Consider the following 144,179-nt stretch of genomic DNA (forward strand, 5'->3'; position numbering starts at 1 on the left):
GGTGCTATGGCGGATATGAGTGTATTTTATGTTGAGGTTATAACAAGAGAAGGTCATTCAGAAAGTCCATCATGTGGTAGAACAATTTCAGAGGAACTAGAACGACTGCAGCGTACAGGGAGTGTACATGACCGATTCTTGCGTTTAGTAACATGTAAAGTGGGAGGGGGATTTTTAACAAAATTTTTATGGTGGGTTAATGGGAGATGAAGGGGTTAATGAAGGGAGATTATGGGTGGAACCATTTAACGGAAAACAATAAGTCGTTTTTGGGTGAGAATAGGAAAGGGAAGAAATTAGGACTGTTTCTTGTAGTGTGGGACTATGTAAGGAAATGAGATACTGACTGCTTCTTTTCGTTGGACTATATGAAGGAAGGAGATACTGACTGCTTCTTCTGTTGGGACCATGTAAAGACGGGTGACAATGAATACTTCTTCTTGTGGGACCATGTGAAGGAGGGAGCTACTGACTGCTTCTTCTGGCGGAACTATGTGCAGGAAGGAGACACTGACTGCTTCTTCTGGTGGGACCATGTGAAGGAGGGAGCTACTGACTGCTTCTTCTTGTGGGACCATGTGAAGGAGGGAGATACTGACTGCTTCTTCTGGTGGGACCATGTAAAGGAGGGAGATACTGACTGCTTCTTCTGGTGGGACCATGTGAAGGAGGGAGATACTGACTGCTTCTTCTGGTGGGACCATGTAAAGGAGGGAGATACTGACTGCTTCTTCTGGTGGGACCATGTAAAGGAGGAAGATACTGACTGCTTCTTCTGGTGGGACCATGTAAAGGAGGGAGATACTGACTGCTTCTTCTGGTGGGACCATGTGAAGGAGGGAGATACTGACTGCTTCTTCTGGTGGGACCATGTAAAGGAGGAAGATACTGACTGCTTCTTCTGGTGGGACCATGTAAAGGAGGGAGATACTGACTGCTTCTTCTGGTGGGACCATGTAAAGGAGGAAGATACTGACTGCTTCTTCTGGTGGGACCATGTAAAGGAGGGAGATACTGACTGCTTCTTCTGGTGGGACCATGTGAAGGAGGGAGATACTGACTGCTTCTTCAGATGGGAAGGGACAGAAATACTTGGGATTGTAAGGAGAGTAAATAATGGGCAAGAATGGAAAGTGAGGTAGTAGTGAGAGCTTCTTGGGAGGGGCATGTAACAGAAGGAAATAATGGGCGCCTCTTCTGGTGGGACCATATAAGAGAATGAGTTCTTCTTGTGGGACTTTGTCAGGGAAGGAAATAATGAGTTGTACTTCTGATGGGAGTATGTCAGGAGAGGAGATAGTGTGTGATTTGGGGTTAGACTATGTACCAGGAGATAGCAGTGAGGACCTCTTGTGAGGGGACCATGTACTGGGAAATAATGACTGCTTCTCGTATAAGGGCAGCACATTAGTCCTTCTTGTGGTGGGACCATGTAAGGGGAAGAGATAATAAGTGTGTTTTTTCCCTGTGTGGCAATAAATCTCTGAGCAGATAGAACATAAGTTTTATCATCTCTCGGAAGAAAATGAAGATTGGTGTTCGGTCGCGGGGTCAAGGGCGGGCAGACGTCTTACCAGTCCTCGTTCTTGGTGAGTCATCTCCTCGTCTATACACAGACACCTGATTTGCCTCCTTGTCTGCATTTTGAAAACTTTTAAAAACATTTTAAAGCGAACCAGAAAAAGAAAACCAGACTCAGAACGTAGCAAGAAGTTGCTTAAAGGAGGGAAGTCCCCACATCCGAGGTCTCCTGATGCCTCTTATCTGGGACTCCTGATGCCTCTGATCTGGGACTCCTGATGCCTCCGATCTGGGACTCCTGATGCCTCCGATCTGGGACTCCTGATGCCTCTGATCTGGGACTCCTGATGCCTCTGATCTGGGACTCCTGATGCCTCTGATCTGGGACTCCTGATGCCTCTGATCTGGGACTCCTGATGTCTCCGATCTGGCACTCCTGATGCCTCCGATCTGGGACTCCTGATGCCTCTGATCTGGGACTCCTGATGCCTCTGATCTGGGACTCCTGATGCCTCCGATCTGGGACTCCTGATGCCTCCGATCTGGGACTCCTGATGCCTCCGATCTGGGACTCCTGATGCCTCTGATCTGGGACTCCTGATGTCTCCGATCTGGGACTCCTGATGTCTCCGATCTGGGACTCCTGATGTCTCCGATCTGGCACTCCTGATGCCTCCGATCTGGCACTCCTGATGTCGCCGATCTGTGACTCCTGATGCCTCCGTTCTGGCACTCCTGATGCCTCCGATCTGGCACTCCTGATGCCTCCGATCTGACACTCCTGATGTCTCCGATCTGGGACTCCTGATGCCTCCGATCTGGGACTCCTGATGCCTCCGATCTGGGACTCCTGATGCCTCCGATCTGGCACTCCTGATGCCTCCGATCTGGGACTCCTGATGTCTCCGATCTGGGACTCCTGATGCCTCCGATCTGGCACTCCTGATGCCTCCGATCTGGCACTCCTGATGCCTCCGATCTGGGACTCCTGATGCCTCCGATCTGGGACTCCTGATGTCTCCGATCTGGGACTCCTGATGCCTCCGATCTGGCACTCCTGATGCCTCCGATCTGGGACTCCTGATGCCTCCGATCTGGCACTCCTGATGCCTCTGATCTGGCACTCCTGATGCCTCCGATCTGGGACTCCTGATGCCTCCGATCTGGCACTGCAGTAAGTTTACAGGGGCTACACTTAAAGGGATCTTTATCAGGAGTAACTGAATGATTAACTCTTGCTCGGCTGGAAGATTTAGTAATCTGCAGCTAAAGAATTGTTAATCTCGTATGGATTTTGGATTCTGGTGGACCCCAGTCCTATGAGGCTGAGGTGGATGAGGAGGGCAGGTTCTTCACAGTTTCATCGCATGATTAGGGGGACAGGAGGTATCTGTCAGTCACTTATCATAGTGTAAATGTTAATGTGGAGGGTGTGGGTCTGGATTTGGGGGTGATCGCAGGCACGGGAGTTACTTTTAGCTGGAATTGTATGTCTAGAATCAGTTTAAGGCTCCACACGTCTTCCTGATCAATGCTTAGGGTTGATCTTTAGCTTATTAGGGGACGTTCGTCCAGGGAATTCCTCTTATTACGACAGATCCTTTATGTTTTAGAGATGACGAAGTTTCTATTAGAGCGGGCTCGTCTCTGCAGCTATCTATAGCGCGAGATATAGACGTATAATCACCGGCTAAAGACTCAGAGGTCCACCTCCACCCATTGCTATCCTGCCTGACGTCTCACTACAGACGCAGCTCTGCCTCTGCTCATACACGAGCCCGCACCCGCTCAGTGATGTCACCGCCGTGATGTCACACGTCCTCCTTGTGTTATAGATGTCTAAAAAGTATCTGCCCCCCTCCAAGACGAGACATTGTAACATTCCAATTCCTTCTATGTAGTCAGTACTCAAACAACACAGACTCCGATGGGAGCGTAGTACTACAAATCCCAGCACGGCGCTCTAGATTTTCAGTAGTAGTTTGTCCGAATTTGGAGAATTGCATAGAAGTAGCAAAATTTCTCTGATCTTAAAAACCCCAAATTTTCCACAATGTGAGTAGAGCGTGTAACGTTTCGGAGTTGGGGTTGATGTTATCGATAGATTGGAGATGACTTTTATATCTAATGTGTGTTTAACTCTTTCAGGGACGTCCTGCTGCAGAGACACAAGAGGGAAGGAGACGTCTTGTAGGGTCGTGTATCCGGGTAAGGTCCTGGTTCTCTATTCTTATGCAGGGGGCAGTTTCCTATCACGTATACATGAAAATGTTGCACAACGAGTGAATACGCAGAAGCCATTGACTGTAGTTGTGCAATAAACTGCTACAGTATATAGCGGTGACATTGTCTGTAATATCTTGTATCTATAGACAGGAGAATGTACATACCTGCTCCAGACCCAAATGTCATCCTGATAAAAAGAAGTACAATTTGTTCCCATCCAACTAAAACAAACCCCCAGCCGCTCCCTATACATTACACACATAGGGGGTAACGGTCAACGGGGCCGAATTTATTTAGAGTTCTGTAAGTCCGGAACAATTTATCCACTTGTCATTGTGATTATCCAAATAATTGGCCACTAGTAAGAACCATTATGTCACATGTCAGATAGTCGTCTATGTGTATGGGGGCGGCCGGCGGACCCTTAATGTCAGGGCCAGCGATAGGCAGGAGGATGGGAGTTTAACCCATACAGCTCCGGAGATCGGCAGGACCACAAGTGTGTTATGACCTGTCCAGCTTAAAGGGGCGTATTTATGGGGGCACATGATGGGCGTAGGGCCAGGTTTGGTTGATTAACCTTTTTATGGGATTTCTAGGCTAATAGGGGAGTGTAGCTGGTCCCTATATATTATAGTGTAAGTGTAATAGGAGGTGAATATATATATATATATATATATATATATATATATATATATTCTGTATATTACTGAAATATTGATCACCCTATACAGTACCTGTATAGTGCAGTTTGTATCTATGTATATATCTTGTATGGTGCAGTGTATGTATATATATTATATACATATATATATATATATATATATACACAAACATGTATATGTATATATATATATATATATATACACATATTCTGCATATTAGTATATTAGTGATGTATTGATCACCCTACACTTGTATGGAGCAGTATATACATATGTATATATATATATATATATATATATATATATATATATATATATATATATATGTCTGTATATTACTGAAATATTGATCACCCTATACAGTACTTGTATAGTGCAGTTTGTATCTATGTATATATCTTGTATGGTGCAGTGTATATATATATATAATATATATATATATATATATATATATATATATATTATATACATATTATATATATATATACACACACACATGTATATGTATATATATACACATATTCTGCATATTAGTGATGTATTGATCACCCTGCACTTGTATGGAGCAGTATATACATATATATATATGTCTGTATATTACTGATGTATTGATCACCCTATACTCGTGCTATAGTGCAGGGGATCTACATGGGGAAGATAATTATATTCATCTCTCTCATCCCTTACATCAGAAGATGTCAGGACAGTGAATGTCAGGTGATGAGGTGGGGGGGGGGACAGGGGGGCTGTGACAAATTCTACATTAGGGCCCTCATCATTTTTTGGGTTCCCTCTGCCCCCTATAAGCTCAGTAATATTTCTGCAATGTCCATAAGATTAGAAGCTGAGGTCTACATCTATCTCCCATAGGGCACATGGCAAATCCTGAGACTACTCAACCCTCGTACCAAAAAATAGCCCAAAATAATTTTTTAAAAAAATCATAGAAAATCTGGTAACACATATATATTATATAAATATAGTTCTTCAGTCTTCACACTCTGCAAAGCATTAACCTTCATGTAAATTTTATAATATATATATATATATATATATATATATATATATATATATATATATATATATATAATTATGCTTTTCATTGACACAAAATTAATTCTAATATCTAGTAGGATATATAAAATATACAGTATAAAAGGAAAATAAACTGTAAATTAGATACATATACCATAAAGCTTCATAACTTTAAGACTACAAGTAACATATATTCTCTCTTTCTCTCTCTCTATACATATAATAGTATTAATTGTATACTATATACTATGTTATATAATGTATACATATGAGGTTAGTGGGTTAAAACCCCCATATTTTGGAGCTGTGGATGATCCACGTTGCTCGCCCAGTGCCATCTAGATTATTGATCAGTATCACCCAATAAAATAACGAGAGGGTGAAATTGGGGTTAGGCCATAATATAACTATAAGGATGGATCCATAGGTTACATAATAATAAGTAGCATTTAAGAAAAAAAAACAAGTAGCACATAAAAAAAATTCTGTAGATGTTTGGTAAGTAAGATTTTTCAGGGCAGGTAAAAAAAAAAGAAATAGGTAGTAAAAAAAATCATTTAAAAATAAAATAACTTAATAACGTAAATTGTTTCCGGTCCTTATATTTTGTATTAACGGTTTTGCAAACGCTAGATAAAAAAAAATCGAAATACAAAGTAGCCATCCGTTGTTTTTTGACTGTACAACATATATTATCCATAAAATATGCTTGTGTCAATAAAAGGTTAATATAAAAATCTTCACATAAAAAAAAAAAAAAAGAAAGAAAAAAAAAAAAAACCCCGAACCATCGTCCGTACATCACCAGATGTAATGTAAGTTACACAGGGCCTGGGGAGAAGTCGTTTTTTTTGTTTTTGTTTTTGGAGGGATAAATATAGGAAAATATCACACGGACATTTTTACCGTAATTATCGGGATCCATTGCAAATATTTTTAACCCCTTAGGCACCAAACTTTCGCCACTTTGAGTCTTTAAACATTCCAGATCCAATAGCAATGTCCAATGAACTCGCGGAGATAAAAAGCAAGATATTTTTTTTTAAAAATTTAGCAATGCTAATTATATGTTTTTTTAAAAAAACAAAAAAAAATTTAATTCCTAAACCTTCTAACCAGAGTTTTTGTTTTTTTTTTCACTCTCAAAACTCTAGAAGTCTAGTAAGAGCCTCAGCAAAAAAATTTATTATAACATTTCAATACCCATCAATGGATCTGTATGATGTATGACGGCGGATGATGTCATACCCCCCAGCGCCGTAATCCAAATCCATAGAATTTCCAGAGGATTCTTATTTATTAGTTAACGTCTAAGATGATATTATATATTGGAGTGTTAACACTGTGAATGTGGGATCCCAAATTGTATTGTATCATAGATGGATACATTTTAGATGAAATATAGGGTATATAGATATGAATCTCCAATAACAGTGACATATATATATAGATACATATATATACATATATATATAGATAGATAGATAGATATACATTAGTATAGAAGTGTTTATGTGAAATACTTGTTTCCTTTATATACAGATAGATATGATATAGATGGATACATATACATATGTGTGTGTTACATTGTTACTGTTATGTTATATGTCTATGTATTCATTCTATATATAGATATAATAGTAAAAAAATTTTTTTAAAAAATCTAAATCTTGCAGTGTTGTTTTTGTTAACCCAATTTTATTACAGTTTTCCCTGTTACTGATCAATATTCGGTAAAAGTTCATTTAGGATCTTAATCTTACGCTCGAAGTTACCGTATATATACTCGAGTATAAGCCGACCCAAGTATAAGCCGAGGCGCCTAATTTTACCACAAAAACCTGGTAAAACCTATATATTTTTTACTCGAGTTTTCAGCACATTTTTTTTGTGCTGAAAAACTAGGCTTATACTCGAGTATATACCGGATCTCCCTATGTTGTTATACTGACACAACGTATCTAGCAGATTTATTTTAATCCTGTAGATTATTAATAGTCAATATTTTTATGTAATTTTACTTAGAATTTGAAGATGACATTATTATGGGTTTAAAAAATTTTTTTTCATTGTTTTGTAGCTACGGTATTTATTTTTTTGTAGTTTTTTTTTTGCCTTGCTATCACTTTTACATCATCCCTGTTTGTCAGAAATGAAACTTTGCTTTTATGTTATTTACCGTTCTGGCCTAAAAAAAAAAATTAACCCTTACACCTGTGGGACCGCTTGTGTTTTTTCAATGAGGGGAATCCTATGACCTGGTATACGGCGTCAAACTTCCCATTGTGGTTCATAGTTTATAAGCTTCTGGGGGGGGGGTGTCATTTTTTAATTCTATATACTATATCAGAGTCTTATGAGAATAAACACTTAAAAATAGCAAAAAACTTCCTCTGAGGGGGTCACATACAGAACAGGATTTCGGCCTAGTCAGTTTTTTTTAACCCTGTTGATCTCAAAGCAGGAGTTTAATTTTTTTTGCATCTTTTTACATTCCCCAAAATTCTTTTTATATTGTTTTTATTGTGTTTTTAACTTTTAATGACTGTGTAACTCATGATTAAGGTTTCTGCATGGATTTGACGGATGGGTTTTTTTGTGATCTTGATTTTTTTTAGTATATGTGGTAATTGTTAAAGGGTTTGCCTTGATTTGCGTCTTGTTTTGGGTCAATGTTTGCATTGGGTTTACGTCGTGACGTACTTTATATGTCAAGTTATGCCGATTCCATGTTACAAGTATTAGGAACATTAGAAAAAGTTAAAAAAAATTCTGGAATTTGGTGGTTGAGTTTTTTCATCTGTAAAAAAAATTGGTGTCATCCCCGGATTGTTGTGGTTTTTTTTTAGGGGAATATTTGCATGTGGTATAAGTTGTGCTGCACTTTATATGTCAAGTTCTGCCCATCCCCTATAGAAAGTGTTAGGATCCTTAGGAAAAATTCTGGAATTTGCTGGTTAGATTTTTTTTTTAATATGTAAAGTGATTGGAAAAAAATAATTGGTGTTATCCCCTGATTGTTCTGTTTTTGATCAATGAGGTTGTCAGTCTTATGGAATTTTGAGGTCTTTAAATATTCTCTGTAGACGTTACTCTATGGCAACTAGAAAAATCGTGTAAATAACGATAAAAAATGCTGGTTTAAAAAAAAAAATAGTATATGTCAGATTTATGCTTATTGAGTATATACATTTTTTTTTTTTTTTTAGCATTGCAAAAAAATTCTTTTTTTAAATTTTTTATTTTCAGACGTCCGAAATATTTTCATAGACACATGTTCATAAAACACACACTCTAGAATTTTTTTAATTTTTTTTTGCTATGGAGCTTGTTCATTGGGCCTAAAATTCCGTATGAATATAAGTTCCATCTGTAGGGTGTTACAGAGGGGTAAAGTTATATTTTTTTCTGGTATTAAGATGGACAAAACTTTATTTAACAGCAGAATTTTTGCACTGACAACCTTGAGTGGTAACGTAAGATATAAGGGAGCAGTATAGAAATATATAGACATTTTTGTATTGTTTTTCTTAGTAAGGTAAAAATAAATTCCAGTGCATACATATATATATGGGTAGTCCTGGGGTTACATACAAGATCGGTTCTGCAGGTTTGTTCTTAAGTTGAATTTGTATGTAAGTCGAAACTGTATATTTTATAATTGTAACCCCAGACAAAATTTTTTGGGGTCTCTATGACTATTGGGTTTTAAAAATGTTGGATTGTCATAAGAACCAGGATTAACACTAAAGCTTCATTACAGACGCCTGTGATAACTGTTACAGCTGATTATTGTAGCCTAGGACTAAAGTACAGTAAATTACCAATTACCAGAGGTCCGTTTGTAACTAGGGGTCGTCTGTAAGTCGGGTGTTCTTAAGTAGGGGACCACCTGTAATGTAAATATAAAAATTGCTGTAAAAATATATATTAAAAAAAAAACATATAAAGAATATAAAATAAAAAATTTCTTAGAAAAAAATCCCATATTTTCTGCTGCATGGTATATTTTTTTATGCAAATAAGGCCCATTATGATATGTTACATGTGGACGTTACGTGATTGATATGAAGCGACGGAAAAAAAAATTAAAATTCCACATGTAATATAGGAGGAGCTTACCTTTTCCTGCTCTTATATGTAGGTCGTCCGTCCCGGTGTTTATACATAGTAACATTAATTCCAAATGGTTGAGTAGAATCTGTTGCCTTTTTCCAATTGAAAGAATTTTTTTTTTTTTGTACAATGTACAAAGAGCAATCTGTATGAAGGGGGAAAATAAATTTTTTTTAAAAAATTTCAGGCAACAAATGAGAATCTGTGAATGGGACACGTTGAGTTGGGGGGGGTGGATTGGGAAGATTTTTCATCCACTTTGTGAAAAGTAGATTTATATGGCTGGATCAGGCCTGGCGTCTGAGTAATATGTCATCTGAAGATGTAGAATTTTTTAATAATATTTTTTTATAAAATTTTGGGGTTTTGCAGGTTTTTTTTTTTAATTGGTTAGGTTTTTTTTTTAATCAGCAGTAAAATTGTGTCATCAGGGCCACGGTGTTTGTCAACAGCCTGTAAAAAAAAAAATGAAAATGAAAAATTTACAGATTTTTCACTATCCCCATGATTCAGATTTCAAGTAAATACTAGAGCTCTGATAATCCTACTTTATAAAGACAAATCCTTCTAAAAATAAATTAATTGGGCTTTAAATATTGAAATGGTCTACTAGTAGTAAGACTAACAGGGTTGCCGAATTCCTCCAATCAAACCTCAGCTTTCATATACTCATCTGCTCCATGGAAATGAAAGCTGAGCTCTGATTGGTTACTGAAGAAGACATAGACAAAATGATTAATAAACTGATTTATTACATGAAGGCCCAAATTTAAAGCCCAAAGTAAGATATTCTCTGTACAGGTGTTTGGATCTGAGATTTTGTACCTGGTTTGGGCAAAGGGAGAATATATACATTTTCTTTTTAAATCTGATCGGTTGCAACATTGTTGCCTGTGATCCATTCTGTTAGTATTGCGTAATTCTGATAATCCGGAACCATGTAAAACAATCTAGTTTGTAAAATAGGAAGCAAAGGGAAAGAACAGCGATAGGGCCCCGCACTATTTTATTAAATTATTTTTTTTTTCTAGGCCACAAACTAGTTCCCACTTTGCTTGGTTTCTTCCAGTAGGGTCGTTGCCTTCTCATTTGTCTTTTTACGTCACTCTGAAAATTTGGAACTTAAAAAAAAATTTTTTTTTTACACTCCTACAACTGTTGGGCTAAGCCCAAAATGGGTCTACAAATTTTTTGTATTTCTACAGCAGATTTAAAAAAAATGAAAAAAATAATAAAAAATATATAAAAATATACGAAACATCGAAAGTAAAAAATAATAATAAAATATATATATATATATTGGGATGATGATCACTATAATTATAGATGACCCCCCCCCCCCTTCGGGTCGTATTTATACGACTAGATGTAGGTTGGTAAAGCCCAGGCTGGGTGAGGGGGGATGAAGGGGTTAATTTCTCCCGCACCATTTGCATGCTGGGAGATGGAGGCGCGGGGGATGATGGGATGGATCCATGCAGTGCATCCTCCTCTCATTGCTGTGTGGATGCTGCAGCAGACAATAGAGGACCGGCCTCGCAGCAGCTTCTTCTTCATCCTTCTGCTTTGATTTGGGTAGAATTTCGGGAAGAAGAGGACGTAGGATCCGGAATATCAGGTAATATTCCAGGATGAGGGAAATTCCGCTGAGGTTTTTTTTAGCACCGGAGACAAGTAGATTCTTTTTGCTACATTGTTGTTGTTATTTTGTAATCTCTGTGTATAGTAACTGCTGGTATATAATGTGCTGGGACGGGGTCGTGGAGACGGCTGGTGATCTTCACACCTGACTGTAGGGTAATTTACTGGAGAAGGTTTTTGGGGATGAAGGGAAAAATTTTGGGTTCTTGTTTTGTTACCAATGGCAACCAGTTGTCTGTCACATACTAAGTGCAGTTCTGTGTAGTTTCCTTTAATGACTGATCTTAATAACGGTCTTAGAGATGTCGCAGCTCTATGCACAGCGATAGCCTGACCCCTGGAGTGTAATAGGGACCTGACGAAATGTATAGCCTAATAACTACAAGGTGTATTCTAGTGTTCTTAAATCAAACACACAGAAAATACCCAAATTATACCAGCTGTACATATATCATTATATACAGGAGATCTCCAGGTTATACCGGCTGTACATATATCATTATATACAGGAGATCCCCAGGTTATACCAGCTGTACATATATCATTATATACAGGAGATCCCCAGGTTATACCGGCTGTACATATATCATTATATACAGGAGATCCCCAGGTTATACCGGCTGTACGTATATCATTATATACAGGAGATCCCCAGGTTATACCGGCTGTACATATATCATTATATACAGGAGATCCCCAGGTTATACCGGCTGTACGTATATCATTATATACAGGAGATCCCCAGGTTATACCGGCTGTACATATATCATTATATACAGGAGATCACCAGGTTATACCGGCTGTGCATATATCATTATATACAGGAGATCCCCAGGTTATACCGGCTGTACATATATCATTATATACAGGAGATCCCCAGGTTATACCGGCTGTACATATATCACTATATACAGGAGATCCCCAGGTTATACCGGCTGTACATATATCATTATATACAGGGGATCCCCAGGTTATACCAGCTGTACATATATCATTATATACAGGAGGTCCCCAGGTTATTCCGGCTGTACATATATCATTATATACAGGAGATCCCCAGGTTATACCGGCTGTACATATATCATTATATACAGGAGGTCCCCAGGTTATACCGGCTGTACATATATCATTATATCCCCAGGTTATATCCCCAGCTGTACAAATATCATTATATACAGGAGATCTCTAGGTTATATCCCCAGCTGTACAAATATCATTATATACAGGAGATCCCCAGGTTATACCGGCTGTACATATATCATTATATACAGGAGATCCCCAGGTTATACCGGCTGTACATATATCATTATATACAGGAGATCCCCAGGTTATACCGGCTGTACATACATCATTATATACAGGAGATCCCCAGGTTATACCGGCTGTACATATATCATTATATACAGGAGATCCCCAGGTTATACCGGCTGTACATATATCATTATATACAGGAGATCCCCAGGTTATACCGGCTGTACATATATCATTATATACAGGAGATCCCCAGGTTATACCGGCTGTACATACATCATTATATACAGGAGATCCCCAGGTTATACCAGCTGTACATATATCATTATATACAGGAGATCCCCAGGTTATACCGGCTGTACATATATCATTATATACAGGAGATCCCCAGGATATACCAGCTGTACATATATCATTATATACAGGAGATCCCCAGGTTACACCGGCTGTACATATATCATTATAATCAGGAGATCCCCAGGTTATACCAGCTGTACATATATCATTATATACAGGAGATCCCCAGGTTATACCAGCTGTACATATATCACTATATACAGGAGATCCCCAGGTTATACCGGCTGTACATATATCATTATATACAGGAGATCCCCAGGTTATACCAGCTGTACATATATCACTATATACAGGAGATCCCCAGGTTATACCGGCTGTACATATATCATTATACACAGGAGATCCCCAGGTTACACCGGCTGTACATATAACATTATATACAGGAGATCCCCAGGTTATACCAGCTGTACATATATCATTATATACAGGAGATCCCCAGGTTATACCAGCTGTACATATATCATTATATACAGGAGATCCCCAGGTTATACCAGCTGTACATATATCATTATATACAGGAGATCCCCAGGTTATACCAGCTGTACATATATCACTATATACAGGAGATCCCCAGGTTATACCGGCTGTACATATATCATTATATACAGGAGATCCCCAGGTTATACCCGCTGTACATATATCATTATATACAGGAGATCCCCAGGTTATACCAGCTGTACATATATCATTATATACAGGAGATCCCCAGGTTATACCGGCTGTACATATATCATTATATACAGGAGATCCCCAGGTTATACCGGCTGTACATATATCATTATATACAGGAGATCCCCAGGTTATACCAGCTGTACATATACCATTATATACAGGAGATCCCCAGGTTATACCAGCTGTACATATATCATTATATACAGGAGATCCCCAGGTTATACCGGCTGTACATATATCATTATATACAGGAGATCCCCAGGTTATACCGGCTGTACATATATCATTATATACAGGAGATCCCCAGGTTATACCGGCTGTACATATATCATTATATACAGGAGATCCCCAGGTTATACCGGCTGTACATATATCATTATATACAGGAGATCCCCAGGTTATACCGGCTGTACATATATCATTATATACAGGGGATCCCCAGGTTATACCGGCTGTACATATATCATTATATACAGGAGATCCCCAGGTTATACCGGCTGTACATATATCATTATATACAGGAGATCCCCAGGTTATACCAGCTGTACATATATCATTATATACAGGAGATCCCCAGGTTATACCGGCTGTACATATATCATTATATACAGGAGATCCCCAGGTTATACCGGCTGTACATATATCATTATATACAGGAGATCCCCAGGTTATACCGGCTGTACATATATCATTATATACAGGAGATCCCCAGGTTATACCGGCTGTACATATATCATTATATACAGGAGATCCCCAGGTTATACCGGCTGTACATATATCATTATATACAGGAGATCCCCAGGTTATACCGGCTGTACATATATCATTATATACAGGAGATCCCCAGGTTATACCGGCTGTACATATATCACTATATACAGGAGATGCCCAGGTTATACCAGCTGTATACATATCACTATGTACAGGAAATCCCCAGGTTATACAAGGTTAACTACAGGGGTCAGGATGGCTATATACTACAGGGGGGCAGGATAGCTATATACTACATGAGGGCAGGATAGTTATATACTACAGGGGGGCAGGCTGACTGTATACTACAGGGTGACAGCATAGCTATATACTACATGGCGACAAGCTTGCTACATACTACAGGGGGCTGGAAGGTTATATTCTACATGGGGAAAGGATCGGTATATACTACATGGGACTGGTTGGCTATATACTACAGGAGTTGGGCTGGCTATATACTACAGGGGGGGCAGGATGGCCATATACTACAAGGGGCAGAATGGCTATATACTACATGGTGCTCACTGGCTATATACTACATGGGGCTCACTGGCTATATACTACATTGGCTCACTGGCTATATTCGACATGGGGCTTGCTGGCTGTAAACTACATGGGGGCAGGCTGGCTATATACTACATGGGGGCAGGATGGCTATATAATACATGGGGCTAGTTGGCTATATATTACATTGGGGCAAGCTGTCTATATATTACAGGGAGTCAGGCTCGCTATATATTACATGGGTTCCAGGATGGCTAGATACTACATGGGGGCAGGGTGGCTATCTACTACAGGGGGGCAGGGGGGCTATATACTACAGGGGGCAGGATGGCTATAAACTACATGGGGGCAGGATGGCTATATACTACAGGGGGCAGGCTGGCTATATACTACAGGGGGCAGGATGGCTATATACTACAGGTGGGGCATGCTGGCTATATAGTACAGGAGGGCAGGATGGTTATATACTACAGGGGGCAGGCTGGCTATATACTACAGGGGGCAGGATGGCTATATACTACAGGTGGGGCATGCTGGCTATATAGTACAGGAGGGCAGATGGTTATATACTACATGGGGCTGGCTGGATATATACTATAGGGGGCAGGATGGCTATATATTACAGGGGGCAGGCTGACTATATACTACAGGGGGCAGGCTGGCCATATACTACATAGGGGAAGGATGGCTATATACTACATGGAGGCAGGCTGGCTACACATACTACAGGCACAGGATGGCTATAAACTACGTGGGGGCAGGATGGCTATATACTACAGGTGGGGCATGCTGGCTATATAGTACAGGAGAGCAGGATGGTTATATACTACATGGGGCTGGCTGGCTATATACTACGGGGGGGGGGTTGTCTGGCTATATACTACCGGGGGGCATGCTGGCGATATACTGGGGGGTGGCAGGGGACTGGCTGGCTATATAGCTTGGGGTTGGCTGGATATATACTGGCTGGCTATATATTGAGGGCATGGGCTACCTGTGTATTGGGGAAGTGTGCTGAGGCAACCGGATTAACGAGTGGGAAGTATACGGTAGTATATAGTATATTGATGGGTAGCAGTGTATTATATATATGCAGGTTGTACTTAGCTGCTATCTGCGGTAAATTACATTGACTGTGATTTTTTTAGGGGCGGAGTGTGGAGATGTTCTCCAGAGGCCACAGTCACATTCTGCAGGTGGCAAATTTTGCAGAGATAAGTCATGACTGGGAGAAATTTCCATGACATTCTCTACCTGATGGAGAAGAATTGGCAGCCATGAGGAGACTACAGGAGGAAAAGCGGGATGGACCAGGCCAACACAAACATGAAATGGCAACAGCAGCAGTCTAACAGTAAGTGATACCTGTGCCCAAGGGCAGCCCAGATGTGCAGTACATGTAATGCTGGTATAAATTGATGTGTGTAGGAAATGTAATGCTGGTATATATTGATGTGTGTTGTACATGTTATGCTGGTATATATTGATGTGGGTAGTACATGTAATAATGGTATATATTGATGTGTGTAGTACATATAATGGTGGTATATATTGATATGTGTAGTATATGTAATGCTGGTATATACTGATGTGCACAGTACATGTAATGCTGGTTTATATTGATGCGTGTAGTACATGTAATGCTGGTATATATTGGTGTGTGTAGGACATGTAATGCTGGTATATATTGATGTGTGTAGTACATGTAATGCTGGTATATATTGATGTGTGCAGTACATGCAATTCTGGTATATACTGTATTGATGTGTTCAGTACATGTAATGCTGGAATATATTGATGTGTGCAGTACATATAATGCTAGTATATATTTATATGTGTAGTACATGTAATGCTGGTATATATTGATGTGTACGGTACATGTAATGCTGGTATATATTGATGTGTGCGGTACATGTAATGCTGGTATATATTGATGTGTGTAGTAGATATAATGCTGGTATATATTGATGTGTTTATTACATATAATTGTAGTTTATATTGATGTGTGTAGTACATGTAATGCTGGTATATATTGATGTGTGTAGTACATGTAATGCTGGTATATATTGATGTGTGTAGTACATATAATTCTGGTATATATTGATGTGTGTAGTACATGTAATGCTGGTATATATTGATGTGTGTAGGACATGTAATGCTGGTATTTATTGATGTGTGTAGTACATGTAATGCTGGCATATATTGATGTGTGTAGTACATGTAATGCTGGTATATATTGATGTGTGTAGTACATATAATTATGGTATATATTGATGTGTGTAGTACATATAATTATGGTATATATTGATGTGTGTAGTACATGTAATGCTGGTATATATTGATGTGTGTAGTACATATAATTCTGGTATATATTGATGTGCATGGTACATGTAATGCTGGTATATATTGATGTGTGTAGTACATGTAATGCTGGTATATATTGATGTGTGTAGTACATATAATTCTGGTATATATTGATGTGTGTAGTACATATAATTCTGGTATATATTGATGTGTGTAGGACATGTAATGCTGGTATTTATTGATGTGTGTAAGACATGTAATGCTGGTATTTATTGATGTGTGTAGGACATGTAATGCTGGTATATATTGATGTGTGTAGTACATATAATTATGGTATTTATTGATGTGTGTAGGACATGTAATGCTGGTATATATTGATGTGTGTAGTACATATAATTATGGTATATATTGATGTGTGTAGTACATGTAATGCTGGTATATATTGATGTGTGTAGTACATATCATTCTGTTATATATTGATGTGTGCAGTACATGTAATGCTGGTATATATTGATGTGCATGGTACATGTAATGCTGGTATATATTGATGTGTGTAGTACATGTAATGCTGGTATATATTGATGTGTGTAGTACATGTAATGCTGGTATATATTAATGTGTGTAGTACATGTAATGCTGGTATATATTGATGTGTGCAGTACATGTAATGCTGGTATATATTGATGTGTGCAGTACATGTAATGCTGGTATATATTGATGTGTGTAGTAAATACATTTTGGTCTATATTTATAAATGCAGGATATTATTATGTGCTGTTTAGTTATTGCTGGTAAATATTTATATGTGCAGCCCAATCATTGGTATCTATGTGTTTGGTATATTCATTGCTGGAATATATTTATGTGTTTGCTATAAGCATCACAGGTATTTTCACTGGAGGGACATATTTTTCTATTTTATGCTATATTCATGGCTGGGGCCTCATTGTAGATGTTTGTATACCAGTTGGCCTTTCTTATTATTTTTAATGGGGGGGGATTTCATTGTTCCCGTTCAGGAGGCCTCACTGTTTTCTTCTCTTCTTCCAGGATTGTGGATGTGAGGTCACTTTCTGTACAGACACCTTTATACGATGAAGGATGAGGCATCGCTGAGCACCTTAGATCAGTGGGTGCACAGACTTATACACAGAGCGAGACTGCGGAGTGTACCCCAATATGTAAGGATATGTGCAGGCTATGCTGCTATATGGTTTGCTACCAAAGGGACAGGTAAGTGCACCCCCAACACATCGACCCCTCCCCGGATTATCCCGTAGAAGATTATATGACTACATGAACGTACATGAGAAATCCATACTGATCTAATACATTAATATATCTCCAGTATACCGTCACACACTACCAGTATACCGTCATACACTACCAGTATACATCATACACTACCAGTATACCGTCATACACTACCAGTATACATCATACACTACCAGTATACCGTCATACACTACCAGTATACATCATACACTACCAGTATACCGTCATACACTACCAGTATACCGTCATACACTACCAGTATACATCATACACTACCAGTATACCGTCATACACTACCAGTATACATCATACACTACCAGTATACCGTCATACACTACCAGTATACCGTCATACACTACCAGTATACATCATACACTACCAGTATACATCATACACTACCAGTATACATCATACACTACCAGTATACCGTCATACACTACCAGTATACCGTCATACACTACCAGTATACATCATACACTACCAGTATACATCATACACTACCAGTATACCGTCATACACTACCAGTATACCGTCATACACTACCAGTATACATCATACACTACCAGTATACATCATACACTACCAGTATACATCATACACTACCAGTATACATCATACACTACCAGTATACCGTCATACACTACCAGTATACCGTCATACACTACCAGTATACATCATACACTACCAGTATACCGCCATACACTACCAGTATACATCATACACTATCAGTATACATCATACACTACCAGTATACCTTCATACACTACCAGTATACATCATACACTACCAGTATACCGTCATACACTACCAGTATACATCATACACTACCAGTATACCGTCATACACTACCAGTATACCGTCATACACTACCAGTATACATCATACACTACCAGTATACCGTCATACACTACCAGTATACCGTCATACACTACCAGTATACATCATACACTACCAGTATACCGTCATACACTACCAGTATACATCATACACTACCAGTATACATCATACACTACCAGTATACCTTCATACACTACCAGTATACATCATACACTACCAGTATACCGTCATACACTACCAGTATACATCATACACTACCAGTATACATCATACACTACCAGTATACCGTCATACACTACCAGTATACATCATACACTACCAGTATACCGTCATACACTACCAGTATACCGTCATACACTACCAGTATACATCATACACTATCAGTATACATCATACACTATCAGTATACCTTCATACACTACCAGTATACATCATACACTACCAGTATACCGTCATACACTACCAGTATACCGTCATACACTACCAGTATACCGTCATACACTACCAGTATACATCATACACTATCAGTATACATCATACACTATCAGTATACCTTCATACACTACCAGTATACATCATACACTACCAGTATACCGTCATACACTACCAGTATACCGTCATACACTACCAGTATACCGTCATACACTACCAGTATACATCATACACTATCAGTATACATCATACACTATCAGTATACCTTCATACACTACCAGTATACATCATACACTACCAGTATACCGTCATACACTACCAGTATACCGTCATACACTACCAGTATACCGTCATACACTACCAGTATACATCATACACTATCAGTATACATCATACACTACCAGTATACCTTCATACACTACCAGTATACATCATACACTACCAGTATACCGTCATACACTACCAGTATACATCATACACTACCAGTATACCGTCATACACTACCAGTATACCGTCATACACTACCAGTATACATCATACACTACCAGTATACCGTCATACACTACCAGTATACATCATACACTATCAGTATACATCATACACTACCAGTATACCTTCATACACTACCAGTATACATCATACACTACCAGTATACCGTCATACACTACCAGTATACCGTCATACACTACCAGTATACATCATACACTACCAGTATACCGTCATACACTACCAGTATACCGTCATACACTACCAGTATACATCATACACTACCAGTATACCGTCAATCACTACCAGTATACATCATACACTACCAGTATACATCATACACTACCAGTATACCTTCATACACTACCAGTATACATCATACACTACCAGTATACATCATACACTACCAGTATACATCATACACTACCAGTATACCGTCATACACTACCAGTATACATCATACACTACCAGTATACCGTCATACACTACCAGTATACCGTCAAACACTACCAGTATACATCATACACTACCAGTATACATCATACACTACCAGTATACCGTCACACACTACCAGTATACATCATACACTACCAGTATACCGTCATACACTACCAGTATACATCATACACTATCAGTATACATCATACACTACCAGTATACATCATACACTACCAGTATACCGTCATACACTACCAGTATACATCATACACTACCAGTATACATCATACACTACCAGTATACCGTCATACACTACCAGTATACATCATACACTATCAGTATACATCATACACTACCAGTATACATCATACACTACCAGTATACAGTCATACACTACCAGTATACATCATACACTACCAGTATACATCATACACTACCAGTATACCGTCATACACTACCAGTATACCGTCATACACTACCAGTATACATCATACACTACCAGTATACCGTCATACACTACCAGTATACATCATACACTACCAGTATACCGTCATACACTACCAGTATACCGTCATACACTACCAGTATACCGTCATACACTACCAGTATACATCATACACTACCAGTATACCGTCATACACTACCAGTATACCGTCATACACTACCAGTATACCGTCACACACTACCAGTATACCGTCACACACTACCAGTATACCGTCATACACTACCAGTATACATCATACACTACCAGTATACATCATACACTACCAGTATACCGTCATACAATACCAGTATACATCATACACTACCAGTATACCGTCATACACTACCAGTATACATCAAACACTATCAGTATACATCATACACTACCAGTATACCTTCATACACTACCAGTATACATCATACACTACCAGTATACCGTCATACACTACCAGTATACCGTCATACACTACCAGTATACATCATACACTACCAGTATACCGTCATACACTACCAGTATACCGTCATACACTACCAGTATACATCATACACTACCAGTATACCGTCATACACTACCAGTATACATCATACACTATCAGTATACATCATACACTACCAGTATACATCATACACTACCAGTATACATCATACACTACCAGTATACCTTCATACACTACCAGTATACATCATACACTACCAGTATACCGTCATATAACCTCCCACACTACCAGCATACCGTATTACATTACCAGTATACCATCATATAACCTCCCACACTACCAGTATACTGTCATACACTATCATTATACCTCTACTTTACTGTCATATAACCCCCCCACACTACCAGTAAACCTTCATACAACATCACATGCCTCATCATACAGCCAGCATACCTCCATATTACCCCTCATCATATAGCCAGCATACCTCCATATTACCCCTCATCATATAGCCAGCATACCTCTATATTACCCCTCATCATTTAGCCAGCATACCTCTATATTACCCCTCATCATATAGCCAGCATACCTCCATATTACCCCTCATCATACAGCCAGCATACCTCCATATTACCCCTCATCATATAGCCAGCATACCTCCATATTACCCCTCATCATATAGCCAGCATACCTCTATATTACCCCTCATCATATAGCCAGCATACCTCCATATTACCCCTCATCATATAGCCAGCATACCTCCATATTACCCCTCATCATATAGCCAGCATACCTCTATATTACCCCTCATCATATATCCAGCATACCTCCACATTACCCCTCATCATTTAGCCAGCATACCTCCATATTACCCCTCATCATATAGCCAGCATACCTCCATATTACCAATCATCATATAGCCAGCATACCTCCATATTACCCCTCATCATATAGCCAGCATACCTCCATATTACCCCTCATCATATAGCCAGCTTACCTCCATATTAACCCTCATCATATAGCCAGCATACCTCCATATTACCCCTCATCATATAGCCAGCATACCTCCATATTACCCCTCATCATACAGCCAGCATACCTCCATATTACCAATCATCATATAGCCAGCATACCTCCATATAACACTGCACCATATTGCCAGCGTACCTCCATATTACCAATCATCATATAGCCAGCATACCTCCATATTACCCCTCATCATATAGCCAGCATACCTCCATATTACCCCTCATCATATAGCCAGCTTACCTCCATATTACCCCTCATCATATAGCCAGCATACCTCCATATAACACTGCACTATATAGCTGGAATACCTCCATATTACCCATCATCATATAGCTGGAATACCTCCATATTACCCATCATCATATATCCAGCTTACCTCCACATTACCCCTCATCATATAGCCAGCTTACCTCCATATTACCCCTCATCATATAGCCAGCTTACCTCCATATTACCCATCATCATATAGCCAGCATACCTCTATATTACCCATCATCATATAGCCAGCTTACCTCCATATTACCCATCATCACATAGCCACCCTACCTCTATATTAACCCTCATCATATAGCCAGCATACCTCCATATTAACCCTCATCACATAGCCAGCGTACCTCCATATTACCCATCATCACATAGCCACCCTACCTCATGTAATCTGCTCCTGATAACACCATGTAGCCAGTTTATCTAACCGCTTGTGGTCCAGTTCAAGGTATAGTCCAATACTCAGGGGATCGGGGGCATCTCTTCATAGAGCTCGTCCATCATAAAACTATAGGAAACTTTTCAAACATCGTTCATTGCAAATCTCCTGTGCTGTGCACGCATGTGTCTGCATGAGCTCTGCCCCCTACATCTTGCTGATGAAATGTAGGTTCTGACTGTAAGAGCAGACTACAAAGGAGTTGTTTGTAGTCTGTCACCATGGAGACGCATAGCTCTGCACTGTCTACACACAACATTAAGTGTTTTTTGTAAATTTTGAATGCATTGGATTAGTATAAACTCAATTTAACAGGTTTCCCCTCCTTTATTAAAAATCAAGTGGAAAAAATGGAACCTGTCAGCAGGTGTGACCATACAGTACTGCAGCCAATTTTATGTATTGTCCCTGCAGATCTGTGTAATCCTGCCTTTGTGTATGTTTCTGTAGCAGCAGGACTGTTGAATGTGGGTTTATATTCCAGGATTGTAGTCTCTCCAAGCACACTGCTGTGCTCTGTGCTCTCTGCAGCCAGTGCCATGTGTTGTCCCTGGAGTGCTTTGTCTTCATAGCCTTTGAGTATGTTGCAGCGGGACTGTGATATATGGATTTATATTCCAGGATTATAGCATCTGGCAGCGTGTCCTCACACTGCTGTTCGCTCTGTAACCAGCGTTCTGTAATGTCCCTGGAGAGATAAGTAATTACACAGCAGGACTGTGAAAAATGGATTTATATTCCATAATTGTAGCTTTACCAAGTGTGTTCTGGAGGAGTGTCCTCACACTGCTGTGCTCTGTGCTCTCTTCATTGATATTCTCTACAACCCTTCAACTATGCACCTAATGACTGCTGCAGTATCCAACAGAAGCCTATTGTATTATATTGTATTGGAGAAGCTACAATCCTGGAACATAAATCCATATATCACAGTCCTGCTGCTACTAACCACATACACAAAGGTGTGATTAAACATCTCTGCAGGGACAATACCTAACACTGGCTGCAGAGAGCAGAGAGCACAGCAGTGTGAGGACACCTGCAAGAGTACTTGGAGAAGCTACAATCGTGGAAAATAAATCCATATATCACAGTCCTGCTGCTACTAACAACATACACAAAGGTCTGATTACACATCTCTGCAGGGACAATACCTAACACTGGCTGCAGAGAGCACAAAGCACAGCAGTGTGAGGACACCTGCCAGAGTACTTGGAGAAGCTACAATCCTGGAATATAAATCCATATATCACAGTCCTGCTGCTACTAACAACATACACAAAGGTCTAATTACACATCTCTTCTAACACTGGCTGCAGTTTTGCATGGTCACACACCTGCTGACAGGTTCCCTGTGTTGATTACTGCAATAAATTAGTATGAAGTTCTACAGATCTACATAAATCATGGCCGCTTCTTCCAGGAACAGCCCACGTCTGACCAGTCTTGCATTGTATCTGTGTGTGGAATAATGGAATCACATGTAACATGTAGAATGTGCATTCGTTTCCTATTCTAGGGGACATTAGATTGTAAGCTCTGTGGCTGCAGGGTAAATAAAATATGTGACACGTAACAACCTGCTGTGATAATATTCATTGTGTGGGTCCTGTGATTTGGGGTTTATTTGCAGCCTCTATTGGTACAGTACTGGTCACATGTATAACCAAAGGAATTCATGGAAATTCCTTAAAAATATATAAGACGCGTCTAAGAGAAATATGTCTCTTCCTCTACTTAAAAAGGCTCTTTTCCTCCTCCCCCCTCCTAAATTTCCATTCACTATAACATCTCTGTGGAATCTGTCTTGCTAGAACAAGGCAGACTGCAGCCAGTATTAGATTACAGTGATGTCTATGGAGAGGGGAGGGGGTAGTAACAAGCGGGAGCCCCAAGTTCTTCATTCCCATCAGTAAAAGTCAATTCTTTACTGTAATATCCTATATGATCCTGCTGGCAGGAGAGACACAGGGACAGTCAGAGGCTGCCGGAGCTAATCAGAAAGTTTCTATGTTACCCTAATTGCTTGATTCCAATCAGTACAGGTCAGTACTTCTCTGCAATGTACTAAATGATCCGGATGATTCCTATAAGTAATAGTGACACAGGTTGGAGATAATAGTAAGTTTCTATATTACCCAAAGTGCTTTATCCCAAATAGTGCAGGTCAGTACTTCTCCATAACATCCTATATGATCCTGCTGATGCATCTGAGTACGGTAATAGAGGAGACACACAAACAGAGGCTGCTGGAGATAATAGTAAGTTTCTATGTTACCCAGAGTGCTTTATGCCATACAGTGCAGGTCAGTACTTCTCCATAACATCCTATATAATCCTGCTGATGCTTCTGAGTAATAGAGGAGAGGCACAGTCAGAGACTGCTGGAGATAATAGTAAGTTTCTATGTTACCCAGATTGCTTTGTCCCAAACAGTGCAGGTCAGTACTTCTCCATAACCTCCTATATTATTCTGCTGATGTTTCTGAGTAATAGAGGAGACAAACATACAGAGGCTGCTGGAGATAATAGTAAGTTTCTCTGTTACCACAAAGGCTTTATTCCCATCAATACAAGTCAGAACTTCTCTATAGTGTCCTTTATGATCCTGCTGATGCTTCTTAGTGATAGAGGAAAGACAAGGACAGAAGCCACTGGAGATGATAATAAGTTTCTTTCTTACCCGAAGTGCTTTATTCCCATCAGTACAGCTCAGTATTTCTCTATAACGTTCTATATGATCCTGCTGATGCTTCTGAGTAATAAAGGAAGGACACAGGCAGAGGCTGCTGAAGATAATAGTAAGTTTCTATATCATTGCAACTGCTTTATCCTCAAAAGTACAGGTCAGTACTTTTCTATAATGTCCTATATGATCCTAAATGATCCAGATGATTCTTATGAGTAATAGTGACACAGGTTGGAAATAATAGTTAGTTTCTATCTTACCCAAAGTGTTTTATCCCAAACATTGCAGGTCAGTTCTTCTCCATAACATCCTATATGATCCTGCTAATTCTTCTGAGTAATAGAGGAGAGACATAGACAGAGACTGCTGGAGATAATACTAAGTTTCTATGTTACCCCAAGGGCTTTATTCCCATCAGTACAGGGTAGCACTTCTCTATAATGTCTTTTATGACACTGCTAAAACTTTTGAGTGCTAGAGAACAGACAAAAGCTGCTGGAGATAACAGTAAGTTTCTATCCCTATCTGCTTCCACATCAGTTCAGGCCAGTACAGCCCTGTCCTATTACCCTACTAATGCTTCTGAGTAAGATTATGGAGCAGATTCTCTGCTACTTTCTGGGATACATCATAGCAGATAGTCTCCAGCCTATAACTGCGAGACAATGGAGAATTACAGTGAGAGCCTGCAGAGAGGCAAACCACAGAAACTGCAATCAAAACTAAACTATAATCAAAAATAAAAATTGCTATTTTTTTCCTGCCTCCCAAAAATAGAAAAGCAATAAAAAAAATTAAAAGCAATTAAAATGTTGTGTGTAACCCACAATGGTGGTACCCATGAAAACATCAACTAATCCTACAAAAAACAAGTCCACACTCAGCTCTATAGCCCTTAGAATTTGGTAACACACAACAAAAATTGTGGGGTTTTTTTCTGTTCGAAGATAGTCAAACATAAAAATTCCTACACACATTGGTGTCATGATATTTGTTATAACCTAAAGAGTTAATAGTACAGACTATTTATAGCCTCAAATTAAAGCAAATGGTGAAATTACTGCTTTAGCTTGTTCCACCCAAGAAATATGAAATGTTAATTTTTTTTTATATGAGCCCTAAAAAAATGGTGCCGTTGAAAAATAAAACAGATTCTGCAAAAAACAAGTCCACATACAAATCTATCAAGAGAAAAGAAAGTGATGGCTCTCGAAAAATGTTTTTTTTTAATGCAATAAAGTGATTTTTTCTGTATATGAAATCTGCCTTTGTGTCTTTCAGTCCTGTGCATTCTTCACTGTGTAATACGCTGGAGCATTTCATAGCAGAGAGTTCAGAGCGCAGCAGTGTGAGGAAACTCCCCTGTGCACCCCTTGAGACAATAAAGTCCTGAATCCATGGCTCACTGTCCTGCTGCTTCTCCCAACTTACACAAAGGTCTAATAAAATAGCTCTACATAACTGCTACCTAACAGTATCCCTGCAGTGCAAACCACCGAGCTAAGAGCACAGTAGTGTCAGGAACACAGTGAGAGAAGCTACAATCCTGGAATATAAATCCATATACTGTATCACAGTCCTGCAGCTACTAACATACACAAAAGGTGATTACACTTCTCTCCAGTTATTGTAACACTGTCTGCAGAAAGCTCAGAGCACAGCAGTGTGAGAACATGCTACCAGTGCACTTGAAGAAGCTACAATTCTGGAATACAAATCCGTATTTCACAGTTCTGCTGCTACTAAAAACATACACAGCATTCAAGGTAAGAATACACATCTATCCATGGACAATACCTGAAACTGGCTGCAGAGAGCGCAGGGCAGAGCAGTGTGAGAATATGCCCAGAGTGCACCTGGAGAAGCTTCAATCCTGAAATATAAATTCATGTATCACAGTCCTGCTGCTACTAACAACATTAACAAAGGTCTGATTACACATCTCTACAGGGACAATACATAACACTGGCTGCAGTCTATATATAAATATCTATCTACATTGTTGCCATGTGGCCCGGAATCAGTGGGATAGATACAGTAGCAATAACGCTGCTATCATGTAGCTTGCACAGTGCAGACACTGATACAAAGAGCAAAGTACAAATCTGCAACTGGTGATGTCATCATGTCTCCTGCACCACACAAGGTCACCCAGGAGGGCGAGAATTGGGTAATGTATGTCAGCTACAAGGGATGACTCCTCACAACTACTGACATCTAGAGGATGGGGAGAGACCTACCTAGGATGAGGGTCCTGCAGGTTGCATAGAAAATCCACTTCTTAAAGTCCCCACCAATACTGTTGTTATTAGAATGAGGGTCTCACGAGAGGGACCACCTCTGCCCAGTGTGTAATCTGTAACAGTAACTCTTATTATAGTGGGGAGTTCTTCTATTCAATGCCATGCTGCATATGTGTTTTTGGAGTGGGGTTCCTTCATGACATGACTCTTAGGACCCCCCACCATCAGCCCCAATAGTCTCCAGGTTGTCTTCTGCTGGCCTCATTATTGTGTTGCATCCCGGGGCCATCAATGGAGCCTCTTACACCCTGGTGGGCCAGTCCGACACTGAACCCCTCACAACTTCCGTGAAACCTCTGCTCTTTGAGAGGACCACCCCCTTATCCAGGACAGATACAATATATGATATATCCAGACCTTCTTACAGTGGGACCACCGCAGTAGACGAACACTTTAATCTACCATCACAATCCATTCTGATAAACCAGGGACATTACCCATAGATCCAGGCAGTGTGACTGTGGTATCTTATTATATTTGTTATCCATGGCCTCCTTCCTTCTAAAATCATCTTTTATAATTATTATAATGACCATAAAGGGCACTGGGAGAGTTATCAAAGCCTCTCTGTGTTGTAGTTTCCCAGGCTGTTACACTGTCTCCCCTCCCCCTTGCTCACTCAGTTCTCCCCCTTCCTCTGCCTGATGTAATCTCACCCAGTAGGAGGGGAAGTACTCCTGCACAGTGTAGCAGCCTGTGAATCTACTGCATGGAGGGGACTCTGGTAACACCCCCAAAGCCTTTAGAATAATCCTAAAAGATGATTTTAGAAGGAAGGAGGCCATAGATAACACATATAAGAAGATACCACAGTCACTGTGCCTGGATCTATGAGTAATGTCCCTGGTTTATCAGGATGGATTTTGATGGTAGATTTAGTGGTAGTTTTCCTTGCGTTTTCGGATTTGCCCTCCTTGTAGATTCCTCATGGATGGACTTTGCTGCCGCTTGTTAACTAATAACCTGATTTATCAGCCAGTAGTGATATAAGGCGAGGTGCGGAGTACGACCCTACAGCCCTTTCCCCTACATCCCTTCCTCTGTATTATGTCACTTCTAATGGTTTTGCCCTGTAGAGGGATTGGGGTGCAGGAGACACATAGAATACATCCATGTGTGGTCCCTTGTATAGGGGCCCCCTTATACCCCAAAATAAGTGGGACAGCCATGCAAACAAGACCAACCTCTCCTTTTATTTAGGGGCACAATGGACCCCATTTCTTGTGATCCAATCAAAGGGACCACCAGCAACCAGTAAGATAACTTATATAACTGGAATACCTGGATGGCAAAGGGGATAATGACACTTGGCATCTAGTTTAATGGCTTGGAGACCAAAAAGGGTTAATAATACCCCCCCCCCCCCCCAGTAAGCTGAGAGTCCTGGGGACCCCCTTGGTCAACCACCAAGTGAGACACTGCAGTGTACAGAGAGGTACGGAGAAGGTCCTGCAACCTGGCACTCGTGTACACAAAAATCCTTGCAGGACCTGTGAATGGTCCTTACTTGAAGGTCCTGCACTGAATTAGAGAGCAAACACAGGACCCTGTGTCCCTGGTACTGAAACCATAAAATAAGACACATATGGGGCCCCACGTGTGGTGTGAATCTGGTGCAGTGTTACACTGTCTAGTACTTTGCACCTCCCATTATTTGGCTTGTTTTATGTCAGAAAACGGCACCAAAATTCCACTGCATTAACATAATTTTTTGGCGCATTGACATTTTCCCATGAAGCCACGCCTCCTTTTCACAGACCACACCCTCTTTGTCGTAGTAAGTCTTAAAAAAGTTTTGGAATCTCAATAAATGTGGGGCAGAAGGTTCCCTGCCGCAAATTAGGACATAAACAGATTGATAAATCTTCCCTATAGTTTTCTCACCATCAAAAACTTTTAGGAAATCTACCACCAGGATGAAGGATTGTAAACCAAGTGTAAAATCCCCCACCGGGACCTAGCCTTTTCTTGTGGGCCTGGAGGCAGCCGGGGTCCAGAATACTCGAGTGGCTGGCTATTGCGGTCTAGGGCACACTATGGTCACGGTGCTTGGTATGGGGACCGGAGGGCTGTCCTACAGCCTGGCAGGTCTCCAGTGGGTGGTGTGTGCAAAAAAAAATGTAGGGAGAGGCTGAGGTACTGAATTTCCTTGGGGCGACCCCTGGGTGTCTGTAGGAAGAGTCCCTGGATAATGGATGGGGAGCCCGTGGTGGTGACAGCCGTATCCAGGGATCAGACAGAGGCAGCGTTGTGCAAATCAACTCACGGTTCTATATTCAACAACAGCAGGCAATGGCCAAACATCAGCAGCAGCAGGGTCAGCAGACTGGAAAGCTGGTGGGACATAGCTGGTCCGCAGAAGGGTTGTTCTCAGCCTGGTAGTAACTTCAGGCTGGTAGTAACTTCAGGCTGGTAGATGGAGCCAAGTCCGGACAGTGGACCTCTGTTCTGGGGCTTAGTCTCCTGACTTGAGGTACCTCTTCTTCCTGGTAGTGTGTCTGGATGGCAGCTCTGCAGGACCTGCACACTGCACCTGATTCCCAAATGCTGACTAAGATCCAAGACTTTAGACCATGAGGCGATCTGCTCTCACTGAGTGTGACCTGACTATTTATGGGTCGTTCGCGAACGAGCTGGCACAAAGAGCCGGCTCATTTGTGTGAACGGCCTGAGCCGATGAGCCGATGGTTTACTAAACCCCGCCCCTAAACGGCATACCACGCCCCATTTAACCCGATAAAATCGGGTTAAAAGGGGAGTGGTGCAGGGCGCCTGACTGTGGTGTGGGGCGCCTATATATTTAATAGGGAGCCGTTCAGGAGCTAAAAGAAGAAGTTCCCCACTTTTGGAGACCTTCTAGAGAGGTGATTAGTCTCCCAGGCATCTCCTAACAGCTCTTCTTTTATCTTATTAGGCCATTGTTTTTGAGAAAAAAAAACTTAAAAAATTATGCAAATCAGCTCGAGGAGCTCCAGGCTCCATAGGTGTTAATGGAGCCTGGAGCTCCGGAGGCTCATTTGCATAATTTTTAAAGTCCTTTTTTGTAACAAACAAGGGCATAATTAGATAAAAGACCAGTATGTCAGTGCTTGGTTTACAATCCTTCATCCTGGTGGTAATTGCATATTCCTGGCCTTTAAAGGGAACCTGTCAGCACTAAACTAGCACACCCCTCAGGTCGGGTCTGAAATGTCCTTTCTAGAATTCCCTCTTTTAAGTGAAATCTCACCCACTTACCTATTAAAACAAATCTCCTCCAATGTCAGGCAAATATGACTCTTCTCACCTCATTTTCATATGAGATGAGTCAAGTTTATTGGTTACGAGTAGTGTTACTTCAGAGGTCTCTATCTTGTATTCTACAGCACCTAGAAACAAGCTACTGGTGCCATATTAAAGATAAGGATCTCATCTTTCAGAAACCATCACATTATGATTCTGCGAGCTACAGACCTGGACTTACAGGCAGTTAACTTATAGACAAGAACTGGATCTTTGTTTGCTGCTTACATCTCAACTATGTCTTTGCCTGTATCTCCTGTTCTGTAGATCACAGAACCACAAGCCTGGTGCGATCTGAAAGATGAGATTTTTATTTTTAATATAACCCCATTATCATTTGTCTAGGTCGTATGGAACAGAAGATAGGAGTGTCTTAAGTGACTCTTCCCTGGCAGCCTCCAAACGTAACTCATCTCAGATATAATATGACTGTTCTCTTATTGTAAACGGGGGAGATTTTACATAAAAGAGGGAATTCGAGAAAGGTCATTTCATCCCCCACCCGAGGGCGGTGGTAGTTTAGTGGGGTTAAAATCTTGTGAAAGCTTCCTGCGTTGCTCCAGGACTTCTCGGAAGTTCTTTGAGGTCACAGGTCACGACTTTAGCCAATGACCAGACTCCTTCTACCACAGGAGACACGGCGAGTGACACCCTGTGGTTCCGAGAAGTCCAGTCCTTGGTTGAATTGGGTTCTTTGGACCCCCATAAACTTCCAAATGGGCACAGGACCCAAAATTGAAGGTCCTGGAGCGACACAGGACCCAGGAGCTGCAGTGGAGCAGTATGTGCTCACTTTTTCTTATATTTGTGGAAACCCCCTTTAATTAGTGCTCTGGTTTTCCTCATGACCATAGGGTGTATTATAAGGTGTATTATGTGGCTGTTTTGGGGGTTTGCACGAGTGACATTGCTGCATGGTGTGCACTGGGCCTTTACTGACGTCTGTCACATTTCCCAGCACAATGGAGGGAGATATATCATCAAGTTTCTGAGGTAAAACTGTTCTAGTTTCCCATGGAAACCAATCAGAGCTCAGCTTCCATGTTATAAACAGCTGTGGGGAAATGAAAGCTGAGCTCCGATTGGTTGTCATGGGCAACTAGAAAAGTACTGCTCTAAGAGACTTGAGATAAATGTCTCCCAATATGTCTGAGGCCACACATTCTGGTGCCATCGACTCCACCAATCAGCGCTCAATCCACCTCATAGTAACAAGATCCTTCCAGCCAATCAGCTTCCAAGCTTCTCTCATCCCTTTTCTGAATGAAGCCGCAGGGCGGGAGAGAAAGTGTTGCTAGGCGACCGGACCTTCTTAGCCAATTGGAAAGCCACCAGACGAGCCGGACGGTTGAGAGATTGACGAAGAACAAGAATGAGGAGTCGCAATGGCAACGATTAACCAATCGTATTGAGTGGAAGGAAAGAAAAGGCGGGACTTGTTGACTGATTGTAGATTAAGCCTATCAAAACCAATATTTTTCAGGCCAATACGAAGGGAGGGAATCGAGAAAAGGGCGGGACTAAGGAGACTGTCGTTGTGGCTGGCCTATGGGGTGGCGAGTTGTAGGCGGGGGGCGTGGCGCCGGGCTGACAGGAGCCTTGTTCTTGTACACACGGTGTGCGGCGGCCGCGGCTCTTCCGGGTGTCGCTCTGTTTAGCGCAGTGACACGCAGGCCGGGACATGGCCTCTGAGGCGCCGCTGGCCGTGCCCTGCGCGGGCTGGTTCTGGTATCTGGGTGTGGTAGCCGCCTCCTGGTGGGGGGTGAGGGCCGCATGGCGCTTGCTGAGCGGCTTTCGGGTCTGGGTGCTGGGGAGTGGAGCGCAGGTGGGCCCGAGGACCGGGAAATGGGCAGGTGAGTGTCTCCCGGGAGCCAGAGCGGGAAGAGCCGCCTCATCGTCACCCAATGTCACTGAGGAGAAGCCACACACGGGGGAGGGGGCAGTACATGGGGTATGGGGGCAGTACATGGGGTATGGGGGCAGTACATGGGGTATGGGGGCAGTACATGGGGTATGGGGGCAGTACATGGGGTATGGGGGAAGTACATGGGGTATGGGGGAAGTACATGGGGTATAGGCGCAGATATAAGAGGGAGGGGGCAGTACATGGGGTATAGGGGCAGATATAAGAGGGAGGGGGCAGTACATGGGGTATAGGGGCAGATATAAGAGGGAGGGGGCAGTACATGGGGTATAGGGGCAGATATAAGAGGGAGGGGGCAGTACATGGGGTATAGGGGCAGATATAAGAGAGAGGGGGCAGTACATGTGTTATGGGGGCAGTACATGGGGTATAGGCGCAGATATAAGAGGGAGGGGGCAGTACATGGGGTATAGGAGCAGATATAAGAGGGAGGGGGCAGTATGTGGGGTATAGGAGCAGATATAAGAGGGATGGGGCAGTACGTGGGGTATAGGGGCAGATATAAGAGGGAGGGGGCAGTACGTGGGGTATAGGAGCAGATATAAGAGGGAGGGGGCAGTATGTGGGGTATAGGAGCAGATATAAGAGGGAGGGGGCAGTACATGGGGTATAGGGGCAGATATAAGAGGGAGGGGGCACTACATGGGGTATAGGGGCAGATATAAGAGGGAGGGGGCACTACATGGGGTATAGGGGCAGATATAAGAGGGATTGGGCAGTACGTGGGGTATAGGGGCAGATATAAGAGGGATTGGGCAGTACGTGGGGTATAGGGGCAGATATAAGAGGGATTGGGCAGTACGTGGGGTATAGGGGCAGATATAAGAGGGAGGGGGCAGTACGTGGGGTATAGGAGCAGATATAAGAGGGAGGGGGCAGTGCATGGGGTATAGGGGCAGATATAAGAGGGAGGGGACACTACATGGGGTATAGGGGCAGATATAAGAGGGATTGGGCAGTACGTGGGGTATAGGGGCAGATATAAGAGGGATTGGGCAGTACGTGGGGTATAGGGGCAGATATAAGAGGGAGGGGGCAGTACGTGGGGTATAGGGGCAGATATAAGAGGGAGGGGACACTACATGGGGTATAGGGGCAGATATAAGAGGGATTGGGCAGTACGTGGGGTATAGGGGCAGATATAAGAGGGATTGGGCAGTACGTGGGGTATAGGGGCAGATATAAGAGGGATTGGGCAGTACGTGGGGTATAGGGGCAGATATAAGAGGGAGGGGGCAGTACGTGGGGTATAGGAGCAGATATAAGAGGGAGGGGGCAGTGCATGGGGTATAGGGGCAGATATAAGAGGGAGGGGGCACTACATGGGGTATAGGGGCAGATATAAGAGGGATTGGGCAGTACGTGGGGTATAGGGGCAGATATAAGAGGGATTGGGCAGTACGTGGGGTATAGGGGCAGATATAAGAGGGAGGGGGCAGTACGTGGGGTATAGGAGCAGATATAAGAGGGAGGGGGCAGTATGTGGGGTATAGGAGCAGATATAAGAGGGAGGGGGCAGTGCATGGGGTATAGGGGCAGATATAAGAGGGAGGGGACACTACATGGGGTATAGGGGCAGATATAAGAGGGAGGGGACACTACATGGGGTATAGGGGCAGATATAAGAGGGAGGGGGCACTACATGGGGTATAGGGGCAGATATAAGAGGGAGGGGGCAGTATGTGGGGTATAGGAGCAGATATAAGAGGGAGGGGGCAGTACATGGGGTATAGGCGCAGATATAAGAGAGAGGTGGCAGTACGTGGGGTATAGGCGCAGATATAAGAGGGAGGGGGCAGTACATGGGGTATAGGGGCAGATATAAGAGGGAGGGGGCAGTACATGGGGTATAGGGGCAGATATAAGAGGGAGGGGGCAGTACATGGGGTATAGGGGCAGATATAAGAGGGAGGGGGCACTACATGGGGTATAGGGGCAGATATAAGAGGGAGGGGGCACTACATGGGGTATAGGGGCAGATATAAGAGGGAGGGGGCACTACATGGGGTATAGGGGCAGATATAAGAGGGAGGGGACGCTACATGGGGTATAGGGGCAGATATGAGGCAGGGGCAGTACATTGGGGTATAGGGGCAGATGTAAGAGGGAAGGGGCAGATTGATTGTGGTGTTAGACACATTGGGGCAGTGTATGACATAATTGCAGGGGTAGTGTATGATCTATATCGGGGGTGTAAATAATTGGGGTGTGTGGATAATACAAGGGGGTGACAAAGCTAATGATATAAAAAGACTGGAGGATTGGGGGGTGACAGAAGAAGCTATGAATGATGGGGCAGGGGGGCAGATATGATGGACGGTAAGGCATGGGGGGTCAGCATATATGGGGGGACACTAAGCGATGGGGGAGCACAGGAAATGTGGGGGGGCAACAACACTCAAATCAATTGATAGTTGTAGTAGAGGCCGGGAGAAATGAATGGAGGGAATGACTGTATAGAGACTGATGTGTCTATGAATGGAGCGGAGGAGACTGGGAAGAATGAATGAATTTTGGGTAACTAAGACATAAATATATGAATGAATGGATGAGGCTACAAAGAGTCTGGAGGGAATAGATAGGCAGAACAGAATGAATGAAAGTGACTGAGATGTGAATGAATGAAGAGAGGGGGAGGGGCTGAGGCAGAAAGAATGAATGAAGGGGAAAGATTGGATGAATGAAAGGTAATGACTGACATGAAAGAACATGGAAGGGGAGGCAAGTAAATGGACAGTCCTGATTCTATAAATGGGGGGGCTGTAACCTTAGGGGCTGGGGGGGGGGGGCTAGATGTCCCCTGTTTCATGGAGTGTTTGTTTACATGGACATTCATCCTGAATATATTCTCTAATCACAGATGACTGGGGTTAGGGTGATGCCCCGTTAGGGTGATGCCCCATTAGGGGGTGGTGAGGTCACGGTGGCAGGTTATTACTAAGATCCAGAACTCTGAAGTGGCTGGTTTGGGTGGTCATCAGGGGATTTGGGTGTCCCTGGTAAGGTTAAGAAGTGTTCCCCATTATTGTGTCTTATGAGGGAAGGGGCACCCCAACAATATGATCTGCATATACTGTATGGACATTTCAATGTGAAGCTCAATCCCCAGTTGCATCGTTGCCATCTAATGCCCATAATGTGAACTGCACCCTGGCTGATGTCAGTGGCCGAAAATTAAGATTCCCTTGCACTATGAGGCAACACTGCATCTGCCCTAAGGCTGCGAGTGGCACGTGCACTCTCCGTGGTTGTCCAGTAGCTGATGAAATAAATATATCCAGATGAGCTTGTGGACACCCCATTATAATAATTCACAGGCTGGCACCCCTTCGGGCTGGCGGAGGGCCCCCTTGGCACCCCTTCGGGCTGGCGGAGGGTCCCCTTGGCACCCCTTCGGGCTGGCGGAGGGTCCCCTTGGCACCCCTTCGGGCTGGCGGAGGGTCCCCTTGGCACCCCTTCGGGCTGGCGGAGGGTCCCCTTGGCACCCCTTCGGGCTGGCGGAGGGTCCCCTTGGCACCCCTTCGGGCTGGCGGAGGGTCCCCTTGGCACCCCTTCGGGCTGGCGGAGGGTCCCCTTGGCACCCCTTCGGGCTGGCGGAGGGTCCCCTTGGCACCCCTTCGGGCTGGCGGAGGGTCCCCTTGGCACCCCTTCGGGCTGGCGGAGGGTCCCCTTGGCACCCCTTCGGGCTGGCGGAGGGTCCCCTTGGCACCCCTTCGGGCTGGCGGAGGGTCCCCTTGGCACCCCTTCGGGCTGGCGGAGGGTCCCCTTGGCACCCCTTCGGGCTGGCGGAGGGTCCCCTTGGCACCCCTTCGGGCTGGCGGAGGGTCCCCTTGGCACCCCTTCGGGCTGGCGGCGGGTCCCATGGCACCCCTTCGGGCTGGCGGCGGGTCCCCTTGGCACCCCTTCGGGCTGGCGGCGGGTCCCCTTGGCACCCCTTCGGGCTGGCGGCGGGTCCCCTTGGCACCCCTTCGGGCTGGCGGAGGGTCCCCTTGGCACCCCTTCGGGCTGGCGGAGGGTCCCCTTGGCACCCCTTCGGGCTGGCGGAGGGTCCCCTTGGCACCCCTTTGGGCTGGCGGAGGGTCCCCTTGGCACCCCTTTGGGCTGGCGGAGGGTCCCCTTGGCACCCCTTTGGGCTGGCGGAGGGTCCCCTTGGCACCCCTTTGGGCTGGCGGAGGGTCCCCTTGGCACCCCTTCGGGCTGGCGGAGGGCCCCCTTGGCACCCCTTCGGGCTGGCGGAGGGCCCCCTTGGCACCCCTTCGGGCTGGCGGAGGGCCCCCTTGGCACCCCTTTGGGCTGGCGGAGGGTCCCCTTGGCACCCCTTTGGGCTGGCGGAGGGTCCCCTTGGCACCCCTTTGGGCTGGCGGAGGGTCCCCTTGGCACCCCTTTGGGCTGGCGGAGGGTCCCCTTGGCACCCCTTTGGGCTGGCGGAGGGTCCCCTTGGCACCCCTTTGGGCTGGCGGAGGGTCCCCTTGGCACCCCTTTGGGCTGGCGGAGGGTCCCCTTGGCACCCCTTTGGGCTGGCGGAGGGTCCCCTTGGCACCCCTTCGGGCTGGCGGAGGGCCCCCTTGGCACCCCTTCGGGCTGGCGGAGGGCCCCCTTGGCACCCCTTTGGGCTGGCGGAGGGCCCCCTTGGCACCCCTTTGGGCTGGCGGAGGGCCCCCTTGGCACCCCTTTGGGCTGGCGGAGGGCCCCCTTGGCACCCCTTTGGGCTGGCGGAGGGCCCCCTTGGCACCCCTTCGGGCTGGCGGAGGGCCCCCTTGGCACACCTCGGGCTGGTTGGTGGCCCAGTAGACGTTGCCCGGCCTTGCAGATGGGCTCTGTAATGTTCCCCCAGTCTTGCTGACGGCCCCTTTAACATCTCAACTCATGTCATTCCTCTATGAATTGACAATGAAAATGAATGCAGAAATGTATTGTATTGTAAACAAGCACATGTGTGCACCGGGATGGGGGTCCTGGTTACATTCTCTGTGTAGTTGGGGTTCCTCTCTGCTGTCCTTGTACTGAGTAAGGCTGGTATAAGGGAGGTGAGTGATCTACACTCTGCATATGGAGCTCTAGTGCGCCATCTGCTGCCTGATGCCTGGAACTACATCCCTTTAGCTTTGTATCAGAGTAGAATAGGACAATTAATAAGGTGCTGAAGCCTACTTGTGGGGCAAGATTCATTAATATCATCCTGATTTTAAGCGAAAACTAGTCATCCTTGGAGACATAAAATAATCAAAAGAAAATAAATAATGTAACATGGAGCCCTGTACTATCACATTAATGAAAAATAATCCAAAAATAGAAAATGTATAAAAATGTATAAATATTTTTAATGGCAATTAAAGGGTTAATTTCTAGTTCTCACTGGGTACTTCTTTTGGCCCTAATCTGTACAGCAGAGGGGTAGCCCCCACCCTGCACCGTGCCCCCCCCCCCCATTATCTGTTAGGGCTTGACCTTGCCCCCTGTGCACTATTGTCCCATATTCTGCTCCTGCAGAAATCTCTGAATCTCGCTGCTTCCAGGATGATATTTCTATGTATAACTTTTAGTTTTTATCAATGTGCATCAAAGCAGAATTGTGAATCGCTTTGCCTTTGCTTTTTCTCAATTGGAGCGGGCGCCATTCATGTGTGGGGGAACGCGGGGCTGGATGTAATCTGTGTAAACGGTGACTTGATGTGACTTAGCCCTGGAGAGGGGCCTGGTCATGTGACGCCGGCATTGGCTCATACACGTGCGGCGAGGGGGGAATAGGTGGGGGAGCGGGAGGGAGTTGCTGTAGATTACAGTCTACTTGTTCCCATTTACTGGCCACAGGCTCTTTCTGTATCTCTGCGCTTCCTGGGAAGTGAACGTAGGTCATTGGTGCTGTACTTTTCCAGAGCAACTTTGTAAGAAGTGATGGGAAGTAAGGGCTGCTGGGTAATGTCCCTGGTCTGGGCCCAGAACACTGCAGGTGCCCCCCATCCTGGTGTATAACACAGGATAAGCAGAATACTGAGTGCAGCCTTGGAGTATAATACAAGGATGTAACTCAGGATCAGTACAGGATAAGTAATGTCATGTATGTACACAGTGACTGCACCAGCAGCAGAATAGTGAGTGCAGCTCTGGGGTATAATACAGGATGTAACTCAGGATCAGTACAGGATAAGTAATGCCATGTATGTACACAGTGACTGCACCAGCAGCAGAATAGTGAGTGCAGCTCTGGGGTATAATACAGGATGTAACTCAGGTTCAGTACAGGATAAGTAATGTCATGTATGTACACAGTGACTGCACCAGCAGCAGAATAGTGAGTGCAGCTCTGGGGTATAATACAGGATGTAACTCAGGATCAGTACAGGATAAGTAATGTCATGTATGTACACAGTGACTGCACCAGCAGCAGAATAGTGAGTGTAGCTCTGGAGTATAATACAGGATGTAACTCAGGTTCAGTACAGGATAAGTAATGTCATGCATGTACACAGTGACTGCACCAGGAGCAGAATAGTGAGTGCAGCTCTGGGGTATAATACAGGATGTAACTCGGGATCAGTACAGGATCAGTAATGTCATGTATGTACACAGTGACTGCACCAGCAGCAGAATAGTGAGTGCAGCTCTGGAGTATAATACAGGATGTAACTCAGGATCAGTACAGGATAAGTAATGTCATGTATGTACACAGTGACAGCACCAGCGGCAGAATAGTGAGTGCAGCTCTGGGGTATAATACAGGATGTAACTCAGGATCAGTACAGGATAAGTAATGTCATGTATGTACACAGTGACTGCACCAGCAGGAGAATAGTGAGTGCAGCTCTGGAGTATAATACAGGATGTAACTCAGGATCAGTACAGGATAAGTAATGTCATGTATGTACACAGTGACTGCACCAGCAGCAGAATAGTGAGTGCAGCTCTGGTGTATAATACAGGATGTAACTCAGGATCAGTACAGGATAAGTAATGTCATGTATGTACACAGTGACAGCACCAGCGGCAGAATAGTGAGTGCAGCTCTGGGGTATAATACAGGATGTAACTCAGGATCAGTACAGGATAAGTAATGTCATGTATGTACACAGTGACTGCACCAGCAGGAGAATAGTGAGTGCAGCTCTGGAGTATAATACAGGATGTAACTCAGGATCAGTACAGGATAAGTAATGTCATGTATGTACACAGTGACTGCACCAGCAGCAGAATAGTGAGTGCAGCTCTGGAGTATAATACAGGATGTAACTCGGGATCAGTACAGGATTAGTCTTCTATATCCTGAGAATATTTGTAAGGTGGAGACAGTGTTGCACTTGCAGGTTTGTCTTCTGACCATAATAATTATATGGATAGAACCTATAACCCTGTATTTCAGAATTCATCTTATTTCCTGATCAATTACAGAAATACAAAAATCCAATTGGACCTCAAAGGATAATTCAGACTTCCTTAATAACATTACTCAATAATATGGTAGAAAAAGTCCCATGTTCCTCCTCCCATCACCTGCAGCCTGATCCCTTCTAGGTTTTTAGCTGTGATTATAGTTATTAATGTGCGATTTGTCCTTCCAGCCGGTGCAGATGTCATCACCAAGGTCAGTGATTGGCAGTAATGGTCACACTTTGCAGGGACCAAGCTGCAGGTTCTGGTCCTGGGGACATCTATGCGATGATTTATGTCTTTGTAGGGGTCTTGCGTTACATTGGTAGAACTGTATTTTTTTTCTTCCGTTTGGGAGTAATTGTGTTATCTTGCTCTTTTGTAGCTCCTGTAATTTTCACTTAAAGGGAACCTGTCAGCAGAAATTGACCTAATAAACCATCAATCGCCAATCAGTCTGATGTCAAGCAGCTGATCACCTCCCAGATGATGTTTCTTTCATGACCTAGTGCGGTGGCATCATCCAGAAAATCCACTCTGAAGTGATATGTAAGTTGGTTTTATGAAGTCAAGGAGGCGGAGAGTTTAAAACTGAAGTCAAGCTCTCCCTGCCTCTGAACACCCACTCCACTGTAATTGATGGTCCTGCATCCAGAGACGTCACTAACCGTATATGTCCAATGCACAATGTCAATCACAGAGGAGGAGGGACTCGGAGGGGAAGAAATCTTTGACTTAAAGGGGGTCTCCAGTCATAGCAAGTTGGGTCTTATCAACAGGATGGTGCCTAACTTGCTGATCAGCGGAGATGTCTTCCTGATGGGACCCCCACAGATCACAAGCACGGGGTCCAATGTACCTCCCAACCACCCCTCATAGCACCACCTAGATGGCCGGAGCTGAGGATAGGGCTTAACTTGGGGGAAAACCCCTTTAAGTGCTAAACGCTCCGCCTCAATGATATATGCAAGTATATTACATATCACTTCCAAAATGATTTCCTGGATGTGCCTGCCCATGAAAGGAACATGATCTGAAAAGGAGCTCAGCTACTGTCCAACAAACTCCTATTGGTTTATGAGGCCAGCTTCTGATGACAGGTTCCCTTTAAATTTATGTGCAAGAGATGCCGTAAGTTGCAATTAGCAGACTTTATGTACAGTGTTTGTACAGTTGTATCTAATTGTTACATGTGAATTACAGCAACTGATAAGACGAGGGTATTTTTGGATCAGATTTGGAGATGGTGGAGGTCGTCTGACTTGAAATCCAAAATGTGGCCCTTAAAGGAACACTGCAGTTACGGCTGATTGGTTGAATTATACCCTGTACAGGACCTTGTGGGAGGAGCAGGACTCTAGGTTCTAGGTATACATTGAAAATGCTCCTCCCTCCAGACCCTGCACCTTGTATTAGTCTATGAATTGGCATTGACTGGAGAGTTCCTTTAATTTATTGCTGCAGATCCGCGCCCGTTTTGTTGAAGTCATTGTCACATTGTCAAACGTGGGATCCGATGCAGTGTGGCATCCAATCCAGGGCGGCACCCATGTGGGGCTTTACCCCTGTTACTGTAAATTATGCCATAACCAAGAATGGGGGTCCCGTTACCCCATCAGTATGGGATGATGGGTTGTGCGTGTCCTTCATGGAGGCGACTGTGTATAGTTGTCTCCGGGAGCCCCATAGAGAGTATGTGAGCGGCCATGACAAATGTTAGGGGGCAGCAGGGACCCCTGATTTTGTGACTACTGGGGGTTCCAAGCAGTTATAATAACTGAGTCACTTGTGTTTTATAATGACCCAAAGATCCCCTTAAAGGGAACCTGTCTTTCAAATTTTCATCTAATAAACTACCACACTAGAAATATCCTTTCTAGAATTCCCTCTTTTATATGAAATCTAACCCATTTACCTACAAAAAAAATTCTCCTCCAAAGTCATGTGTCATTGAGCAAAGAAGAGTCAGATTTTACATTAGCTGAGTCAAGTTTAGAGGCTGCAGGGGCTAGGGTCATGTATGATGTTCCTAATCTTCGGTTCTATAGTAGCTAGGAACATGCTGCTGGTGTTGTATTAAAGATAAGATCCTCTTTACAGGCGGTCCCCTACTTAATAACACCCGACTTGCAGACGACCCCGAGTTACAAACGGACCGCTAGATGTTGGTAATTTACTGTACTTTAGCCCTAGGATATCTTAATCGGCTGTAGGAGTTATCAGAGGAGTCTGTAATGAAGCTTTCTTGTTACTCCTGGTTCTTATGACAACTCAACATTTTTAAAATCCAATTGTCACAGAGACCAAAAAAAATTCTGTCCGGGGTTAAAATGATAAAATATACAGTTCCGACTTGCATACAAATTCAACTTAAGAACAAACCTACAGAACCAATCCTGTACGTAACCCGGGGACTGCCTGTACAGGCTTTGTTAAAACATAATTATGAATGTGAGCAGCAGATAACGATCCATTTCCCAGCTTTATTTAACGGTTTCTCTGGTCCTGTACCTCCCAGAACCATAAGCCTGGTGCAGTCTGAAAGATGAGATTCTTATCTTGAATACGACAACAGCAGCATGCTTCTGGGAGCTATAGAACTGTAAATAGGGGCAACTGAAGTGACTCTCCCGCTGCAGCCTCTAAACTTGACTCTTCTCTGCCCATTGTGACGTGATTTATTCATTTTTTTTTTTTAATGGGTAAATGGGTGAGATTTCACATAAGAGGGAATTCTAGAAAGGGCATTTCATCCCTGACCTGAAGGGGGTGGTAATTTAATATTTGGGGTAAAATTTGGTGACCGTCCCTTTTTAAAGCTGCTGTAAGGAGTGGTCACTAAAAGGTTAACCAGTGTAGACGATTTTCGGCTTTTTATCCCCATGTTTTGCACGCTTGATCCCGTATTTTCTGCACAGCAGTGTTTTGCACCCGGCTCCCGCTCGCTCCTCGGATCCAGTCTCCGGGATTTCGCACGCGTCTTCTCATCCAGCAGAGGAGAAAAAAAAAAAAAAATCCCTCCTGTTCTCTGCAGAATAGAGGGTGCTGGAGAGATAGGAAAATCCTGCCCTGACAACAGAAGCTCGCCTCACGCTCCGCGCTGATTGGCGCTCGCCAACCTATGAGGCCGCGCCGCTCGGCTTCTGCAGTTTTTTTGCACAGGTGCAAAATAAGTTCCTGATTTATCAATGAAATATTCGTCCATGTTGCCTTCTCGGAGCCGATCTGTAATAAAATCCTTAAATCGTCCCCTCTTGTATCCAGGCTCATTACGTCGAGCAGGGACAGGAGCTGCGGGGCAGGCGCCTCGTCTCACGATCGCCCCCCCCCACTACTCTCCCCCCACCCTCCGAGCGCTCAGCAGATTAATAAGTTTTTCGAGACCATATGACTTTCTTCTATTATTATTATCAGGGGCGTCTTGCACCCTCCGCCGTCCAGTCCTATCGGATTAACCCCTCAGACGCCCCTTTAATTCAGTAGTGAAAGTTGTATCCTCATTGGTGGATTATTAGAAGGTGATGAAAATGTATCTATTTGTATTTCTGTGTCACGTATGTGAAAAATAGATTTCGGAAGGATTCAGAATTCAACCTGATAAACCGGGGACATAGATCATAGATCGCAGATAGGCACTGGTTATCCATATATATCCGTATATTTCTAAAATCGGCTCTTACGATTATGCTAATGAGACAGAAGGACTCTGGGGGTCGTTACCAGAGCCCCTCCGTGCTGTAGCTTTACAAGCTGTTATACTGTGCAGGAGCACTTCCTATCACTCACTGTGTGAGATTACAGCAGGCAGAGGGGTTGGGGGGGCAGACAGTGTAACAGCCTGTGAAGCTACAAAACGGAGGAGTTATGAGAACCACCCCAATAGCCTTTCAGACTCATTAGTATAATTATAAAAGTCGATTTTAGTAGAAAGTATAAGATGATTATCACAGTCACGGTGCCTGGGGCTATGAGTAAGTCCAATGGATTTTCATGGTAGATTTCCTTAAAAAAAAGCAATGGTCGCCTTGTCCCAAGGCCTCCACCAGTCTGTATGTGTCATTGCCTCATGGAATGGAGCTTAGCCAATCAGTGGCTGAGGCTATGGCTATTGTGGCAGTTGATTGGCTGAGAGGTCACTTCCTGTGTGTTTAGAGGAAACGGGAAGCGGCTCGGTGGGAAGTTGGAAGTTTTTGCTGGTGTTGGGGAAGGAGTGTAAATAGTTTTTACTTCCATTTTCTATAAGAAAACTGACTTTTATTTCATAGAGGACAATAACCTGGGGGTCTGTAATGGAATCCCCCTGATCCTGATGTCCAGCTCACATTACTGGTGCCAATATCCACCTCCTATTCCCATCGGAGAAAGGTTGGATGTCCCTATGAGTGTTCACCATATGGGCGCTGCACCAGTGTGACTGGGTCGGTTCCTTCCTGTAAAATCAGTGGGATTATCTAAGGTGACGCTACCTCTGACCTTTGACCGCGAATATGGGGGGGGGGGCTCTACCTTTGAGCTTGTAAGATTTCAGCTGCTGAAACCGGCTCATTACAGGGTACGGATAGCTCCTTCTGCAGTGTATCCAACCACACCGGAGGATCCTAGAAATCCCCTTTTCCGTGGGTGATCCTCCATTACTGTGATCATGGGGGGGGGTCCTAGTGTTTGGACCCCACTAATCAGCACCGGATCCCCTATGCTGTGGTATTTGCTTGGTATAGACAAGCGAGTGTAGAATCTGCAATACTAGGACAGATTATGTGGCTACAGCACTCAGAGTTGAACCCCAGTAATCTGGGGGTTCCCTGATTTCCATCCCTAACGCTTTTTGATACTTATTGATAAATTCAATATTCGCAAACCCATCTGCTGGCGTTGGGACCCTCGGGATAAGTTTGGGGGGGGGGGGGGGCACTGATAGATTGCGGGTACACGAGGGATACTATGAAACCTTTTGTCTTGTAAGTAAGATGTGCGTCCCCCCCCCCTCTGGCGGCGCGCTCCCGCCCCTCCTGGTCGCACATCCTATCTAGAGAGCGGTGCCAGCGGAGGGGGAGCGAGCGCGTTTGTATTCCAGCGGCGTAGCGCAGCCAGACAGGTCTGAAACAGAGTGTTTTATTTTTAGAATCTGCGTTGCCATTTTTATCCTGTAAAAATATTCATCAGTGTCTGTGTGACAGGCCATCCGTTATCATAAATATTCCACACTGCGGATCCGCGCCATTGTATTAACCTGTGCAGCCATCCTGCTTCTCTCCAGCCCCCACCCCCCCCTCCACCTTTTATAGCTGGGGGTCTCCATGTCACCTATTATACGTTTTTTTTTTTTTCCTTTTCTTCAATTTACCAGTCCTCCGCGTCATACGGTCCGGTCTCCCGCGCGTCGCTGCTGACGTCCTTGCCCTTTTTTTTGTCCGTTCTGACTTAAGCTCCGGACCCCCCCCCCCCCCTCCTCCCCCTCCCCAAATTAATACTCGGCGAGGGCGTAATTTTCCATTGCAATTTTTATTGTCCGAATACCGAATTATTAATGTGCTTGATGTGGTTGTAATCGCAGAATCGGAATCGCCTTGAGATCATTAGGATTGGGGATCCCAAATCCCCCTGGTGTGTATAGGGCTCTGCAGGTAACATTACCCTTCTATGGGCAGCACTTTGGCTCAGTGGTTAGCATTACAGCCGTGCAGCGCTGGGGACCTGGGTTCAAGTCCTAGGATCAACATCGGCAAAGAGTTTGTATGTTCTCTCCTTGTTTGTGTGGGTTTCTTCCGGGTCCTCCGGTTTCCGCCCACACTCCAAAACATACTGGTAGGTTGATTAGATTATCTGTCCCCATTGGGGCTCACACTGATTTGGCAAACCGTGCAGCGCTGCGGTATCTGTAGGCGCTATATAAATAATGGAATTATAATATTTATTATTATGGGTGAGGTAGAAAGAGCCTAGTAGTGTCTTCTCTATAGTAATATCATAGAGTTTAGAGATGGGACCAGGGGCCCCTCTGATTGGTCGGAGGACCCATCCTGTGATTACTTTTTCAATATATTTGTGGTTTATTGTCCCATTTTGGCCCTGACAGGTTCCCCTTTAAAGGGTATGTTCCCAACAGATGGATATGTTGCAGATTTAAAGGAATTGTCTGGGATCAGGCTGCTTTGTTATATGGACCCCCCAGGGGTTTCCAATATAATTCACACTCTATACTATCCTCTCTCTCAAACTATTTTACTGCCAGTATACAGTGCGCCCCCTACAGGCTGTAGCAGGGATGCACTTCCAAAGTGCACTCGCTAAACCGAAGCACCCTGTCGGCCCCTCAAAAATACTCCGATCTCCACATTATTATGTGTCCGTATCAATGGATACAATGTATAAACGGATAAGATTTTATCAATCTGCGAGATCCCTAAATCTGGGGCGTGTCCGTTTTATGCTGCGCTTTTCCACCTGCGCAGTAAAAGCTATTAGGGGCGCAGCAGATTTGGTTTTGGGATCTGCAGTGGATGAGGGGCGCAGCAGATTTGGTTTTGGGATCTGCAGTGGATGAGGGGGCGCAGCAGATTTGGTTTTGGGATCTGCAGTGGATGAGGGGGCACAGCAGATTTGGTTTTGGGATCTGCAGTGGATGAGGGGCGCAGCAGATTTGGTTTTGGGATCTGCAGTGGATGAGGGGTGCAGCAGATTTGGTTTTGGGATCTGCAGTGGATGAGGGGGCGCAGCAGATTTGGTTTTGGGATCTGCAGTGGATGAGGGGCGCAGCAGATTTGGTTTTGGGATCTGCAGTGGATGAGGGGGCGCAGCAGATTTGGTTTTGGGGTCTGCAGTGCATGAGGGGCGCAGCAGATTTGGTTTTGGGATCTGCAGTGGATGAGGGGCGCAGCAGATTTGGTTTTGGGATCTGCAGTGGATGAGGGGCGCAGCACATTTGGTTTTGGGATCTGCAGTGGATGAGGGGGCGCAGCAGATTTGGTTTTGGGATCTGCAGTGGATGAGGGGGCACAGCAGATTTGGTTTTGGGATCTGCAGTGGATGAGGGGCGCAGCAGATTTGGTTTTGGGATCTGCAGTGGATGAGGGGCGCAGCAGATTTGGTTTTGGGATCGGCAGTGGATGAGGGGCGCAGCACATTTGGTTTTGGGATCGGCAGTGGATGAGGGGGCACAGCAGATTTGGTTTTGGGATCGGCAGTGGATGAGGGGGCACAGCAGATTTGGTTTTGGGATCTGCAGTGGATGAGGGGCGCAGCAGATTTGGTTTTGGGATCTGCAGTGGATGAGGGGGCGCAGCAGATTTGGTTTTGGGATCTGCAGTGGATGAGGGGCGCAGCACATTTGGTTTTGGGATCTGCAGTGCATGAGGGGCGCAGCACATTTGGTTTTGGGATCTGCAGTGGATGAGGGGCGCAGCAGATTTGGTTTTGGGATCTGCAGTGGATGAGGGGCGCAGCAGATTTGGTTTTTTGGATCTGCAGTGGATGAGGGGGCGCAGCAGATTTGGTTTTGGGATCTGCAGTGGATGAGGGGCGCAGCAGATTTGGTTTTTTGGATCTGCAGTGGATGAGGGGGCGCAGCAGATTTGGTTTTGGGATCTGCAGTGGATGAGGGGGTGCAGCAGATTTGGTTTTGGGATCTGCAGTGGATGGTGTAATTTAGGGGGTTCATACTTGTATAGGGTAGAATTCCGGAGTCCATAGGATACATTGTAGTGTCTTTGACTTGTTACTTTTGTTACTTTTTGGAATGGATAGAATTCCATAGTGTTACTTTTCCCCCCTCGGAGTCCCCTCGCACGTCATCCGTTGCTATATTTAGCGCTCTCGTCCGGGGACCGCATCTCTTCCCGCCATGTTGGTTCTTCTTCTTCTTCTCCCTCCTTTTCATGAAGATGCGGGGAGTCGCTTGCCGTCTTATTAACTTGCAGCCCGCATACTCCTCATCTTTTGTTCTTTGTTAAATGTGAGCTGGCATCTGTTAGACCGCGTTAGCATTCAGTCTCGGGGAATTCAGCGCTTTCTATATTCGGCTTTGCTAAAGCCGGTGCCCTGTTTTGCACGAATCAATTGGGGGCTGCTATTTTTAGCAACAAAGGGGAATTGAAATAGCAATTTTCTTTCTATGTAATGGATCCCCAAGAGAAATACTGATGTAAGTTTTCTGTCATCCTCTTCTTCTGCGCTCCCCCTCCCCCTCTTTGCCGCCGTAGCCCCCCCCCCCCCAATCTTCCTCCATTACTCCCCATAAGAACTGATAGGAGAGGCAGCTGTCACGGCTTCGCTGCAGTATTAATCTTTAATCAATGGAGTGTTTGCTCTCTTCGGGCGGTTCTGGGGGTCCCTCTCGATTCGGGAAGCGATGGGACCCAGTGTGGGCTTTCAGATTTCGCTGGGTTAAGGAAGAGACAGGACGAGCTATAAATACTCCCATCGCTCGCAGTCTTCCTCCAGTCTATTTTTTGATGTTTGATTTAGATAAGGTTGATTGGGTAGAGGCTAAAAATAACTGTTCCCAGAAAGTTGAGGACAAAGAAGTGTAGAATATTTTTAACCCACGACAAGCGAGTCGCCGTCACTACTTCTGATGGCGCTCAGTGGGGATGTGTGTCGTAGGCTGCGCCCGTGACTCGCTCTCCTTACAGTATGTAAGACCTATGAGCCGCCCGTACAATAAGGTCTACAGTACTACAAGTCCCAGCAGGCTCTTGTACAGTTATACTGTGACAGAAGTGCAGCCAGTGTTGGGCATTGCCCCTGGAGAGATGTGTAATCAGACCTCTGTGTATGTTGTTAGTAGCAGCAGGACTGTGATATATGGATTTATATTCCAGGGTTGTAGATTTTCCAAGTGCGCTTGGGGCGTTTCCTCACACTGCTGTGCTCTCTGCAGCCAGTGTTCTATATTATCCCTGTAGGGACGTGTAATCAGACCTTTGTGTATGTGATTAGTAGCAGCAGGACTGTGCTATATCGATATTTAGGATTATAGATTTTCCAAGTGCACTAGGGGAGTTTCCTCACACTGCTGTGCTCTGTGCTCTCTGCAGCCAGTATTATGTATTATCCCTGGAGGGACGTGTAATCAGACCTCACACTGCTGTGCTCTGTGCTCTGTGCAGCCAGTATTATGTTTTATTCCTGGAGGGACGTGTAATCAGACCTTGTATGTGATTAGTAGCAGCAGTTGTAGCTTCTCCAAGCGCAGTGGGACTGCGTCCTCACACTGCTGTCCTTTTTAGCTACACTGCTCCTCCTCTCTACTTTGTAAAGACTATTGCATGCCTCTGTTTGATTGCTACAACTTTCAGTCTTATAGGAGAGGATGGGCTGTGAAGCTGCTCAATGCCGAGAGCTAAGAGCACAGCAGTGTGAGGACACTACTCCAGATGCTGCGATCCAGAAATATAAATCCTGATTTCACAGCCCTGCTGCCAGTAACAACATTAAACAAAGGTTTCATTACACATCTGTCCAGGGATAAGAAATAACAGTGGCTGCACAGAGCACAGCAGTGTGAGGACATGCCCGCTGCACTTGGTGAAGTTTCAGCCCTGGAATATAAATGCATATTGCACAGTCCTGCTGCCACTAGCAACATACATGAAGGTCTGATTACACATCTCTCCAGGGATATTGGTTGCACAGAGAACAGGGCACAGCAGTGTGAAGACACAATTCCAGTGCACTTGGTGAAGGTATAAACGTGGTATATAAATCCATACATGCACCAAAGTATAACTACACATCTCTCCGGGGACAATACGTAACACTGGCTGCAGTCTACATTGTCACCCCTGCTGATGGGTTCCCTTTAATATTGTGCCTTTAACCTAAAAACTACCCATACATAGAGGTCACGGAGATGAGGTTTGGGTGGTTTTTAGCATGGTCAGTCCTTTTTTCTCCAGAATAAAGACCCCCCTCACCGATGTACTCTGACAATGCAATCACTCTCCATTTACATAAACCATGCACATGTAGAGGAGGCTGAATGTCCGATCATCATAAACCTGACGCCTAGGGCCCCTGCTGATTTCTAGGATACAGTAGTAGTGGGGTCTGAAAAACCAGGACAGCCGATTCCTTGTAAAATAATGGAATTCTGTGGGATTGTAGCCACCACAAGAGGGAGCACTGTATACAACTAAACCCACTGTAACAGTATGCATGAAGACTATGAAGTGTATATTCATGGCTGCCAGATGAGGAAGGAGACTGATTACTGGATGAGTGCATGACCTATACAGTGCATGCAAGGGGTTCTGGGAGTTGTAGGCAGAATATGGGGAAATGGCTCAACGCAACGGAACACAAAAACAAAAGTTTTTCACACTTTGCTGTGTCATTTAAAATTATGGTTTACAATCTTTTTCGAAGGACACATTCATGTTTTAGACAATTAGTGGATATGATTCTGTCTGTCGGCAGCCATCACTAGGGGGAGCCCAAGAGTTGACTGCAAATGCATTAAAACGCAATAATAATTCTCAGTCTACAGTAAGCTGTTGAGCTCCCCCTAGTGGCGGCTGCTGCAATACCAAATTTGATCAGTAAAATCTGTTAATGCTGTTGTTCAGGGTTGGTCCCTCTTCTGTTGTGTGTATTGTAGGATTATGCTACTTTTATGTCCAGTTTCTGATGTGTTAATGATTCATTTTTCCAATGTCTATAGTAATTCCGTGTCTGTTCTATGATTTTTCCCTGCAGTTGTCACCGGAGCCACGGATGGGATTGGGAAAGCCTATGCAGAAGAGGTAAGCAAACCGCAACCTCCAGCGATGCATCCAAATATCCCATCCAAACACTGAATAAGGATCATAGGCAAAGGATCACATTTTACTGAATCGGGTTTCGTTTCTTGATCAGAAGTTGTAGTGAATAAGGGAATTGTGGGTTTTCTTATTGATTATTGTTTTGTTTTTATTTTAGTTTATACAGTTTTACCTATAGCTGCAATAGATGAAAACAAAAATGTTTCCAATACATACATTCATTATCTTATTGCAGCTGTTTATCTGTCTCTCTACCTTCTGCCAAACATTTTGGTTGCTATGGGCAGTCCGTTGAGTTAAACTCGACAGACCTGATGGTCAGGAAAAGGTTAGGGGGTGGGGCTATGCAGTGTACTCGTCCTTCTCTGATTACAGGAAGCGGCTCCATCATGTCTGCTCTGTCCTGTCTACACTCTGCTCTCATGTTCTCACACACCGTAAACCTTCCTCCCCTGCAGCCACTCAGTTTTATAATCTAATGTGCACAGAATATCATCTGTAAGTCTTCCCTTTCTCTACAATGCCAGGGTAGGATCCGCACAGCAGCTTGATACATAGGATGAAGACCATTTTACTTCTGTGTGTGTTGTGTCTCCTCCGTTCTCTGTACTCCCTACCCTCTACTAACCAGGAATAAAGGGAGAGTGATTGCATCTGATGAACAGCCTGACCGAAACATACATCTAGTAGTCATGGCACATCTATCTCAGCAGGTTGTGTGTACAGTGGTCATAAGGCTGTAATAGATTATAGGTCTATCTGTGTAACACTGTATAGGTGCATCTGTAAGGGTGTGTAATAATATGTTCTCTAGAACTGCTAGTGGTGGAGAGGAGAGCTGAGCATTATGGGAAGTGAGGGAAGCTTCTCTGGCCTCAATGTCCTTAGCTGATGTTACAACCAGGAAGTTCCAGCCCACTTTAAGATTAGCTGAATATGATTTTATAAGGACTGATAGATACATGAGGCTGGATCTCAGGCTAGGACGAAGGCAGCAGCAGTGTGATATAGATATTACTGGAATGGCTGTCAAAGGCTTTCTCCAGCTGTGCCAGTGTGTTACAACTATGTAACTCTACAGCCTATTTGTCCCAATCTGGAAAATCCTGAATGGTTCCTTAATTTTTCCTTTTCTTGCAGTTGGCCAGACGTGGAATGTGCATCGTCCTGATCAGCCGGACCCAAGAGAAGCTGGACGAGGTGGCCCAGGCTATAAGTGAGTCTAACACGGACCCTATATGATGGGGAGGGGGTCGTGCTTCTTCTGCTAGTAAGTGGAGGCAGAGAATGGAGTGACACCTGCTCACAGCATAAGACTACAGCGTTCAATCTTTAAGCAAGGAGACACATAAGTCTGCATGGCAGCTGTGTAAAAAAAACGGAAGAAAATTTGTGCATTATGTTTAATAATAATTGCTAATGTTTGCTAAAGTTATACAATTTTCCAGTATACTTAGTTTCAACTACTCACAGTTTTCTAGATCTCTGCTTGCTGTCGTTTAGTAGGAAGCTTCATTTTTTACTTCCTGTGGACAAAGCCAGGTCCCTGGTCATGTAATGTCACAGAGGTGCACGGCTCGTTATATCCCTGGTCATGAGCCGTGCACCTGTGAGACATCACGTTGTACATCCCTGGTCATGTGATGTCACACAGGTGCATGGCTCGTTATATATCCCTGGTCATGTGATGTCTCACAGGTGCACGGCTTGTTATATCCCTGGTCATGTGATGTCACACAGGTGCACGGCTGGTCATATCCCTGGTCATGTGATGTCACACAGGTGCACGGCTCGTCATATCCCTGGTCATGTGATGTCACACAGGTGCACGGCTGGTCATATCCCTGGTCATGTGATGTCACACAGGTGCACGGCTCGTTATATATCCCTGGTCATGTGATGTCACACAGGTGCACGGCTCGTCATATCCCTGGTCATTATAGGGATGACCAGGGATGAACAGGAAGTAAACAAATAAGTTTTGTATAGAAGGACAGCAAGCAGAGATCTAGAAAACCTTGAGGAATTGATTCAGAAAGTATTTTGGAAAATTGTACAACTTTACATTACACAAACATTATCAATTATTTGCCGAGTGTGGACAAGCCCTTTATTTCCAGAAGTTATTTTTTTTATGACGAGGTCCGTATTTCACAATACTTCCCGATCAAGGATCTAACGAAGCAAGCGAGTGGCATTATAACGATGTATAGTTTGGATCATTAGAGTCCTGGTTGGGATAGTATTTGTAGCAATCGCTTCCTGATGGGGACTACATAATGATGCACCATGTAGCTGTATAATGGATGTCTGAACGTGACCCTAATCTGATACATGGTCTTGCATCTCCGTCCCATGTTCTTAGATACACAGACCTGTTTAGCTGTAATACCAGACACAGCCACTACTAGGAGGATGGTGCTAGGCCTGGTGAACAATGTATCCAGCACCGGTTCAATACAATCCATCGGAGCATTGGGCGCCCACAGCAAGTTTTAGTGTCCTGTAAGTTTCCTCCATTGTATAATCGTGTCCAGGCTTCCATCTGAGGTCCTGTTACACTTCTATGACTTGGTCAGGCAGAGGGGAGCCCCCCGCTGCCAGGACATACAGCGCCTCCGGTCTTCTGTAGGTGCATGAGCCGTGCCAGGGCTGTGTTCTGGACGGTCTCGCCGGAGCCGGCTTACTAACGGGGGAACATCCAATATCCTCTCCGCCGGCCTCTTCCAGGATCCCAGATGCTTCCCTGTGGTGGGTCCTGAGTCATCACCAGAGTGGATCACGTATCCTCCTGTACAGCGCAGCCCCCCCCCCCCCATTACTGCCCTAGAATAATAGCACTTACTTTTATTTCGAGGGGAAACTTCTCCTTTTTCATAAAATATTACATAACTATATTATTATGAGCGCCCGGTGTCCATAGCCCGTACATTGTAGTAATGTATAGAGCTAAGTACATACACTACAACGGGGTATAGCAGGTCTGTTCATCCTGAGCCACCTGATTCATAAACAAATCGCCACCCCTGACTATTAATGACAATGAGCATTGCACTCGTGACCCTCTTATCAAGTATCCTCTGACTCAGCAGTGTCTGTCCCAACATTCCTGATAAACCAGGGACATTACTCATAGATCCGGGCACCGTGACTGTGCTAATCTTCTTATATCTGTTATCCACGGCCTCCTTCCTTCTAAAAATCAACTAATTGATCCAAAAGGGCTCTGGCGAGGGTGTGTTACCAGAGCACCTCCATGCTGGAGCATCAAAGGCTCTTATGCTGTGCATGAGCACTTGCCTCTGCCTTCTGTAATCTCACACAGTGGGAGGGGGCGATAGCAAGAGAGCAAGTTGAGGGGGAGACAGTGTAACAGCCTGTGAAGCTACAGCACGGAGAAGCTCTGGTATTGCCCCCAGAGTCCTTCTGGCTCATTAGCATAATTATAAAAGTTGATATTAGAAGGAAGGAGGCCATGAATAACAAATATAAGATGCCTGGATCTAGTGTCAGTGTCCCTGGTTTATCAGGATGGAATTCAATGGGAGATTTCCTTTTTAAGAACCGAGAAATTAACCAAATTCCCCGGAGCCTCTGATCTGTATTTCTGCATGAATGGACCACACAATGCTCCCGCCTGCTTTTCTCTCAATGGAGAGGGGCATGATGGGATTGCAGGAAGCTGTTGCCCTGATTTTTTTTTTTTTTGAATGATAGAAAAAAAAAAAATCTGGGATAATCTCTTCCTGCACAGAATCTGGGATTCCAGTATCCGCCCAGAGTTTGTGGGGGGAGACGCAGTAAATCCTGTAAATCTTCTCTGCCATTCCTGATCCAGATTTACACCAGGCTCATTCAGAGGGTTGTAGTGTTTTTGGGGCACAGATCGGGGGTGCGGCACCACCACATGCAGCAAATCGGGGGAAGGTTTGCGGAAATGCACCCAATGTGCACGTCACTGATAAAAACTTTAACAAATCCCACACCTTTTAATGTGACCCTTGTCACATGACCCTTATTTTGGGTAGAAATGTTAAAGATTAGCCAAAGAATACAATTCACACAATTCCGCTGGCAAGTCTTCTCCACATCTGTACAAACTGTAAGAGAGTGAATGAATTCTACAGCACTTACTCAGAGTAGGAAGGATGGGCTGTAGAAGCATTACAGAGCACAGTAGCGTGAGGACACACCCTGTATATCACAGCCCTGCTGCAACTAACAGCGTGCACACACGTATGATTACACATGTCTCCAGGGACAACACCTCAGATGGTAAAATGGAGATGGTAAATGGAGATGGTAAAATCCTGGAATATAAATCCATAATTCACCATCCAGCTACTAACAATGGACAAAAAGGTGTGATTACACATCTCTCCAGGGACAATATCTAACACTGCAGTGTAAGGACACGCCCTGTATATCACAGTCCTGCTGCTACTAACAGCATACACAAAGGTCTGATTACACATCACTCCAGGGTCAATACCTGGCTGCAGAGAGCACAGCAGTGTCCTGCATTGTTGGGGCAAATACGCTGATTCTGTCCCCTGACTATCCCTGCAGCTGCCTGCAGGGGAGGGAGGCTGACTGTGTCTAGAACTTATTGCTTCAACTGTGAAAACCCAGTCCAGCCAGATTCCCGACAATCAAGTTTTCTTTATTCGGTTACATCATAACCACTCCATGAAACGATCCATTACAGTCAACGCGTTTCAAGCGGTACAACCGCCCTTACTCATGTCAAGATACAATCTAGAACTTATTCCCTGGCAAGTACCAGAGGTGGAAGGAGACTGATTCTGTCCGGGATACTCTTCTCGCAGCTGCCAGAGGGGGAAGGAGATGGCATTTGTGCATTGTACACCATTGAGCTGCTGCCAGAGGAAGGAGAGTGATTCTTTCCAGAACAGGAAGGGAGAGAGGAAGAAGACCTATTCTATATAGAACTTTGCCATGTTATGGCTGCCAGAGAGGGAAGGAGACTCATTCTGTCAAAAGCGCAGAATATCCGCAGTATAAAGTAGGACACGTGGTTGCAAGGAATTGATACTGTCAGGAATTCTGGTGTGGAAATGATTCAATCACAGCCCCTGTTAAAGAACATCGACCATCTGGGTGAAAGTCTGTATGCAAATGAGCCTGAGGGGCTCCTCCAGGCTCGGTTAACACCTAGCCCCTCGGGCTCATTTGTATACAGTCCTTCATCCTGGTGGTAGATGCTCTTTAAGGACACATTGAGGAAGATGAGTGTCCTCTGTATCCTTCTCCTATTTGGATCTTCTCCTCCCCCGTCAGCAGCAAGTTGGCATCCGTAGGACCTCAGCAGTAGTTTGAGGAATGGCTCAGGTCCTTTATCCGCCTGAGTGCCCATTGCTACAGCGTCACAAAGCCGGGGCCCCCGGGGACCCTACACAGGATGCATTATGCAGTTTTTGGATTGCTTTCACCAGGGAGGATTGTGGGCCGTGCTCTGCTGGAAACACTGACTCCCATTTACTTGCCCTAGTTCCATGTAACCTCCTGAGATATCATTGAGGTCACCGCAGAGCCATTGCATGGGAGTGACGTGCTGCACGAAGCTGACATTTACTTCCTGCACCCGCAGAACATCGCGCTTCCTCACGCCACAATATGTCCATCACGCGTCTCTCATTCTCCAGGTTCTTGATCGCTCAAATCCACCTGAATAGAACGGAAATATAATATATCATTGCTCCTATGACACTTCAGCAGTTTAGGACATTGTCAGTATTACAGCTCCTTTCCTGAAAAGCTCTGTGCTGCTGTGACTTTGTTGTTTATTCTGTGATTTCTAACTCTGACATGAATTGCCACCTTTGTCCTCACAGATGTCATCCAGAAAGATGGCCTTTATCATGGTGTCGTGATATGGCAGCTCGCTGTGTATGGAGGGTGTAGGCACAGAGGGGTCAGAGCTTCCATGCTGACTCCTGACCACTGCTGGCTATGATAGAAAGGTGTCAGGATACACAGGACATGGCAGCTCGCTGTGTATGGGGGGTGTAGGCACAGAGGGGTCAGAGCTTCCATGCTGACTCCTGACCACTGCTGGCTATGATAGAAAGGTGTCAGGACACAGGACATGGCAGCTCGCTGTGTATGGAGGGTGTAGGCACAGAGGGGTCAGAGCTTCCATGCTGACCCCTGACCACTGCTGGCTATGATAGAAAGGTGTCAGGACACACAGGACATGGCAGCTCGCTGTGTATGGGGGGGTGTAGTCAAAGAGGGGTCAGATCGCCCATGCTGACCCCTGACCACTGCTGGCTATGATAGAAAGGTGTCAGGACACACAGGACATGGCAGCTCGCTGTGTATGGGGGGGATGTAGTCACAGAGGGGTCAGAGCACCCATGCTGACCTCTGACCACTGCTGGCTATGATAGAAAGGTGTCAGGAGACAGGACATGGCAGCTCGCTGTGTATGGGGGGTTTAGTCACAGAGGGGTCAGAGTGCCCATGCTGACCCCTGACCACTGCTGGCTATGATAGAAAGGTGTCAGGACACACAGGACATGGCAGCTCGCTGTGTATGGGGGGTTTAGTCACAGAGGGGTCAGAGTGCCCATGCTGACCCCTGACCACTGCTGGCTATGATAGAAAGGTGTCAGGACACACAGGACATGGCAGCTCGCTGTGTAGGGGGGTGTAGTCACAGAGGGGTCAGAGCGCCCATGCTGACCCCTGACCACTGCTGGCTATGATAGAAAGGTGTCAGGACACACAGGACATGGCAGCTCGCTGTGTATGGGGGGTGTAGTCACAGAGGGGTCAGAGCGCCCATGCTGACCCCTGACCACTGCTGGCTATGATAGAAAGGTGTCAGGACACACAGGACATGGCAGCTCGCTGTGTATGGGGGGTGTAGTCACAGAGGGGTCAGAGCGCCCATGCTGACCCCTGACCACTGCTGGCTATGATAGAAAGGTGTCAGGACACAGGACATGGCAGCTCGCTGTGTATGGGGGGTGTAGTCACAGAGGGGTCAGAGCGCCCATGCTGACCACTGCTGGCTATGATAGAAAGGTGTCAGGACACACAGGACATGGCAGCCCGCTGTGTATGGGGGGTGTAGTCACAGAGGGGTCAGAGCTCCCATGCTGACCCCTGACCACTGCTGGCTATGATAGAAAGGTGTCAGGACACACAGGACATGGCAGCTCGCTGTGTATGGGGGGTGTAGTCACAGAGCGGTCAGAGCACCCATGCTGACCCCTGACCACTGCTGGCTATTATAGAAAGGTGTCAGGACACACAGGACATGGCAGCTCCCTGTGTATGGGGGGTGTAGTCACAGAGAGGTCAGAGCGCCCATGCTGACCCCTGACCACTGCTGGCTATGATAGAAAGGTGTCAGGACACACAGGACATGGCAGCTCGCTGTGTATGGGGGGTGTAGTCACAGAGCGGTCAGAGCACCCATGCTGACCCCTGACCACTGCTGGCTATTATAGAAAGGTGTCAGGACACACAGGACATGGCAGCTCGCTGTGTATGGGGGGTGTAGTCACAGAGGGGTCAGAGCGCCCATGCTGACCCCTGACCACTGCTGGCTATGATAGAAAGGTGTCAGGACACACAGGACATGGCAGCTCGCTGTGTATGGGGGGTGTAGTCACAGAGGGGTCAGAGCACCCATGCTGACCCCTGACCACTGCTGGCTATGATAGAAAGGTGTCAGGACACACAGGACATGGCAGCTCGCTGTGTATGGGGGGTGTAGTCACAGAGGGGTCAGAGCGCCCATGCTGACCCCTGACCACTGCTGGCTATGATAGAAAGGTGTCAGGACACACAGGACATGGCAGCTCCCTGTGTATGGGGGGTGTAGTCACAGAGGGGTCATGTTGACCCCTGACATCCATAGCCATCCCGGTGCCGGATAGGACTGGACTCGTGCTGAGCTCTGGAGGAGTCCAGGGCTTTATGGATCCATGGATGTCATGTTGTGGATTATATATTCGTAGATATCTATGAATATACAGATACATTATTACTTATCACTTTATTTTACTCATGGTCGTTAGGGGGGTCTTTTGGGGCCTTGATTACCCCCCGCTCCCCCCATGTGCAGAGCTGCGGGGTCTCTCGGGGGACACAGCGCTGTCGGATCCCCTGTAGACTCTCTATACAATCGTTACTTATTCTTCAAAAGAGGAAAACCTGTGTGATGTGTGAGCGGCACGATGAGCAGTGAGCGGTGAGTCATACCCTGTCCTCACGTCGCCCTCATCCTCAGACACGTCCAGATATAAATATTCCTCTCCTTTTTTTTTTTTTTGGTCTTTTAATTATTATTTTATTTTCTCTCTTTTCTCCTCCATTCATGCGGCCATCTGTCTGGCGGGGCTGGCGTGCCATTCATGTTATAGCGTCCTGACTGTAATGAATGAGGGATCTATCGCGCCACTTCTGCTCCTCAGACGTAGGTGTTCTCCTCTCACCTGATGCACCCGGACGACGTCGCTTCATACGTCATCCAATGGCAGAAATGTGGAGTGTGATGGACTTCCCATAGGGAGCCCACCCTGCTGTGTATAGAAGTTATGCCTATGTATACCCCCATACAGGGGCCTGGGGGATGCTGCTGGATTACTGGGGTCCTATAGATACAGTATTGTTAGAATATACAAGAAACATAAGGTTCCGATACAATGTTGCACTGGGAGATCCTCCATCCTCATTGGCGCTTACCCCCTGCCATCTATTGCAGGTCGCTGTTAATCCACTTCTGCCATCCCAGACACGACTAAGGGATATTCGGGAGATCCAGACGTGTATTTTCCATAGTCTGTATCCGTCTGACGTCTTTGGTGCCGCTCTTGGCGGCTTAGGGGACCCCCACCTATACCGGGAATCCATAACCAGTACAGTTCCATTGTGTGGATGAAAAGGACTGTAAGGAGTCATTGATGGGGCTTGTAAATCGGGTAATGTCACCTACTATTACCCCATTAAACTGCTACCCCCCCCCCCCCCCCCCCCCGAGGTAGGGGATGAAATGTCCTTCCTAGAATTTTCTTTTTTGTGACATTTTACTAGTTTACCTATAAAAAATCTCCTCCAAAGTCATGTGAAAATGAGTAGAGATGAGTCACTTATTGCCTTAGATGAGTCTGTAGGTGGAGAGTCGCTCCAGATGGCCCCTTCTCCTGTTCCATTGCATCTAGAGACATGCTGCTATTGTCATATTAAAGATAAGAATCTCCTCTTTCACATCACAATGATTTCTTTTAACTGTCTGCATCTCAAGTTCTGTAGCTCACAGGAGAACAAGCCCGGAGTTATCAAGAAATAATAATAATATGGTAAAATTCTTATCTTTTAATATGACGCTAAAAGTTTCTAGGTGCTACAGAAACGGGTAGTTAAAGACCTAGTTAGAATTTTGATCTGAAAGATGAGATTCTTATCTTTTTAAAATGACACCAAAAATGTTTCCAGGTGCTACAGAGCTGAAGATGTGGGCGTTTTAAGTGACCCTCTTGTTTTAATCACTAAACTTGACTCTTCTAAGGCAAAATATTAGGATTTTCATTGTCACTTTTCTTTGGTGGAGATTTCACATAAGAGGGAACTTTAGAAAGGACATTTCATCCCCTGCCGGAGTTGGTGGTAGTTTAATAGGGTAAATTCTGGTGACGGGTTCCTTTAACAGCTGGATAACACGTATGCCATAGCAAGGCCCAGAATGTTGGGGTCGGGCACTAAGTTTTGGGTATAAGCTGGGTATAGGTCATCATTGCATGTTAGGGTCGCCAAGTTGTCTGAGTGAATGGATCAAGATGGATCTGCACCTCAGTCCTTATCAGATCCCGACCGGGCAAACCTACCCTTACCCGCAGATACATAACTCTATAGAAATCTAACAAGAATTGGCACACCCTCATTTGTTCCTTATACCCTCTCTGCTGCCTCCTGCATCCCATAATGATATCCGAATTTTATATTTTTTTCCAGGAGAGAAATTTAAAGTGGAAACCAAGGTGATTGCAGCTGATTTTGGGAAACCTGCGGAGATCTACGACCGCATAGAAGCTGGACTGAAGGGACTGGAGATTGGGGTTTTGGGTAAGTGACTAAAAGCAGGGAAGTGAGTATAATAATAATTTGTTATATAGCGCACACATATCACGCAGCGCTGCACAGAGCTTGCTAAATCGGTCCCTGTCTTCAGTGGGGCTCACAATCTAATCACCTACCAGTATGTTTTGGGGAGTGGGAGGGAACCGGAGGAAACCCACGCAAACACGGAGAGAACATACAAACTCTTTGCAGGTGTTGACCTGGGTGGGTCTTGAACCCAGGACCCCAGCGCTGCAAGGCTGTAGTGCTAACCACAGAGCCACTGCTTTGACCTAATGCTGGAGAGGTAGTTGGTCCACTCAGCTATTTTTCTTTCTATACCCTGGAGGACTAGGACCTTTTACTGTACCTTTGAGAAAGTTTGGGGTGCAGGCCGGATGAAAGTAGGGGTTACATAGAACTTAATTCAATCAGTATATACATAATGATTCCTAAAATCCCATTGATGAGTGGTCAGGGAGCTGTATACCTCCGTAGCCCGTAGTTTACTGTAGGTTTTGCATTGATGCACTTCTCATTCAGACAGCGGTGGGGAACCATCCAGTGAGTTTAGATGATCTGGCACAAACTATTTTCATTCTGCGGAAAAACGGCGCCCCGGCTCCTTGGTGTGTGCCGCCATCTAGTGTCCACAGTGTGCATGTGCACTCACAATAGGCAGGGGCTCACTGTGTAATACCATATAGCAGTGATGGCGAACCCTTCGGAAACAGAGTGCCCAAGCTACAACCAAAACCCACTTATGTGTCGCAAAGTGCCAACATGACAATTCAAGCAGTAACTTATTGCTTCTTGCTGTAGCACAGGTTGTAATCGTATTGGCCTCCTGAATTCACCAATACAATAGAAAGATGATGGAGAAATTTGGATTGTAGCTTCCCTCCGGGGTCCCCTGAAGAGGGAGAATCGGGGGACCCAGAGCAGGAGCTCCAATGACAATCCATCTCTATCCACACCTTCTCGCTTCTCCTGTAGTCCTGGCAGCCAAGGGTGTTGCTTTAAAATAGCGCTTAGCATGGCACGGTCTGGGCTGTATTGGATCACAGGAGAAAACCTTGAGTCCTAGCTGACAAACTCTGTGTTGGGGTGAAGGACTGGGTGCCCACAGAAAGGGCTCTGAGTGCCACCTCTGGCACCCGTGCCATAGGTTCACCACCACTGCCATATAGAGTAGTAAGAGATTGAAGTCGGTGACATTGATTATGTAGTGGTGGGATATAGTTGTACACTTATTGAAATTGACTCGTAAAAATTAATTATTAGGTCTACTGCTGGACATGGCAGCTCACTGTGTATGGGGGATGTAGTCACGGAGAGGTCAGAGTGACTATGCTGACCCCTGACTACTGCTGGCTATGATAGAAAGGTGTCAGGACACACAGGACATGGCAGCTCGCTGTGTATGGGGGGTGTAGTCACAGAGAGGTCAGAGCGCCCATGCTGACCCCTGACCACTGCTGGCTATGATAGAAAGGTGTCAGGATACACAGGACATGGCAGCTCGCTGTATATGGGGGGTGTAGTCACAGAGGGGTCAGAGCGTCCATGCTGACCCCTGACCACTGCTGGCTATGATAGAAAGGTGTCAGGACACACAGGACATGGCAGCTCGCTGTGTATGGGGGGTGTAGTCACAGAGAGGTCAGAGCCCCCATGCTGACCCCTGACCACTGCTGGCTATGATAGAAAGGTGTCAGGACACACAGGACATGGCAGCTCGCTGTGTATGGGAGGTGTAGTCACAGAGGGGTCAGAGCGCCCATGCTGACCCCTGACCACTGCTGACTATGATAGAAAGGTGTCAGGACACACAGGACATGGCAGCTCCCTGTGTATGGGGGATGTAGTCACAGAGGGGTCAGAGCGCCCATGCTGACCCCTGACCACTGCTGGCTATGATAGAAAGGTGTCAGGACACAGGACATGGCAGCTCGCTGTGTATGGGGGGTGTAGTCACAGAGAGGTCAGAGCGCCCATGCTGACCCCTGACCACTGCTGGCTATGATAGAAAGGTGTCAGGACACACAGGACATGGCAGCTCGCTGTGTATGGGGGGTGTAGTCACAGAGAGGTCAGAGCGCCCATGCTGACCCCTGACCACTGCTGGCTATGATAGAAAGGTGTCAGGATACACAGGACATGGCAGCTCGCTGTATATGGGGGGTGTAGTCACAGAGGGGTCAGAGCGTCCATGCTGACCCCTGACCACTGCTGGCTATGATAGAAAGGTGTCAGGACACACAGGACATGGCAGCTCGCTGTGTATGGGAGGTGTAGTCACAGAGGGGTCAGAGCGCCCATGCTGACCCCTGACCACTGCTGGCTATGATAGAAAGGTGTCAGGACACACAGGACATGGCAGCTCGCTGTGTATGGGGGGTGTAGTCACAGAGAGGTCAGAGCGCCCATGCTGACCCCTGACCACTGCTGGCTATGATAGAAAGGTGTCAGGACACACAGGACATGGCAGCTCGCTGTGTATGGGGGATGTAGTCACAGAGGGGTCAGAGCGCCCATGCTGACCCCTGACCACTGCTGGCTATGATAGAAAGGTGTCAGGACACACAGGACATGGCAGCTCGCTGTGTATGGGGGGTGTAGTCACAGAGGGGTCAGAGCGCCCATGCTGACCCCTGACCACTGCTGGCTATGATAGAAAGGTGTCAGGACACACAGGACATGGCAGCTCGCTGTGTATGGGGGGTGTAGTCACAGAGGGGTCAGAGCGCCCATGCTGACCCCTGACCACTGCGGGCTATGATAGAAAGGTGTCAGGACACCTTAGAATTGTACATACCAATAATTTGTTAAGTATATTGGATTGTACTTTCCACTACCAGAAGGAGGCGACATCCATGGTCTGGATCCATTTTTCCTGAATAGGCTTGGCTGAGCATGCATGTGTCCTGAGTGGGGATAAGGGAGTGAATTGCTGCTTTACAGAACACAAGATCAGTAGATTAAATGCAATGTGCTAGTTTCTACTCGGATGATGTTGGGGGAAAGTCCGGAGACCTTGGATGCACTTGATATAATCTGCACCTTGGATGACTTTGCACTCTAGCCCTGGCAGTGTGATATTACTTATCAGATGTGTTCACAGCACCTCTGTCCTCAGGACCTTTGAAGGTCCGAGAGGACGAGCCGCTCTGTTTCCGACATTTGACCTCTGCTAAGGAAAGGTGATAGGTCACCATCTTGGTTAAAACCACCCAAAGTAGCTTAAAGGGGAATCCCCACCTGATAAAATGATTGCAAGTATTTAGTGTGATAAAGATATTAGGGATCCAGTGCTCTGTGGGCCATGCAGCACTCTACATTCTAACAACTAATGGATCCCCCCCCCCCCCCAATAATTCAAAGTGACCCATCCTACCGATCCAGCGAGCAATCTCCTCCTAAATCCATTGTGTTTTCTTTCCAGTGAACAACGTTGGAATTTCTTATGAATATCCCGAGTATTTCCTCGATATTCCTGACCTGGATAAGGTGAGTGCTTTCTGCAGTAACTTTAATAGAAGACCATTGCAGTAGGCCTGTGGAGTTAAGCCAAACTTCTCCCTCCGACTCTCCGATTTCCCTAACTTCAACTGTTAATCCACCAAAATGGTCACCGACTCAAGGGTCCTGTTTTCCTGGTCCCTCCAGCAATGTTGAGATGAGTGTGAGCATTACTTCCTAGTGTTTTATTCCTCTAATCTGTAGCACTGCTGAGCATGTACATAAAGTGCAGCCACATTCATCTCAACTGAACAGGGGGAACAGGGGTGCACAATCTTTGCCAGGCCACAAGCAGCCTGTCAAGCCATGAGTTGCAGTCTGTCTAATGAGAGGCACCACAACTGATGGCAGATCACTGATGCAGGAAGCCTCCTATCTCCTGCCACTCCTCTGTGTCCTGATGCTGGTTGTATGTGTCAGGGTAAGGGTCCTCTCATGTTTCTGAGCAGCTCTGCCCCGGGTCCTGATGCTGCCAATATGGGACACAGAGCAGAGCGCCATGTGGAAGGGAGAAGAAGCTGCAGTGTGGTGCAGGGAGGAGAAGAGGAAACAGGAAAGGGGAGGATTTATTTATTTATTTATTTTTGTCTCCTCTGGTGTCTCCAGTATTATACGTCTGCTCTGGTGTCTCCAGTATTATATGTCTGTCTGCTCTGGTGTCTCCAGTATTATTTGTCTGCTCTGGTGTCTCCAGTATTATTTGTCTGCTCTGGTGTCTCCAGTATTATTTGTCTGCTCTGGTGTCTCCAGTATTATTTGTCTGCTCTGGTGTCTCCAGTATTATATGTCTGCTCTGGGGGTCTCCAGTATTATATGTCTGCTTTGGGGGTCTCCAGTATTATATGTCTGCTCTGGGGGTCTCCAGTATTATATGTCTGCTCTGGGGGTCTCCAGTATTATATGTCTGCTCTGGGGGTCTCCAGTATTATATGTCTGCTCTGGGGGTCTCCAGTATTATATGTCTGCTCTGGGGGTCTCCAGTATTATATGTCTGCTCTGGGGGTCTCCAGTATTATATGTCTGCTCTGGGGGTCTCCAGTATTATATGTCTGCTCTGGGGGTCTCCAGTATTATATGTCTGCTCTGGGGGTCTCCAGTATTATATGTCTGCTCTGGGGGTCTCCAGTATTATATGTCTGCTCCCGGGGTCTCCAGTGTGACTTGTCTGCTCCCGGGGGCTCCAGTGTTACTTGTCTGCTCCCGGGGGCTCCAGTGTTACTTGGCTGCTCCCGGGCTCTCCAGTGTTACTTGTCTGCTCCCGGGGGCTCTCGTGTTACTTGTCTGCTCCCGGGGGCTCTCGTGTTACTTGTCTGCTCCCGGGCTCTCCAGTGTTACTTGGCTGCTCCCGGGCTCTCCAGTGTTACTTGTCTGCTCCCGGGGGCTCTAGTGTTACTTGTCTGCTCCCGGGGTCTCCAGTGTGACTTGGCTGCTCCCGGGCTCTCCAGTGTGACTTGGCTGCTCCCGGGCTCTCCAGTGTGACTTGGCTGCTCCCGGGGTCGCCAGTATTATCGTTGTCTGCTCCCCAGTATTATATGCTTTGGGGTCTCCGCTATTACCGTATATACTCGTGTATAAGCCGAGTTTTTCAGCACAAAAAATGTGCTGAAAAACCTCACCTCGGCTTATACACGAGTCAATGATAAAAAAAAATTAATACTCACCCTTCGGTGTCCCCGATGTTCGTTGCGGCTCCCGATCCCTGTCGCGGCTCCCGGCTGCTCCCCGTGTCTTCTCTTCTGTCTTCTGTCTTCTATCTTCTCTAGCCGGCAGAGTCGCGTCCATGCGATCTGCCGGCCGTCGCACACTGTGATGCCGCGCTGTCGCCGCGGATGATGTCATCAGCGGCGTCAGCGATGCATCACAGTGTGCGACGGCCGGTGCGATCTCCCGGCCAGAGAAGATAGAAGAGTGAAGAAGCTGCCGGGAGCCGCGATGGGGATAGGAAGCCGCCGGGAGCCGTGACGAACATCGGGACAAGGGAGGGTGAGTATTAAGTTTATTTCTTTATCTGTATACTAATAGGGGCTGTTGTATACTACTGAGGGCAGACTGTATACTACTGAGGGCAGACTGTATACTACTATTGGGGCAGACTGTATACTACTATTGGGGCAGACTGTATACTACTATTGGGGCAGACTGTATACTACTGAGGGCGGACTGTATACTACTGAGGGCGGACTGTATACTACTGAGGGCGGACTGTATACTACTGAGGGCGGACTGTATACTACTGAGGGCGGACTGTATACTACTGAGGGCGGACTGTATACTACTGAGGGCGGACTGTATACTACTGAGGGCGGACTGTATACTACTGAGGGCGGACTGTATACTACTGAGGGCGGACTGTATACTACTCAGGGCGGACTGTATACTGATGGGGGCGGACTGTATACTGATGGGGGCGGACTGTGTACTGATGGGGGCGGACTGTGTACTGATGGGGGCGGACTGTGTACTGATGGGGGCGGACTGTGTACTGATGGGGGCGGACTGTGTACTGATGGGGGCGGACTGTGTACTGATGGGGGCGGACTGTGTACTGATGGGGGCGGACTGTGTACTGATGGGGGCAGACTGTGTACTGATGGGGGCAGACTGTGTACTGATGGGGGCAGACTGTGTACTGATGGGGGCAGACTGTGTACTGATGGGGGCAGACTGTGTACTGATGGGGGCAGGCTGTGTACTGATGGGGGCAGGCTGTGTACTGATGGGGGCAGGCTGTGTACTGCAAGGGGGCAGGCTGTGTACTGCAAGGGGGCAGGCTGTGTACTGCAAGGGGGCAGGCTGTGTACTGCAAGGGGGCAGGCTGTGTACTGCAAGGGGGCAGGCTGTGTACTGCAAGGGGGCAGGCTGTGTACTGCAAGGGGGCAGGCTGTGTACTGCAAGGGGGCAGGCTGTGTACTGCAAGGGGGCAGGCTGTGTACTGCAAGGGGGCAGGCTGTGTACTGCAAGGGGGCAGGCTGTGTACTGCAAGGGGGCAGGCTGTGTACTGCAAGGGGGCAGGCTGTGTACTGCAAGGGGGCAGGCTGTGTACTGCAAGGGGGCAGGCTGTGTACTGCAAGGGGGCAGGCTGTGTACTGCAAGGGGGCAGGCTGTGTACTGCAAGGGGGCAGGCTGTGTACTGCAAGGGGGCAGGCTGTGTACTGCAAGGGGGCAGGCTGTGTACTGCAAGGGGGCAGGCTGTGTACTGCAAGGGGGCAGGCTGTGTACTGCAAGGGGGCAGGCTGTATACTGCAAGGGGGCTGGCTGTATACTGCAAGGAGGCTGGCTGGCTGTATACTGCAAGGGGGCTGGCTGGCTGTATACTACGTGGGGGCTGGCTGGCTGTATACTACACCCTCGGCTTATACTCGAGTCAATAGGTTTTCCCAGTTTTCGGTGGTAAAATTAGGAGTCTCGGCTTATACTTGGGTCGGCTTATACTCAAGTATATACGGTATTGTCTGCTCTGAATGCAGCATTTGGTTTTTGTTTTGTTTATTGCGTTACTGTGATATTTATAATGTCTTAATGTGTTAATCTGAAGCACAGAGGGGCTCTGGTAATACCCACATAGCACTTCAGGCTTATTAGTATAATTTTAGAAGTAAGAGACCATGGATAACAAATCTAAGAAGAAGTCCCAGTGTCTGGGTCTGTGAGTAAGTGTCCCCTCACCCTGTGCCTGTTAGCGATGATGGACAGTGAAAAGAAAGAAAAGTGGGAGACGCCATGAGGGAATATATATATATTACATTGATCACTGGCACATAATATGACTAGTCTTTATAGCCGATGGCTGGAGACTGGCTATGCCTCCTATATAGTGCACACAGAAACTAGTGGAGCATAACCCGGTGATCTCTGTAATGTCCTATATGACCCTGCTGATAAGTGCTGACCTGTACTGAAGCACATGGGTGAGATAGAAAACCTACCATAAGCTGCAGCAGCCTTTGTATGATTATGTATCTGTGATAACGCAGTCTGTCTTGCTTCCATAAGATGTATTCATCAGCGACGTGAGCGAGGTGAAGAAGGAAGAGGCATCTTTCTGATATCTGATATATCACAAAATCTCTTATATTAACTGTTGCTATAATTTTAGGTGAAGTTTGGTATTCATTGATTTTAATGGGAAACGAAAATCGCATCTCCGTTTCTGCACTCAAGTTACACAAGGAGATTGTAGTGGGATGGCAGGCCGGGGTCCGGACAGGGGGGTTACATGCACAGCCAAAGGCAGGCCGGGGTCCGGGCAGGGGGGTTACATGCACAGACATAGACAGGTCAGGGCAGGGGGGTTACATGCACAGCCATAGACAGGTCGGGGTCAGGGCAGGGGGGTTACATGCACAGACATAGACAGGTCAGGGCAGGGGGGTTACATGCACAGACATAGACAGGTCAGGGGCAGGGCAGGGGGGTTACATGCACAGCCATAGACAGGTCAGGGTCCGGGCAGGGGGGTTACATGCACAGCCATAGACAGGTCAGGGTCCGGGCAGGGGGGTTACATGCACAGACATAGACAGGTCAGGGCAGGGGGGTTACATGCACAGCCATTGGCAGGCCAGGGTCCGGGCAGGGGGGTTACATGCACAGCCATAGACAGGTCGGGGTCAGGGCAGGGGGGTTACATGCACAGACATAGGCAGGTCGGGGTCAGGTCAGGTGGGTTACATGCACAGACATAGACAGGTCGGGGTCAGGGCTGGGGGGTTACATGCACAGCCATTGGCAGGCCGGGGTCCAGGCAGGTGGGTTACATGCACAGCCATTGGCAGGCCAGGGTCCGGGCAGGGGGGTTACATGCACAGCCATAGACAGGTCGGGGTCAGGGCAGGGGGGTTACATGCACAGACATAGACAGGTCGGGGTCAGGGCAGGGGGGTTACATGCACAGCCATTGGCAGGCCGGGGTCCAGGCAGGTGGGTTACATGCACAGCCATTGGCAGGCCAGGGTCCGGGCAGGGGGGTTACATGCACAGCCATAGACAGGTCGGGGTCAGGGCAGGGGGGTTACATGCACAGACATAGGCAGGTCGGGGTCAGGGCAGGTGGGTTACATGCACAGTAATAGACAGGTCGGGGTCAGGGCAGGTGAGCTACATGCACAGCCATTGGCAGGCCGGGGTCCAGGCAGGGGGGTTACATGCACAGCCATTGGCAGGCCGGGGTCCAGGCAGGTGGGTTACATGCACAGCCATTGGCAGGCCGGGGTCCGGGTAGGGGGGTTACATGCACAGTAATAGACAGGTCGGGGTCAGGGCAGGGGGGTTACATGCACAGACATAGACAGGTCGGGGTCAGGGCAGGGGGGTTACATGCACAGCCATTGGCAGGCCGGGGTCCGGGCAGGGGGGTTACATGCACAGCCATAGACAGGTCGGGGTCAGGGCAGGGGGGTTACATGCACAGACATAGGCAGGTCGGGGTCAGGGCAGGGGGGTTACATGCACAGACATAGACAGGTCGGGGTCAGGGCAGGGGGGTTACATGCACAGCCATTGGCAGGCCGGGGTCCGGGTAGGGGGGTTACATGCACAGACATAGGCAGGCCGGGGTCCAGGCAGGTGGGTTACATGCACAGACATAGACAGGTCGGGGTCAGGGCAGGGGGGTTACATGCACAGCCATTGGCAGGCCGGGGTCCGGGCAGGGGGGTTACATGCACAGCCATAGGCAGGGCGGTGTCAGGGAAGGTGAGCTACATGCACAGTCATTGGCAGGCCGGGATCAGGGCAGGTGGGTTACATGCACAGCCATTGGCAGGCCGGGGTCCAGGCAGGTGGGTTACATGCACAGTAATAGACAGGTCGGGGTCAGGGCAGGTGAGCTACATGCACAGCCATTGGCAGGCCGGGGTCCGGGCAGGGGGGTTACATGAACAGCCATTGGCAGGCCGGGGTCCAGGCAGGTGGGTTACATGCACAGCCATTGGCAGGCCGGGGTCCGGGTAGGGGGGTTACATGCACAGTAATAGACTGTCCGGGGTCGGCGTGGGTGGGTTACATGCACAGCCATAGACAGGTCGGGGTCAGGGCAGGTGGGTTACATGCACAGCCATAGGCAGGGCGGTGTCAGGGCAGGTGGGTTACATGCACAGTAATAGACAGGCCGAGGTCGGGGCAGGGGGGTTACATGCACAGTAATAGACAGGCCGAGGTCGGGGCAGGGGGGTTACATGCACAGTAATAGACAGGCCGAGGTCGGGGCAGGTGGGTTACATGCACAGTAATAGACAGGCCGGGGTCCGGGCAGGTGGGTTACATGCACAGTAATAGACAGGCCGGGGTCAGGGCAGGTGGGTTACATGCACAGTAATAGACAGGCCGGGGTCAGGGCAGGTGGGTTACATGCACAGTAATAGACAGGCCGGGGTCAGGGCAGGTGGGTTACATGCACAGCCATAGACAGGCCGGGGTCAGGGCAGGTGGGTTACATGCACAGCCATAGACAGGCCGGGGTCAGGGCAGGTGGGTTACATGCACAGTAATAGACAGGCCGAGGTCGGGGCAGGTGGGTTACATGCACAGTAATAGACTGTCCGGGGTCGGGGCGGGTGGGTTACATGCACAGCCATAGGCAGGGCGGTGTCAGGGCAGGTGGGTTACATGCAGAGAGCACAGAGCACAGCGGTGTGAGGACACGCCCCCAGTTCAATCCTGGAATATACATCTGAACAATGTGCATTGTATGAAATACTTTACATATATCAGGCGGATGCAGTGTGTAGGAGTGTTACATGTAGGTACGTGTACTTACCTTTACTTTTCCTTTTCTCAGACTCTGGACAAGCTGATCGATATAAACATCACGTCTGTCTGCAAGGTGAGAAGGTTTCTTTCTAACATTTTATCCGCTTTGCTCGGGGAGGTCCGTACACAGATGCCTGGACCAGACTAAACGGCCCCTACATTATATTCTTATATACACACACTGTCCTCCCAGCAGGCAGAGAGCATGCACTAGTCAGGTGATGTGTACTGCTGAGGCCAGTGGTTGGATGTAGTAGTCGGGTGATGTGTACTGCTGAGGCCAGTGGTTGGATGCACTAGTCAGGTGATGTGTACTGCTGAGGCCAGTGGTTGGATGCACTAGTCAGGTGATGTGTACTGCTGAGGCCAGTGGTTGGATGTAGTAGTCGGGTGATGTGTACTGCTGAGGCCAGTGGTTGGATGCACTAGTCAGGTGATGTGTACTGCTGAGGCCAGTGGTTGGATGCACTAGTCAGGTGATGTGTACTGCTGAGGCCAGTGGTTGGATGTAGTAGTCGGGGGATGTGTACTGCTGAGGCCAGTGGTTGGATGTAGTAGTCGGGGGTGTGTACTGCTCAGGCCAGTGGTTGGATGTAGTAGTCGGGGGATGTGTACTGCTGAGGCCAGTGGTTGGATGTAGTAGTCGGGGGATGTGTACTGCTGAGGCCAGTGGTTGGATGTAGTAGTCGGGGGTGTGTACTGCTCAGGCCAGTGGTTGGATGTAGTAGTCAGGTGATGTGTACTGCTGAGGCCAGTGGTTGGATGTAGTAGTCGGGGGATGTGTACTGCTGAGGCCAGTGGTTGGATGTAGTAGTCGGGGGATGTGTACTGCTGAGGCCAGTGGTTGGATGTAGTAGTCGGGCGATGTGTACTGCTCAGGCCTGTGGTTGGATGTAGTAGTCAGGTGATGTGTACTGCTGAGGCCAGTGGTTGGATGTAGTAGTCAGGTGATGTGTACTGCTGAGGCCAGTGGTTGGATGTAGTAGTCAGGTGATGTGTACTGCTGAGGCCAGTGGTTGGATGTAGTAGTCGGGTGATGTGTACTGCTGAGGCCAGTGGTTGGATGCAGTAGTCAGGTGATGTGTACTGCTGAGGCCAGTGGTTGGATGTAGTAGTCAGGTGATGTGTACTGCTGAGGCCAGTGGTTGGATGTAGTAGTCAGGTGATGTGTACTGCTGAGGCCAGTGGTTGGATGCAGTAGTCAGGTGATGTGTACTGCTGAGGCCAGTGGTTGGATGCAGTAGTCAGGTGATGTGTACTGCTGAGGCCAGTGGTTGGATGCAGTAGTCAGGTGATGTGTACTGCTGAGGCCAGTGGTTGGATGTAGTAGTCGGGGGATGTGTACTGCTGAGGCCAGTGGTTGGATGGCAGACCATGGGGGTGTGTACTGCTGAGGCCAGTGGTTGGATGTAGTAGTCGGGTGATGTGTACTGCTGAGGCCAGTGGTTGGATGTAGTAGTCGGGGGATGTGTACTGCTGAGGCCAGTGGTTGGATGTAGTAGTCAGGTGCTGTGTACTGCTGAGGCCAGTGGTTGGATGCAGTAGTCAGGTGATGTGTACTGCTGAGGCCAGTGGTTGGATGCAGTAGTCAGGTGATGTGTACTGCTGAGGCCAGTGGTTGGATGCAGTAGTCAGGTGATGTGTACTGCTGAGGCCAGTGGTTGGATGCAGTAGTCAGGTGATGTGTACTGCTGAGGCCAGTGGTTGGATGTAGTAGTCAGGTGATGTGTACTGCTGAGGCCAGTGGTTGGATGCAGTAGTCAGGTGATGTGTACTGCTGAGGCCAGTGGTTGGATGTAGTAGTCGGGGGTGTGTACTGCTGAGGCCAGTGGTTGGATGTAGTAGTCGGGGGATGTGTACTGCTGAGGCCAGTGGTTGGATGGCAGACCATGGGGGTCTTGATTCTCCTCACATTGTTAACCATCTAGATGCCATGGTTGCCATTGACTTTGGAATCTGGGGGGTTAATGGGGGTGTATGTTGTATAAATCTTCATGATCAGGGACAGGGAATTACTCCTCATCTCTTTCCCCCTGGAGGCCAAGGTCCTAGCCCCGGGAGCTGACACTCTACCAGTGGAGGGGTATTTTCGGGATGTGTTTCTTGCCATATGGGCCGGAATTCTCGCCAAACCTCCTGGAAGTAGCAGACGGATCGCTCGGCGGATCTGAATCCTCTTTTTTTTTTTTTTTTTTCCTGGGGACCATCTGCTCCCGTCCTGTTGTTTTGCCATCAGATCGGTTTTCCAGCCCAAACTGTTCTAATCCTTATTTTTATTTTAGTTTTTTTATCCCCCTCCCTTTTCCTGTTCTTGTGCTTTTTGTTATCCGTCCGCCTGGTGAAGACGGTTCCCTAATCCCCACGCTCCCTATTACATCCTTGTTAGTTGGTGTTGTTCAGGGGAATGTCTGAAACAGACGCCTACGCAGCGAGCGCTCACCCACCCACACAACTTCCACCCACACAGAGTGCATCTCCCCCATCCCCTCCCATCGTCTCCACGTCTGGCTCCAGCGCCCATCCCAGGCTGACGCTCCTCTTCTACAGCCATTACACCCCCTTTTCGGGGAAAAAAAATTACCGATTATTTTTTATTTTTTATTTTTTTTTCCTCCCTTCAATATTCACAGAAGGAAATACTTGATATTGACGCGGTGTTCAGGGGGAATCATAGGCTCAGCACCGAAGGAAGTTCTAGTAACAATCCTTACAGATCTGCCCCAGAGTATATACCCCACCGCTGTGCTAGTCACATGTTCTGTATTATACTCCAGAGCTGCACTCACTATTCTGCTGTTGGTGCAGTCACTGTGTACATACATGACATTACTTATCCTGTACTGATCCTGAGTTACATCCTGTATTATACCCCAGAGCTGCACTCACTATTCTGCTGCTGGTGCAGTCACTGTGTACATACATGACATTACTTATCCTGTACTGATCCTGAGTTACATCCTGTATTATACCCCAGAGCTGCACTCACTATTCTGCTGCTGGTGCAGTCACTGTGTACATACATGACATTACTTATCCTGTACTGATCCTGAGTTACATCCTGTATTATACTCCAGAGCTGCACTCACTATTCTGCTGCTGGTGCAGTCACTGTGTACATACATGACATTACTTATCCTGTACTGATCCTGAGATGCATCCTGTATTATACCCCAGAGCTGCACTCACTATTCTGCTGCTGGTGCAGTCACTGTGTACATACATGACATTACTTATCCTGAGTAATAAGTTATTCCTTCCTGCAGTCACCACTAGGGGGTGCTTTAGAGCTTTTGGTATAATTCTGTGGCTGTGATGGGTCGGTGCTGTGCAGTGTTACGTGTATTACCAGTCTTCAGTTATAGAAGAGAGGGTAGCTATTGTACGGGTTATTTTGTGAAACTATTTGCAGCAGTTCCTTGCTTTTCCTCCTCATGGCTGTCCTGTTCTCTCTTGTAGATGACACGCTTGGTGTTGCCCGGGATGCTGGAGAGGTGAGTCAGTCCGCTATATACACACAGCCCAGACAGGACCTCATTATTATGTAGAGGGGAGAACCCTTCTCATGGTGGTGACTAATGCCTTCGGCCTCCATGTTGGTGAGGATGGAGCGATCGGAGGTGACTCATGAGGACGGAGGGTGAGTCACCGGCATCGTGGAATCCTTCAGCTCTCCTCCATGCTGGAGAGGTCTGACTCATCAGTACAGTCTGAACAGCTTTCTATTCTTAGGGGGGAATTACAGCGATGGGGAGTGGGTGGAACCGCCGGGATTACCTGGTGTCAGGCTGCAGCGCTTCAGCCATGGTAAAGATGGCAGCATGTAAACAGAGCAGCCGTGCCATGTGTGGGGGATATCAAACCGAGATCTGCAAACCACCTCCCAGCACAGGAGTGTACTGTGGGGTATGTCCTTACACTGCTGTGCTCTGTGCTCTCTGGATTGAGCCTTTTCATAGTCCCTCCCTTCTGCTGACTCCTCTAGTTTTGTTACAGCAGTGGAAGGTGCAGTCCAGAGAACTAAGAGCACAGCAGTGTAAGGACATACAGTCCTGCTGCTACTAACCACCTACACAAAGGTCTGATCATACATCTCTCCAGGGACAATACCTAACACTGGCAGCAGTCTGTATGGTGACACCTCCTGACAAGTTCCCTTTAAATGTACAACTACTCTGCAGTTGTGTAGCTTGTTAGACCAGGAGCATTGTCTAAGGGATTTCCTAAAATTCACCCTAAAAAACACTTATTCAAAATGATGGACTTCACTTGAGGTAATTACTAGATGATATTAGCAGATGGCACCAGGAGAGCAAATTCTCAGGCAGAAGATGTAGTTGGACAGGCCGGGGTCAGGGCAGGTGGGTTACATGCACAGCAGTGGACAAGCAGAGATCAGAGCAGATGGGTTAAATTTGTAGTATTGGACAGGCCGGGGTCCGGGCAGCGGGGTTACATGCACAGTAATAGACAGGCCGGGGTCCGGGCAGGGGGGTTACATGCACAGTAATAGACAGGCCGGGGTCCGGGCAGGGGGATTACATGCAGAGTAATAGACAGGCCAGGGTCAGGGCAGGTGGGTTACACGCACAGCCATAGACAGGCCGGGGTCAGGGCAGGTGGGTTACATGCACAGTAATAGACAGGCCGGGGTCAGGGCGGGTGGGTTACATGCACTGTATTAGACAGGCCGGGGTCAGGGCAGGTGGGTTACCTGCACAGTAATGGACAGGCCGGGGTCAGGGCAGGTGGGTTACATGCACAGTAATGGACAGGCCGGGGTCAGGGCAGGTGGGTTACATGCACAGTAATGGACAGGCCGGGGTCAGGGCAGGTGGGTTACATGCACAGTAATGGACAGGCCGGGGTCAGGGCGGGTGGGTTACATGCACAGTAATAGACAGGCCGGGGTCAGGGCAGGTGGGTTACACGCACAGCCATAGACAGGCCGGGGTCAGGGCAGGTGAGTTACATGCAAAGTAATGGACAGGCCGGGGTCAGGGCAGGTGGGTTACATGCACAGTAATGGACAGGCCGGGGTCAGGGCAGGTGGGTTACACGCACAGCCATAGACAGGCCGGGGTCAGGGCAGGTGAGTTACATGCACAGTAATGGACAGGCCGGGGTCAGGGCAGGTGGGTTACATGCACAGTAATGGACAGGCCGGGGTCAGGGCAGGTGGGTTACATGCACAGTAATAGATAGGCCGGGGTCAGGGCAGGTGGGTTACACGCACAGCCATAGACAGGCCGGGGTCAGGGCAGGTGAGTTACATGCACAGTAATAGACAGGCCGGGGTCAGGGCAGGTGGGTTACATGCACAGTAATGGACAGGCCGGGGTCAGGGCAGGTGGGTTACATGCACAGTAATAGACAGGCCGGGGTCAGGGCAGGTGGGTTACACGCACAGCCATAGACAGGCCGGGGTCAGGGCAGGTGAGTTACATGCACAGTAATAGATAGGCCGGGGTCGGGGCAGGTGGGTTACATGCACAGTAATAGATAGGCCGGGGTCAGGGCAGGTGGGTTACATGCAAAGCCATAGACAGGCTGGGGTCCGGGCAGGTGGGTTACATGCAAAGCCATAGACAGGCTGGGGGCAGGGCGGGTGGGTTACATGCACTGTATTAGACAGGCCGGGGTCAGGGCGGGTGGGTTACATGCACTGTATTAGACAGGTCGGGGTCAGGGCGGGTGGGTTACATGCACAGTAATGGACAGGCCGGTGTCAGGGCAGGTGGGTTACATGCACAGTAATAGACAGGCCGGGGTCCGGGCAGGGGGGTTACATGCACAGTAATAGACAGGCCGGGGTCCGGGCAGGGGGGTTACATGCACAGTAATAGACAGGCCGGGGTCTGGGCAGGTGGGTTACATGCACAGTAATGGACAGGCCGGGGTCAGGGCTTGCACAAGGAATGGCTTGCAGTAGATGAATGATGTTTGTGTCTCTCTAGGTCTAAGGGTGTGATCCTGAACATCTCCTCGGCCAGTGGCATGTACCCCGTCCCCCTCCTAACCGTCTACTCCGCTACTAAGGTGGGTCGGGACCATTCAGCGTTTTGTGTTTCACATTAGGATCTGTTACGTTTTTGTCAGCTCCCCCCATCATCCCCAGTGTCCCCCTGTGTCCATATGACGGGGGGGGGGGGGGGATAGGAAATTACTGGGATTCCAGTTCTGTGGTATATTTTATGGGGAGGGAGGGGGTGACACTGCGCATTACAGGGGGGTCATGCCACATTGGGGGCTCATACATGCTTCTGTCTTGTTGTTGCTCAGGCTTTTGTGGATTTCTTCTCGCGGGGTCTTCACGCCGAGTACAAGAGTCGGGGCGTCACCGTGCAGGTGAGTGAAGTGCGTCGCTGCCGAGGATCCTTGTTATTGTGTGGTCTCCATGGCAACAGTGGATGTCTTGGCAACAAGGAGATCACGTTCTCGAGTGTGTGACGTCCTCGACTCCCGAGCTTTTAGTTGGTGGAAATTTGATTTAGTTTTCTGGGGTTTTTTTCCTCTATGTTATCGTCTTAGCTTGGGGGAAAAAAAATTATTCTGTGCTAAAATAAAATATGAGGGGGGGATACAGGGGACCCTCTATACAAGATCCATGTCTGCCCCTGGATGATCCATAGTTGGGATTTCCTTAGGTCTTATTCACACCTGCACGTAGCATCACAATTTGCTCTTTTTTGTCTGTTTTTACATTAAAAGGCATCTCAGGGGGGCAACCCCTCAAAACCTGTCAGGAGAGGTGTAGGTTGTATGACACATTAATACCCCCTAGTACCACAAGTGCCATGGAGGCGGAGCCTGCCATGTTTACTGCCCTTTGCTCTATGCATTGGATGCACTCTAGTCCCTTCCTTTTGATTTGGGGGGGGGGGGGGTCTCATGATTGCACAGGTTGTAGGGGGCTGGGAGGTATCTGGTGCAGTCTCCTCAGCTGTGCACATGAAGGGGGAATTGCAATCCATGCACTTGATAATCGGCCTGAATGACCAATAGATTGCAGCGGCAGAAGTCTTGAGGGGTCTCAACCACGGACAGAATTAAAATGGGTTTATAGAAAATTGCCAAATAAATCACAGGTGGTAAGTTTTGCTTAAAAATAGCCCAAAAATCCTATCCCATTAATTGATGTAGTGATTTGACGCGCCACGTCCTCCATCCACAGGATATAATGGTTCCTTTGCACATCAGGGGACGAGGAGAGCGGAATCCCCCTATAGATGTGACTGCTGCATCCTGGATTAGCACTGCCTTATGCTGCCATCTAGTGGCCGCAGCGTGTCATAGCAACAACTTGTATGGCGGTGTAATGCGGTAAAGATCTGGTAATAATCCATCATAAGTACAGACAATACGGACGGATGTGAGGAGAGATCATAGTACGGCGTAGAATATTTATTGTTCTGGGTCGTATTAGGTGTTCAATGAATTTACGCAGCACCCGTGCCCATTCATGACGTTACCTCTGTGTATATCTCCCGTCTCCAGAGCGTTCTACCTTTCTTTGTGGCCACCAAACTCAGCAAAGTCCGCAAACCGACTTGGGACAAGCCGAGCCCAGAAGCCTACGTGAGGTCGGCACTGAATACTGTCGGCTTACAGACCCGGACCAATGGCTACCTACCCCATGCCCTCATGGTGAGTGATACTGCACAGTTCAGTCCAGTTCATTGTAGTGATCTGTTTGGGTCTGGACCGTCCTGCAGTACTTTGATACACGGGTAAAGCTACGTTTATACCAGCTAGAGCCTTAAAGGGAATGTCCAACTCGTGTAGTATACTGTGACTATGGTTCTGTTCCTCTCCCCCTCTAGGGCTGGGTCACCGGATCGCTGCTCCCAAACTGCCTCTCTATGAAGCTCGCCATGAACGTGAACAAAGGCCTCCGCGCTCGCTTCCTGAAGAGAGCAAAGAAGAACTAGGATCAACTCTAGAAGAATCTCCAGGTCTTTTAGATGACGGAATGTAACACAAAGACCCTTCGATTAGAGCCCATGATTTACCTCTGCTGCTTCTTTACACTGTTTTAATAGCGCTCTCTGTTTCCATAGATCGGGGGCCGCAGGGTTAATCTCAACCCCTTTTAGACACTAATAAATGAAGTTTTGAGATTAACAATAATATCTACTCACCTATAGATGTTCACCCTATGCCTTTGACATTCATCTAGACCCTTTAAATAAACTTTATACACAGCAGGTCATAGGTTATTGCTGTCATGCAATCCCCCCTTCCCGTCCCCTAATATTTCGAGGTACGACCTTAGGCAAAAGCCTCATCTCATCCATCGTGTGACCTAGTCTGGGCCTACGTCAGGTCACACTGTAATCCATGTGAATGGGGTGGATGACCTTCTATTCACCTCTAGGCCCAGGTTGTGTTCTGCTTGTAAAACCAAAAAGTGCAGCTTCCTCCCCTTGCACCGCAGCCTAGATCTACTATTTGGTACCTTTGTATATAAAGGGGCGGTTGTCCCTCAGTGTTATTCACATTTAGATCAGCTTTAATGGATTTTTTGGCTGCATTTTTACACATCTGCATGTTGAGGGTTGTAGTTCTATAACCGATGGGGGACTGGGATATACCAGTCTAAGAGTAGGTCCCAGACCAGGGGACTGAAACTTTGTTGCACTGACTTTGAAGGGGATATTTCTCATACTGGTCCCATAGAGCAACCAGATTCTGAGCCCTTTAAAAAATTAAAAAAAGGTTTTAAAAATTTCCTCTATTCTGGTCTTCCCCCATCTTTAAAGGGGCAGAAGGAGCTACGGTTGCGCCACATTTGGGGCGGCAAAAACTGTGTAAACAAAAGTCATACCTAGGATGTGTTTTCATGATGTTTGTAAAGATTTGGGGGAGATTGTTTGTTTATCTTTTATACTAATAAAGTTAATTTGAGGCAATATGTTGTGTGCACTATGTGATGTATACATCAGTGGCGGGTTATCACCTGTGACCCCGCAGAGATCGCCTAGTAATGGAGAACATGGACGAGACATCATGGTCTGTACACCAGAATCTTTCCATTCACTGACAACCAGCAGGATTTGGATCAGACAGTAGATTTCCTTCAAGTAAATGCGAGTCTATGACTATCCATCCTGATAAACCAGGGACATTACTCATAGATCCAGGCACCGGGACTGTGGTAACTTATATTTCTTATCCATGGCCTCCTTTCTTCTAAAATTAACTTTTATGATTATGCTAAGGAGCCTGAAGGGCTCCCAGGGCTTTGCCAGTGCCCCTCAGTGCTACAGATTCATCGGCTGTTACAATGAGCATAACATGTCTCACCCAAGCCCCTGCTCTCTCCCTCCAGCAGCAGCAGCAGGAAGAAAAAGGGGAGGTGAGTCCTGCTCTGCGCATTGTAAGAGCATGGAGGGGCTCTGGTAACTCCCCTAGAACCTTTCTGGCTCATTAGCATAATTATAATAGTTGATTTTAGAAAGTAGACCATGGATACCAAGAATAAGAAGATACCACTCGGTGCCTGGATTTAATGTCCCTGGTTTATCAGGATTGATTTTGTTTGTTAGATTTACACTAAGTGAACTTTAACCTCAAGATCTAACCTTTTCTTCACAATGTTTCCTCCTCCATAAAGGATTCAGGTACAAGAATTCTCTACACTGTTTAAGCCGATTTGTAGTTTTCTTATTTTTGTCTGAGACCGTAGATTCATCAAAACCTCCGTCCTTTTGTCTTGACTCTACTGTACAGAGGTGTAACCTGGAGCTGTTGGGCCCCAATGCAGAATCTGTACCAGGCCCCAACTATAACGTGTTGTCTATGGTACTGGTCTCCACCTTATGGGAACCTAAGAAACCTGGGACCAGGTGTGTCCTCACCTTCCCCACCACACAATGGCCGTACAGTGAGGAGCATCTCTTTTTTTGATGTTTTCCCTGTCCTACACCACCGTAGTAAACAGAACAGGGGATGTGTCTGATCATTGGGGGTCTGACCACTGGAACCCCAGAGATTGGGAAAATAGGGTTCCCTATAGCGAATGGAGCACAGATCCAGATCCTGCTCTTCCTTCACTTCTATGGATGGATCCCATGTAAGTAAATGGAGACCAGGTCATATGATTGCTGCTCTATTCACTATGGGGAACTTCTCCTAATTGATGGGATCCTCAGTGGTTGGACCCCCAGCCATCAGACCCATAGCCTTGGATCATGTCTATTATGGCACAACCTATTATAAATCTCAAGCGCTACGGAATATGATTGCGCTATAGAAATGAAGATTATTATTATTTGCAGGGCATATAGAACGTCCTCCCACCAGGGGCCTGACCTTTTAGAGTGGGGGGCAGCTGAATTCCCCTGGTACATGAGTGGCTGGCTGAAGCGCAGGATAGCCCAGGACTGGTCCAGGTGAATGGCCGGTGGAGGGGGTTGCAAGAAGAGGGGGAGGCTGCAGTATGATGGAGGTTTCACCCTGGTGTATGTGTGATGAAGGGATCCTGTGATCCTAGCAGTAGTCAGGGATCAGATGTGGAGACAAGAGGGAGAACATCAGGCACAGTCTATTTATTTTAAGACTTCAGCACAGTAGAGGTAGTGGTCCTACCTGCCGGGTCCAAGGTAGCACCTGGTGGCTGGATGCAGTCTGGTACAAGCTCACAGCCCACATTCAATGGCTTTGGACAAAGCTGTAGACCTGATGGAGGGGAAGCTCTCAGGGGAGACAGCAGCAGCAGGTTGTAGTCTCTGCAGACCTTGTGTACTGAATCGGATAACTCTTGGTGATGGATTGTTCACGAACGAGCCGGCACCCTGCAGTGAGCCGATGCCTCCCCTAACCCTGCCTCCGAGTGGCTCACCACCCCTCCTTTAACCTGATAAAATCGGGTTAAAAGTCATGTGGAGAGGGGTGACTGACTGGCCTGCGGCTCCCTATTATACATGTAATAAGGAGCCATTAAGGAGCCAGATAAGCCGGCTCTTTTTGCTAAGCAGAGCCTAATGATCCAGCTCATTAAGAAGAGCTGGAATTTCCATCACTAATAACTTCTTATTCTCAGACTGCACATGTGGCGCTAAATTTATTCCAAAAATATAACCAAACCAGACATATTCCTAATCTGTTTGGTATTTCTTTTGAAGTATTGGCGCCTGCCTTAGCCGAAAAGGCAGTAAAACGCACCCTATTCCTCCCACACTCCAAAACATACTGGTAGGCTGATAAGATTGGGAGCCCCATTGGGGACAGAGACAGATTCGGCAAAACTCTGTGCAGCGCTGAGTAATCTGTGTGCGATATATACATAAAGGGATCATTATTATTAAACTAATAAACAATCAATTCTATGGGTCAATATGTTACGCAACCGCTGGGCCTCATTACGTTATGGGAAACGCCATATATATCAATATATGATCTCAAAAAGTAGCTAAATAAATTCACATTAGATGCAAATATGGGGGCAAGACTGCAAGGAAGAATAAGAAGAATAAAACACTGCAGGAAAGTAAAGAAAAAGAAGAATATGGCCAATTAGGACAATTTGGAATAAAATATTAAATAATATAATAATTGCTGTGCTGCATCTTTCATCCTCCCCCTAGTTTACTCATATAAAGTAAGACAGAAGGGGTTAAAACGCCTTCATAATGAGGCGGAACCTTTCTGCGGGAACTCTGTGGAAGACGGCGATATTTGAGTGTAACACCGGAAACGGAAGTAGCGTGCAATGGCAGGTGAGAGCCGCTGGAACGCACAGTTTTCGGGTTCTCTATAACTTTATGTGTAAACCATTGTGTGACAACCATGACAGCAGAGTGACTGTTCTGCTCTTGTCACTTTGGACTGACGAGGCGCCGTTGTGCACAGAGACAGCAGAAAGCAACCAGTCAGGTAGCAGCTTTCTTATTCCATCGAACCTTTCCAGAATGAGAGCTACAATCTGATTGGTTGTCAGTGGAAGCCGGTGCATATCGCTTTACTGTTTATAGTATTTCATTTCTAGTTTATATCTACAACATGTTTTAGTATAGGGAAGTTTTAGCTTTGACAAGGTGGATGTTACTGTAACTCATTCTTTCTGTATGGATCTTATGGCCCAGAGTTTACACATGTGCAACATCTCCCACCGGGGCCTGGAGTCAGCCGGGGCCCGCAGTACCTGAGTGGTTGCGGCCTAGGCACGCTAGTGTCACGGTGCTTGGTATGGGGAACCGGAGGGCTGTCCTACAGCCTGGCAGGTCTCCAGCAGGGTGGTGTTGGCAAGAAATGATGAGGGAGAGGCTGCTATAGCGGATCTCCCTGGGGCAACCCTTTGCGGTCTGGAGTATGAGTCTCTGTGTAGTGGACAGGGTGCCCGTGATGGTGACAGCCGTAGTAGCAGGGACCAGACGGAGGCAGAGGTTGAACAAAAACAACTTACAGTTCTTGATTGGAACCAACAGGAACAGTGGATAACGTGTCCAACGAATCTTAACAATTGTAACAGGTTGGGGATGCACTTGGAGAGGGAACCACAGGATGTAGAGCGCCAGCCTGGATGCAAGGGCAGGCTGGGAGGTAGCTGTGTCCTAGTAGGATGCTTCAGCTTGTCCTGGGTTACTTCAGATATCACCCTTGAAGGTAGGATGATACCCCTTTCCTCTCACTAAACTCCTCAGAGCTCTATTGTCTCACTGCTTGGTCTGACTGACTAGTCTTTCTGACTGACTCTTGTCAGACTGGACTAATGACTGACTGCACTCTGTCTCTCCTCACTAGTCTAACTGTACTAGTCTGACTAACTAGTCTCACTTAGAGACTGACTAGATTCACTCTGATCTCTAGTCTAACTGTTCTTGTCATTCTAACCTGACTGGATTACCTCCAGTCTTCTTCTGACTGACTCCTGTCAGACTCACTTCACTCCAACTCCTGGTCAGGTGGTGGTTACTCCTCCAATTACATCCCAGCTTACAATACAATAACAGCTGTGATTGGCTGATAGAATGACATCACATTAAACACTTAACTCCTGCTTTGCCAGGCAGGATCTACCGCTGCAGTGTTCCCCGTGTTGTGTAGTGACCTGCTGTGGGGTTGATCAGACTCCACACAGGTTGCAAGCTACATATTGGGACGTATTCACAACAACCCCTCTGCCTTGTATCGGCAGGGGTGTTGCACATCCTTTGCAGTTGGGCTATGTTCACACAAATAGATGAGAATATACACATATATATCAGTATATCGCGGCATTGTGCTGAAAATTGGCACCCGTGGATCATAAATCCTCAGCATTGAGGTGAAACCTGATCTAAATCTTGACCAATGGATGACAAACCCGCAATTTCTTACTCTATACGCCAAATTTAAGAGCCTCCGGACCTACGACCTTTATGTTTCATCCCTCAAAGCATTAGTCATCATTCAGACAATGTGGATTATTCACCTCTCCCTCCTCTACTAGTGCCAAACATGACGTTCTGATTCTCACAAACCAGTAGGTTTGGACAGTAGCCTTCTACAGGGCTCATGGACACCCAAACCACACACCAAATTTTATACTGAGAAGGATCTTCACCCATGAAATCCTTGTACATCTGTTCCTGCTCTCAATACACATGTACACAAGAGCCATTTCAGGACCTTTGAAGGCCCTGCAAAGGTCCTGAAACCACAGATTGAAATCAGCAGAAGGGACGTGTCCTCCATTCACCAAGAAGCTAAATCTAGTAGCAGATGTAGGAAGTGATTCCAGACTGGTAGGGGCAAGCTCTGTGCAGCGCTGAGTAATCCGTGTGCGTTTTATAAATAAAGGAATTATTTTATTATTTATTAATTATAATATCCATACAGCCCAGGGCAGTCATAATCCATAAAGCTAATAATATATCACAGTACAGACAGTCCTGAGTTACATACAAATTCAACTTAAGAACAAACCTGCAGAACCTATCTTGTACGTAAGTTGGAACTGTATACTTTATAATTGTAACCCCAGGCAAAAAATTACCAACATCCAGAGGTCCGTTTGTAACTAGGGGTCGTCTGTTGGGTGTACTGTAGGTATATACCTACAACTCCAACCACGGGCCCAGCACCCGCTCCGACACATGTTATGGTCAATTGAACTTTGTCAAGGGGTGGTTTGGTTACAGCTAATTAGCTATTGCGTGGGGGTAGGTGCCGCCGCCATCATTGGGTGGGTTGTAGGTGCCACTATCGCCACATCCCCCTATGGCACAAATGTAACTTTCCTGCATAGTCCAGTGTTTTCTGAAATACTCCATAGCGCTTGGCCCTGGAGCTGTGTAGCTTTATTATCTGATTATTTTCTCCATTTATTGATCCGGCAATACTGATCTTATTGAACCTTCCTGCAGATCACTGATGAGAACCGACGTCAAAGATCAGGAGGATGGATGACAAGAGGCGCAGGGCACGAGTGCAGGGAGCGTGGGCAGGACCTTCTAAAACTGCTTCCCATCCTGGTAAGAAGAATTGACAGAAGGGAATATAGAAATATTGACAAAAATTTTATGATGACTAAGGATCTCAAACTTTATACTTTGAGTTTGTAGTAACCATTGTGACCTGTAGGGGGAGCTAGTTGTCCAGAGTTTGAAGAATTGAATAATATTAGAAATTTTGGTGGAAATCAATGTCAAATTGCTTGCCATAGAGGATGATTTGTAGGTATGTGGACGGTAGGACTCCTTTAATACTAGGATAATTCTAATATTCTCATATAGGTTTAACATTGTCTGCAGCTCCGTACAGAAATTTAGATCTATTAGATTGCAGCCTTATTGGGTTGACAGCCATGGCTTGGAACCCTTCAGCCTCTGTAAATGGGCACATTGGGTTTGGATGAGCATGCATGTGTTCTTAATAAAGAGAGGAGAGAGCCGGGCCAATCAGAACTTGTGTAATGTGTATGGAATGCTAGGAAAAGTCTCATAGAAGCCAATGTATCGGTATGAACTCCTGACTGATACATTGTAACAAACTGCCACTAGGGCAGAGATAGGTGATGTATCTAAGATGCAGAGGATACATATAGATTGCATATAGTTGGACTAGTATTGGGTCAATACAGGTTTTCAACTTCTGGGTGTGACCAAGAATCTTTCATTTCACTGACAACAAGCAGAGATCTTGAAAATGTTGGTGGGAGCTGCACAACAGAAAGTGTATTGGAAACTGCTATTCAGTGAGGATGTGAGAGTTGCTCTGCTCATTGTAACAGCCAATGAAGTTACAGAACGGAGGAGATTTGGTAATGCCCTTGTGGCTAATTAGCATAATTATAAAAGTCGATTTTAGAAGGAAGGAGGCCAACAAATATAAGAAGATCACCATAGTCACAGTATTTGGATCTATAAGTAAGTGGTTTATCAGGATGGTAAATTTCCTTTAAATCAAGAAAAAAATCCCTTTAAATTTTCATTAAAGGCATGTGATAGATGAGCCTTTGCGATGGCTGCCTGTAGGTCTCCTGTATTACTTCTCAATGTTATCTTTCCTCCAGCACCTCGGCCCGTCCTTACGGCAGCGAAGCCGCAGCGCTGGGGGGGAGAGCAGGTGGTCCCGGAGAAGCAGTTTGTATATAAAGAACCGGCAGAGGTAAGTGCTCCCTGTACTAGAGCCTGGTCCCTATCTATGGCGGAAGTAAGGACCCTGTATAATAGGGTAGTAATAGGGATCTGCGACAGATTTCGTATACCACATCTAGGATCATACAGGGGTGTCCTGTGTGTCTATGACTATCATTGATATACTTTGTAATGATTTTTTTTCGTTTTAGGTGAATCGTAGAGTCCCGGATCCCCGCATCATCGAGTGAGTAGATTTTACAGTCTCTTGTACCATGACATGGATCACATACACAGGATATGGGCCCCGGCCTTACAGCTGGGCAGATGGAGAGGTGGTCTGGAAAGCTGCTACTAATCGTGTCCCCCAGCAATGGGTCATGTATGAATGAGCCGCACCCAGCTATGGCTATGCACCCAGCTATGGCCGTGCACCCAGCTATGGCCGTGCACCCAGCTATGGCCGTGCACCCAGCTATGGCCGTGCACCCAGCTATGGCCGTGCACCCAGCTATGGCCGTGCACCCAGCTGCTCTATGCATTCTCTATGGCACTGCCAACATGGCAAAGTACAGCCGGCAACTCCATAGACAAAGAATGCAGCTACTAGTTGAGCATGTGTCGCGCCAGACAGTGAATGGAGCGGCAGGGTGTCTACTTGAAGGAAATCTATCAAAATCCATCATAATAAATCAGGGACATTACTTTTAGTAATATTTTATATTTATATATTATAATAATTTTACATTATTATTAGGGATCAAGGTATGGTGACTTCTTATATTTGTTATCTATGACCTCCTTCCTTCTAACTAATGGCTGGGGGGTGGGGGAGTCTTACCAGAGCCCCTCCATGCTGTAACTTCACAGGCTGTTACACTGTATTTGATTACTTCCCCCTCCCATTGTGTGGGGTTACATCAGGCAGAGGAAGAGGGGAATTGCTGAGGGAGCAGGGGGAGAGGAGACAGGGTAACAGCCTTTGAAGCTACAGCATGCAGGGGCTCTGGTAACACCCCTAGGAGCCCTTCTGACTCATTAGTATATGAAAGTTGATTATAGAAGGAACATATATAAGAAGATTACCACAGTCCTGGTGCCTGGATCTATGAGCAAGTGCCCCAGGTTTATGATGATGGATTTTGATGGTAGATTTCCTTTAAAAGGGGTTGACCACTAATAAGAACCTGGCAAAGTTTCTTAAGACCCTAAAAGGGCCACCGTGGTAAAGTTTCTTACTAGTGGTCAACCCCTTTAACTTCCAGCAGTATTGATATCGGGGAGCAGGACCCTGTTGTGGTGATAAGTGGGGGGGTCATGTGATAGTTCTGTAAGATTTTACATGACTCTACATTGTAGCATCGCCCCATATCTCATGTTATTGCTGTCCTGTAACTTTTCTGGATTTCAGATCCGAGAATCTTTAAGGGCTTGTACCCTGATTAAAGGTAACAAAGAGAAAAGCTTCCATGTCCTACTACGATGTGCCCACTACGGGCAGCTCCTTCCTCGTGTACAGGGAACCTTTAATATGTGAATGAAGGATTTTTTACGCAGGTTATTTGAGTTTTAATTTAGAATATTTTTTGTTCCCAGGAAGGACGGCACCTATGAGATCAGTACGTCTCCATCCGGGGTGTCCAGGTAAGTTCCTCATGAAGGCTCTAGCAGGGGAGGGTGACATATGGCACACAATGGAGTGAAGTTTTGCCCCTTACAAATACTTGATGTTACCCTGTGCCGATATTAGGAGCCTGAACCCCTTTATCTATGGTGACTTAAAGGGGTTGTGCAACAATATCCCCACAGAATATAGGGGATAAGTGCCTGGTCTCTATGACCCCCCCAGCAGTCAGAACAATTATTGGGGTCTTTGAGGGATTTTTGATCTACTGATCATTGGGGGTCCCTGCGGTACAACAGCAGTTAGAGATGAGCGGACCCGATGGTCAGTTTCGGGTTTGGCCCTATAACCAGAATGGTAGCTGAACAGCTAATCTGGCAAATTGATACCTCTAGCAACTAGTCCTGATTGGACAGGGGGGCACCCCCTGGCCAATCATAGTCATCACTAGTTCCTAGGGGGGTCCTTTTGCCGGATTGGCTGATCAGCTGCCATTCCACTAATATTTCCGGGTCAGGCGGCCGAACCCGGACGCCAAACCCAACCATCAGGTCCGCGCAGCTCTACAAGAATACTCATAAAAAGTGTCTATGGCAGCCCAATCCCTTTAATAAGGTGGAGTATACAGTGTTGTGTGTCTCTTTTGGGGGACCCCAGCCCCTGAACCCCCTAACCGTGTCCTCCTGTGCAGGCTCAGACTCTTCCTCCGCTTCGTTGAGCCCAGAGAATCGGACTGGATGTTCGAACAACTACACAGAGAACTCCCCTGGAGGCAGAAAACCAACGTAGGTCCAGGTAATCTCCTATAGGGACGTCGTACCCAAAACCCGCCAGCAGAGGGCGACGGAAGACTGTGATATTCGTCCAGTGGCGGCCGTTAACCCCTGCACTGCCATAATCTTAACCTCCGTTTTTTTTTTCTGCGTTCATCTGGTCACAGATGGTCCTTACCAGGAGCCGCGTCTCACCTGCTGGTACGGAGAGGTCCCCTACACCTACTCCCGCTCCACGCTGCAGCCCAATCCTCATGTGAGTCCAAATTGCTACAGCTGCAGCGCTCGTTACAATGTATCAGGCTCCGATGAGAGCTGTAGAAGTTGACGTGTTTGCTGGAGTCCCCCTTTTATACCCCCCCCCCCCCCTGTGTTTCCCGTGGCAGTGGCACCCCCTGCTGACCATGCTGAGGGATCGCATAGAGGAGGTGACCGGCTACACCTTCAACTCCCTGCTCTGCAACCTGTACAGACACGACAAGGACAGCATAGACTGGCACAGCGATGACGAGCCCGACCTTGGACACAACCCCGTCATCGCCTCCTTGAGCTTTGGGGAGACCCGTGTGTTCCAGATGAGGAAGAAACCCCCACCTGTAAGTGAAGGGGCAGCAGAGGCCTCCATGCCCACCCCATACCAGGGCAGTAACCCATCAATCGGGCGTGTCCTCACACTGCTGTGCTCTATGCTCTCTGCAGCCAGTGTTATGTATTGTCCCTGGTGAGACGTGTAATCAGACCTCACACTGCTGTGCTCTGTGCTCTCTGCAGCCAGTGTTATGTATTGTCCCTGGAGAGATGTGTAATCAGACCTCACACTGCTGTGCTCTGTGCTCTCTGCAGCCAGTGTTATGTACTGTCCCTGGAGAGACGTGTAATCAGACCTCACACTGCTGTGCTCCGTGCTCTCTGCAGCCAGTGTTATGTATTGTCCCTGGATAGATGTGTAATCAGACCTCACACTGCTGTGCTCTGTGCTCTCTGCAGCCAGTGTTATGTATTGTCCCTGGAGAGATGTGTAATCAGACCTCACACTGCTGTGCTCTGTGCTCTCTGCAGCCAGTGTTATGTACTGTCCCTGGAGAGACGTGTAATCAGACCTCACACTGCTGTGCTCCGTGCTCTCTGCAGCCAGTGTTATGTATTGTCCCTGGATAGATGTGTAATCAGACCTCACACTGCTGTGCTCTGTGCTCTCTGCAGCCAGTGTTATGTATTGTCCCTGGAGAGATGTGTAATCAGACCTTTGTGTATGTGGTTAGTAGCAGCAGGACTGTGAATTTATTAATATGTAATCCAGGATTGCACTGGGGGGGTGTCCTAACCCTGCTGTGCTCTTATCTCTTGGCATTGAATTGATCTACTGCCCTACCCCTCTACTCTGAATAACTGCTGTAGAAGCCTCCCTTGTGAGGGGAGGGGGTGTGGAGCAATTTAGGGCAGTGAGCACAGCAGTGTGAGGATATGCTATCCCAGAATCTACAGTTTTGGAATATAAATCCATATATCACAGTCCTGCTGCTACTAACCTCTTACACAAAAGTATGATTACACATCTCTCCATGGACAATATATAACACACTGGCTGCAGTCTGTGTGGGTTCTTTAAGATGAGCAGCAAATGTCTTTTTGGCTGACAACAAACAGAGATCTTATAGTAACAGTATATAGTACAGCCCCCAGGGCCCCTCCACTTCACTTCTCACTTCATTACATCCCTTTAATTAGTGATTATTTTGTGTTACATCAGATGTGATGTCACCGCGTCTCCACCGCAGGACGCCAGCGGTAATGTCACAGGATGAATGAGGCTCCGGGGGAGGGGAAACGGGAGATGTCACCCATCCAAACACCATTCATGTTCCCACTTACAGTCTGTGCACAAGTCACTGCCGCCGCCTACTCACAGCAGCAGATCCGTGACAATGACTGCCAGGAGCGGCATCATTATCATGTGCTGGGAGAGAGGCGCCAGACTGAAAGTACACAGCCAGAGCGGCACAGGGGGGGAGGTATGGGATGGATATTGGATGGAGGGATATGGAATGTCGGGATGGATGGATATGGGATGGAGGGATATGGGATGGATATATATGGGTCAGGTAGAGCAGTAGGTAGATGGATATGGGATCATTAGTTACAGAATTTTGTTTTGTGCATTATTAACACATTTCTGCCGTTTGTCTTTGCTTGCTGTCAGTGAATGGCCACGTCCACAGGTTGTATGTATCCGCTACTCCTTGGATTTATACTGGATACAGTTGTAGCTGTGTCTGCTATTGGGTCCTGGTTTTTTCAGCCTCTGGATTTGAATAATTCGCTGACAACAAGCAGAGATGGTGGATGACAAAAATCGAATCTTTGTATTTTACATGTTCACCACTCGCTGCACAGGAGGAGCACGGAGATTACACGTATGTAGAGCGCGTGCATGTCCCCCTGGATCATGGTACCCTGCTGCTGATGGAGGGGGCCACACAAGAAGACTGGCAGGTGAGGAGGGGGCCGCGGGGGGGGGGGGGGGTCATTGCATTTGTCCACCACAGGTTGCCATACTACATGAACCCTGGTCATGAAGGGGTTAACATCTAGTGACTGGTCCCATGAAACTACAACCCCCCTCAGGTAGAGGAGGAAATGTCCTTTCTGGAATTTCCTCTTTTCTGTGAAATATCACTCAATAAATCTCCACAGTCATCTGACAATGAGCAGAGAAGAGTCAGATTTTACCTGAGATGAGTCATGTTTAGAGGCTGCAGGGGTAGAGTCACTTCAGACCTTCCTTCTATTGCACCTGGAAACCTGCTGCTGGCGTCATAGTAAGGATAAGACTCTCACTTTTCAGATGGCACCAGGCTTGTGGTTCTTGGAGCTTCAGAACCAGATACAAGTAGGTAATGTAGCTACAGATAAAGGTCCACTTCCTGCCTGTATCTCTGGTTCTGTAGATCACAGAACCAAAAGATGAGATTCGTATTTTTTTCTAATATGAGACCAGCTATAGAAGTGAATATAGCTGAAGTCCCCCTGCAGCCTCTAAACTTGACTCATCTCATGGAAAGTTGACTCTTCTCTGCTCATTGTCAGATGACTCTGAAGTCCCCCTGCAGCCTCTAAACTTGACTCTTCTCTGCTCATGTCAGTGGCATTCGAGGAGATTATTTCATAGGTAGGTGGGCGAGACGTCGCATAAAAGAAGGAATTAAAGAAAGGACATTTCATCCCCTACATGAGGGGGCTGGGAGTTTTTTGGGGTTAAGCTGGCGACAGGTTCCCTTTAAACGGGATCTCCAAGATAACACCCAGCAGCCCCAGCGATCACATGTTCTTAGACTGGAACCAGTTTACTGTAGATCCTATTTATTTTAAGCTGCAGTGACTCGGTTCTGCCACTGCACGGAGAGCGGCGCTGTCTGCATCCTGATATATTCAGCTGCTGAGAACGTCTGCTCTGTGGGGGCTCTGGGTGTTGGATAGAAACTAAATATTTAAGATCTATTGATGGATTTCTTCTATATTATTAACCCTTTTATGGTTGTTGTTCTTTCATCTCTTGTGTTTTCATTCCAGCATCGGGTGCCAAAAGAATATCACGACCGACGACCCCGGATCAACCTGACATTCAGGACCATGTGCCCAGAGGAGAGGCCGCCCCCTGCAGGTTACTGAGCGCATGGGGAGTAGGGAGAAGCCCCAGTGTTCTCCAACTACTCACATCAGTTCTAGTGATTCTGGTTTTACCTCTACTCAATATTAACCCAAAATATGGGGAAAGAACTATTGTATGATATGAAGTGTATAATATATCTCACCTGACATTACTTATCCTGTACTGATCCTGAGTTACATCCTGTATTATACTCCAGAGCTGCACTCACTATTCTGCTGCTGGTGCAGTCACTGTGTACATACATGACATTACTTATCCTGTACTGACCCTGAGTTACCTCCTGTATTATACTCCAGAGCTGCACTCACTATTCTGCTGCTGGTGCAGTCACTGTGTACATACATGACATTACTTATCCTGTACTGATCCTGAGTTACATCCTGTATTATACTCCAGAGCTGCACTCACTATTCTGCTGCTGGTGCAGTCACTGTGTACATACATGACATTACTTATCCTGTACTGATCCTGAGTTACATCCTGTATTATACCCCAGAGCTGCACTCACTATTCTGCTGCTGGTGCAGTCACTGTGTACATACATGACATTACTTATCCTGTACTGATCCTGAGTTACATCCTGTATTATACCCCAGAGCTGCACTCACTATTCTGCTGCTGGTGCAGTCACTGTGTACATACATGACATTACTTATCCTGTACTGATCCTGAGTTACATCCTGTATTATACCCCAGAGCTGCACACACTATTCTGCTGCTGGTGCAGTCACTGTGTACATACATGACATTACTTATCCTGTACTGATCCTGAGTTACATCCTGTATTATACTCCAGAGCTGCACTCACTATTCTGCTGCTGGTGCAGTCACTGTACATACATGACATTACTTATCCTGTACTGATCCTGAGTTACATCCTGTATTATACTCCAGAGCTGCACGCACTATTCTGCTGCTGGTGCAGTCACTGTGTACATACATGACATTACTTATCCTGTACTGATCCTGAGTTACATCCTGTATTATACCCCAGAGCTGCACTCACTATTCTGCTGCTGGTGCAGTCACTGTGTACATACATGACATTACTTATCCTGCACTGATCCTGAGTTACATCCTGTATTATATCCCAGAGCTGCAATCACTATTCTGCTGCTGGTGCAGTCACTGTGTACATACATGACATTACTTATCCTGTACTGATCCTGAGTTACATCCTGTATTATACCCCAGAGCTGCACTCACTATTCTGCTGCTGGTGCGGTCACTGTGTACATACATGACATTACTTATCCTGTACTGATCCTGAGTTACATCCTGTATTATACTCCAGAGCTGCACTCACTATTCTGCTGCTGGTGCAGTCACTGTGTACATACATGACATTACTTATCCTGTACTGATCCTGAGTTACATCCTGTATTATACCCCAGAGCTGCACTCACTATTCTGCTGGTGCAGTCACTGTGTACATACATGACATTACTTATCCTGTACTGATCCTGAGTTACATCCTGTATTATACCCCAGAGCTGCACACACTATTCTGCTGCTGGTGCAGTCACTGTGTACATACATGACATTACTTATCCTGTACTGATCCTGAGTTACATCCTGTATTATACTCCAGAGCTGCACTCACTATTCTGCTGCTGGTGCAGTCACTGTGTACATACATGACATTACTGATCCTGTACTGATCCTGAGTTACATCCTGTATTATACTCCAGAGCTGCACTCACTATTCTGCTGCTGGTGCAGTCACTGTGTACATACATGACATTACTTATCCTGTACTGATCCTGAGTTACATCCTGTATTATATCCCAGAGCTGCAATCACTATTCTGCTGCTGGTGCAGTCACTGTGTACATACATGACATTACTTATCCTGTACTGATCCTGAGTTACATCCTGTATTATACCCCAGAGCTGCACTCACTATTCTGCTGCTGGTGCGGTCACTGTGTACATACATGACATTACTTATCCTGTACTGATCCTGAGTTACATCCTGTATTATACTCCAGAGCTGCACTCACTATTCTGCTGCTGGTGCAGTCACTGTGTACATACATGACATTACTTATCCTGTACTGATCCTGAGTTACATCCTGTATTATACCCCAGAGCTGCACTCACTATTCTGCTGGTGCAGTCACTGTGTACATACATGACATTACTTATCCTGTACTGATCCTGAGTTACATCCTGTATTATACTCCAGAGCTGCACTCACTATTCTGCTGCTGGTGCGGTCACTGTACATACATGACATTACTTATCCTGTACTGATCCTGAGTTACATCCTGTATTATACCCCAGAGCTGCACTCACTATTCTGCTGCTGGTGCAGTCACTGTGTACATACATGACATTACTTATCCTGTACTGATCCTGAGTTACATCCTGTATTATACTCCAGAGCTGCACTCACTATTCTGCTGCTGGTGCGGTCACTGTACATACATGACATTACTTATCCTGTACTGATCCTGAGTTACATCCTGTATTATACCCCAGAGCTGCACTCACTATTCTGCTGCTGGTGCAGTCACTGTGTACATACATGACATTACTTATCCTGTACTGATCCTGAGTTACATCCTGTATTATACTCCAGAGCTGCACTCACTATTGTGCTGCTGGTGCAGTCACTGTGTACATACATGATATTACTTATCCTGTACTGATCCTGAGTTACATCCTGTATTCTACCCCAGAGCTGCACTCAGTATTCTGCTGCTGGTGCAGTCACTGTGTACATACATGATATTACTTATCCTGTACTGCTCCTGAGTTGCATCCTGTATTATACCCCAGAGCTGCACTCAGTATTCTGCTGCTGGTGCAGTCACTGTGTACATACATGACATTACTTATCCTGTACTGATCCTGAGTTACATCCTGTATTATACCCCAGAGCTACACTCACTATTCTGCTGCTGGTGCAGTCACTGTGTACATACATGACATTACTTATCCTGTACTGATCCTGAGTTACATTCTGTATTATACCCCAGAGCTGCACTCACTGTTCTGCTGCTGGTGCAGTCACTGTGTACATACATGACATTACTTATCCTGTACTGATCCTGAGTTACATCCTGTATTATACTCCAGAGCTGCACTCACTATTCTGCTGCTGGTGCAGTCACTGTGTACATACATGACATTACTTATCCTGTACTGATCCTGAGTTGCATCCTGTATTATACTCCAGAGCTGCACTCACTATTCTGCTGCTGGTGCAGTCACTGTGTACATGCATGACATTACTTATCCTGTACTGATCCTGAGTTACATCCTGTATTATACTCCAGAGCTGCACTCACTATTCTGCTGCAGGTGCAGTCACTGTGTACATGCATGACATTACTTATCCTGTACTGATCCTGAGTTACATCCTGTATTATACCCCAGAGCTGCACACACTATTCTGCTGCTGGTGCAGTCACTGTGTACATACATGACATTACTTATCCTGTACTGATCCTGAGTTACATCCTGTATTATACCCCAGAGCTGCACTCACTATTCTACTGCTGGTGCAGTCACTGTGTACATACATGACATTACTTATCCTGTACTGATCCTGAGTTACATCCTGTATTATACCCCAGAGCTGCACTCACTATTCTCCTGCTGGTGCAGTCACTGTGTACATACATGACATTACTTATCCTGTACTGATCCTGAGTTACATCCTGTATTATATCCCAGAGCTGCACTCACTATTCTGCTGCTGGTGCAGTCACTGTGTACATACATGACATTACTTATCCTGTACTGATCCTGAGTTACATCCTGTATTATACCCCAGAGCTGCACTCACTATTCTGCTGCTGGTGCAGTCACTGTACATACATGACATTACTTATCATGTACTGATCCTGAGTTACATCCTGTATTATACCCCAGAGCTGCACTCACTATTCTGCTGCTGGTGCAGTCACTGTGTACATACATGGCATTACTTATCCTGTACTGATCCTGAGTTACATCCTGTATTATACCCCAGAGCTGCACTCACTATTCTATTATAGTAGATTTCCTGCACCTGTATAACACTGTCTGGACATGACTTCTGCAGAGTATCGCACCCTAGCAGAGCACAGCTGCAGCGTCATGTTGTTCTCGTTACATAACTCGTTACTTCCGCTCCCTTCTCCTCTCCATAATCGGCTTTTCTTGGCTTTGCGGTCCGGCCCCCACTTGTCGCTGATTACGTGGATTTCTCTATGTGGGAGATCTCCGCAGGAGGAGGAGGAGGACGATGATGATGAAGAAATATCCATAGCAACCAGGCTGCCGCTGGGACGTGATGATCTGCGGGGATAAGCTGACATTATACTGGGCAGCAGGAGACGCAGGACGGGAGGGGAAGTAGATTCTTCTAGGAGGCCATTAACTCTTGAATGACCACTACATTATGGGGGGGGGGATCCCTAATCTGACATATTATAATCGTTATCATAATCCAAGGAATTTACAGATTTTCTCTACTTACAGAACTTTGTTTTAATACATTCCTTCCATCTGCAAGATCTCTGCTTGCTTTCAACGAATAGAAGTGATACATAATAGCTTTGCTCTCCACCTACTTCATCCTCTCCTCCTGATTTTTGCCTTGACATCTCTGCTGGATTCCCTCTTGCTATCATAAGTGAGAGTAGATGAATGAGGTGTCAGATTACATAGAGGTCTATGGAGAGGGGAGGGGGGAGCTGTGAGTCACAGCAGCTAGATCTTCTTATCATCCTAGAGAGGACTCCAGAATAAGATACAGACATAAGGGATAGGAGCTGCTTCCTTTCTAATTTTTGCTGAATTCCATCTTGCTTAGAAGAGGGACAATAGCTCAATGAGGCTTCAGATTATAGAAGTCTATGGAGAGGGAGGGGGGAAGAGTGAATCACGGCTAATGACCCGAACGTGTAAAGTTCATCCCAAACTTAACTGGTCAGAATTTTGGGTCAGGGTTCAGCTCAACCAGCAATAATGCCCATGACCGGAGCTGGAAGGAAGTCATGGGGGAGCGATGATCCTCCCCAAAATGGCGGCATGTAAGTCCTGTCGGTGACCAATTACAGGTGTCACTGCCAGGGGTCCAGGTTAAGGGTCAGTGCCAGGATGTGACCCTGAACAGAATATTAAAGTTCGGGTTCAGCCTTAATTTTGTCGGATCATCAGAAGTCACAGCAGCGAGGTCTCCATATCATATTATAAGGGACCTCGGAGATGAGATACAGACCCCGGAGATGAGATACAGACCTCGGAGATGAGATACAGACCTCGGAGATGAGATACAGACCTCGGAGATGAGATACAGACCTCGGAGATGAGATACAGACCTCGGAGATGAGATACAGACCTCGGAGATGAGATACAGACCTCTGAGATGAGATACAGACTCCAGAGATGAGATACAGACTCCAGAGATGAGATACAGACTCCAGAGATGAGATACAGACTCCAGAGATGAGATACAGACTCCAGAGATGAGATACAGACCTCAGGGATGAGATACAGACCTCAGGGATGAGATACAGACCTCAGGGATGAGATACAGACTCCAGAGATGAGATAGAGAACTCAGAGATGAGATACAGACTCCAGAGATGAGATACAGACTCCAGAGATGAGATACAGACTCCAGAGATGAGATACAGACCTCAAGGATGAGATACAGACTCCAGACATGAGATACAGACCTCAGACATGAGATACAGACCTCAGGGATGAGATACAAACCTCAGAGATGAGATACAGACCTCAGAGATGAGATACAGACTCCAGAGATGAGATAGAGAACTCAGAGATGAGATACAGACCTCAGGGATGAGATACAGACCTCAGGGATGAGATACAGACTCCAGAGATGAGATAGAGAACTCAGAGATGAGATACAGACCTCAAGGATGAGATACAGACCTCAAGGATGAGATACAGACCTCAAGGATGAGATACAGACCTCAAGGATGAGATACAGACCTCAGAGATGAGATACAGACCTCAGGGATGAGATACAGACCTCAAGGATGAGATACAGACCTCAGAGATGAGATACAGACTCCAGAGATGAGATACAGACTCCAGAGATGAGATACAGACTCCAGAGATGAGATACAGACTCCAGAGATGAGATACAGACTCCAGAGATGAGATACAGACCTCAGACATGAGATACAGACCTCAGACATGAGATACAGACCTCAGACATGAGATACAGACCTCAGACATGAGATACAGACCTCAGACATGAGATACAAACCTCAGAGATGAGATACAGACTCCAGAGATGAGATAGAGAACTCAGAGATGAGATACAGACCTCAGGGATGAGATACAGACCTCAGGGATGAGATACAGACCTCAAGGATGAGATACAGACCTCAGAGATGAGATACAGACTCCAGAGATGAGATAGAGAACTCAGAGATGAGATACAGACCTCAGGGATGAGATACAGACCTCAAGGATGAGATACAGACCTCAAGGATGAGATACAGACCTCAGGGATGAGATACAGACCTCAGGGATGAGTTACAGACCTCAGGGATGAGATACAGACTCCAGAGATGAGATACAGACTCCAGAGATGAGATACAGACCTCAAGGATGAGATACAGACTCCAGAGATGAGATACAGACTCCAGAGATGAGATACAGACTCCAGAGATGAGATACAGACTCCAGAGATGAGATACAGACCTCAGACATGAGATACAGACTTCAGAGATGAGATACAGTCCTCAGAGATGAGATACAGACTCCAGAGATGAGATACAGACCTCAAGGATGAGATACAGACTCCAGAGATGAGATACAGACTCCAGAGATGAGATACAGACTCCAGAGATGAGATACAGACCTCAGACATGAGATACAGACTTCGGAGATGAAATACAGTCCTCAGAGATGAGATACAGACCTCAGAGATGAGATACAGACCTCAAGGATGAGATACAGACTTCAGTGATGAGATACAGACTTCAGAGATGAGATACAGACTTCAGAGATGAGATACAGACCTCAGAGATGAGATACAGACTTCAGAGATGAGATGAGATACAGACTTCAGTGATGAGATTAGATACAGACTTCAGGGATCGGAGCTTAGACCGGTGTCATTCTGCATGTACACACCAGACCCAGTTCCATCTTGCTAGAAGACAAAGACAGATGAAGGTTTTAAGGTGTCGGATTACATGAGAGTCTATGGGGTGAGGAGGGGGAGCAGTGAGTCGCAGCTGCTAGGTCTCCGATCATCAGGAGTCGTCTTATCTTCTATGTTGAAGAATAGAAGATAAGTGTGAGATGTCTCTGTACTTCCCTTATCTTGATCAGATGTAGCTTTCCCCAGCACAGCCGTCTGGCCGGAGGTCACCGAGGTCATAGGTGACACCATATCCTAACCATTCACCTATAAAATATCTCTGTATCTTGATAGGAGGACCAGGTAGGATTCTTTTCCTGAATCTGTAGGGGCCACAGAGCTCTACCCCCAATGAGGAAAAAGCTCCAATGTCAATGCTGTACCTCACCTTTAAAGAAACTCTCCCCACTTTGAGCTGCAGGTTGGGTCTAGCTGCTGTGACTCCCTGCTCCCCTCTCCATAGACCTCTGTGTAATCTCATGCCTCAGCCATATTGTTCCCAGCAGCACAGAGTCCAGCAGAGATTTCACAGTGAAAAGCAGAGCTTCTTGTTCACTAGACAAGGACCACTGAGGTATAAGGAGGCAGCCCCCACAGAGGTATACAGAGACGCCCGCCTATGAGGTATACAGAGACGCCCGTCTATGAGGTATACAGAGACACCCGCCTATGAGGTATATACAGAGACACCCGCCTATGAGGTATACAGAGACACCCACCTATGAGGTATATACAGAGACGCCCGCCTATGAGGTATACAGAGACGCCCGTCTATGAGGTATACAGAGACACCCGCCTATGAGGTATATACAGAGACACCTGCCTATGAGGTATATACAGAGACACCCGCCTATGAGGTATACAGAGACACCCGCCTATGAGGTATATACAGAGACACCTGCCTATGAGGTATACAGAGACACCCACCTATGAGGTATATACAGAGACACCCGCCTATGAGGTATATACAGAGACACCCGCCTATGAGGTATATACAGAGACACCCGCCTATGAGGTATATACAGAGACACCCGCCTATGAGGTATATACAGAGACACCCGCCTATGAGGTATATACAGAGACACCCGCCTATGAGGTATATACAGAGACACCCACCTATGAGGTATACAGAGACACCCGCCTATGAGGTATACAGAGACACCCGCCTATGAGGTATATACAGAGACACCCGCCTATGAGGTATATACAGAGACACCTGCCTATGAGGTATATAGAGACACCGCCTATGAGATATACAGAGACACCCGCCTATGAGGTATATACAGAGACACCTGCCTATGAGGTATATAGAGACACCGCCTATGAGGTATACAGAGACACCCGCCTATGAGGTATATACAGAGACACGCACCTATGAGATATACAGAGACACCCGCCTATGAGGTATACAGAGACACCCACCTATGCGGTATACAGAGACACCGCCTATGAGGTATACAGAGACACCCACCTATGAGGTATACAGAGACACCCGCCTATGAGGTATACAGAGACACCCACCTATGAGGTATATACAGAGACACCCACCTATGAGGTATATACAGAGACACCCGCCTATGAGATATACAGAGACACCCACCTATGAGGTATATAGAGACACCCACCTATGAGGTATATACAGAGACACCGCCTATGAGGTATATACAGAGACACCCGCCTATGAGGTATACAGAGACACCCACCTATGAGGTATACAGAGACACCCGCCTATGAGGTATACAGAGACACCCGCCTATGAGGTATATACAGAGACACCCGCCTATGAGGTATATACAGAGACACCCGCCTATGAGGTATATACAGAGACACCCGCCTATGAGGTATACAGAGACAACCACCTATGAGGTATATACAGAGACACCCACCTATGAGGTATATACAGAGACACCCGCCTATGAGGTATACAGAGACACCCGCCTATGCGGTATACAGAGACACCCGCCTATGAGGTATATACAGAGACACCCACCTATGAGGTATATACAGAGACACCCGCCTATGAGATATACAGAGACACCCGCCTATGAGGTATACAGAGACACCGCCTATGAGGTATACAGAGACACCCGCCTATGAGGTATACAGAGACAACCACCTATGAGGTATATACAGAGACACCCACCTATGAGGTATACAGAGACACCCGCCTATGAGGTATATACAGAGACACCCGCCTATGAGATATACAGAGACACCCGCCTATGAGGTATACAGAGACACCCACCTATGCGGTATACAGAGACACCGCCTATGAGGTATACAGAGACACCCGCCTATGAGGTATACAGAGACAACCACCTATGAGGTATATACAGAGACACCCGCCTATGAGGTATACAGAGACACCCGCCTATGAGGTATATACAGAGACACCCGCCTATGAGATATACAGAGACACCCGCCTATGAGGTATACAGAGACACCCACCTATGCGGTATACAGAGACACCCACCTATGAGATATACAGAGACACCCGCCTATGAGGTATATACAGAGACACCCGCCTATGAGATATACAGAGACACCCGCCTATGAGGTATATACAGAGACACCCGCCTATGAGGTATATACAGAGACACCCGCCTATGAGATATACAGAGACACCCGCCTATGAGGTATACAGAGACACCCACCTATGCGGTATACAGAGACACCGCCTATGAGGTATACAGAGACACCCACCTATGAGGTATACAGAGACGCCCGCCTATGAGGTGCACAGAGACACCCGCCTATGAGGTATACAGAGACACCCGCCTATGAGGTATACAGAGACACCCGCCTATGAGGTATACAGAGACACCCGCCTATGAGGTATACAGAGACACCCGCCTATGAGGTATATACAGAGACACCCGCCTATGAGGTATACAGAGACACCCGCCTATGAGGTATATACAGAGACACCCGCCTATGAGGTATATACAGAGACACCCGCCTATGAGGTATACAGAGACACCCGCCTATGAGGTATACAGAGACACCCGCCTATGAGGTATACAGAGACACCCACCTATGAGGTATACAGAGACACCCGCCTATGAGGTATACAGAGACACCCACCTATGAGGTATACAGAGACACCGCCTATGAGGTATACAGAGACACCCACCTATGAGGTATACAGAGACACCCGCCTATGAGGTGCACAGAGACACCCGCCAATGAGGTATATACAGAGACACCCACCTATGAGGTATACAGAGACACCCACCTATGAGGTATACAGAGACACCCGCCTATGAGGTGCACAGAGACACCCGCCAATGAGGTATATACAGAGACACCCACCTATGAGGTATACAGAGACACCCGCCTATGAGGTATACAGAGACACCCACCTATGAGGTATACAGAGACACCCGCCTATGAGGTATACAGAGACACCCACCTATGAGGTATACAGAGACACCCGCCTATGAGGTATATACAGAGACACCCGCCTATGAGATATATACAGAGACACCCACCTATGAGGTATACAGAGACACCCGCCTATGAGGTATACAGAGACATTAGACTATGAGGTATATACAGAGACACCCGCCTATGAGGTATATACAGAGACACCCACCTATGAGGTATACAGAGACACCGCCTATGAGGTATACAGAGACACCCGCCTATGAGGTATATACAGAGACACCCGCCTATGAGGTATACAGAGACACCCGCCTATGCGGTATACAGAGACACCCGCCTATGCGGTATACAGAGACACCTGCCTATGAGGTATATACAGAGACACCCACCTATGAGGTATACAGAGACACCCGCCTATGAGGTATATACAGAGACACCCGCCTATGAGGTATATACAGAGACACCCGCCTATGAGGTATATACAGAGACAACCACCTATGAGGTATACAGAGACACCGCCTATGAGGTATACAGAGACACCCGCCTATGAGGTATACAGAGACACCCGCCTATGAGGTATATACAGAGACACCCGCCTATGAGGTATACAGAGACACCCGCCTATGAGGTATATACAGAGACACCCGCCTATGAGGTATATACAGAGACACCCGCCTATGAGGTATATACAGAGACACCCGCCTATGAGGTATATACAGAGACACCCGCCTATGAGATATACAGAGACACCCACCTATGAGGTATACAGAGACACCCACCTATGAGGTATACAGAGACACCCGCCTATGAGGTATATACAGAGACACCCGCCTATGAGGTATACAGAGACACCCGCCTATGAGGTATATACAGAGACACCCGCCTATGAGGTATATACAGAGACACCCGCCTATGAGGTATATACAGAGACACCCGCCTATGAGGTATATACAGAGACACCCGCCTATGAGGTATATACAGAGACACCCGCCTATGAGGTATACAGAGACACCCACCTATGAGGTATACAGAGACACCCGCCTATGAGGTGCACAGAGACACCCGCCTATGAGGTATACAGAGACACCCGCCTATGAGGTATACAGAGACACCCGCCTATGAGGTATATACAGAGACACCCGCCTATGAGGTATATACAGAGACATCCGCCTATGAGGTATATACAGAGACACCCGCCTATGAGGTATATACAGAGACACCCGCCTATGAGGTATACAGAGACACCCGCCTATGAGGTATATACAGAGACACCGCCTATGAGGTATACAGAGACACCCGCCTATGAGGTATATACAGAGACACCCGCCTATGAGGTATATACAGAGACACCCGCCTATGAGGTATATACAGAGACACCTGCCTATGAGGTATATAGAGACACGCGCCTATGAGGTATATACAGAGACACCCACCTATGAGGTATATAGAGACACCGCCTATGAGGTATACAGAGACACCGCCTATGAGGTATACAGAGACACCCGCCTATGAGGTATATACAGAGACACCCGCCTATGAGGTATACAGAGACAGCCGCCTATGAGGTATACAGAGACACCCACCTATGAGGTATATACAGAGACACGCACCTATGAGATATACAGAGACACCCGCCTATGAGGTATATACAGAGACACGCACCTATGAGATATACAGAGACACCCGCCTATGAGGTATATACAGAGACACCCACCTATGAGGTATATACAGAGACACCCACCTATGAGGTATACAGAGACACCCACCTATGAGGTATATACAGAGACACCCACCTATGAGGTATATACAGAGACACCCACCTATGAGGTATATACAGATACATCCGCCTATGAGGTATATACAGAGACACCCACCTATGAGGTATATACAGAGACGCCCGCCTATGAGGTATACAGAGACGCCCGCCTATGAGGTATACAGAGACACCGGCCTATGAGGTGCACAGAGACACCCACCTATGAGGTATATACAGAGACACCCACCTATGAGGTATACAGAGACACCCGTCTATGAGATATACAGAGACACCCGCCTATGAGGTATACAGAGACACCCGCCTATGAGGTATATACAGAGACACCCGTCTATGAGGTATACAGAGACGCCCACCTATGAGGTATACAGAGACGCCCGCCTATGAGGTATACAGAGACACCGCCTATGAGGTATACAGAGACACCCGCCTATGAGGTATACAGAGACGCCCGCCTATGAGGTATACAGAGACGCCCACCTATGAGGTATACAGAGACGCCCGCCTATGAGGTATACAGAGACACCGCCTATGAGGTATACAGAGACACCCGCCTATGAGGTATACAGAGACACCCACCTATGAGGTATATACAGAGACACCCACCTATGAGGTATATACAGAGACACCCGCCTATGAGGTATACAGAGACACCCGCCTATGAGGTATACAGAGACACCCGCCTATGAGGTATACAGAGACACCCGCCTATGAGGTATACAGAGACACCCGCCTATGAGGTATACAGAGACACCCGCCTATGAGGTATACAGAGACACCCGCCTATGAGGTATACAGAGACACCCGCCTATGAGGTATACAGAGACACCCGCCTATGAGGTATACAGAGACACCCACCTATGAGGTATATACAGAGACACCCGCCTATGAGGTATACAGAGACACCCGCCTATGAGGTATATACAGAGACACCCGCCTATGAGGTATACAGAGACACCCGCCTATGAGGTATACAGAGACACCCGCCTATGAGGTATACAGAGACACCCGCCTATGAGGTATACAGAGACACCCACCTATGAGGTATATACAGAGACACCCGCCTATGAGGTATACAGAGACACCCGCCTATGAGGAATACAGAGACACCCGCCTATGAGGTATACAGAGACACCCGCCTATGAGGTATACAGAGACACCCACCTATGAGGTATACAGAGACACCCGCCTATGAGGTATACAGAGACACCCACCTATGCGGTATACAGAGACACCGCCTATGAGGTATACAGAGACACCCACCTATGAGGTATACAGAGACACCCGCCTATGAGGTATACAGAGACACCCACCTATGAGGTATATACAGAGACACCCACCTATGAGGTATATACAGAGACACCCGCCTATGAGGTATATACAGAGACACCCGCCTATGAGGTATATACAGAGACACCCGCCTATGAGGTATACAGAGACACCCGCCTATGAGGTATACAGAGACACCCGCCTATGAGGTATATACAGAGACACCCGCCAATGAGGTATATACAGAGACACCAGCCTATGAGGTATACAGAGACAACCACCTATGAGGTATATACAGAGACACCCACCTATGAGGTATATACAGAGACACCCGCCTATGAGGTATACAGAGACACCCGCCTATGCGGTATACAGAGACACCCGCCTATGAGGTATATACAGAGACACCCACCTATGAGGTATATACAGAGACACCCGCCTATGAGGTATACAGAGACACCGCCTATGAGGTATACAGAGACACCCGCCTATGAGGTATACAGAGACAACCACCTATGAGGTATATACAGAGACACCCGCCTATGAGGTATACAGAGACACCCACCTATGAGGTATATACAGAGACGCCCGCCTATGAGGTATACAGAGACACCTGCCTATGAGGTATACAGAGACACCTCCTATGAGGTATACAGAGACACCCGCCTATGAGGTATACAGAGACGCCCGCCTATGAGGTATACAGAGACACCCGCCTATGAGGTATACAGAGACACCCGCCTATGAGGTATATACAGAGACACCCACCTATGAGGTATATACAGAGACACCCGCCTATGAGGTATACAGAGACACCCACCTATGCGGTATACAGAGACACCGCCTATGAGGTATACAGAGACACCCACCTATGAGGTATACAGAGACACCCGCCTATGAGGTATACAGAGACGCCCGCCTATGAGGTATACAGAGACACCCGCCTATGAGGTATACAGAGACACCCGCCTATGAGGTATACAGAGACACCCGCCTATGAGGTATACAGAGACACCCGCCTATGAGGTATACAGAGACACCCGCCTATGAGGTATACAGAGACACCCACCTATGAGGTATACAGAGACACCCGCCTATGAGGTATATACAGAGACACCCGCCTATGAGGTATATACAGAGACACCCGCCTATGAGGTATACAGAGACACCCGCCTATGAGGTATACAGAGACACCCGCCTATGAGGTATACAGAGACACCCACCTATGAGGTATATACAGAGACACCCGCCTATGAGGTATATCCCGAGATACCGCCTATGAGGTATATACAGAGACACCCGCCTATGAGGTATATACAGAGACACCCGTCTATGAGGTATACAGAGACACCCACCTATGAGGTATACAGAGACACCCGCCTATGAGGTATACAGAGACACCCGCCTATGAGGTATACAGAGACACCCGCCTATGAGGTATACAGAGACACCCACCTATGAGGTATACAGAGACACCCGCCTATGAGGTATATACAGAGACACCCGCCTATGAGGTATACAGAGACACCCGCCTATGAGGTATATACAGAGACACCCGCCTATGAGGTATATACAGAGACACCCGCCTATGAGGTATACAGAGACACCCGCCTATGAGGTATACAGAGACACCCGCCTATGAGGTATACAGAGACACCCGCCTATGAGGTATATACAGAGACACCCGCCTATGAGGTATACAGAGACAACCACCTATGAGGTATATACAGAGACACCCACCTATGAGGTATATACAGAGACACCCACCTATGAGGTATACAGAGACACCCGCCTATGAGGTATATACAGAGACACCCGCCTATGAGGTATATACAGAGACACCTGCCTATGAGGTATACAGAGACAACCACCTATGAGGTATATACAGAGACACCCACCTATGAGGTATATACAGAGACACCCACCTATGAGGTATACAGAGACACCCGCCTATGAGGTATATACAGAGACACCCGCCTATGAGGTATACAGAGACACCCGCCTATGAGGTGCACAGAGACACCCGCCAATGAGGTATATACAGAGACACCCACCTATGAGGTATACAGAGACACCCACCTATGAGGTATACAGAGACACCCGCCTATGAGGTGCACAGAGACACCCGCCAATGAGGTATATACAGAGACACCCACCTATGAGGTATACAGAGACACCCACCTATGAGGTATACAGAGACACCCGCCTATGAGGTATACAGAGACACCCACCTATGAGGTATACGGAGACACCCGCCTATGAGGTATATACAGAGACATTAGACTATGAGGTATATACAGAGACACCCGCCTATGAGGTATATACAGAGACACCCGCCTATGAGGTATATACAGAGACACCCACCTATGAGGTATACAGAGACACCGCCTATGAGGTATACAGAGACACCCGCCTATGAGGTATATACAGAGACACCCACCTATGAGGTATACAGAGACACCCACCTATGAGGTATACAGAGACACCCACCTATGAGGTATATACAGAGACACCCGCCTATGAGGTATATACAGAGACACCCGCCTATGAGGTATATACAGAGACACCCGCCTATGAGGTATACAGAGACACCCGCCTATGAGGTATATACAGAGACACCCGCCTATGAGGTATACAGAGACACCCGCCTATGAGGTATATACAGAGACACCCGCCTATGAGGTATATACAGAGACATCCGCCTATGAGGTATATACAGAGACACCCGCCTATGAGGTATATACAGAGACACCCGCCTATGAGGTATATACAGAGACACCCGCCTATGAGGTATATACAGAGACACCCGCCTATGAGATATACAGAGACACCCACCTATGAGGTATATACAGAGACACCCGCCTATGAGGTATATACAGAGACACCTGCCTATGAGGAATACAGAGACGCCCGCCTATGAGGTATATACAGAGACACCCACCTATGAGGTATATACAGAGACACCCACCTATGAGGTATATACAGAGACACCCACCTATGAGGTATATACAGAGACACCGCCTATGAGGTATACAGAGACACCCACCTATGAGGTATATACAGAGACACCGCCTATGAGGTATATACAGAGACACCCGCTTATGAGGTATACAGAGACACCCGCCTATGAGGTATACAGAGACACCCGCCTATGAGGTATATACAGAGACACCCGCCTATGAGGTATACAGAGACACCCACCTATGAGGTATACAGACACACCCGCCTATGAGGTATATACAGAGACACCCGCCTATGAGGAATACAGAGATGCCCACCTTTGAGGTATACAGAGACACCCACCTATGAGGTATACAGAGACACCCACCTATGAGGTATACAGAGACACCCACCTATGAGGTATACAGAGACACCCGCCTATGAGGTGCACAGAGACACCCGCCTATGAGGTATACAGAGACACCCACCAATGAGGTATATACAGAGACACCCACCTATGAGGTATATACAGAGACACCCACCTATGAGGTATATACAGAGACACCGCCTATGAGGTATACAGAGACACCCGCCTATGAGGTATACAGAGACACCCGCCAATGAGGTATACAAAGACACCCGCCTATGAGGTATACAGAGACACCCGCCTATGAGATATACAGAGACAACCGCCTATGAGGTATACAGAGACACCCGCCTATGAGGTATATACAGAGACACCCGCCTATGAGGTATATACAGAGACACCCGCCTATGAGGTATACAGAGACACCCGCCTATGAGGTATACAGAGACACCCGCCTATGAGGTATATACAGAGACACCCGCCTATGAGGTATACAGAGACACCCGCCTATGAGGTATATACAGAGACACCTGCCTATGAGGTATATACAGAGACACCCGCCTATGAGGTATATACAGAGACACCCGCCAATGAGGTATATACAGAGACACCCGCCTATGAGGTATACAGAGACACCCACCTATGAGGTATACAGAGACACCCACCTATGAGGTATATACAGAGACACCCGCCTATGAGGTATACAGAGACACCCGCCTATGAGGTATATACAGAGACACCCGCCTATGAGGTATACAGAGACACCCGCCTATGAGGTATATACAGAGACACCCGCCTATGAGGTATATAGAGACACCCACCTATGAGGTATATACAGAGACACCCGCCTATGAGGTGCACAGAGACACCCACCTATGAGGTATATACAGAGACACCCGCCTATGAGGTATATACAGAGACACCCACCTATGAGGTATATACAGAAACACCTGCCTATGAGGTGCACAGAGACACCCGCCTATGAGGTATATACAGAGACACCCGCCAATGAGGTATACAGAGACATTAGCCTATGAGGTATATACAGAGACACCCACCAATGAGGTATATACAGAGACACCCGCCAATGAGGTATACAGAGACATTAGCCTATGAGGTATATACAGAGACACCCGCCTATGAGGTATACAGAGACACCCGCCTATGAGGTATACAGAGACACCCGCCTATGAGGTTTACAGAGACACCCGCCTATGAGGTATACAGAGACACCCGCCTATGAGGTATACAGAGACACCCACCTATGAGATATACAGAGACACCCGCCTATGAGGTGCACAGAGACACCCGCCTATGAGGTGCACAGAGACACCCGCCTATGAGGTATACAGAGACACCCACCTATGAGGTATACAGAGACACCCGCCTATGAGGTATACAGAGACACCCGCCTATGAGATATACAGAGACACCCGCCTATGAGGTATACAGAGACACCCACCTATGAGGTATACAGAGACACCCGCCTATGAGGTATATACAGAGACACCCGCCTATGAGGTATACAGAGACACCCGCCTATGAGGTATACAGAGACACCCGCCTATGAGGTATACAGAGACACCCACCTATGAGGTATACAGAGACACCCGCCTATGAGGTATACAGAGACACCCGCCTATGAGGTATACAGAGACACCCACCTATGAGGTATACAGAGACACCCGCCTATGAGGTATACAGAGACACCCGCCTATGAGGTATATACAGAGACACCCGCCTATGAGGTATACAGAGACACCCGCCTATGAGGTGCACAGAGACACCCGCCTATGAGGTATACAGAGACACCCGCCTATGAGGTATACAGAGACACCCGCCTATGAGGTATACAGAGACACCCGCCTATGAGGTATACAGAGACACCCGCCTATGAGGTATATACAGAGACACCCGCCTATGAGGTATACAGAGACACCCGCCTATGAGGTATACAGAGACACCCGCCTATGAGGTATACAGAGACACCCGCCTATGAGGTATACAGAGACACCCGCCTATGAGGTATACAGAGACACCCGCCTATGAGGTATACAGAGACACCCGCCTATGAGGTATACAGAGACACCCGCCTATGAGGTATATACAGAGACACCCCCTATGAGGTATATACAGAGACACCCGCCTATGAGGTATATAGAGACACCCGCCTATGAGGTATATACAGAGACACCCCCTATGAGGTATACAGAGACTCCTACCTACTATGGTATATACAGGCCCCAACATCTGCATTTCTTAAACGGGTTTTCCCACGAAAATTATCAAATTTCCATCATCTAGTGCTGTTAACACAATAAAGATCATTTAACCCCTTACATTGCAATGTTGCTGTTTTAGCTCCTATCACTCTCTAGACTGCTCAGTGCAAAATCCCAGGGTGTGGGCGGGGCCTCTCTAAGCATCTAGTTCTACATCTAGTTTTGTGTGGTGAACATGTGGTTACATTATCAGGGTACAAGGTGTATATACTGTTTTACTGGCTTCTGACATTGTACTAATGCACTGACACACAGAGAGATGAGATGAGACAGTTCAGAGATGCATGAGATTACACATAGGCTAATAGACCATTACACTGTTACACTGTCAGCTCTGCTACATCTCACAGACATGTGCCTGCCTCCCCCTTCCCCCGGATCACTTATCTCCTTGTAGCTTGTAGTTTGCAGCCTCTCTCTCTGCTCAGGATGTGCTCAGTGAGTGTCTCTGAGCTCCGTGCAGGGGGCGGGGCTACAGGCTCAGAAACAGAAATCCATATTGCAACATTGTTACAGTCAGTGTATAGACTGAATGTACATGAGAAATTAAATATCTTCTCCTGAGCTGCAGTCACAATTCTGCAAGCTTCAGAGCTGAAATCTGTATAGACCCTTGTGTGGAGACCCCAGACCCTATACTGGTATAATACAGACATAGTGATTCCTAGTTGTAGTCTTCTTACTGGAATAGAACTTTTACAAGAAGAATAAGCCGTGCAGCTCTGAAGGGGTTAATAGTGAAACTCACAATCTGCGGGGGAATAAAAGGTGTATGTGGGGGGGGAGTATTGGTCAATAACTACTTGGCAGTGCCTTCCCCCACATCTCTGCTGAGAAGTGACCCTCGGGCAGGTACATGGGGACTGCGGGTGACTCAGCCTCAGTGACACATCCAGGAGGAGAAACCGAACCTGCAGAGCAGCGCTCATAAACATCCAGCATTTACTGACAGCCGGGGCCCGAAATAGATCTTCCCCTAAACTAACACAGACCTCAGGGGGGGAGAACTTGCTGCTATTTGTAATTCTTGTCTTCAGTGAGGGTCCACCCTGAAATAGCAATTGTAATGTCACTGATAGAGCAAAAGTGAGTGAACCCCTGGGATCGCCTTGGAATTCTGAAACAATTACAATGTATCCAAGTCACAATTATAAACAAACACAATGGGGCACATTTACTTACCTGTCCTGGTGCATTTCCCGAAAGTGCATTGTCCGACCGGAATGTGCCGTGATTCGCTAAGATCATGCGCCCAATATCCTGCATGTGTCGCTTCCCCGCTCAGGTCCCCGGAGTTCACCTTCTTCTTCCTGGTGCATGTAAGTGCATTGTCCGTGTATAATGCGTTGTGCGGGGAGTCACTAAGATCCTGCGCCCGATATCCTGCATGTGTCACTTCCCTGCTCAGGTCCCTGGAGTTCACCTTCTTCTTCCTGGTGCATGTAAGTGCATTGTCCGTGTATAATGCGCTGTGCGGGGAGTCACTAAGGTTGTGCGCCCGATATCCTGCATGTGTTGCTTCCCCGCTCAGGTCCCTGGGGTTCAACTTCTAATTCCTGGTGCATGTAAGTGCATTGTCCGTGTATAATGCGCTGTGCAGGGAGTCACTAAGATCGTGCTCCCGATATCCTGCATGTGTCACTTCCCAGCTCAGGTCCCTGGAGTTCTCCTTCTTCTTCCTGGTGCATGTAAGTGCATTGTCCGTGTATAATGCGCTGTGCGGGGAGTCACTAAGATCCTGCACCCGATATCCTGCATGTGTCACTTCCCCGCTCAGGTCCCCGGAGTTCACCTTCTTCTTCCTGGTGCATGTAAGTGCATTGTCCGTGTATAATGCGCTGTGCGGGGAGTCACTAAGATCCTGGTCCCAATATCCTGCATGTGTCACTTCCCTGCTCAGGTCCCCGGAGTTCACCTTCTTCTTCCTGGTGCATGTAAGTGCATTGTCCTTGTATAATGCGCTGTGCGGGGAGTCACTTAGGTTGTGCGCCCGATATCCTGCATGTGTCGCTTCCCCGCTCAGGTCCCTGGGGTTCAACTTCTAATTCCTGGTGCATGTAAGTGCATTGTCCGTGTATAATGCGCTGTGCGGGGAGTCACTAAGATCCTGCACCCGATATCCTGCATGTGTCACTTCCCCGCTCAGGTCCCCGGAGTTCACCTTCTTCTTCCTGGTGCATGTAAGTGCATTGTCCGTGTATAATGCGCTGTGCGGGGAGTCACTAAGATCCTGGTCCCAATATCCTGCATGTGTCACTTCCCCGCTCAGGTCCCCGGAGTTCACCTTCTTCCTGGTGCATGTAAGTGCATTGTCCGTGTATAATGCGCTGTGCGGGGAGTCACTAAGATCGTGCGCCCGATATCCTGCATGTGTCACTTCCCTGCTCAGGTCCCTGGAGTTCACCTTCTTCTTCCTGGTGCATGTAAGTGCATTGTCCGTGTATAATGCGCTGTGCGGGGAGTCACTAAGGTTGTGCGCCCGATATCCTGCATGTGTCGCTTCCCCGCTCAGGTCCCTGGGGTTCAACTTCTAATTCCTGGTGCATGTAAGTGCATTGTCCGTGTATAATGCGCTGTGCGGGGAGTCACTAAGATCGTGCGCCCGATATCCTGCATGTGTCGCTTCCCCACTCAGGTCCCCGGAGTTCACCTTCTTCTTCCTGGTGCATGTAAGTGCTTGATCTTGCGACACAATGGGGCTCATTTACTAAGGGTCCGCGGACCGCACTATAGCCAGATATTCCAACGAATTTTGTTTTGCGCCGCATTTAGCAAGGGTTTTTGGCGTACGCAAACAGATTTTGACGCATCTGCAGCGGCTTTCATGCGACACAAATCAGGAAGAAGAAGGTGAACTCCGGGGACCTGAGCGGGGAAGCGACACATGCAGGATATCGGGCGCACACTTGTAGTGAATAGCGGCACAGTCCATGATCGTCGGACATTCCGGATCGGGGATCATGACATGGACAGGTAAGTAAATGTGCCCCAATGTGTAGGTTAAATTCCGCGCTCAGTCCAAATCGTCCGACGGCCCGCCCCCTGATTTCTGCCGCATGGAAGCAGCGCAACTGCACCACAATCTGATTGCATGCGAAACAATCCCCAGGTAAATACCTATAACAGCGCCGCAAAACCCGAAAACGGTAGAAAATCCGAAGAGAGTGCGATTCGTGGAACCTTAGTAAATAAGCCCCAATGTAGACTGTGCGCCCTCATGGGCAGTGTCCTCCTGACATTTTTGTTCTTGTCTTAATGTAATGTATGTGAACCCCTTAGTGATTGTACAGCACCAGGGAATTAATGTGCTCTATAAATAATAATAATAATAGTAATAATAATAATGTAACTAAACTAATAACTAGTAGATACAACCACACAGTGCCTGGAATATACCATATACATCCTCAGTACAGGGAGACAAAGTAAGTGAACCCTTTGGATCTCCTTGGAATTCTGAACTAATTACAATGTTCTCTAATTATAATTGTGATGTGGATACAATCCGACTACATTGTAATCAGTAAAGAATTCCTAGGAGATCCCAAGGGTTCACTTACTTTTTCTCCCAGCACTGTGGATGTATTTGGTGAATGGTTTAGTTTCATTGGGGCACATTTACTAAGGGTCCGTCAGACGCATTTCCGTCAGATTTCCCGAATATTTCTGATTTGCCAACAGACAATCCGACTGATTCAGACAAACCACGGAATTTAACTTTTAAAATTGTGTTGCAAGACAAGCACTTACATGCATCGGGAAGAAGAAGGTGAACTCCTGGGACCTGAGCGGGGAAGCGACACATGCAGGAAATTGGACGCACAATCTTAGTGAATCGCGGCAGCTACAAATCCTTGGCGGACATTCCGGATCGGCGGACGCAACGGAACTGTCGCGATCCAGCGGCGCGTTCTCTGTGGAGGATTCGGGTCTTCCAGCGATTCACTAAGGTAGTGCGCCCGATGTCCACCAGGTGTCGCTGCTGTGCTGAAGTCCGTCGGAATTCACTGGAGTTCACGATGCGTTGCTGGGTGCAGGTAAGATTTTAAAAAATCCTGCGGTTTTTCCGATTCTGTCGGTTTTCCGACGGCCACACCCCCGATTTCCGTCGCGTGCATGCGGCACCGATGCGCCACGATCCGATCGCGTGTGCCAAAAACCCGGGGCAATTCCGCGCAAATTGGGGTCATTGGGGGTCATTTACTAAGGGCCCGATTTGCGGTTTCCCGACGTGTTACCCGAATATTTCCGATTTGCGTCGATTTCCCCTGAATTGTCCTGGGATTTTGGCGCACGCGATCGGATTGCGGCGCATCGGCGCTGGCATGCACGCAGCAGAAATCGGGGGGCGTGGCCGAACGAAAACCCGACGGATTCGGAAAAACCGCCGCATTTAAAAAAAGAAATGTGTCGCTTGGGACGCGCTTACCTTCTCTCAGCCCGAGCCGGTGAACTCCAGCGCGTTCCGATGCTTTTCAGCGCAGCAGCGCCACCTGGTGGACGGCGGAGGAACTACCTTGATGAATCCCGGCCGGACCCGAATCCACCGCAGAGAACGCGCCGCTGGATCGCGAACGGACCGGGTAAGTAAATCTGCCCCATTGTGTTTGTTTTAGAATTGTGACTTGAATACAATCAAACACAATGGGGGTCATTATCTTAGTCTGATGCGCCTTTTTTAGTTGTATTGTAGTGACTTTTTGAGCGTATTGGGGTATTTGCACAATTTTTTTTGCGCCTTTTTTCAGCAGTTCGCCGTGTAGCAGTTTCCTGGTTTGCGTCTAATTTGTCTTTGTATTTCTCCTGCTTCCGGATGTTTGCTCCTTATTTAACATTGATTTGTGCCAATATGGGCAACAAATAATTGCGCCAGTCCTGACCTGGCAACGGTGTGATTTGCACAACTAAAATTGCGCCTTTTTTAAAATTTGCACCGAATAAAGCGCCAATAAAACTTTATTTGACAATGACAAATCAGGTGCAAAAAAAAGACGCAAAATAGGCACCAAAAGAGCTGAGGGAAGGGGGGAATAAGATAAATGACCCCCAATGTAACTAAACTAATAACACACAGATACAACCGTCCTGTTATTACACATCCACAGTATAGTGCAGTATGGAGCCCATTTTGGCAGCAGTCCCCTCCACCAAATATTTCCTATAGCTTCATATTTCCTATATGCAGAATATTAAGGAGTAATTTTTAGATTTTGGACATTTCCTTTCTGTACCTTTCTTCTAGTTGATGAGTATTTCTGGGATGTCTCCGGGTCCTATCACAGATGAGATGTTTGGGATAGCAGAGTCCACCTCCATGGTCTTCTTCACGTGCGCCATTCTTCTTGGTCAGTTTTGGTCTAGTCGTGGACACATCTTCAGTAGGATCCTTACACTTTCCCTTGGGTTCTTTATTACAGTGACCTATTGTGACCTTGTGGTGACCCTGAGAGGACGCCTATCATGACCTTTGATTGTCTGACGTTCTTCTTTCTTGAGGAGATCAGATGTGTCAGTAACCAGGATTTATGTGCCTTTATCTAACGTACAAAACATAATGGGGCAGATTTACTTACCCGGTCCATTCGCGATCCAGCGGAGTGAAGGTAAGCACGTTCCATGCACGCGACGGAAATCGGGGGGCGTGGCCGAACGAAAACCCGACAGATTCGGAAAAACCAGCGCATTTAAAAAAAAAAGTGTTGCTGGACACGCGCTTACCTTCACTCAGCCCGGCTTGGTGAACTCCAGTGCATTCAGCGCAGCAGCAACACCTGGTGGACGTCGGAGGAACTGCCTTAGTGAATCGCCGGAAGACCCGAATCCACCGCAGAGAACGTGCCGCTGGATCGCGAATGGACCGGGTAAGTAAATCTGCCCAATTATTGTGTTTGGACACAACCAAGCCATTAGACGCTTTGGTAATGTGAAATCCCCCTCCATTCTTTGTCTCTCCACATTGCTTTACACTGCAGCTCTGCTTGTATTAGCTTTAGAAGCTGAAACAAGGAGAATTAGCTAAAATGACTTCCAATATTAGGAGATGTGATGGGTGATGAGTCACAGCTCTTCTTTGTTAGCAGCTTTGTGGGGTCCATATACCCTTATATCTCCATTTTGATCGTCCTCATCTGTTATCACAGGGATATCGCTGTCTATGCATTAGGATGGGACAATATAAGTTAATGCAACCTGAACTTCTCCAGCTATTGCGACACTACAACTCCCAGCATGCCCTGATAGCTGCTGACTAAAGACTACACAATTATAGTCCCCTCCATGCAGTCAGCATAGGGTTACTGGATGCTATAACCCCCCCCCCCCATGGATGTGACTCAGTGATGAGAAGGACATATGACAGAGCGGCACCTGCCACCACATGACATATAGGATGAGCTGTCAGTCTTGGTTATGGCTTCTCCATTTATGAATTATAGATCTCATAATTGCAGAAAACAAGAATATCCCATATCCCTCTTCCCATACAGGAAGCTTGTGCCCGGATCCCCCCATCGCCCTCCACCACATGTTTGTGTCACTTGAGATTCCAGCTCCACGTCACCGGATGGCAGCCTTTAAAAGGAGCGGGGAGTCATCTGAGCCTATAATGTGTAGGAGGAGGCTGGATATAAAGGAAGAGGCAGAGCAGGAGGGAGACAGAAGCCTCAAGAACCTGGAGATCTAGAGACTCAGCATCTTCTACAGAGCCTTGTATAATCACTGCTACTCCAGGATGTCAGTCCCTCAGGCTGAGGACCATCTCTGCACCTATGAGGAGGCCATGCAGTACAGCACCTACCAGGAGGAGGAATTCCCTCTACCCTCCAAAACTAAAGGGGCTCTCCGGAAACGTAGGGAAAGCCGGCTGAAATCACAGATTCTGTCCTTCGAGGAGATCCAGGAGGTGGAGGAGGAAGGAGTTTCCCCGACCGAGGAGGAGAAAGCAAGAAAATCCTTCCTACAGTCCCTGGAGAGTCTCCGGAGGAGCTCAAACCACTCACATCTCCATAAAGAGAGACTGGGCAGCTCCAAGACCAGCCTGGACTCCAGTGACTCTGATTCTACCCTGTGAGGGGCAGCAGATACCCCCACTCCTGGGCTGCCCTCCATGGTACCCACTACTGCATCATATTGACTCTTGGGCAAATGTTGAGGGATCCTTCTGTCCTGGCATGCTCTCCATGGTACCAACTACTTCTTCATATGGACTCTTGAGTAAATGTTGAGGGATCCTTCTGTCCTGGGATGCTCTCCATGGTACCAGCTACTTCCTCATATGGACTTTTGAGCAGGCATCACATCCACTCTTGCACTGCCCTCCATGGAACCAACTACTACATCAAATGGACCCTTGAGTAGAGATCTATGGACCCTCTTCTCCTGGGCTGCCCTCCATGGTACCAACTACTACATCATATGGACCGTTGAGTAGACATCGAAGGATCCTTCACTCCTGTTCCACCCACCATGATGACCACTACTTGCCCATATGGACACTTGAGTAGACATCTAAGGATCTTCCTCTGCTGGGTTGCTCTCCAAGGTACCAACTACTTCATCATATGGACTTTTGAATAGACATTTAGGGACCCTCCTCTCCTTGGCTGCTCTCCACGGTACCAACTACTTTTTCACTATGATCCTTGAGTTAGAGGTCAAAGGTTTTTTCACCAACCATGACTTTTATAGGGGTCAGGAATCTAGGGCTACCATCCATGAAACATGCAACAACTTCACAAGAAAGCCAGGATATTAATATAGAAATGGCCCTTGAGTGAGGTCCTACAGTCCGAGGCTGCGATTCATGGATGCAACAAATTTCAGGGATGCCACTGCACCTATATGGACTGCCTAAGGACTATAATCAGGGGTCCTACTCTTTAAGACAAGCTCTTCATAAGGACCTCCAAAGGTCCTTGACTCCCGGGCTGCCATCCAAAACATCATTGACCCTCAGAGTCTATAGGATACAATATGCATGGACCTTACTTGATGTTTCCTGGCGTCCCACTAGGATATCGGATCGTAAATCTCCGGCACGTTTACATGGGACTGCTGTTTTCTAGGACAAATTCTCTATTTTTCTATTGACTTCTTGTCAGATCCCTGTCCAGCAATGTGAGTTTTCTAGTTCACGTCCTGGTGTCCCATAGGGGGCAGCGTTGTGTATTCCAGCAATAGTTCTATTTTTCATGTTATATATTTGTTATTGAATAAATATAATTTCTTATCTAATTGTTATTTTGTATCTTTCTTCTCTTTACATCTGAAGTTAACCCTTACCTGACGTTTTCAGAGAATAGTCATAGTGGAACTCCAACCCCCAGGAGGTCCATTATATTCCCTCTTGTTATCTCAGTCATATATTGAGATGTAGCAGAGCTCAGTTGGTCATTTCACAGTTTCTTCCATGTACATTCGTTTGCTGATGGTTAATCTTGAACAAACTGCAAAGTCAACTTTGCTCCTTAGAGAAACTCTGATTAGGGAGTAGAAACTGCATCAACAAAGTTTCTGAGCAGAGACTCCACATGATATATGAACGGCACAGGGTATAAGGTTAAAGGTTACATGGTTCACTGATGTAGCAGAGCTGTTTGCCGTAAGCATAAGAAAGTAAAAAGTTCACTTCATGCAGAATTGAAGACAGTAACAAACTCAGCACTGCTACATCGATGCATTTAATTAATCCCTCTTCAGGATCTAAGTGAGAGCACAAAATGTCATGCCACATGACAAACTCAGCACAGCTACATCTATGCATTAGGTAATTATGTATTTTAAGGATCCCGCTCTATTGTTTTCTCACCACAATAATTTGACAGCAACACTATGTGCAAATGTAGCAGAGCTGAGTTTATTATTAGGCTCTTTGCATAGTGTGATAAGATATTGCAGTTCTGTGTGAAGGCATTACTGTGCCAAGAGACAGACTCAGCTCTGCTACATCTGGCCACTGTTCAGTACCAGACACAGGTTAAAGCTCATTAACAAAAGATAAATTGGCTCAGAAGTGACAGGAGAGGCTGATGGTCATTGAGTCCTACACGTGTGGTGGACTACAACACCCAGCATGCACTGCCAGCTACAGTTTTACATATTAGACACATTGCTATCAGTAGTTGTTTGTAAGGAGGGAATGTAGTTAAAAGCCCCAGCACAGAATGGGTTAATACATCAACTTTTTAAATAAGGAACCTTAGAAGGCGGTTCAGCACCATGGACAGCTCCTTTAAGGAAAGTTGGGGACAAATTGACATTGACTAGTGCTGCAATGATGGGAATTGTAGTCCATCAGCAAATGACATCAATGGAGGTTGTGTAGGCTTAAAAAAAGTGACTTTATGTAACTCTTTTTACTTTAAATCCTGAATTCCTCTGTGCTGCTGGGACCTAGGCTGCTCCTACTGACTTTCAAGCCAGAGGACACGAAACAAAAACTTTCAAAAGTTCTAAAATGAAACAAACATGAGCTCATAGGGGCACATTTACTTACTCATCCCATCGCGATCCCACAGTGCGTTGTCCGACGAGGATTCGGATCTGCCGCGATTCACTAAAATCGTGAGTCCAATTTCCTGCATCCGTCGCTTCCCCCCTTGAAGTCCGCATGAGTTCACCTTCTCCTTCCCGCTGCATGTAAGTGCTGATCTTGCGACACAATTTGCTTTTTAAATTGTCCCAATTAGCCCCCCCCTCCCCCCCCCCCCCCCCGATTGGTGTCGCCTGCAAGCCGGCGCCGATGCGCCACAATCCGATCGTGTGCGCCAAAAACCCGGGGCAATTTTGGGCAAAACCCTAAACCCGGGGCAAAAACCAGACGAAGATGCAGCGTTCTGACCCTTAGAAAATGTGCCCCATAATGTTGTTCCCCATTGCAGAGCAGAAATCCCAATTACTCTCATTATCCCTGTCCCCAGGAGCTTACAATCTAACCATTACAATTTCTAAAGTTCTCTAATATTTTGTATCTGACAATTGTGTAACAAAGTAACACATTCTAATCCTCTGGGATTGTGCGGATTACAGGTGCAGACACAGATAATCCAGGGAAAGCGCCAGCACAGGAATAATCCCGGACAAGCACATTATATAGGTCACAGGGTGCGGACAGGGTCTGGACTCCTCCCACTGACACCTCCCCCAGGAAAGAGTCACAGGAGTCGCGTCCTGATCCCGAGAGATTAAAGGAAATCTGTCGCCACAAGTTTCCTACCTGCAATGTTATGCTACAAGGGGCTGGACCCATACGGTTTATTCTCTACCAGATGTAGATCCCAGCGTTGCCCGGGATAGGAAATAACTGCTCTCAGCTACAACAAAATAGAATTTCGTAACAAAAAATAATTTGTATCTATGTATCTACAGTATCTAATCCAGAAGAAACTGAAAGCAGCACAGCCGATGTTTACAGCAGAAAAATTAATGTAAGCAGTGAAAAGCCGTAAATAGGTCCAGGCAACAAGGACCCTCCAAATAATAAAGATGAAAAGGCAGCACCAAATAAAGTTGAGAAAGGCTCATGTTTGTGAGAGCCGAAACGTCGCCTGTTATGGGTTAAACTACCACCGTTTTTTTAAACTTCATTTGGTGCTGTCTTTTCATCTTTATTATATATATATATCTATGTATCTATCTCTCCCTGTCTGTCACTTACTCACTCATTCACTCTTCCTGTCTGTCACTCTCTGCCTTTCTCTCTGTCTTTCACTCCCTCTCCCTTCCTGTCTCTCTATCTCTTACTCAGTCACTTACTCTCCCTGCCTGTCTCTCACTCACTCTACTTGCCTCTTTGTCTTTCACTCACTCTCCCTTCCTGTCTCTGTCTCTCACTCAGTCGCTTACTCTCCCTGCATGTCTCTCACTCACTCACTCTCCCTGCCTGTCCCTTTGTCTCTTACTCACTCCCCATGTCTGTCTCTCTGTCCCTCACCGCCCCTGCCTCTCACTCACTCTCCCGGCCGGTCTCTCTGTCTCTCACGTGCTCACTCTCCCTGGCTGTCTATCACTGACTTTTTTCTTTTCTGTCCTCTACTCACTCACTTACTCTCCCTATCTGTCACACAGTCACTTTCCGTGTTTGTCTCTCAGCCTCTCACTAACTCTACCTGCCTGTCTCTGACTCACTTTCTCTCCATGCCTGTCTCTTACTTACTCTCCCTGCATGTCTGTCTCTCGCTCTAACTGACTGTTTCTCTGACACTCACTTCAACACTCTCCCTGCCTGTCTTTCTGTCACTTACTCTCCCAACCTGTCTCTCACTCACTCACTCTCCCTGCCTGTCTCTCACTCACTCTCCCTGCCTTTCTCTACCTCACTCTCCCTGTCTCTCAGTCACTTACTTTCCCTGCCTGTCTCACAGCCACTCTCACTGTCTGTCTTTCACTCACGCTCCCTGCCTGTCTCTCTGTCTTTCACTCACTCACTCTCCCTTCCTATCTCTCACTCACTTTCTCTCCCTGCCTGTCTCTTACACATGCTCACTGTATGTCACTCACTCACTCTCCCTGTTTCTCAGTCACTTACTTTTCCTGCCTCACAGCCACTCTCACTATCTGTCTCTCACTCACGCTCCCTGCCTGACTCTTTGTATTTCAATCACTCACTCTCCCTTCCTGTCTCTCACTCACTTTCTCTCCCTGCCTGTCTCTTACACATGCTCACTGTATGTCACTCACTCTCCCAGCATGTCTATCTCTCACTCTACCTGCCTGTTTCTCTAACTCACTCACTCTCCCTGTCTCTCAGTCACTTACTTTACCTGTCTCTCATTCACTCTCCCTGACTGTCTCTCTGTCTTTCACTCACTCTCCTTGCCTGTTTCTCTTTCACTCATTCTTCCTACCTACCTACCTGTCTCTCTGTCTCTCACTCACTCACTCTCCCTGCTTGCTTTTCTCTCTCTCTCTCTCTTGCACTCTCCCTTCCTCTGTCTCTCACTCACTCTCCCTGCATATCTCTCAGTCAATCTCACTGTCTGTCTCTCATTCACTCTCCCTGCCTAACTCCCTGTCTGTCACTCACTCTCCCTGCTTGCCTGTCTCTCTCTCTCACTCACTCACTCTCCCACTCACTCTCCCTGCTCTTCTCTCTGTCTCTCTCTCACTCACTCTCCCTGCTTGTCTCTCTGTCTCTCACTCAATCTCCCTGCTTGTCTCTCTGTCTCTCACTCAATCTCCCTGCTTGTCCCTCTGTCTATCACTCAATATCCCTGCTTGTCCCTGTCTCTCACTCACTCTTCCTGCCTGTCTTGCACTCACTCTCCCTGCTTGCTTGTGTCTCACTCACTCTCCCTGCCTCTCTGTCTTTCACTCTCCCTGCCTCTCTCTCACTCTTCCTGTCTGTCTCTCGCTCTCCCTGCCTGTCTCTCTGTCTCCCACTCACTCTCCCTGCCTGTCTCTCACTCATTCACTTACTCTCCCTGCCTGATTCTCACTCACTTACTCTCCTTGCATATCTCTCAGTCAATCTCACTGTCTGTCTCTCACTCACTTTCCCTGCCTATCTTTCTGTCTCTCACTCAATCACTTTCCCTGCCTGTCTCTGTCTCCCACTCACGCTCCCTGCCTGTCTCTCACTCATTCACTTACTCTCCCTGCCTGATTCTCACTCACTTACTCTCCTTGCATATCTCTCAGTCAATCTCACGGTCTGTCTCTCACTCACTTTCCCTGCCTATCTTTCTGTCTCTCACTCACTTTCCCTGCCTGTCTCTCACTCTCCTTGTCTGTCTCTATGTCTCTCACTCTCCATGCCTGTCTCTCACTCAGTCACTTACTCTCCCTGCCTGTCTCTCAGTCACTCTCACTGTCTCTATCTAACTCACTCTCCCTGCATGTCTTTCTGTCTTTCACTCACTCTCCCTGCCTGTCTCCCACTGATTTTTTTCTTTTACCGTCCTTTACTCACTCAGTTACTCTCCCTGCCTGTCTGTCACTCACTCTCCCTGCCTGTTTCTCACTCTTCCTGTCTGTCTCTCACTCTCCCTGCCTGTCTCTCACTCTCCCTGCCTGTCTCTCTGTCTCCCATTCACTCTCCCTGCCTGTCTCTCACTCATTCACTTACTCTCCCTGCCTGATTCTCACTCACTTACTCTCCTTGCATATCTCTCAGTCAATCTCACTGTATGTCTCTCACTCACTTTCCCTGCCTATCTTTCTGTCTCTCACTCACTCACTTTCCCTGCCTGTCTCTCATTCTCCTTGCCTGTCTCTCTGTCTCTCACTCTCCATGCATGTCTCTCAGTCACTCTCACTGTCTGTATCTAACTCACTCTCCCTGCATGTCTTTCTGTCTTTCACTCATTCTCCCTGCCTGTCTACCACTGATTTTTTTCTTTTCCCGTCCTTTACTCACTCAGTTACTCTCCCTGCCTGTCTGTCACTCACTCTCCCTGCCTGTTTCTCACTCTTCCTGTCTGTCTCTCACTCTCCCTGCCTGTCACTCTGTCTCCCACTCACTCTCCCTGCCTGTCTCTCACTCATTCACTTACTCTCCCTGCCTGATTCTAACTCACTTACTCTCCTTGCATATCTCTCAGTCAATCTCACTGTCTGTCTCTCACTCTCCTTGCCTGTCTCTCTGTCTCTCACTCTCCATGCCTGTCTCTCACTCAGTCACTTACTCTGCCTGCCTGTCTCTCAGTCACTCTCACTGTCTGTATCTAACTCACTCTCCCTGCATGTCTTTCTGTCCCGCACTCACTCTCCCTGCCTGCTTGTCTTTCACTCACTTTCTCTGCCTCTCTGTCTTTCACTCACTCTCTATGCCTGTATCCCTGTCTCTCAATCACTCTCCCTGTCTGTGTCCCACTGACTTTTTTTTACCATCCTTTACTCACTCACTCACCCTGCCTGTCTGTCATTCACTCTCCCTGCCTGTCTCTCACTCATTCACTTACTCTCCCTGCCCGTCTCTCACTCACTTACTCTCCCTGCTGGTCTCTTACTCTCCCTGTCTGTCACCCACTCACGCTCCCTGCCTGTCTTTGACTGTCCCTGCCTGTCTCTCTTTCTCTCACTATCCCTGCTTGTCTCTCTCTCACTCACTCACTCCCCCTGCCTGTTTTTCACTAACTCACTTACTATCACTGCCTTTCTCTCATTCACTGTCCCTACCTCTCTGCCTCTCACTCACTCTCCCTGACTTTCTCTCACTCAGTCACTTACTCCGTGCCTGTCTCTCTGTCACTCTCCATGGCTGTCACACACTCACTCTCCCTGCCTTTCTCTCTTTCTCTCACTCACTCTCCCTGCCTTTCGATCCGTCTCTCACACACTCTCCCTTCCTGTCTCTCACTCACTTACTCTCCCTGCTTGTCTCTCACTCACTTCTTCTCATTGTCTGTCTCTCACTCATTCACTTACTCTCCCTGCTTGTCTCTCACTTACTCTACTGACTTTTTTCTTTTCCTGTCCTTTAGTCACTCACTTACTCTCCCTGCCTGTCTCTCACTCTCCCTGCCTGTTTCTCACTTACTCTCCCTGTCTGTGTCCCACTGACTTTTTTTCTTTTCCTGTTCTTTAATCACTCACTTACTCTCCCTGCCTGTCTCTCACTCTCCCTGCCTGTCTCTCACTCATTCACTTACTCTCCTTTCCTGTCTCTCACTCACTTACTCTCCCTGTCTGTCAGTCACTCACTCTCCCTGTCTTTGACTGTCCCTGCCTGTCTCTCTGTCTCTCACCCTCTCTGCCTGTTTCTCACTCTTTCACTTACTCTCCCTGCCTGTCTCTCACTCACTCACTTACTCTCCCTGCGTGTCTATCACTAACTCACTTACTCTCACTGCCTTTCTCTCACTCATTGTCCCTGCCTCTCCGCCTCTCACTCTCGCTGCCTTTCTCTCACTCAGTAACTATCCCTGCCTGTCTGTCACTCTCCATGGCTGTCACCTACTCACTCTCCCTGACTTTCTCTCTTTCTCTCACTCTCCCTGTCTTTTACTCACTCTCCCTCCCTGTCTCTCACCCATTCACTTACTCTCCCTGCTTGTCTCTCACTCACTCTCCCTGCCTGTCTCTCACTCTCCCTGTCTCTCACTGACTCTCCCTGATTGCCTGCCCTGCTTGCTTGTCTCTCACTCACTCCTTCTCACTGCCTGTCTCTCACTCATTCACTTACTCTCTGTGCCTGTCTCTCACTTACTCTCCCTGCATGTCTCAAACTTACTCTCCCTGCCTGTCACTCACTCACTCACTCTCCCTGGTTGCCTGTCTTTCTCTCACTCACTCTCCCTGCTTCTCTGTTTCTCTCTCACTCTCCCTGCCTGTCTCGCAGTCACTCACTCTCCCTGCATATATCTCAGACAATCTCACTCTCTGTCTCTCACTCACTTTCCCTGCCTATCTCTCTGTCTCTCACTCACTCTCCCTGCCCGTCTCTCACTCTCCTTGCCTCTCTGTCTTTCACTCCCTGCCTGTTCTTACTCACTCTCCTTGCCTGTCTCTCTGTCTCTCACTCACTCTCCCTGTCTGTCTTTCTGTCTCTCACTCACTCTCCCTGCCTGTCTCTCACCCACTCACTCTCCCTGCATTCTTGTCTCTAACTCACTCACACTGTCTGCCTCTGTCTTTCACTCACTCAGTCTCCCTGCCTGTCTCTCTGTCTCTCTATCACTCTCCCTGCCTTTCTCCTACTGACTTTTCACGACCTTTACTCAAACACTAACTCTACTGTCTGTCACTCACTCACTCTCCCTGTCTTTTACTCACTCTCCCTCCCTGTCTCTCACTCATTCACTTACTCTCCCTGATTGTCTCTCATTCACTCTCCCTGCCTGTCTCTCACTCTCCCTGCCTCTCTGTCTTTCACTCCCTGCCTGTTCTTACTCACTCTCCTTGCCTGTCTCTCTGTCTCTCACTCACTCTCCCTGTCTGTCTTTCTGTCTCTCACTCACTCTCCCTGCCTGTCTCTCACCCACTCACTCTCCCTGCATTCTTGTCTCTAACTCACTCACACTGTCTGCCTCTGTCTTTCACTCACTCACTCTCCCTGCCTGTCTCTCCATCACTCTCCCTGCCTGTCTCTCTGTCTCTCCATCACTCTCCCTGCCTTTCTCCTACTGACTTTTCACGACCTTTCTCAAACACTAACTCTACCTGTCTGTCACTCACTCACCCTCCCTGTCTTCTACTCACTCTCCCTCCCTGTCTCTCACTCATTCACTTACTCTCCCTGCTTGTCTCTCATTCACTCTATTTGCCTGTCTCTCACTCTCCCTGCCTGTCTCTCACTCTTCCTGCTTGCCTGTCTCTCACTGACTCACTCTCCCTGCCTCTCTGTCACTCAGTCACTTACTCTCCCTGCCTTTCTCTCTGTCACTGTCCATGGTGGTCACTCACTCACTCTCCCTGCCTTTCTCTCTTTCTCTCACTCACTCCCCCTGCCTTTCTCTCTGTCTCTCACTCTTCATTCCTGTCTCTCACTCACTCACTCTCCCTGCTTGCCTGTCTCTCTCTCTCTCACTCACTCTCCCTGCTTCTCTTTCTCTCAATCACTCTTCCTGCCTGTCTCTCAGTCACTCACTTTCCATGCCTATCTCTCTGTCTCTCACTCACTCTCACTGTCTGTCTCTCTTTCTCTCACTCACTCTCTCTGCCTGTCTCTCACTCTCCTTTCCTCTCTGTCTTTCACTCCCTGCCTGTTCTTACTCACTCTCCTTGTCTGTCTCTGTCTCTCACTCACTCTCCCTACCTGTCTTTCTGTCTCTCACTCACTCTCCCTACCTGTCTTTCTGTCTCTCACTCTCCCTGCCTGTCTCTCACTCACTCTCCCTGTATTCTTGTCTCTCACTCACTCACTCTCCCTGTCTGTATCTCTGTCTCTCCATCAATCTCCCTGCCTTTCTCACACTGACTTTTCCTGACCTTTACACAATCACTCACTCTCCCTGTCTGTCACTCACTCTCCCTTTTACTCACTCTCCCTGCCTGTCTCTCACTCAGTCACTTACTCTCCCTGAGTGTCTCTCACTCACTTTCCCTGCCTATCTCTCTGTCTCTCAATCACTTTCTCTCCCTGCCTGCCTCTCTGTCTCTTACTCTCCTTGCCTCTCTTTTTCATTCACTCACTCTCCCTGCCTGTCATTCTGTCTCTCACTCACTCGACCTGCCTGTTTGTCAGTCACTCTCACTGTCTGTATCTAACTCACTCTCCCTACATGTCTTTTTGTCTTTCACTCACTCTCCATGCCTGTCTCGCACTCACTCTCCCTGCCTCTCTGTCTTTCACTTACTCTCCCTGCCTGTCTCCCACTGACCTTATTTCTTTTTCCTGTCCTTTCATCTTTTCCTGTCCTTTACTTCTTATACTCATTGCCTATAGTAGCCAATCACAGCTCAGAGCTCAAATTAATGGCAGAACAGCAACCAATCATTGCTCAGCTTCCAACTGCCACAGCAGCAGCAGACAATGGCTCCTGTATATGGTGGGTAAAAAGTGGATTTTGGAAAGTGCAAGAATATAACCACTATAATACTGCTCCCTATGTACAATAATATAACTACTATAATACTGCCCCCTATGTACAAGAATATAACTACTATAATACTGCCCCCTATGTACAAGAATATAACTACTATAATACTGCCCCCTATGTACAAGAATATAACTACTATAATACTGCCCCCTATGTACAGGAATATAACTACTATAATACTGCCCCCTATGTAGAAGAATATAACTACTATAATACTGCCCCCTATGTAGAAGAATATAACTACTATAATACTGCCCCCTATGTACAAGAATATAACTACTATAATACTGCCCCCTATGTACAAGAATATAACTACTATAATACTACCCCTATGTACAAGAATATAACTACTATAATACTGCCCATATGTACAAGAATATAACTACCATAATACTGCCCCCTATGTACAAGAATATAACTACTATAATACTGTCCCCTATGTACAAGAATATAACTACTATAATACTGCCCCTATGTGCAAGAATATAACCACTATAATACTGCCCCTATGTACAAGAATATTACTATAATACTGCCCCCTATGTACAAGAATATAACCACTATAATACTGCCCCCTATGTACAAGAATATAACTACTATAATACTGCCCCCTATGTACAAGAATATAACTACTATAATACTGCCCCCTATGTACAAGAATATAACTACTATAATACTGCCCCCTATGTACAAGAATATAACTACTATAATACTGCCCCCTATGTACAAGAATATAACTACTATAATACTGCCCCTATGTACAGGAATATAACTACTATAATACTGCCCCCTATGTACAGGAATATAAATACTATAATACTGCCCCCTATGTACTGGAATATAACTACTATAATACTGCCCCCTAAGTACAAGAATATAACTACTATAATACTGCCCCCTATGTACAAGAATATAACTACTATAATACTGCCCCCTATGTACAGGAATATAACTACTATTATACTGCCCCCTATGTACAGGAATATAACTACTATAATACTGCCCCCTATGTACAAGAATATAACTACTATAATACTGCCCCCTATGTACAAGAATATAACTACTATAATACTGCCCCCTATGTACAAGAATATAACTACTATAATACTGCCCCCTATGTACAAGAATATAACTACTATAATACTGCTCCTATGTACAGGAATATAACTACTATAATACTGCCCCCTATGTACAGGAATATAACTACTATAATACTGCCCCCTATGTACTGGAATATAACTACTATAATACTCCACCCTATGTACAGGAATATAACTACTATAATACTGCCCCCTATGTACAAGAATATAACTACTATAATACTGCCCCCTATGTACAAGAATATAACTACTATAATACTGCCCCCTATGTACAAGAATATAACTACTATAATACTGCCCCCTATGTACAGGAATATAACTACTATAATACTGCCCCCTATGTACAAGAATATAACTACTATAATACTGCCCCCTATGTACAAGAATATAACTACTATAATACTGCCCCCTATGTACAAGAATATAACTACTATAATACTGTCCCCTATGTACAAGAATATAACTACTATAATACTGCCCCCTATGTACAAGAATACAACTACTATAATACTGTCCCCTATGTACAAGAATATAACTACTATAATACTGCCCTCTATGTACAGGAATATAACTACTATAATACTGCCCCCTATGTACAGGAATATAACTACTATAATACTGCCCCCTATGTACAAGAATATAACTACTATAATACTGCCCCCTATGTACAAGAATATAAATACTATAATACTGCCCCCTATGTACAAGAATATAACTACTATAATACTGCCCCCTATGTACAGGAATATAACTACTATAATACTGCCCCCTATGTACAAGAATAGAACTACTATAATACTGCCCCCTATGTACAAGAATAGAACTATACAATAACAGTTACAACAAATTTTATTTTTCAATGAATTTATTATTGATGACACGGCAGGAAATAACATGAATACGTTTTGTTTCCTATAGTAAATCAGTAAATCTTGTACATTACAGTAAGCGCATTATTGATGGGGATCAGTAGGTGGCGCCCTCACTCTTAATTCTTAGATTCCTAGTGGAGAATTACAATGTAGCAAAGTCTTCATTAGTACAGAAGATGCTGAGGGGTCACCCAGGACTAATGTGTCATAGTGTCATACAGACACTCAGGGGTCCATGTGAAGAAGTAGTTGATATGATGGAGGGCAGCCCAGGGGTAGGGGATTCCCAGATGTCTACTCAATGGTCTATATGAAGAAGTAGTGGGTACCATGGAGGGCAGCCCAGGAGTGGGGGATTCCCAGATTCCTCAGTGGTCCATATGAAGAAGTAGTGGGTACCATGGAGGGCAGCCCAGCAGTGGGGGGTATCTGCTGCCCCTCACAGGGTAGAATCAGAGTCACTGGAGTCCAGGCTGGTCTTGTAGCTGCCCAGTCTCTCTTTATGGAGATGTGAGTGGTTTGAGCTCCTCCGGAGACTCTCCAGGGACTGTAGGAAGCATCTTCTTGCATTCTCCTCCTCGGTCGGGGAAACTCCTTCCTCCTCCACCTCCTGGATCTCCTCGAAGGACAGAATCTGGGATTTCAGCTTTCGGCTTTCCCTACGTTTCCTGAGGTCGCCCTGAGCCCTGGTGGGTAGAGGGAACTCCAGGCAGGGGCAGTAGCGCATGGCCTCCTCATAGGTGTAGAGATAGTCCTCAACCTCAGGGACTGACATCCTGGATGTATGTGGGGCTGGAAGCTGAGGATGCTGAAGATGCTCTGTGCTGCTGTGGATCTTTTATTTGCCCTGATGAAGTTGTGGAAAGTTCTCTGTAGTGCAGTCAGATGAGGACCCCCAGCCCCTCTTCTAGTCCCGTCCTGCAGCAGCTCAGTCTCTCCTCATCTCTAAAGCTTCTGATTCCCTCTGTTACTCCACAGCCGTTATATCCCAGAAACTTCCTACACACAATCTGCTCCGATCCATCACTTCCTGCACCAGCGCCATCCGCTGACGAAGGCTCATCCGTAAAAGAATATGACCAAATCTGTCCTTGTAAAAGATATACAGCTAGTTATATAACGGAAGATCCCCAGGTCATACCAGCTGTACATATATCATTATATACAGGAGATCCCCAGGTTATACCAGCTGTACATATATCATTATATACAGGAGATCCCCAGGTTATACCTGCTGTACATATATCATTATATACAGGGGATCCCCAGGTTATACCAGCTGTACATATATCATTATATACAGGAGATCCCCAGGTTATACCGGCTGTACATATATCATTATATACAGGAGATCCCCAGGTTATACCGGCTGTACATATATCATTATATACAGGAGATCCCCAGGTTATACCAGCTGTACATATATCATTATATACAGGAGATCCCCAGGTTATACCAGCTGTACATATATCATTATATACAGGAGATCCCCAGGTTATACCGGCTGTACATATATCATTATATACAGGAGATCCCCAGGTTATACCAGCTGTACATATATCATTATATACAGGAGATCCCCAGGTTATACCAGCTGTACATATATCATTATATACAGGAGATCCCCAGGTTATACCTGCTGTACATATATCATTATATACAGGGGATCCCCAGGTTATACCAGCTGTACATATATCATTATATACAGGAGATCCCCAGGTTATACCGGCTGTACATATATCATTATATACAGGAGATCCCCAGGTTATACCGGCTGTACATATATCATTATATACAGGAGATCCCCAGGTTATACCAGCTGTACATATATCATTATATACAGGAGATCCCCAGGTTATACCGGCTGTACATATATCATTATATACAGGAGATCCCCAGGTTATACCGGCTGTACATATATCATTATATACAGGAGATCCCCAGGTTATACCGGCTGTACATATATCATTATATACAGGAGATCCCCAGGTTATACCGGCTGTACATATATTATTATATACAGGAGATCCCCAGGTTATACCGGCTGTACATATATCATTATATACAGGAGATCCCCAGGTTATACCAGCTGTACATATATCACTATATACAGGAGATCCCCAGGTTATAGCGGCTGTACATATATCATTATATACAGGAGATCCCCAGGTTATACCAGCTGTACATATATCACTATATACAGGAGATCCCCAGGTTATACCGGCTGTACATATATCATTATATACAGGGGATCTCCAGGTTATACCAGCTGTACATATATCATTATATACAGGAGATCCCCAGGTTATAGCGGCTGTACATATATCATTATATACAGGAGATCCCCAGGTTATACCAGCTGTACATATATCATTATATACAGGAGATCCCCAGGTTATACCAGCTGTACATATATCATTATATACAGGAGATGCCCAGGTTATACCGGCTGTACATATATCATTATATACAGGAGATCCCCAGGTTATACCGGCTGTACATATATCATTATATACAGGAGATCCCCAGGTTATACCAGCTGTACATATATCACTATATACAGGAGATCCCCAGGTTATACCGGCTGTACATATATCATTATATACAGGAGATCCCCAGGTTATACCGGCTGTACATATATCATTATATACAGGAGATCCCCAGGTTATACCGGCTGTACATATACATTATATATAGGAGATCCCCAGGTTATACCGGCTGTACATATATCATTATATACAGGAGATCCCCAGGTTATACCAGCTGTACATATATCATTATATACAGGAGATCCCCAGGTTATACCGGCTGTACATATATCATTATATACAGGAGATCCCCAGGTTATATACCGGCTGTACGTATATCATTATATACAGGAGATCCCCAGGTTATACCGGCTGTACATATATCATTATATACAGGAGATCCTCAGGTTATACCGGCTGTACATATATCATTATATACAGGAGATCCCCAGGTTATACCAGCTGTACATATATCATTATATACAGGAGATCCCCAGGTTATACCGGCTGTACATATATCACTATATACAGGAGATCCCCAGGTTATACCGGCTGTACATATATCACTATATACAGGAGATCCCCAGGTTATACCGGCTGTACATATATCATTATATACAGGAGATCTCCAGGTTATACCGGCTGTACATATATCATTATATACAGGAGATCCCCAGGTTATACCAGCTGTACATATATCATTATATACAGGAGATCCCCAGGTTATACCAGCTGTACATATATCATTATATACAGGAGATCCCCAGGTTATACCAGCTGTACATATATCATTATATACAGGAGATCCCCAGGTTATACCAGCTGTACATATATCATTATATACAGGAGATCCCCAGGTTATACCAGCTGTACATATATCATTATATACAGGAGATCCCCAGGTTACATATATTTTACCTGCATCCTCGTACATTACCAGCAGGTGGCGCCAGAATACCATTGTCTCCTCATGTAATTGGAGCTTTGGCTCTGGGGTTTATACTTGGAATATTTCATCATTTTATAACAATTTCTCAGAATCCGTTACTGCAGGGAATTTCCCTTAAAAACGTTCTCCTCCTGTTGTGACCGGGGGCAGGGGCTACACCACAGGGGGCAGGGGCTACACCACAGGGGGCTGGGATTAGGAGCTCTGGATTGTAATAAATATTTAGGGAAATGTATTAGTAATTTTGTACATAGACAATGGCCCCATGTATGAAAACCAGGGCAGTCTGTACTAGGTGCAGTGCCCTGTGTAGTGCGCAGGGGGAGCCAGATTCTTCAAAAGAGGTGCAGGGTCTTCTTGCTTCAGGTTCTACAACTTTCTAACCCTCAGGGGATGAAATGTCCTCTCTAGAATTCTTTCTTTTCCGTGAAATCTCCTCCAAATTCGGGCAAATATGACTCTTCTCATCTAGTTTTTCGTATGAGATGAGTCAAGTTTAGTGGTTGCAGAAGAAGAGTCACTTCAGAACCCCCGATCTTCTGTTCTATAGCACCCAGAAACATGATTTTTGTGTCATATTAAAGATAAGAATCTCATCTTGCAGCTACAGGACTAGACATACAGGTATTTAAAAAGTAGGTGGGAACTGGATGTTTATCTGCAGCTCATATTTCCCACTATATATTTAGCTGCCTGTATCTCCGGTTATGTAGCCTGATGTGATTTGAAAGATGAGATTCTTTTCTTTAATATGACAACAGCATGTTTCTAGGTGCTATAGAACAGAAGATAGCGGCTTCTGAATTGACAACCGCCCCTGCAACCCCTAAACTTGACTCATTTCACATGAAAATGGGATGAGAAGAGTCATTTTTGCCTGACAGTGGGTGAGATTTCACATAAAAGTGGTAGTTTCGTGGGGTAAAATCTGACTGTAAAATAGAATTTCCAAGATCACTCTTTGCTGTTTAGGAATAGAGACAGAGTTAAGCCTCAGAAGTTATGGTCAGCAATGTGGGAAAGTTGTAAAACTTCTCCTTCAGTGGAGCATTGCACCGGATCTTCTGCTGTTCTGGAGGAGCAGAGGTCTCCATTGCCGGGGGCCAAGTGGTTAATAATTACTTGACCTGAAGACATTGTCTGCTAATAGATGACAGATCAGCGTCTGCTACTTACCTACATAATGGGGGAGGGGGATGCAGCATAATGACAGGCTGGTACTTGTGGTTCACCTGCTGTGCTCCATCTCCTATACATGTTACACATGGTGCTCGGTCGCCACCTTCTGGCCACTTATGTGAACTACAGTATTTACAGCAAAAATGTGGAATAAAAGTGAAACATACGACTCTTATTCTGGAAACACGAAGGGGGGTGGGGGGGGGTGGGGTTCCTGTGGATAGCAATGAAAATTCAGCCAATCCCTTTAAGTGGCTGAAATGGAAACACCCAAAAAAATCATGCGCGTTATGCATAAAACTTACCCAATATTTTGCTGCTCCCCTCCATGGTCTCCATTGTATACGGGATCCTTAGATTCAAGATCCTACAGAGAGTGAAGACTAAATATCTGACTAGCAGCAGGTCCAAGGATCATTTCTATCCTCTTACAGGCAACAAAGTGACAAGGAGAAATCTGCTGCATGTGAACATGCCCTTAAAATAAAGGGGACAAGAGTGAGAACAAAAAGAGGATTTATTCTATAATACAGCGCCACACATTGCCACAGGTTGTGTCTGGTATTGCAGCTCAGCTCCTTTAATGGGAATTGGGTTGCAGAACAATACCACACATTACCCGTGAAAAGTTGTGCCACCATTTCTGGTAGATCTTGTTTTTTTCTTCTGCTGGACAATCCCTTTAAGCAGAGGATGATGTTAAAATTCAGGGATCATAGAAACTTTAGTCATTGTTGAGAATCCAGTCACCTCAGGACTTTACTGTAAGCAATGAAGCCACTGGGTGTAGCTGAGGGTGCAGGTAAGGCACTGGGTGCCCGTGGGGCAAACATCACAGATACATATAATAGGGACTTGTTTCACCTGTCGAATCCGATCCTTATTCTCTGATAAGGAAGGGGCGATCAGTATTTTCTGTGGATAGGATACAATGAGACCCCAAAAGGGCAAAGTCCGAGGAGACATAAAAGTATATATATTATCCCATATAACAGCGCCCCTCTTGTCCACAGGCTGTGTCTGGTACTGCAGTCCATACAATTCTTGTTACAAATGAATAATTGTTGTAACTTAAATACAAAGAAGTTGTGCAATGATAAAATAGGGGGATAACATGGAAATTGTGGGAGTCACCCCCACCTATTGTGAGAATAGGGGGTCCGGATTTTGCCAATATAGCAGGTGTTCCATTCACCGTCTATGGTAGTCCCATAGAAAGTAAAGTACAGCACAATATGGGTGGGGGGGCCAGAGCAACAGGGCACACGTTCATTTATTATGGGAATGGGGCCCCTTTCTTGTATTTGGCAGGTTCATGGGAGGGGGTGGGATAACATTTAAAAACTTAAGGCAACACCTTTAACGTGAATACAAACTAATGGATCAGAGCTGCAATACCAGATTCAGCCTGTGGACAAATGGTGGCGCTGTTTTTGGAAATAAAAAGCAAATCCAATGCAAAATTTACACTACACCATTACATTTCTAGCACCCCCTTCCCCCAAATATCTCCCCCTCTGTAGATGAAAGGGTGCAGGTCACCAGAAGGGAATAGCGAATACAGAATTGTACAATGAGCCAAAACAACCCCAGGAGGAAAAACTTTGCAACTTTGTGTTTATTTAAAATAGAGTTATAATAAATGTAAATATAGAACTTTATACAAATACAATGTAACAAGGCGAAGAGCAGTGAAAAGTGCAAAAATAAATAGAAATCATCAAAAAATAGACATTTAACCCCTTCCTGGAAAGAGTGCAAAAAGGTAGGAGGAGGACGGGGGAAGGGTTTTAGAGCAGGTCCAAGGCCGCACATGACTCCCCCACATCCTCCCAATTCTGGGTCTGCAGGCAGCAGCTGATCCAAACTGGAAACTTAACCCTTCAATATCCATCCCATCAACAGGTGAGCTCCTTGCCAGCCCATAGTATTACACAGGGACAGGTGGAGGATTGCCTCATACCTGCTGCGCCCCCTAGTGGTCCTCAGCAGAGGTGCACAGAGTCTCCTTCCAGCTGGGGCAATTCATTAACCCTTTGTGTGCCCCCTGGGGCTGGCACTAGTCACAGTGTGGAGTCAGAGTCACTGGAGTCCAGGCTGTGCCTGAGCTTGCAGCTGCTGAGCTTCTCCCGCTGGGCGTGCATGTTGTGGGAGCTCCTCCTGAGACTCTCCAGGGATTGCAGGAAGGATTTTCTGGCTTTTTCCTCCTCTGTAGGGGACAATCCTTCTTCTTCCACCTCCTGGATCTCATCGAAGGTCACAGGTTGGGTCTTGAACCTGCTCTGCCTGGGTCTCCTCAGCTTGCCCTTGCCTCTCAGGGGTCTGGGCTGGATGGGCTGGGGGTATTCCTCTATGGCACCACTGTAGTGTGGCATGGCAGCCTGGTAAGAGGAGCACATGCCCAGGGGCTCTGGCTGCTTGGCTGACATGACAGCTGAAGACATGATGGAGGCTGCTGCCAGTCTTGCTACTCCTGTGCTCAGCTTCTCAGTGCTCCTGTTGGCTCTGCCCCCTTGGCTTTATAATGTTCCCCTCCCACCCCCAGTGACTGCCTCTCCTTGTATAGCTGCACTCACTGACGTCTCCAGTCTCTTCCATTGCAACTTCTTTGCAAAACTAGGTGAATTCCCTACCCCAGGAGAGTCCCAGCTCTTTCCCCCCTCTTACTGGCACCTCATCTCTGACTCAGCTCTGCCATTCAGGGCTTTGGGAAAGCTGGGTAATGGTCTTGATTTAAACTAGTCTAGGGACACAGCTTTCCCAAGAACTATAGAACCGTTGAATGTGTAATTACATATGTCTGAAACCTGGGGGTCTGATTAGATTTTGGACACATGTGACCTAAGGAGTCCAGGTTTGGTCACTAGACCTACATTTTGACACTTTTTTTTGGGGGGGGGGGGGGGCTGTACCAGTGGTCGGATCCCCCCTCCTCATGCAGGAAGTGAAAGTTTATAATGCAAAACTGATTTAAAAAGCTTTTGGCCAAATGTTCATTCATGTCCCAACCTCATACACAAGCACACTCGGCTGCACACTATAAGCATGCATGTGTTCACTGTGGAAAGGGGGTTATGCCCTTGTCAGTTGGGGCGCGTTCTTGGTCAGTTCTTGGTGCTTGTTTACCAATTTTCATCCACATTTTTGCACATTTTGTAATTTATACGCATGTCTGGACGGATGTATTTATAACAATAGCAAATATGAATAGCAAAGTATCAGTTTATTGGATACATTTGAAAAAACAGAGACCTTGCTTTCCATAAGGGTGATGTCACACATGGCGTTTTTAGGCCGTTTTTTAGTCAGTGCGTTTTCAGATCGTAAAAAACGCAAGACCCAGTGTCAGTTTCCGTTTTTCTTAATCCCACTCTCCGCTGTAATAACGGAACGTGGAAAAACGGACACCGCTCCAAGTCCATTGAAATCAGTTTTTTAACAAAAACGGATCGGTTATTAATCCGTTTTTAACGAAGACTGTAAAACGGGAGCCAAAATGAAGATGGGAACTGGCCCCAATCTCTGGCCGTGGCTTTCCTTGCAGGAACGAATGCAAGAGTGAACACAAGCCCCCATAAAGATATTTAGAGGGTCCCACTGCATGTGGTGAGTGTGGCTGATCCCCTTTATGATATAGTTTTGCCTCTTCTACTGTGCACAATGTAGACTGGATACAACTGTAACAAACCCTCAGCTGTGAGAAATATTCAGGCCGCGGTCACACGATCCGCTAGGCGTCCGTTCATAACGCGACGCTAGCGCACAGGGGGCGGTCCTCGGCCCGAACGCACATGCGTTAACAGGGAAACGCATGCGATCGGCTTATCAATCGCATGCGTTTCCCTGTTAACGCATGTGCGGTCGGGCCGAGGACCGCCCCCTGTGCGCTAGCGTCGCGTTATGAACGGACGCCTAGCGGATCGTGTGACCGCGGCCTCAGCTTGCAGTGAGTTTAAACTCTTAATGCTATTTCCATTCACTGACAGCAAGCCATAATAACTTAGAATATATAAAGGGGATGAAAACCTGCAGAGCTCTGCTGCGGAATTATTACAATGATTGCAGTGCCGGGTTACATGCTGGGAGTTGTAGTTTCACATCAACTGCGAAGCCATTGCACTAGAATTTAAAGGGATCTTCCAGCATGTTATCCCCTATAAGCCGGGGTGGAATAAGATGACATAGTTTATAGTTTGATGACTTAGTGTCACTCCCATTGTTGTGCGGAGTTCCTCGCACGTCAGGTAAGTGACGTCTTTGGCTCTTGTCGCCTCTTCACATCACAAAGGATCTTATTTTGCTCAGGCAAACAGCGAGCCAAGAGGAAGGGAACATCATCCATCACAGGGGACGGATCAAACCGCATCGGCTCTGCTGTAACAGCAGGATGGAAACTGATGTAGCAGAGCCGAGTGTGTTCTGTCCTCAGGAGGCCAATGTGATCAAAAGTTGTTGAAGAACAGGGAGCAATAAGTTACTGCTTCAATTTTTCGTGGGCGCCTGGCGATAAATAAGGGGGGTTGTGGTTTGCAGTTTGGGCACTCGGCCGCCAAAAGCTTCGCCATCAGTGCTATAGGCTCTATGGGCGGTGTGGAAGGATACTATAGGCTCTATGGGCGGTGTGGAAGGATACTATAGGCTCTATGGGCGGTGTGGCAGGACACTATAGGCTCTATGGGCTGTGTGGAAGGATACTATAGGCTCTATGGGCGGTGTGGAAGGACACTATAGGCTCTATGGGCGGTGTGGAAGGATACTATAGGCTCTATGGGCGGTGTGGAAGGATACTATAGGCTCTATGGGCGGTGTGGAAGGATACTATAGGCTCTATGGGCTGTGTGGAAGGATACTATAGGCTCTATGGGCGGTGTGGAAGGACACTATAGGCTCTATGGGTGGTGTGGAAGGATACTATAGGCTCTATGGGCGGTGTGGAAGGATACTATAGGCTCTATGGGCTGTGTGGAAGGATACTATAGGCTCTATGGGCGGTGTGGAAGGACACTATAGGCTCTATGGGTGGTGTGGAAGGATACTATAGGCTCTATGGGCGGTGTGGAAGGATACTATAGGCTCTATGGGCTGTGTGGAAGGATACTATAGGCTCTATGGGCGGTGTGGAAGGACACTATAGGCTCTATGGGTGGTGTGGAAGGATACTATAGGCTCTATGGGCGGTGTGGAAGGATACTATAGGCTCTATGGGCGGTGTGGCAGGACACTATAGGCTCTATGGGTGGTGTGGAAGGATACTATAGGCTCTATGGGTGGTGTGGAAGGACACTATAGGCTCTATGGGCGGTGTGGAAGGATACTATAGGCTCTATGGGCGGTGTGGAAGGATACTATAGGCTCTATGGGCGGTGTGGAAGGACACTATAGGCTCTATGGGCGGTGTGGAAGGATACTATAGGCTCTATGGGCGATGTGGAAGGACACTATAGGCTCTATGGGCGGTGTGAAAGGATACTATAGGCTCTATGGGCGGTGTGGAAGGATACTATAGGCTCTATGGGCGGTGTGGAAGGACACTATAGGCTCTATGGGCGGTGTGGAAGGACACTATAGGCTCTATGGGTGGTGTGGAAGGACACTATAGGCTCTATGGGCGGTGTGGAAGGACACTATAGGCTCTATGGGTGGTGTGGAAGGACACTATAGGCTCTATGGGCGGTGTGGAAGGACACTATAGGCTCTATGGGCGGTGTGGAAGGATACTATAGGCTCTATGGGTGGTGTGGAAGGACACTATAGGCTCTATGGGCGGTGTGGAAGGATACTATAGGCTCTATGGGCGGTGTGGAAAGACACTATAGGCTCTATGGGCGGTGTGGAAGGACACTATAGGCTCTATGGGCAGTGTGGAAGGACACTATAGGCTCTATGGGCGGTGTGGAAGGACACTATAGGCTCTATGGGCGGTGTGGAAGGACACTATAGGCTCTATGGGCGGTGTGGAAGGATACTATAGGCTCTATGGGTGGTGTGGAAGGATACTATAGGCTCTATGCGCGGTGTGGAAGGATACTATAGGCTCTATGGGTGGTGTGGAAGGATACTATAGGCTCTATGGGCGGTGTGGAAGGATACTATAGGCTCTATGCGCGGTGTGGAAGGATACTATAGGCTCTATGGGCGGTGTGGAAGGACACTATAGGCTCTATGGGCGGTGTGGAAGGATACTATAGGCTCTATGGGCGGTGTGGAAGGACACTATAGGCTCTATGGGCGGTGTGGAAGGATACTATAGGCTCTATGGGCGGTGTGGAAGGACACTATAGGCTCTATGGGCGGTGTGGAAGGACACTATAGGCTCTATGGGCGGTGTGGAAGGATATGTCAGTGTGAGGACATGTCTCCAGTGCATTTAGAGAAGATACAGTAATAAAATATGAATGTATTCTCCACATTGAGGTGATGTAATAGCATAAATCAGGGGGCTCCATGTTGCCTGCCTTCTCCTGTGCCTGTGAATGTCTCTGTCTTTTGCCCCCACCGCCCCTTTAATTCAGGGGCAGATTAGGGTTTGTTGCCTGCAGTTTTGGATGTGACCTTTATGCAGCTGTGGAGACTTATTGTCTTATGTGATGGTTCTGCAAACAAGGATTAGAGCGGCGGGTACACCTCTGCCCTGCGGGTGCGGGCACACACTGTACACCCTGTATACACTATATACACACCTGGTGGCATCTTAAAGGGGGTTTACTCACTATTATCCCCTATCCACGGTAACTAGTAATACAGTCTGACTAGTGGCAGTCCCACTACGGGGACCACTCCTGAATGGGGGGCAACACTTTATAGGCGGTCCTTCCTATCAAATGAATGCAGCACCACACATATCATAGGTTGTGCTTGATAATCTGATGTGAATGAAGCTGCAATACCATACACAACCTGTGGACACATATTCAGGACAACCCCTTTAAGGAGAGGTGAGCCGTACCCCCCTAATCAGAGCTCATCCCCTTTAAACCCCCAATAACATTACCATAACATAACATTTTTTGGCTGCATTCTAAAAGACATACTTTTTTAATGTAGTTATTTTTGGCTTCTTGCTTTTTGTGGGATAAGCTGCATTTTTCGGTGGCACTTTCTGCGCTGCCTTTAACTTATTGGGGCAGATTTACTTATCCGACGAGGATTCGGGTTCTGCTGGGATTCACTAAGGTCGTGCGCCCGATGTCCAGCAGGTGTCGCTGCTGCGCCGAGGTCCGCCGGAGTTCACCATCTTCCCCCTGGTGCATGTAAGTGCTTGATTTTGTGCCACAATTCGTTTTTTAAATTCCGGAGGTTTTTCCGAATCCGTCCGGTTTTCCGTCGGCCATGCCCCCTGATTTCTGTTGCGTGAAAGCCGGTGCGATTGCGCCGAAATCCGATCGTGTATGCCAAAATCCCGGCGGAATTCGGCGCAAAACTGAAAAAGTCGGGAAACCCGACGAAAATGCTGCCGCGGAGC

At 46.6% G+C, this 144,179-nt stretch overlaps 3 protein-coding genes and 1 long non-coding RNA gene across 7 annotated transcripts; 3 read left to right on the forward strand and 1 right to left on the reverse strand.

Annotated features, from left to right (window-relative positions):
* Positions 1–7,126: 7,126 nt before the first annotated feature.
* Positions 7,127–18,497, forward strand: LOC140071357 (uncharacterized). Its single transcript, XR_011849123.1, has 3 exons — positions 7,127–11,181; positions 15,887–16,092; positions 18,093–18,497. It is a non-coding gene; the product is annotated as an uncharacterized lncRNA (long non-coding RNA).
* A 14,192-nt stretch (positions 18,498–32,689) lies between these two features.
* HSD17B12 (hydroxysteroid 17-beta dehydrogenase 12) lies at positions 32,690–80,659 on the forward strand. Of its 2 annotated transcripts, none has more exons than XM_072118996.1 (11): positions 32,690–32,868; positions 51,424–51,470; positions 52,629–52,704; positions 61,476–61,586; positions 65,026–65,090; positions 71,881–71,925; positions 75,309–75,343; positions 77,807–77,888; positions 78,132–78,197; positions 79,347–79,496; positions 79,673–80,659. In XM_072118996.1, the coding sequence occupies exons 1-11, from the start codon at positions 32,703–32,705 to the stop codon at positions 79,778–79,780; spliced, it is 951 nt and encodes a 316-aa protein (XP_071975097.1). In that variant the 5' UTR covers positions 32,690–32,702; the 3' UTR covers positions 79,781–80,659. The 2 variants fall into 2 exon arrangements, with proteins under 2 accessions (XP_071975097.1, XP_071975096.1); XM_072118995.1 differs by lacking the exon at positions 32,690–32,868 and adding an exon at positions 32,993–33,292.
* Positions 80,660–83,489: 2,830 nt separating this feature from the next.
* Positions 83,490–93,627, forward strand: ALKBH3 (alkB homolog 3, alpha-ketoglutarate dependent dioxygenase). Of its 3 annotated transcripts, none has more exons than XM_072118997.1 (10): positions 83,490–83,569; positions 86,198–86,305; positions 87,346–87,440; positions 87,622–87,656; positions 89,006–89,053; positions 89,725–89,828; positions 89,974–90,062; positions 90,193–90,402; positions 92,201–92,299; positions 93,377–93,627. In XM_072118997.1, exons 2-10 carry the CDS (start codon positions 86,233–86,235, stop codon positions 93,473–93,475), a joined length of 852 nt encoding a protein of 283 aa, XP_071975098.1. In that variant the 5' UTR covers positions 83,490–83,569; positions 86,198–86,232; the 3' UTR covers positions 93,476–93,627. The 3 variants fall into 3 exon arrangements, with proteins under 3 accessions (XP_071975098.1, XP_071975099.1, XP_071975101.1); XM_072118998.1 differs by lacking the exon at positions 83,490–83,569 and adding an exon at positions 83,576–83,726; XM_072119000.1 differs by lacking the exon at positions 83,490–83,569 and adding an exon at positions 84,432–84,455.
* A 44,690-nt stretch (positions 93,628–138,317) lies between these two features.
* On the reverse strand, positions 138,318–139,227 carry C7H11orf96 (chromosome 7 C11orf96 homolog). The gene has a single exon (XM_072119001.1). The coding sequence runs from the start codon at positions 139,159–139,161 to the stop codon at positions 138,781–138,783; it is 381 nt and encodes a 126-aa protein (XP_071975102.1). The 5' UTR covers positions 139,162–139,227; the 3' UTR covers positions 138,318–138,780.
* Positions 139,228–144,179: the final 4,952 nt, after the last annotated feature.

The sequence above is a fragment of the Engystomops pustulosus genome, chromosome 7 (genome assembly GCF_040894005.1).
Source record: "Engystomops pustulosus chromosome 7, aEngPut4.maternal, whole genome shotgun sequence".
Classification (NCBI taxonomy): domain Eukaryota; kingdom Metazoa; phylum Chordata; class Amphibia; order Anura; family Leptodactylidae; genus Engystomops; species Engystomops pustulosus.

Excerpts from the sequence above, each read along its gene's own strand:
- C7H11orf96 (XM_072119001.1), bottom strand. The coding sequence starts at position 139,161 with ATGTCTTCAGCTGTCATGTCAGCCAAGCAGCCAGAGCCCCTGGGCATG.
- ALKBH3 (XM_072118997.1), top strand. The coding sequence starts at position 86,233 with ATGGATGACAAGAGGCGCAGGGCACGAGTGCAGGGAGCGTGGGCAGGA. Across the intron at positions 87,657-89,005 it reads CCGGATCCCCGCATCATCGA|GAAGGACGGCACCTATGAGA; the intron begins GTGAGTAGATTT and ends TTTTGTTCCCAG. Across the intron at positions 92,300-93,376 it reads CCACACAAGAAGACTGGCAG|CATCGGGTGCCAAAAGAATA; the intron begins GTGAGGAGGGGG and ends TTTTCATTCCAG.
- HSD17B12 (XM_072118995.1), top strand. The coding sequence starts at position 33,121 with ATGGCCTCTGAGGCGCCGCTGGCCGTGCCCTGCGCGGGCTGGTTCTGG. Across the intron at positions 51,471-52,628 it reads GGAAAGCCTATGCAGAAGAG|TTGGCCAGACGTGGAATGTG; the intron begins GTAAGCAAACCG and ends CTTTTCTTGCAG. Across the intron at positions 65,091-71,880 it reads ATATTCCTGACCTGGATAAG|ACTCTGGACAAGCTGATCGA; the intron begins GTGAGTGCTTTC and ends TCCTTTTCTCAG.